Raw genomic sequence first — 122,500 nt, 5'->3', positions numbered from 1 at the left:
CAGAGAGTGATATAGATTCGTCCTGGAAGCAAATAAGACTAATTGTCAAAGCAATCTACGGTATACCTCCAAAGCAGATCAATCCTGAGCATACCTACCGCTCATCCAACACAGGGTCTGTTCTCCGCCATGTATGTAGTATGCTCATGTATCTGTCAGCTCTTTGATGTACCTGTTCATATTATCTTTACGGCTTACTGCTATGAATGTCTGCCGTTTCCTTAGTAACTCTGGATAATGTTTCTCACTTAGGCCCATGGTGTAACTAAGACGGCAATTACTCAGTCTTATACATCAGACCTTTACTTTTGACATCATCGGGGTGATGTTTATTTTTCACTGTATTTACAAATAAATGATGAGATAAGAGAACGATCAAGGGCTTCTCTGAAGACATGTTCAGTGTGGAAGTGCCGGTAATTGTGTGGGTCCAGCAGAGTGAGGAGGGAACCCAGCAGAGGCTGGGGGAGCCTGCCTCTAATGAGAGCACTGGCCCAAGTGGGTCAATGCATTCTGGGTAAAAAAAATCTAATTAAGTGGCAATTAAACACGGCTGTCTCCAAGCCAGGAACTAAATATGGTTGACTCTTTGTCAGAACATGCCTGGACCACTGCTCGTTAGTGAGCTCTCTTTTTGTTTTCTTTGTGATTTAATCGTTAAAAAGTGTTACAATGTATTTTTTTTATGTTTATGAGAGGGTTTATTGTGTTTTGTTAGCACAGAATTAATCATGTGTTTTCTTAAAAGTTGTTCTAGTTTTCTGACCTGACGTGTCAAACATCTGACACCAAAAACCAGATAGTAAGAGGATGTTTCAGGATGGCCTGGCAGGATGCATGGTGATGAGAGCATAATGCATTTTTGACTTAACAACAAATGACAGAGCCTGTGATGTCTTCCTATCTTTCATTACAATGCTGCTGCCCCTGCAGCCAGACATTACCTGTTGATGGCAGAGCGCAGTGCAACCCTGATGGACAGATGGATGGGATCGTTGATGTATGTCTGGCAGGTGCTTTGTCAGGCGGTAGGCAATCTAAACCTCAGCAGGGAGAAACCATTTAGACTTTCGAGAGGGTTGGGAGGGGGTGTTCTGAAGATCCCCCCCCCCACCATGCCTCATGTTCCCTGCTATCAAATTAGAGATTTGTCCTTTGCTTTAACAAAGCGGTAGGATTGGGGGGGGGGGGTAGGGCTGGTATGCATTTAACATCACTTACGTCACCTAGACGATGGGCATCCCATAATGCTCTGTATCTTGGCTTGTCTAATTCAGAAAAATTTCCACACAGGGGGTCAATCTCCCTCTCATAGGCTCTGACGGATAGAGCCAATACCTCTGGAATCAGATAAAACTGTGACGAATGGCCCAGACTGCAGGAAGAGGTCTGGAGCTGGGCCTGGGGGGAGGCTGGGGCTGTGACTGGAGAGTCTGGGTCTGAGGGTAGAGGCAGATGCTTTGAAGACTGAGACTAAGGCCAGGCTCACTGAGGCTGAGGCCAGGGCTGAGGCTGGGTCTGAGGCTGGAGGAGAGTGAGGCTGAGGCCAGGGCTGAGGCTTGGTCTGAGGCTGAAGGAGAGTGAGGCTGAGGCTAGGGCTGAGGCTGGGTCTGAGGCTGGAGGAGAGTGAGGCTGAGGCCAGGGCTGAGGCTTGGTCTGAGGCTGAAGGAGAGTGAGGCTGAGGCTAGGGCTGAGGCTGGGTCTGAGGCTGGAGGAGAGTGAGGCTGAGGCCAGGGCTGAGGCTGGAGGAGAGTGAGGCTGAGGCCAGGGCTGAGGCTGGGTCTGAGGCTGGAGGAGAGTGAGGCTGAGGCCAGGGCTGAGGCTGGGTCTGAGGCTGAGTCGTCCTGTCCCACTCCCATCAGGTCAGGCTGGCGTTGATCAATGGCCCCCAGGCCAGACTCACAGCTCTGTCCCCCGTCACATGATTAAAACAGCTGGAGGATATTGCTTTCCCACCATTCCCACTCCCAGAGAAAAAAGTTCATAAAACTAAGACGACAGCAGGCTCTCTCCTCCTTTCTCCGCCTCACCTTCACTTCTCTCCATTTTTTGCCGTATACTGTCTCTCTCTCTCTCTCTGTCTCGCTCTCTCCTTCTCTCTCTCTTTTTCTCCCTCTGATCTGGATTGATCTGAGAGGTTAGAGGAAGATTGAGAGTAAGCAGGAGGCTTGAGATGGGATGAGCATGTCAGAGTGAACGATCTCATTTCCCCCGTCCAGGTACAGAGCAGGCCTCCTCATGGCCACTTGGCATACATGAGAACATGGCAGAGATGCAGACGCAATCTAGCTGCAGCCGTGACATTCTAATCTGACGCTGGCTAGCCATGGATCATGTCCCACCCAGATTAGCTGATACATCCAATCTAGATTACTGTTCATGGGTTTCCTACACAGTCACTTGTCACACATAGGCCTGTCACCACACATTTCCATTTAGAAGATGTTAAAATATGTATCTAACAACACTGCAGCTAGGTTTATCTAATGATATAACTCAAACCCTCAGACAGTGCTTGTCCGTGCTTTGTCATCCCCTGGAGAGCTACCTCTTACATCACCCCCCCCCCCTCCCTTTGGTGAAGATCCTCATGGAACACGCACAAGCACACACACATGCACGCACATACACAGCATTAATCACACCCAGGCTACCTCTACGTCTCACCGACAAATCGACCCCAAGATTACCATGATGTATAGTGCAAAATGTAAATAATAACAAGGGTTGCTAATTGGCTGGCTACCTGGCATCAAATCAGTAGGAGCAGCCCTGGCTCCTGTAGAGGACTGGAGGCCGGCCGCTGTACACACACTGTCATTAGGAAGGCATGGTAGCACATCCCCTTCTGACACTCTCTCTCTCTCTCTCTCTCTCTCTCTCTCTCTCTCTCTCTCTCTCTCTCTCTCTCTCTCTCTCTCTCTCTCTCTCTCTCTCTCTCTCTCTGCACAAACACACACACACACACATCTGCTCTCTTTATATCTCACACACACGCACACACGAACACACTTTAACAAACACACATGCAAGCAAACACATACAGAGATAAGCCTTCTCCCTCCCTCTCTCTCTCTCTGGCGTATTTGTCAGTCAGTCATTGGCACAACATTGTTTTCTTAAGGCCAGGCAGCCCTGGCAGTTCCATCAGTGTACGTGTTTTAGCGTGTGGTGGAAACAACACTCTGCTATGTCTGATGTCTCACAGTGTTTCCTCTGTGCCGTCCCTGTTGAAGACACGAACAGCAAACACATTAGCACACACCCGATGACTGAAAACAACAGGTCGTGAATAAACCATTTAGACCAAACACACACACATGCACATGCACACATGCACATGCACACACACACACACACACACTGTGGCTTCCATACCTGCTTTGGAGGACTCATTTCCGCATTGGCAGGCAGAGGAGCAGAGTGGGAGAGAGATGTGGGTTATCAAGAGTTTGGCCGCAGACTGGAGAGGCCCTGTAATTAGACCAGGATGTATGGAGGTAGTTAAGACCCTAATATATCATTGATCTAGTAGGGATATCGACACACACACACGCACACACACCCATACAACAACAACTTATTCTCCTTCTACAAGGTGTAATCGTTGTTTAGTGCTCTGTGTATTTGACCAAGATTTGAACCCAACATGTCAATATGTGCATGTTTGTGTGCGTCTAGTCAGATTCCAGTGTGTTCTGCATTAGAGTGTTAGCATTAGAGATAGCATCAGTCCAGGTGCAAAGCGGACAGTGAGGGCTGGGTTAAGTCTATGGTTTCATTTCCTTAGCTGGGCTTGTCACTGCCAAAGACAACAGACCTGAGCAGAGTTAGCCAGAGGTCACCCCTGTCTCTGTACCCCACCAAACTGCACCACACAGAAGAACCACAATGAAACACCTCACTGAAGCCACCGCTCCAAAACACTGCCCCAAAACACTATGCTGAAACACTGCATTGAGACACTCCAACAAAACACTGCAACAAAACATTATACTAAATTACTGCCTCCAGAGATTCTCTGAATCAAATCGACATGGATATATACAGTGAGTGTTTAGCTAGTTTAATGCTGGTGATGTGGCGTGAGAAACGTTCTGCTTCACCAATCTAAACTGCTCCTCTCTCCTGATGCCTCAGTGGGACCCATGCACGCCCACCCCTCCTCTTGTAGCCCCCTTACAGTCACCCCTGGTTGCCTCCCCTTGTAGTCTCCCTGGTAGCCCCCCAAGTAGCCCCCCAGTCTAGCTGAGTGAGTTGCCCATTTGGCTGCTATGCTGCTCCACGTAGCTCGTGTCTGTGACCACTGTATGCAAAGCATGGCATTAGTCACTAGCAGGCCAAGCTGACAGACCTGCAGTGTGAGGTAGATTAATGCTAGGTACAGCCACTTTATTATCCTCACTCTCTTCTTTCTCTCCTCTCCTCCCCGGCTCTGCCTCTCTGCCTGGCCACACGATTAATTGTCTGCTCCCTCCCTCCCTTTATCCCTCCCTCTCTTCTCCCAGCGTGACGGATGGGAGGGTGGGAGGCAGTGGGGAGGGATGAGGGAGAGGGGGACACGGGCACCTGCCTCTGGCCTTGACAACCTCCCTCCGACCCACCCCATCTCCTCACCCCTCTTTCCTCGATCCCCACGCCTCACCCTGCAGGCCAGCCAGTTCAGCCCGGCCCGACCATACTTGAGCTATCTTTGTGTTAAGCCATCCCCTGTAGCTTAGCCAAGTCTAGCCTAGCCCTAACCTAACCTAGCCTAGCCTAGCCTAGCCTAGCCTAGCCTAGCCTAGCCTAGCCTAGCCTAGACCAGACTACCTAATCACATACTGGCCCAATCCAGTCCATTCCAGACTACACTAGCCACATATATAAACAGTATCTCTCTGTCTCTCTCCCACTCTGTTTATACAGCATGTGAGATACGTGTAATAAATGTAACATTATTTCAAGTAGAAGGGCATGTTAGTTCTTATTAATAATCCCTGTCCAAACCCATCAAAATTGCTGACTTTAGCTGAGGCTCACGTACATTGGAGTCCATCACACAAAAGCAACAATCAGTCATCTATTCAGTCACATAGTATACACAAACCAGAGGAATATGTAGAGAAGGGAGTTTTATAAAAATGTGTCTACATCAATTTCTGTCGGGCACTTACCAGAAATCTTCTTTGTGGTGATATATCAGTAGCTACAGAACCAGCTCTGCTGTTTCTTCCTTTCATGCCCCTGTAGAGTTGATAGGTCCAGAGCATTAGCTATCAGTCCTAAAGACAGGTCTTAACAGGCTGGATGTACACACAAACAGGCTGAAGCCCTGAGACAAGCCAGATGTTAGGATAAACTGCAGCCTGTCTTTGACCACCATACACACACATAAGCACACACACACACATACACAGAGAGACACAAACATCGAAAAACACATACAGACAGTCTGTCTTTCTCTCTGTCACCCACACACACACACACACACATACATGCAGGAGCAGACATGCATTTGCAGAGAACAAAAGTACACACACGCATGCATACACAGAACACTTTAAAATTGGGCAGTCGCCAAGTATGAGGGAGAAAGGGAGGGAAGGGAAGAGAGGGAGAGACGGGGGGTGAGTGGGGGGGAGACATGGCAGGAAGGGGGGGGGGATGCGGGGGAGAGAAAGGGTAGGCAGTGTAACATCCTTTAAAACTTGACATTAGGTATTCAGATGTTACAGAAAGCAAAGTGTTGGCAATTAAAACGATCAATCTTCCTGCAGCGTCGGACTCAGCATCTGTTCTCCAGTCCAGGAGTCCAACCATGGGGAGAGGGGGGGGGGGGGGGGGTCCACTTTTAGCTGTCCTTCAGTGATGACACGCTCCCGCTTACACACACACACACACACGCAGAAACATCCCCCCCCCCGCCCGCCCCTGGTTGGGTCCTGGGTCCGTGTGGGCCTGGTGTCAGACGGTTCTGCTGTGTTGTTTCCTTTGTTATAAATAACAACAGGCCACCTGGACTACTCCAGCCGCTACAGTGGCAGCGAGCTCTAATGATCCCTCAGGCTAGAGCACAGGAGAGGAGGATAGGAGGAGCAGGGGGGAGGAGAGGAGACGAGGGAGGAGAAGGGAGGAGAGGAGAAGTGAGGGAGAGGAGAGCGGAACGGAGAAGAGAAGTGAGCAGGGGAGAGGCGAGGCGAAAGGGGGTGGAGGAGAAGGGAGAGGGGTGGAGGGATGGAGAGGAACGGGGTGGAGAAGGAGAAGGAGAGGAGATGAGAGGGGGGGAAGAGAAGAGGAGGGGGAGAGGAGAGGGGAAGAGAGGGGGAGAGGAGAGGAGGAGGGGGAGAGGAGAGGGGAAGAGCGGAGGGGAGGGGAGGAAAGGCGCTCCTCAGCCCAAGCTAATGGGAGGGATGGGACTCAGGGAAGGACTGACGGATGGCAGAGATGGATGGCTCGGGACAGAGCATGTGCTGACAACCAGTGAATACGGGGCAACGTTGCAGAAAGGTCAACGCTAGAAAAAAGAGAAAAAAGTACCTTCTCCACCACCTCCTGTGACTTTCAAAGTTTTTTTGTGTCTGTGTTTTTGTGTGTGTGTAAGAGAAAGAGAGGGAGTGAAAGAGAGACACAGAGAGGGAGAGCGAGGGAGAGAAAGAAAGAATGAAGAGAGAAATAAACAAAGAGAATTAAAGAGAGAAAGAGAGATATTTCAGGCTGACGGTATATGCAAACCTCCAACCTTTTTCCGATTTTCCTTTAATCGTATGTCCCAGACCAGTTTAACCCAACCTAAATTCAGGATACTGGGGCTGGATATAACACGTGTACATCTCATACCTTTTCACAGCTGGTTTGTGAGGGAATGACACAAGATCCCATGTTTGGCAATGACTGTATAATGTTGGTTAAGCAGTATCAGGTTAAGCAGTATTCATCAATGGAGGATTCCACATACACACACATGCACGCGGACATGGGTACAATTGTGATGTGTGCGCATCAGCAGACTGTTGCAGCATCTGTAAGGAGTCTGGCTCTCCTCTCCCTGTAGGATAAAGCCTGAAGCAGGAGGGTTGAGTAGGATGAAGGAGGGAGAGAAGGGGAGATGGGAAGTGGGTGTGTGTGCACGCGTGTGTGTGTACGAGTCCTGTATGTGTGCGCGCGTGTGTGTGTTCAGGGTGTATTGTTTTGGTCTAGAGTAATGTTGCGTTCCAGCATTTCACCTGGGACACTTGCACATCCACCTCCTCCCTGTCCGTGTGTGCCCCCCCACTCTCACCCACAACCCCCAATATGTTTTCTAATCCAAAACAAATGATCTAAAAAAAAAAAACAGGAAGAGCAGGGAGGAGGAGAGGGACAAAAAACGAGAGCATTATCACCTTGGCCAAGCATCAAAAGCTGGAGAAAAAAAAATAGAACGAAAAGAAGGTCTATGGGCAAATTCATCTTCCCCCTGCTACAATCAATCTCTGGCCAAAAGAAATACACAATAACTAGGCAGGAAGAGGGCAAGATTTATGGCCCTGAGACATCTCCACTGACCAGCATCCACCTCAGCCCTGCTCCCCCTCTCCTTCCTCTATCTCTCTCCACCTCACCCCGTCCCGCCCCTCTCTGCTCCTCCTCTACCTCGCTCGTCCCATCCCTCTCACCCCCTCACCCTTCTCTCTGCTCCCCCTCTCTTCTTCCCACACCTCTCACCCCGTTCCAGTCCTATCTGCACCCCCCATCTCTCTCTCTCTCTCTCTTTTTACCTCCCTCACTCTTTGCCGCTCTCTCCCTCTGCTTCTCTCTGTTTTTTTGCCTCTCTCTTTTTTTATCTAAACCTCTCACCCCATTCCACTCCATTCCTATCTGCCCCCCCCCCCCCCGGCCTGCTCCACCGTCTCCTAGTCTATCTCACCTCCTCCTCTACTCCCCAACTCTTACAGTGATGTAGAGGCCTTACTGACAGTTTTACAAGTACATTAGCTTCATTTAATGAGAGCACCAATTCACTGACCAGATGCAGGAGCAGCACACAATGCTAGCAACAGCCTCTCACTCAAGGCTCAGCTCCTTAGCAATATTAGGTAACTAGCTTTTATTATGTTGATGCAGGTGTTTCTATTTGACCTCTACGCTGGAAACTAAATTGATGTTTTTTTCTGCAGGATTTTGACAATTTATTTTGTTTTCACTTTATAACAGTCAAGGGAAACAAGTATTCAGTGGCTCAAATATGTGAATTCAGTCAAGATGATGAACATTGACTCTCAGTTTATTGAGTCATCTGCTTTTATTCCTTGTTTAGCAAAGGTGAGTCATCTACAACGCCTCCATTTTGACTCCCTATTTAGTGAGTTATCCAGGACTCTTCCAAAACAAGCCCAATGAACCAGGCCACTGTCTGGAAATGCCAACAAAACGTCTACAAAAGCCTTCATTAGAATATCAATTGATTTCACAAAATTAAATGATAACTTTAATTACAGCCCCTCAATACAGAACCATGCTAATAATGAGCTGTTTAGAGTAATGAAGGAGGAGTGGGAACATCAAAGTCATTTCTTACTCTTCGTTACGGAAAAATTGCAGCCATATCATGTATTGACATCTTCAGCGAAGAGCCTCTTAGAAACAGGCGTGCATTACCATGGAGTGCAGTGGGAGGTATGAATTCTAAATCATTCTCTCAATAATATTTTCTACCAAGATTTATTGCTGCAGTAGCTACACAGTACAGCAATAAGAACTGTAGTTCTTACACAGCATACACCTGCAGAGGGAAATGACTGAATGAATGTGTTTCTGTTCATATCACCCTGATCTTCAGACAGAACACAGGTTTGGGAAGCTGGACTGTAATGTAGAGAGCTGCTGTAGAACAGGCCATTTGGTACCCTCTAATCATATCTGTGTTATTGAGTGTCTCCACTAAGTTCCTACTACCTTATAGAAACAGGTCACTGCACAATCAGCCAGCGACAGTATCAGCTCGCTGGAAATAAAACACAAACAACCAACGAAGCAGGACAAAAATAATGTGTGTGTGTGTGTTGCGAACGTGTGTGTGTGTGTGCATGCCAGTGTTATGTGTTGTGGGGGCCCAAGAGATCAAGAGAGACCACATCCTGCGCAGAGGTAAAAATTCATTTCTTGAGAGCTATATATCAACCGGTATTTGTTTAATGAGCGCTACACTGAAAAGATGTATAGAACATGTCAGGCATCCACTTGCTGTGCGTTGTGGGAAGCAGATAGCATCAGTGAATGTGAGCACTCACTCTGTCTCCCAGGCCATCGCCTTTATCTCCAGCCTCCTCCCACCATTATAAATGAGGAGGGAAAGGGAACACCAGGCACAAAATAATGGAAAGAAAGAAAGAAAGAAAAAAAGTAGGAAAAGTAGAAATACAGGAACAACAACACACACCAGAGCACATACACACACCGCCACCACCATATTCAACGAAAGAAGTGAGTTCAAGTCAATAACAAAAAAGTGAAGTCAGATGTAATCATCACTCCCCCCCCCCACACACACACGCGCGCGGAGAGAGACACACATTACACACACACTGTTTAAGCACGACGCACCTTTTTATTTGCTTCTTGTTGCGCCACTGTCAACTGACCGTCATCCATCCATTCCACCATCCCTCCCTCCCACTCTCCATCCTTTCTTCCTGCTTGGCATGCTTAACTAACCTGTGTCCAGGCTTTGTTCAGATATGTAAATGAGCAGGGAGGGGAGGAGGAGGGATAATGTGTCTGTCAGGGTCGTGTCTGAGTTGGGGAGCAGTTTTAAGAGTAATGTGTCTGAGCTTGGAGGATCTGCTAATGCTCGGTCTTAATTGTGTTGCACACAGAATGCTAAAGAAGTAACACCACTGTGCCACTACATCACCGCTGGCTTTCTATCTGTGCTCTCTCTCTCTTGTCATCTCACACTCTCTCTCTTTCTCTCTTACTCTCTCTCTCTCACACTCTCTCGATCTATCTTTCCCTCCCCCCTTGCCCAAACATCTCAGAAAGGACACATCTCAAGGTGTTTAGAAGGGAAAAAAAGAACATGGGGAATGAAAAACAAAATCAGACAAGAAACACTCCAAAAGAGAGATGGTCGTTGTCTTCAGGTTTAAGTGTGTGTGAGTGTCCCAGCGCTGACAGGGGCACGCAGCCTTCCTCCCCTCGTGTGCCGCGGAGAGGTCCGGTAGTGAGGCTCGGAACGCGAGGCCCTCGTCCACGACACGTCCTGTCAACAGAAACCTTTTCACACTGCCCCCGCCCCGTGCACGGAGGAGGAGGAGGAGGGTGTGTGTGCGTCGACATGACAGGGACGTGACGGCTCTCAGACCCTCGACACCGCAGCTAAAAGCTTATCCTCGTTCCTCCCCCTCCCCGTTCCCCCCGTGAACAGGAACCCTGTCCCGACAGGAAATGTGTCAGCGACACGCACAAGGGAGGGGGGAGGGGCAAGGGGAAGGAGAGGCATGCTACCTGCACACACACACACCCTCAGAAGAAGGAAGAGCCACACTCCTGCATGAGAACACGTAATGACTGTTTTACAGTCATTACATCTTGTGCTGTTGACTTTGCTTCCTGACCTTTTGACCCATGAGTAAAGCTCTCCCGTGGGTCAGACTGAGTTTTGCTGACCAGAGCAGTGTGCTCGGTGTTACCCATGGGTTCACATTAGTGATGAACCAAGACAGTGTATCATACAACAACCCCACAAGAAACCTGCCCATAGTGTGCTGACCAGGTCCAGACACCTCTAGCTTCCCACAGCCCTTCCTGTCTCCGTCTACGGCCGTCTGGAAGTCCACTTCCATCTGTCTCTCCACACCGCACACTTTCCACCGAGCTTGCTTGACTCTGCAGGGGGGCGGGGTTACAAACGAGACTCCCCAGGGGGAGGAGTTTAAGTCGCCTGTCCGTCATCTGCCATGTTTGAGGAAGCCCTCTCTCTTTCTGCGTCTCCTACCTGTCAGCGCTCGCTCCCCTGGGTCAGGAACAGCCCTGTCGCCGCGGTGACTCACAACGGCCAGGAGGACCTTTTTCTCCACGTCAAAGTGCCAGGGTCCATCATGTCACTGTGGCGTCCCCTACACCATGTCTCACTGCTTTCTCTCTCTGTGTCTCTCTATCTATCTCTCACTCTCTCTCTCAACTCTCTGTATTTCTCTCCCTCTTTTTCTTTCCCTCCACCCCCTTTTCCCTCCCTCTTCTCTACTGTTTGACTGGGTTAAAGGACCCCTCAGGCTAAGTCCTTGTGAGGTCTGACTCAGAGTGGCATGAAGACCAATCATAAGGCTGGGCCTGGTCTTGGACTACCCTGCTCTGTCTTACCCTGCCCTGCTCTGTCCCACCCTGCTCTAACCTGCCCTGCTCTGTCCCACCCTGCTCTAACCTGCCCTGCTCTGTCCCACCCTGCTCTAACCCGCCCTGCTCTGTCCCACCCTGCTCTAACCTGCCCTGCTCTGTCCCACCCTGCTCTGTCCAACCCTGCTCTGTCTTACCCTGCTCTGTCCAACCCTGCTCTACCCTGCCCTGCTCTGTCCCACCCTGCTCTACCCTGCCCTGCTCTGTCCCACCCTGCTCTACCCTTCCCTGCTCTGTCCCACCCTGCTCTACCCTGCCCTGCTCTGTCCCACCCTGCTCTGTCTTACCCTGCTCTGTCTTACCCTGCTCTGTCCAACCCTGCTCTACCCTGCCCTGCTCTGTCCCACCCTGCTCTAACCTGCCCTGCTCTGTCCCACCCTGCTCTGTCTTACCCTGCTCTGTCTTACCCTGCTCTGTCCAACCCTGCCCTGCCCTGCTCTGTCCCACCCTGCTCTACCCTGCTCTGTCCCACCCTGCTCTGTCTTACCCTGCTCTGTCTTACCCTGCTCTGTCCAACCCTGCTCTACCCTGCCCTGCTCTACCCTGCCCTGCTCTGTCCCACCCTGCTCTACCCTGCCCTGCCCTGCTCTGTCCCACCCTGCTCTACCCTGCCCTGCCCTGCTCTGTCCCACCCTGCTCTACCCTGTCCTACCCTGCTCTATCCTACCCTGCTCTGTCCTACCCTGCTGTACTCTGCTCCACACAGGCCTGGCCCTAATCTACCCTGCCCTTCCCTGCCCTGCCCAGGCCAGCAGGGTGGCTTCAGCGCAGCAGCAACTGTCACTAGACGACTCGTCTCAGCCTCTCCTCAGGGGACGTCTCAGGGAGTGAGTGAAGGAGGCATGGGGAGGTGGAGTTAGGAACAGAGGAGAGAGGGAGATGGTCATCTAAATGACAGACTGATGCTCCGCAGCTGGACAGAGAGAGAGGACCCTACAGGCACTTCTCTCTCTGGTGTCTGGTGTGTGTGGAGATGGGAATAGTTCTAGTATTATTACCCTTCTCGGTAATAATTCATATGTTGCCAAACACTATTTTTCCCCCAGTACAAAAGCAGACCGTTAACTAGAGCTTACATGCTTGTAAGTGCCCAAATTCCCTGTGAGTACATTTCAGTGACCAGTGAATCATTATGGACATTCTGGTAGTGTGGTTAGGTTAGAGGTAGGTACAGACTTAGGCTTGAGAATTATTTGTATTTGTGTGTTAATGGCGTAGTTCTACTGTAATTCACAGTTGGGGGTTGGAGAGTGGGTGGGGGGACTGGCCAGCAGCCACCACTTAACACCAGGACTGTGAAAGCATTGTGGCGTGTCCTGCTCCCATCCTCCTCATTAAACATACACTCAGACAAGTGCACGCACACACGCACAAACACACACAAACACACACACACACCAACACATACACTTGTGGTGGGCAAGGTCTGCTGGGTGCCCACGGTCATGCCCCAGCACCTTATCTCATCTCATCTGACGCAGAGAGATGATGTTCTTCTCACCAACACCCTTCCCCAACTCATACACACATGACACACGCATCTAAAAACACACACACATACACACATACACACACACACACACACAAACACAGCTGGGGCCAAGTCCCAGCCCCAGCCTCAAACCCTGCCTCATTCCCAGCCTGGACAGACAAATAGATCTCCTCAGTATTTATAGGCCCATGTACATCACTCTTCCTCTGCCTTCACAGGTAGCTGTTTTATATGAAATGAACAATCTTTATAGACGTGCCTCCACCATAACAAGCCTGATTTTCAGCGTGGGCTCAAGCATATAAGTCTTTGGAAATTGTCAGTTTCCGTGCTCTGCAAATCAAGCCTAACTTATGATGTTTTGGGTGTAATTTTTATTCCGGTTTGACTGGCCAGCCACCGGGAGGTAATAGGGTGTTGGAAGAGGCCAGTGGGGATGTTTTCACTGGGTGTGATTGATCGATGCGGCCGGACCTTTTCATTTATAACCCCCCCCCACCACCACCCCCTCCCCTTCCACCCCCCTTTCAGAATCAGTTAAGTTTGGGAAAAATGAATCCAAAAAACCTGGGAGAAGAGGGATGGAGGCGGATTACGGTGAGGCAAGCTCGTAGATCTGAGTCGCAGGCCGTGTCGGGGGCTGAGGATTGTCTGTGAACATTAAGTTATCTAAATGAAAATCAATACTCTGTGTGCCAGCGTTTTACCACGGAGGAGTGCCCTGAGACCGGCCGTGCAGCGAGGGTGGACGAATAGGAGGAGATGGGGGGGGGGGGTAGGGGCCGATCAGCCCGGCTCTCCTCTCCCTCTCCTGGGCTTGTCCCCGTGGCTCATCCCCACGGAGGGCTTTAATTGGCTCTGGGCCTGATCAGAGAGGAGGTGAAATGCATGAGCAGAAAAGACACACTGATTTCAACATGATCTTGACATAGGGTTGGGGGGCTTAGAGTATGTTTGCGTGTGTGTGTGTGTGTACACAGTGTGAGGGTGCCTGTGTGTATACGCAAGTGTTTCTGTCAGTTTGCCTGTCTATCTTTTGTTTAACAATATAATATGTCAATTTGTGTGGGTGTGTCTATGAGTGTCTGCATGTCTGTGTGTGTACGCAGGTACGTGTGTGTCTATGCATGTGAGTGTGTGTCAGTATCTACGTTGGAATGGCCCTCCTTTGGCCACTAGAGAAATCTATCTGTGGTCACGCTAGAACTGCTTCTCACCTGTCAGCCTCAGTAGGATCATTTCATCCCAGTAGCAATTAGGCTAACGGTAGCCTGGGCCCCTATGAGACACAGCCCAGCATAGCAGCACGGCAGCATGATACCAGCCCAGCAGGGCAGCGGGATTACATGGTAGAAAGGCTTGCTAGCAAGATAAGCTGCTAGCAGAATAGCATCACGCAACAGGCTAGCAGGATAACGTGGCATAAGTTTACAGTATAAAAGCAGGACACCATGGTAAAACAATAAACACTCACTAGATGGCTTGCTAACAGGATAAAACAATGACAGTATAACATGGTAGCATAATAGTCAGACAGAAGGATAACATGCTAACATTGTGACATGGAGATCTATTGAAGGTGACTTTTGGTACTAGTTTAAACCACACAGGCTAGCTAGCTGCTGGCATACCTACGGTGACATTGAGTTTAGCAACACTGCTTCACTCTGATAGCCTCAAGTCCAGCAAATTGTGATACAGAATGACGGTATACATAGAGATATGTATAAAGTAAATGCATTCCTATTTCATCTCTTTGCTGTCGATCCGCATCATTCTCTCCTCTCCCTCGCTCTAGCGCCCGGTGCCAATATAGCTTCATTAGCAGGAGCATGTACGGCGGTGGCTGGGCCTCTCTCCGCTGTAATGATGATGGTGCCACCGCTTTATGGCCGTCCTCAATGACAGTTTAATGTCAGTGTTCAGGTGATTGTACAATCACATGACTTGAAATGGGGGGGATGCAGATTTGCTGGGTCTGTGGGCTGATGGCAGGCCAGCAGCTTGGGCATACTTCATCAACCTCCTCGATGTCGGCGGCTAACGACGTCTGCCCAGGACTTGTCCTCACGTTCAGACATGTGGGAAGATGGCTCCCCCTTAACACTCTGACGTGGAAGTCGCTAGCCTACCTTCAATGTATGACGTCTATGTAAGAATGTGTGAAGATGTCATGAGATATTTAGGATGTGATAAATACATTAATGAGGAATAAACAAATAAATAAGCAAGGCAGTCATGAAAAGAGATACATGTTTCTAATAAATCCCAGCTATGGCAAACCCTGTTTTCTAGACTAACAGAAAGAAAGTGATTTCTAGGACCGTGGATCGAGAGAGGAAAGAGAAAAATAGATGGGGGGGGGGGGAGACAGGGAGGAAGAGCAGACCAGACAGTGTATTAGGAAAGTAGATGTTCTAATGTGCCTCCTCATTCTCATTCTCCTGGTTTAGAGAAGAGGAAATTTCTCCATTGTGGAGTCATTGAGGCAGAGGACAGGAGCTGAAGGGCTAGGGGGTTGAGGGACTGGGGGGCTGGGGGGTTGAGGGACTGGGGGGTTGAGGGGCTGTTTGGCTGGGGCTTATAAATCAGCCTTGGGTCTCTGATGGCCACAAGCAGCAGGGGAATACTGCAGAGAGAAAAAAGGGAGGGAGAAAGAGAGAGAGAGAGAGAGAGAGAGAGAGAGAGAGAGAGAGAGAGAGAGAGAGAGAGAGAGAGATTAACCCTTAGAGAAAATTAAGGTTCTCTTACAATAAATGTAATCTCACTCTCACTCTTCCTCTCTGCTAAACCACCCCTCTCACCCTCCGCCACGCAGACCTCCTACACCCCTGATAGCAGTCTCACTGACCCCTCCATCTCACCTTTCTCCACTACCTGCCTCCCCCTCTGACAAATTAGAAATGCCCCCAACAGCACAGCCCCAGCATCATGAGAACAGTGTCCGATTTGGCAAATGCACAAACTGGCCATTATCAAGCTACACAAAGAGGCCATTTAAAAAGGCCTGAGGACAGGAGTAAAGTAGAGAGAGAGACAGGCAGAGAGAGAGAGAGAGAGAGAGAGAGAGAGAGAGAGAGAGAGAGAGAGAGAGAGAGAGAGAGAGAGAGAGAGAGAGAGAGAGAGAGAGAGAGAGAGAGAGAGAGAGAGAGAGAGAGAGAGAGAGAGAGAGAGAGAGGGATAGAGAGAGAGACAAATCACCCCCATCTGATACCAGCCACACTGCTAACTACCCTGGGGAAAACACCTTATTAGTTCATCATAAAAACGTACAGTACACTACTGCACAGGATGGAGGCTAAAGCATCACATCATTTTGCAATGTGTTGGTTTTGGTGTGACCAGACTCTCAACTGAGGAACCACATGCTACATGATAGAAGTACATATACAACATCGTTTACATAGGATTGTACATAATAAGTGACTTTGTGATGTGTTTAAAACACAAGAGACATGCATATATTATAGATACAAAATGTACTTCCTTAAGGGTTCATTAAAAAAGACCCTTATGATTCTTTTTTTAGAATTGTTTTCTTTCTTCTTTCGTCTTTTTTTCCTGACTAAGATAAATCAATCATTGTGCAAATGAACGTGGAAACCTGAGATAGATAAGGACAGAGTAGGTACCCTTTCATGAAACACTGATTGTGTCCATTAGAGAGAGAGAGAGACCGGCTTTTGCAAGACAGTGGCCCTTCTCTCTCTCATATCATTCTGTTCTCTTCCCTTCCTTCATCCTCCCCCCCCCACTTTCCTCTCCCCTTCAGCTGTTTGACCCATCCTCTCTTCTACACCTCCATCCCTCCACTTTCCTCTCCTCCAAGGAGTCTTCTCCCGGTCCTTTCTCCCCGTCCTGTATTACAGTTCTGTCTCATCTTCACTGATGTGTTAAAGTGTAGTACCTGTCCCCCCCTCCGACCCCCTCCCATTCCCACCCTGTGAGAGAAGCAGGGGTGAGAGGAGCAGCCGTCAAGCCAGCCAGCCAGCCAGCAGCACATCCAGGCAGCCATTCAGCCCAGCGGACACATTTAGTAATCCCTCCAATGATGTCTCTGGCTGCCTGATGCCTAGCAGACCCGCAAATACCCACACACCCTCAATCCATTTTTATTGTATTCGGGGCTGCAGTGTTGTATTTTCAGCCCACTCCTAGCACCACACACACACTGCACTCGAAAACAAAAATCCATATTATCGATCCTCCGGTGTCACCACAATTATTCTTTTGAAACAGCCATTGAAAACAAATTACATCTGCACTGCGTTTTCATCCGATTGCTCGAGGTGAGCAATGCTCAGTCCCTCCTTGCCGCTCCACCGACCCACTGACCCCTCCCAGAAGGATTCCTGCCTTTAGCAGAGTGTCGCTAACGATGGCGCCGCCGTGTGTGTGTGTGCGCGTGTGTGTTTGTGTGTGTGCGCTTGTGTGCATGTGTGTGTGTGTGTGCGTGTGCGTGTATGAAGGACCGATTGGCCCTGAGGAGAGAGGAGGGATGTTGGGAAAAGCTTGAAGAGAGGTACTTAAGGGTAACAAAAGCTTAAATTAGTGACTTAAGAAATGGAACACAAGTGGCATAATAGCAAGGTGTGTGCGTATAAGTGTGTGTTTTAGGGTTGTAATTACCTGGCTGGTTTCCTCTTTGGCTTATTAGAAGATATATCAGTGTCGCCTCAAAGACAGGAAGGCCGCTAATAGAATTAGAAACATTGTTCTGTTTTTCACAGTTTGCAAGCTAAATCATACTGTCTGGGTTTTTACTGCATGGTTTGAGGTGTGTATGTGTGTGTTTGTGTGTATGTCTGCTTTATTCAATACAATAATCGTTTAGATATTACAGGTATTGTGAATGTACATACCAATGTCATGAACATTAGCATAATTTATCTGAAGAGCAAGTCTCTTTTAATCCTGAAGGAACTTGATTACAGGTGTGTTCCTAACAGTCAAATAACTATACGTGTATGGTGACTGTAAAATGCAAATGTGATCCAGTCAACGATTTATAACACTGGATGAATTTGAGCAACACACAAATTATAATGATTAAAGTCATGCATATTTTTTATGGACAATTTATATCATTGCTATGTTAATTTAAGGAAATTCTGGAGATATTAAAGAAAAATATGCATCCACTGGCAGAAATAATTTAAATTTCTGAGAATGGAATATTATAATATAATATACTATTTCAAGTGGTAATTGGTAACTCAATAATCTCAAGTGTAATATGACTTTGACTAATTTAACAATACTGTCAGAACTTTGATTTTCATGAACTCTTTCTGCAATTTATTTTCTTCAGTATTTTAATACAAATGGTCTTAGCTTGTTGCATTTTGTGATCATGAAGGTCTGTTTCAAAGCAGCAAGCGTACATAAAAACAATTGATGTCTTGGGTTAATACATTATCTTTGGCTGCAGCTTCCTGCGACGTTACTTTGTGACAGTGGGGAGAGAAAACAGTCCAAGAGTAATGTGTAGCAGGAGGTGTTGATAATTAATCCTGGCTCTGTCCCCACCAACCCGCCCCCACCCCCCCCCAGCCATCAGTTCCCCACCCTGGACCTACAGGGCTGGAGGCTCACTCCCTTTGTTAAGCTTTGACCACACACATCCCACCTCTCAAAAACACACACACACACACACACACACACACACTCCTCATATTGCCACACACACTCACCCCACCTCGTCTCAAACACACACCTCACCCTGCCACACACGCTGCTCATTGCCACACACACTGCTCCTCTCGGCCCAGCGTGGTGAGCGAGCGGCCGGTCCATCCAGCCGAGCCTGGGCCTCCCTCCTGCAGCAGTGGAAACGCCAACTTTGGAGTATTAAGAAAACCAATAGCCTTGTTGACATGAACAGGGGAGCCTAACCCCACAGCCAGCTCATATGAAGCATTGATTTTTCTGTCCGGCCTCAGAGCTAAAGCCATTCATTCTCTATGGGCATCCAGACTCACTGGGCCTGGCCTGGGCCACCCTCCCTCCCCTCCTCCTGCTGCTCCCTCACTTACCTTGGGGGGAAAACTTAGAGGATTAGAGGACCCCCCCCCCACCCTCCCACCCCATGGTTTCTCTAACCACCACTGCCTCCCCCACCCCCCTACCCCCAAGCATCATTTGTGTTAGACTGGTACTACAGCGCAAAAGGGAGGTGTGTGTGTGTGAGGGGGGGAGGAGGGGGGGGCTGACATCTTGAATGCTGTGCAGTAGGTTTGACCTTGTGACCTTTAGGGGTGGAAGGTGAGTTATTCTCTCCATGGGGGGCTCAGAAGGTAGCACAACACAAACACAGCTCCCCACAGTGTTTGTGCTTGCTTGGCAAAATGAATTCAATTATCACCTCAATGGATTTCCTTGGCTCCCTCAGTTTTTTTTCTCTCTCAGATCACACACAGAGACAGAAACTCTAACTCTGTATTGCCATGTGCCCAAACGTCTCCCTGCTGGACAAAAACAATAAAATCTGGGAATAAAAGTTAATGAAAAATAAAATAATTTATTCAAATCAAATAAACTGTATGCTACCTAACCAAGAGTGCTGTTCCAAACTATCTAGCTCACCATGCAATTACGTTTTGATGAAGACACAACAACATCTAAACCAAGCCTTACTTTCTATTTTCAACATATTATGGCAACGTTGTCAATGTGTTTCACAAGCCCCTGTGTGCCAGTTAATGCACACTTATTCATTCTGAAGAAGAGCATCTGATGGTGGTGGACCAAACCTGAGCGGAAGAACAAGGGATCTGTACAAACAAAATAATCAGTTTTACCAGGCTTGATTAACCAAGCTCACAAAGGGAGCTCCAGAAAATATATATAATTATTTGGACTGTCAGGCGAAGGCAATGGTAATTGACACAATCTGTATGAGGTATGATGCAATAACGGAATATATTAAAAAAGAAGAAGGGGGAAAAATAGCTGGCCTTGATTAGCAGTGGAGCATTAGGGGGAAGCCTTGATATTGGAACAACACTATTACAGCCGTTTCCTCAGGACAGGCTAGTAGCGTTTCTGATGCATTAGCAGGCTTTTGCTAACGAAGAGGAGAAAAAATGAGAGTGCAGCAGATTTTCAAAGCACCAGTTGTACCCAATATCATTAAACATTTATACGACTCTCCCTCAACATGACAAGAGTTTGGTCGTCGCTAAGACATGCCGTGAGCTGAGGAAGGGAGGGAGGGTGAAAGGAAGGGAGGAATCTTGCTTTTATTTTGTTTACTCCCCCTATAGCCCCATACCAATTTTCTCTCTCAGCCTATCTTCTCTTGTTATTTCTCACTCTTTCTCCCTTCTCTCGCTGCTCCCTCTCTCGTTGCCCTTTCTCTCTTTTCTCTGCCTCTTTCGCTCTGTGTTGCTCTCTTTGTCTCTCTCTTTCTTTCTGTCTTACTTTCTCTCATATTCACAAGCTTTGGTCTGTCTTCGTCTTTCTTTCACACTACCTACTCCTCTGACTGTCTGTCTCTATCTGTTTGTGTCTCTACATGTCTCACTCTCTCCACCTCCCTCCCTCCCTCTCTCCCTCCCCCTGTCTTTCAGCCTTTACTCCAGCCATCAGCTCTGCAGCTGAAAGATGTTGCCATTACTGTGTGGCAGTTTGACACACAATGACCTGTCAGAACATTCATCTCTCAATGTTTTCCTTTAGCAGTGAGCCAAAACCCTGTAGAAAATAAGCAAGTGTGTTTTCAAGGCCTTGGAATGAGATCAGACGTTTTCTGGCACACACAGACACCGGACCTGAGATTTACAGTGGATCTGTCAAATGGTGATTAGGCCGGACGAGTGTTTAAAAGGCAGCAGAGAGAGGACGGCTGCCATACATAGACTAGTGGACGGTTCATCCCCCTGCCTGACACTGTCTGGACCAGGGGAACTGTGTGGATGTGTGTGTGTGTGTGTGTGCGTGATTATGTGTACTGTGTATGCTTGATTGTGTGCACTGTTTGTGTTTGCGTGTGTGTTTGATTGTGTGTACTGTGTGTGTGTATCCAGTTATCCGTATTCATGACAAAGCAGGAGGTTGGAGTCTACTGCTCATACTCTTTTTTGACTGCTGGACAGGCTGTAGAAGAAACACATACCGTACCGTAACAGAACACACACGCCTCCAGAGCATGAGTGGCTCAGTATCACGTTCTCCTGAGCAACCCCCCACCCCCGCCCCCCCCACCCCACACACACCCCATCTCTAGTCTCTTCATGAAGTCTCACAGAGAGCTGATAGGAGACTGATGGAGGTCATCCATCACCTCCTACACCCTGTCCACAGCCTGTCTCAGGCTCCTCTATGAACCTAACATACGTCAACTCCACCCACACTCCACCCTGCACCTCTGTCTCCCTGGGGCCCCACCTCACTGGCCCTGCCCTCCTCTCCTTACACTGACCCAGCCCTCCCTGACGCCTGCTTAGCTCTCTTGCGTTAACACCCTGCATCACCGCGTTGGATTTACACCAAACATCGATAACCACAATTGACACTCAATGTTTCTGCACACATGTTCTTCCCCAAACATTGTTTAGCCCCTGGCAGCATAGCATGTATGTTTGGGAGGGAAATAAACGGAAGCAAAAAGATGGACAACAAACAACAAGCCGGACACAAACCCCTGCAGCTGAAGACAGTCTTACTGATACACACACCATCAAAGATAAAGATACTGTAACATAAAGAGGTTTATGTGAGTGAGATTGCACAGGGGTCCCATACAGAAGACCTTGTCTTTGTTCTTACTGTCGCATAGCACCAAACCATATTTCACAAACTGCAACGTTGGCATCCAACCCTTTTTTTATATTATGTTTCATTTATTTTATTTATTTTTTCAAGAAATGTTTTGGAAATACATCTTTTATTCAACTGGGTGCGAGTCCCCCAAGCATGATGTGATTAGAATTTACATAGTGCAGCGTGATGATCTGGCTGTATCGGAGAGCTGGAGCCGGCCTATCTCCTCTCTGCTCTGCTGTTTCCTCTCCAGGATACTCGTCCCCAGGCTGAGCCCTATCTGGAAGAATGCAACACCCAGCATGTTTAAAGAAATAAATGAATCGCGTCTCTCTGGTGAGCCTCGCGCATCTCCCAGAGCGTTCCTGCGATCAACATCGGCCTCACGTTCCTCTCCGGAGCCTCCCCGGGAAGTGAAACAGCAAACAGAACAATCTATTGTGCTGCAGGTTGAGTTTGGCGTCTGATAAAAGTGCAAGCGGAGCTCTTCGTCGTCGTCGAAGGAGAGAGGAAGTTCACCCTCCAGGCCTTCAGAACATGGGCAGGATCAGATCCACGCAAATGGAACCTACGGAACTCCGCCGAGCGGAACTCCACTGCATCCTGTCCCCACTCTGCTACACATGCTCAGTGGGTACTGAGGAGGGAAGCAGCCTTTTCTTCCAAACAGGCGTATTCATGGACCTTGGGCCACAGGGATGTCCCCTTTGATCTCAAATTAAATAGTAAATAGATCAGGAGCTTCTGTTGAAACAACGGTAACATTCAACTCAAGACACAACTATTTAGTCGTAGGCCTACACACATTTTGTGTTAATAATAATAATTCAAACTTCAGAGTAAAAAAAAAAAAAGAAGCACTGGAGTCAAATCCCTTCCTGTTTGGTGTCATGGAAAGTCTTCTGTGCTGTGTGAAGTGAGTTACATTCTCAGAATTCTCTTGGTCTTCCCCTGCGCTGGGCTGCTGAACTCTCTCCTCTGCCTGGATGCACGAGCAGGCATGCTGATACTCTGTAAAGGTCATGTTCTTTTCATGCTGACAGGACCCTTCCCCAACTCAGACGAGGGGGTCCCTCGTCTGGATAGAACCAGCACAGCGTTGGGCAGGAAACGAATTAACGCCTTGCATGAGAAGACTGGTCTGAGTTCAGCCATGTGAAGTTGTTACTAATTCCAAGGCTGCTGTGGTATTTTTTTTCTTTTCCTGATGGATGATGAATTGAGCATCTACTCTAACCATCCAAACCACTAACCAGCGGATTAGCTAGCAACACTCACATATGTAGTGCCTTGATAGGTAGATCTGGTTAACCAATCATTTAGGCAATGAATGGAGACATTTGGAGTTTTGGAGGTAGTCAGTTGATAAAGCTTTGCATTTGTAAAAGGTATTAAATGTATTGTTTTACTTGTTGTAAAATTCTATCTTGGCCTTGTGTGTGTGTGTGATGTTTTTCTAAGTTTCACAGGTTTGTGTGTGGTCAAGTGTATTAGTATTTTGTACAAGTACCCTGCACGAGTGTGTTGCGTATGTGTCTTACCCGTGTGTGGGTGTGTGTTTGTGTGCGTGTGTTTATTCTGTGGGTGTCAGTGGTGGATGGCTCTCAGTAGACAGTTCCTCTACTCTCTCTTGTTTTTAAAAGCCAACCATAATGGCCAGTAAGGATGGCGTTAAGGCTGCCTGGCATGTTGATGTCTGACGCAGAAAGGTCATTGATTCCCGAGCCCTGCTCCCTTTTTTTTAACAATTCGTCTGGATTTTGGCATTTTGTGAACACACACAGGACAGCTCCCCGACAAGCCGACCTTGACAGCGAATTGGATAAATAAACCTTCAATTTAGCCCCTCTTCTCTCCGCTCGCGTCGGCCAGGCAAGCCATCCCACAGGGACCCCTCACCTATCCATATCGTTCAACCTCCGCTTCCACTTCCACGAGGAGGCTTGTCTGCCAGAGAGCTGCCCTCAGCGCAGTGACAAACACCGCCTCACAGATAAGCTAACAGCCTTCTCCCTCTCCTCCGCCTCCTCTCTCCCCTCTCCTCCTTGCACTCCAGTCAAAGTCAATCCAGCCCACGTTGAAATGTTAATGCCAATTCCATCCCTCACCCTGTCCATCTCTCTCTCTCTCTCTCTCTCTCTCTCTCTCTCTCTCTCTCTCTCTCTCTCTCCCTCTCTCTCTCTCCCCCCCTCTCTCTCTCTCTCTCTCTTTCTCTCTCCCTCTCTATCCCTCTCTCTCTCTCCAACCCCCCTTACACACACACCCTCCCCCCTCCTTACCTATCACCCCCCCCCCCCCTCCCATCTTCTCTCAGGGGCCAGGAAGGAGTGAGGGCATCACTCCATAACAGGTAATGACGTGGCATTTAATGATACTGTCCAAAGTGATGCGAGGCCTGTAGACATGTATAGCGCCGGGCCCCGTGCTGCAGCGGGAGCTGATAAGCCTGGCTGAGCGCCGCCCCGACCCAGCCCCACCCAGCCCCGGCCCTGATGCCGAGCCTAGCCCGACACGCCACGGCTCCGGCAATACTGTATCTCTCACTCCTCCTGTCAGCTGATAGGATGTGACATATGCGCCCGGGCCTGCGCCGCGACTTTGGGGAAAAGAGCATTTCCTGATATAAGTAACCCAGCCAAGTGTGTGTGTGTGTGTGTGTGTGTGCGTGTGTGTGTGTGTGAGAGAGAGAGAGAGAGAGAGAGAGAGAGAGAGAGAGAGAGAGAGAGAGAGAGAGAGAGAGAGAGAGAGAGAGAGAGAGAAAGAGTGTGACAGATGTTAAGAGAAAGCAAGGGTGAGTGCAAGAAACAAAGAGAGGAGAGAGCGAAAGGCAGAGAAGTAGAGGGACAAAGAGAAGGAGAGAGAGAGAGAGAGAGAGAGAGAGAGAGAGAGAGAGAGAGAGAGAGAGAGAGAGAGAAAGGGACAAAGAGAGAAGGAGAGAGACTCGGAGAAAGAGCGATGGAGACGGAAGGTGGGTTAAAGGTGCATTAAAACCACTACCTCCACTACCTATGATGGTGATTAAGAATTCACAGCCCTCTTTTAATAGTTCATTGCACCCTGCGTCTCCCCCTGAATTAGGCCTCGTCTGCTCTCAGGTCCTTAATCTGCCCTGACACATGGGGCTGCGGGCGCAGGGGAAACGTCGCAGGTGTGATGGATAAGGTTAAAGAGGCACGCGTATGATCATTTGCTCCAGCCATAACGCTGGTGTAGAGCATGCCAGGGGGGGCAGGTTGGGTGGTTGGGGGAGGGGTTGGGGGGGCTAGGAGGAGGGATGGCGGTGTAAGCCGGGGACGGGGACGCGCTGGAAGAGCCACTTGCATGTTTGATTGGTGGGGTGTGGGTGGAGCCGGGGGGGAGGGGGGGGGGGGGGGGCAGGAGAGTGTGTGACAGCCGTCTGTGTGGGAGCAAGCTGCACTGGAGCCAGGATCCTCAGCCAGGCCTCTTCCTGCCTGTTCCAGAAGTACCACCCCACCCAGGAGGGGGCTGGGAGGAGAGGCCTCCACACACACAGACAAAGGAAATTGAGTCTGTGTGTACGTGAGTGTGTGTCTGAGTGTGTGTGTGTGTGTATGTGTGTGAGAGTGTGTTTATGTGTGTGTCTGTGTGTGTGTGTGTGTGTGTGTGTATGTGTGTTTGCGTGTGTGGGGGGGGGGGGGGGATATCTCCTGACTGTGAGAGAGTGAATGAAGGAGTTGACAGCTCCAATGACACCTTCAAATATAAAAGCTCAGAAATGCCAGCGACTGCAGCCATGCTGGGATAATAACTACCTTGACCTGAAACAATGTCAGAAGGGAGGTAAATACATGTAACAACTCCATCATGTAATTAGAGTGGACCTATAATAGCTGATAACAAGTGTTTATATAGTGATGATAGCTACCTTTCTATTCACGTCTTACTTTGATTCATTCACAATGAATATGAGTTTAATCCTTTCTTTGGGGTGCAGTCAGGACAGCTGTGAGAGTGTGTAAATGTGTGTGTGTGTGTGTGTGTGTGTGTGCGCGTGTGTGTTTTGGCCTTACTGGATAATGCAAAAGAATGAGTTAGTGCTATTTCTGTATCTATGCTGTCTGTCTGTGTGTGTGTGTACATGTGTGTGTGTGTGTGTGTGTGTGTGCGCTGTGTGTGTTTGTGTGTTATGTGTGTGTATCAGGTGAGCTTCACCGTGTGTCTGCAGGCCCCCAGGGCAGCCTGAAGGCATGCCTGCAGCGTCTGTTCCTACACAGCCACGGACATCAGACATGAACACCGACACACTGGTGCTGTACCCTCAAGCCATGAACTCTCCCTCTCTCTCACACACACATACACAACACCCGCACACATACGCAGCACACACACCCTCACACATTCACATAACACACAAACACATACACATGTTCACACACTATGAACAAACACTCATTGCACATGCCCCAAAGCAAGTGAACATGCCCTACACTCTCATGATTGTGCCAAAAGGACTTTTATCCAAATGAGTTCCCATATGCATACATTCATATACAGCATACATGTAAGCATACGTACACAAAAACACACACACATACACACACACGCACACACACTCTCATATAACTGTTGAATAAAGCAGACAAGAAAAAACATCAATGTACCTCTGCTATCCACCACCCCCCACACACACACACCATCATACACACACCATCATACACACACACACACACACACACACACACACATCCCGGTGACACTTTGAGATGCGGTGCTCCCCGTCCAGCAGCCTCCTGCTTGATACTTGATATCAGATGAATAAATAAATACATCAGGATTGTTTAGTAATGTGCACAGGAGGCCGGGTGATCACAAATCAGCCTACCGCCCCCTGGTTTCCTCCATCCCTCCCAGCATCCCTCCCTCCCTCCCCCCTCCTCCACAATCACTCACCAGCCCGGTATTTTACAACACAATTACTCGGAGGCTGACACAAATGAGCTGGGCCTGGAAACCTGCAAGAGCTAATTACAGCCCTGGACGCCCGCCCCCTTATTAAAACAATCACAGCGTTTTACACCCACTAACACTGCCACCGTTTGACACCAGGCTGCATTGGGAAACCTCACTCAGCCCTGCACAGTACGCCACTGGTGCTGACCTGGACCGGACTTCACAGGACTAAACTGGACTCAACTGGACTGGTCCCATTTTTGCCTCAGTCTAACTTAACCGTGTGTGCCTCAATGTGTAGCGTGTGTGCAACTACATGTCGTGAAGTAAGTTTGCAGGAAGAACAAAGTTGAGTTCACTTATTTGACTTCTTCTCCACGGATGTGTCTGGTAGTGGATGTTAGCAGGGGAAGAGTAAGCCAGCACGATCCTCATGTAGTTGGTAGTGCATGCTGGGCCAGACGAACATACCACCAGGTGTCTGAGCTGAGCTCTAACAATGCGCAAACAATTAATAATTGAGAATGTGTCCTCACTCAAACTAACACATAACAATCTGTGCTCATGCAGCAAGGACACTTGGATGTTGCTTTGAATCATCCCTGACAGAGAAATTACCTTAGTACGCTTAATTCTATTTGGTGTTCATGGTGATGTTCTCATCATTCCCCTTTAGAGGTATGGAGGGGGGGGGGAGGGGTAATGGGGGGAAGCAGAATAGGCAGGGACAGTATAGAGATCAGGAAGGGGCAAGCATAAAGGCTGAGGGGAGGGGAAGGTGAGGTGAGGGGAGAGAGAGAGAGAGAGAGAGAGAGAGAGAGAGAGAGAGAGAGAGAGAGAGAGAGAGAGAGAGAGAGGAGGGGAAGGCCAAGTTTGGCATGAAGGATTAAGAAGAAGAGAGTAGGAAGGAGGGAGGAGGGAGTACAGAGTAGGAAGGAGGGAGGAGGGAGTACAGAGTAGGAAGGAGGGAGGAGGGAGTACAGAGTAGGAAGGAGGGAGGAGGGAGTACAGAGTAGGAAGGAGGGAGTAGAGAGTAGGAAGAGAGGCGGAATCAGGAGGAGTGGAAGGAGGGAAAGAGGATGTTCAGGAGTTCCTCTCAGTCAGCCCACACACACACATACTGGTGGTGTTAGTGGGTGTCTCTACCCTTTCTTAATTGGCATTAAAGATGCCCAGGGCTTCTGTAAGTCACATGTACGAGTGTGTGTGTGTGTGTGTGTGTGTGTGTGTGTGTGTTTCCACACCAGAGAGGCTGACGTGAGGGAAAATTACAAGCAGAAAAAGCCCTGCCTACTCTTCTCTCAAATCCTTTGCGGAACAAAAAATGCAATGATAGCGGATATTCTGTCCTCTTAATTACTGAGTGTTTACTTTCCCCCTCCCCTCCCACCCCCACATAAGATCCCACCCCCTTCCACCCACCCCCTTCCACTCCCCCCCCCCCCCCTACACCCCCTCCCCGAGGCTACTGCACATCAGCACCTAATACTTGTACAAAGGAGAACTGCCAGGGTTGAACTTCAAAAACACAGAGAGACCATTTCTGAAGTTTTGGTGTATAGGTAGATTGCACAATAATTTGCTTGGGAGGATTGATTCTACTACTAAACATTTAGTTACCAAGCCTGAACCCTTACCTACAGTAACTGGGTAAATACAAGGTCTGGCTTATGGCCAAAAGCATAGACACACAGACACCCACACACACACACACACACAAACACACACACACAGACACGCTGGCAGATCAATCCTCCACCTCATGGGTACTGTCTCCAGAGGGAACCAGCATGGACAGTGAGGAGGGTGAGCAGCAGCAGTATTGACCCAGCCTGGGAGCTTCACAGACGGGGACACTGGTCAGACCTCCGCCTATGACTGGAGGTCTGCTGGAGCTAAATACTACAGTATCAATTCCCTCCACTATTCGTCCCCTGACTATGCTGTTTCTAGCACACACAGAGCAACAAAGACCACACAGTCTGAGTCAGCTGTATGAGATTGACTCACAATATCCAAATGAATACAAATGAACCCTATGCATTTACGTAATAGGACATGAATCCTTCATTCAATAGATGTGAGAAAACATTGCAAAACGATCATTAACCAAACAGGAGATGCTTCATCTTGCACCCTGTCACAACCCTGCGTGAACTGGAATGCTGTGAGGTCACCACTGATGTTCCGAGCATGTGTGCCTTGATTAGCTTAGCCATTAGCTGTACCTGATCACACTTCCTGTTCTGCCCGCACGGTCTCAGAGAGCCTCACACATCCTCCAGCTGATTTATGGAGACAGAGAGCATTGTTCTCCGAGAGCTCCCTGTGGGGACGGATGTGTATCTGGTCTGGAGGTTCGCTCACTCCAGGAGAGACACAGCAACAGAAACAGGATCCACTGGCCCTGCCGTGGGAGAGGACACAGCAGGGGAAAAGCTCGTTGGGCTTCAGCGAGGATGTAAATCTGAAGTTATTTCTGCCTGTCAGAGGTCCCACTCGGCCCGTGTTTGATCACGTCGACGTGCTGTTCTCACGTTATAAGACGCCCCTGGTCTGCTGGTGGCCCTTTTGGATTGTCGAAGCCGTTTTCTGCCCACAACACAGCAATGTTTGGTTTGAGCTGCAGTCATCAGCTGACAGAGAGAGGACAGTGTGCTGTGTTGGTCAGACACGCTGTGGTTGGGTTCGCTTCGTCATCTCCTCTCGGAGAGATAATACACCCGCCAGCCCCCCTGAGTTTTGGGGAAAAGAGCGCTAGAAATATTTCTTTCCTGTCCCCCGTTGTGTGTGATGCTGTATTAAAGCCATATTTCGCGTCAACGCTGACAGATATATGGAGTGCCTTAAACAATATGAACTATGTGTTAAGAAATAAATTGCTTACACCACTGAAATTCTTGCAGGAACACTTCAATCCAGACCCCAAGACCATTTCCATCATTATTTCTTGCACATTTTCCCCGGTGCAGGACGACATGGGTACTGATTGTAATAAAACACTTTTGGTGGTGTAGAGGTGGAGGGTTGGAGGGTGGGGGGTGCAGGGTAAGAAGGTGGAATGATGGAGGGAGGTGCAGTGGAGGGGTGAAAGTTGGTGGAGCAGAGGGTGGGGGATGGAGGGGTGCTTGAGTAGAGGGGGTGGAGGGAGAAGGGGTGGTGGATTAAAGGATGGAGGAATGGAGGGGTGGTGGAGGAGCACAGCCACATACTGAGGAGGTGGAGGAGGGCAGCATGGCATTCCTCAGTTAGTGCAGCTTACACATAAATCTAGCTAACGAGCAGGGACGAGCAGCAAACTCTGGGAACATCTACTCTTATTACACTCTCTCTCTCTCTCTCTCTCTCTCTCTCTCTCTCTCTCTCTCTCTCTCTCTCTCTCTCTCTCTCTCTCTCTCTCTCTCTCTCTCTCTCTCTCTCTCTCTCTCTCTCTCTCTCTCTCTCTCTTCCATATTATGACCAGAGAGACACTGCTGCTCTCTGTTTTCCTTCCTGTGTGTGATTAAGAGTTTCCTCTCAGGCTCAGCTCTCTCTCTCTCTCCCCCACACCGATCATGAAAGTCTCTCTCCCCCAAGTAGATCACATTCATCTGGATGAATGGACAGTCCCAGGCCTTCTCTGCTGCTCAATGTATGAATGCAGCTTGAAGCCCCTCTCCTTGCTTGGCAGCCACAGATATCGACAAGGCATCTGATCACCCACCACAAACCACCAGACACCCCAGCTAGCGGCTCAAAGACTTTCTCGGCTGCGCTGCAGATCTTCTGTCTCCCGGCAACCCTGTTGTGTTGTCTATGAAACAGGAAGTGAGGTCTGGGAGGGGCTGTTGATGGGAACGTAGGGGGGGAGGGATTGGTGTTTAATAATCAGCGTTTCTCCTTGACCTCGAGGCTCGATGATGGAAATGGTATTAAAGCGTGACATAAACACAGGAAGTAGATTACCCCTGACAGGATGCTGGTACCCTCATACCACAATGTCCCTCTTTGTGTTGAGGGCGCTGAAGATAGATGAGCGGGGTCTACGACAGATAAGGAGGAGAAGAGATGGGGGGAGGGAGGAGTACAGAAGGAAAGAAGACAGGAATGATGAAAAGATGAAAGGAGAAGAGTGACATGGGACAGGGTGACATGCTCTCAGCAGTCCCTGGCTCTCTGTCTTTCAAAACCCGGCCAAACTTTTGCAGAGACACTCTCCCAGTTTATAAATCGCCTCCCCCTCCCACACACACACACACACACACGCACTCTTACACATAGAAACACAGACACACTCCCCTGGGCCACGGAGATCTTGCCAGAGCTCCTCTGACAGGCGGATCAGAGTGGAGTGAGTGATGGTGAGACGAGGGAGGGGGGAGCGGAGAAGGGGGAGGAGGGGGGAGGGATGCAGGGGGTAGACTGCGGGGTGAAGGATAACAATCAAAGGATTGAGAGAATACAGGTGTTTGGTTTTATGAGACAACCGCAACTTGCCTGAGCCTTTGACAGCTGTTGATGTTATCAGTGACGCTCGGCTGTTACTGGCCGCGGGTTTGAAAGGGGGCTGGGGACGTGGATGGGGGTGGAAGTGGCGGGGGCTGGGGCTGGGGCGGAGGCTGGCGCTGGGGGCTGGGGGGGAGTCAGCAGAGGGGGAGGAGACCTCTCCCCCCGTAACATCCCCATGGTTGGTAACATTTGGCTGAACTTTCTGATGTTTCTCTCCTGACTTCTTTACAGTCAGGCCGATCCCACACACCCTCCCACACACACACGCGTACTCACACTCTCGCCAACACACACGCACAGACACACACACACACACTGAAAGATGAGAGGCACAAGGGAAGGGGAAGAAGACAAGCCAAGTATTACTGACTGACTGAAGTGTTTTGTGTCTCATGTGTCTGTGAGTGGAGGAGGGGGCTCCTGCCGTGGGGGCCGGGGGTACCGATGGGGGTATCTGGCGGGTTGGGGGGGCAGCAGGGGGACAACAGACAGGGTGGGGACAGGGGGTGTGAGGAACACTGACAGAGATCAGGATCATCAGAGGACACCAAACCGAGGAGCACGAGAGACAACGCCACACAGCGGGAGAGGTCGCTGTGCAAAACAAACACACTCACACACACATTGTTGAAAGAAGAGACTGGCGACCATGATCTGTGTACACAATCTATACCGTATTATTACGTATGTATAAGTCCTTGCAGTTTGCAATAGTTGTTTGAGCTAACAAATGCTTATCTGAAACAGAGGTGTGTTGTGAGATATTTGAGCTCCTCATCCCACACTGCTGGGTGAGACAGTAAGCTGTATAAACTCTAAGGCAGCATCCCAGCACAGCCCTAGGACCAACTCTCCTTATCCACGGGTTTTGATGCTATGAAATGTCCTCGTGTTATCCCCTCACCCATAATAGTAGCACAGATAACCAGGGAACACAGGACTGCTGCAAATGCAAACATATGAAACACACCCTGCCTAAACTGAACACCGAGGGGTTTAACTTGGAATCAATTTTGATAAAAAAATATTGACCCGTTTCAACAGATTAGTAAGAACAGGATGAGAGAACTATAATACTCATAATCCTTTTTTATTCAATTTTTTCTTTGTCAGTCTTTCGTTCTATTGGATGTTAATTCTCCCTGCTGTAATGCTCAACATGGATAATCTCTATGGTAACATCTCCGCCACCAATGAAACTTTATATGTAAATGTGTCAGAACTCTCTCCACACTAAATAAATAAATACCTTTCTGTATTCATTGATCCTCTGTGTGCTCTGCTTCAGAAGCTTGAGTCTGGTTAACAGAGTGACCCAGGGAGCTAATGGAGAAGGACTGTGGATGGAAAAAGACTGTATACTGTTTATCTAATAAGAACTGATTTGGTGTGGACGGTGTTTAGGGCGGAGAGACACACACTGTGATTCATGGCTGATCGGAACAGAAGTTTGACGCAGAACACGGAGGAATGTGAGTGCGGAGGAGGGATTGAATGCATGTGTCTGTCTGCGTGTGTGTGTCTGTACGTCTGAAAGAGGTCAGTGGTTGAGTAAAGTGTGTTGGACTGAGAGAAGAGGGGTGAAGGTGATGAGTGAGGGAAAGGGAGGGGAGGGCTGGGCGGAGTGTCCAAGTGGATCTCACGTCAACTTATGGACTGTCAGGTGAAACAACGCTTTAACAACCTGGTCCTGGGAAATCCACCGAGCAACACGTGTTTCCAGGCCCAGCTGCCCTCTATCACCAGAGCCCAGAGCCCAGGACGACACCACCACCAGCTCATAAATCTACTCAGAGCCGACTGGGATCTGGACTGGGATGGCCTGCTCACAGGCCTGCTCACACAGAACATTCACTGCTGCTAAGATGGCCGTGTTAGGCATGTCAGAACCAGTGTTGAGGTTGTGTTGAGGTTGTGTTGAGGTTGTGGTGTCGGACGTCACAGGTGCCACACCATGAGTAAATGATCAAACTCAGGTGTTGTATCTAAGTGTACAACAGATGCTTTGTGTGCAATAGATGGTGCTTTCTGTGCTGGATGTGTGTGTTGGCGTGTGTGCGTGTGTGGGCGTATGTGTGTGAGGATGGGAATGTGTGTGAATGTGTTTGTGGGGGCCTTTGATGTATTTATCTTACCCGTGTCTCTCTCTTAAAAAAAACGTGTCCTTGTATTGAAAGCGTGTGATCTTCCACCGGCTAACAACACCCAGCTCCATTCCCATAGAACTGGAACAGCAGGGAGAAGGAGAACAAAGTTACACCAAATCTACACAAATTAATTATGCACTTTAGGATTAGGAACAGGTAGTGAAAAGCGAATACTAAAAGAATGAAATGGGCTTTTACCCTGGCCCGTCCAGATTTAGAAGTGCTGTGTGTGTGAATCTCCCTCAGCTTTGAGGTTGGGAGCCTGTGTGATTGGGGAAGAGAGGGGGTGAAAGGAGAAGGGGAGGAGAGAGAAAATAGAAAAGCAGACTTCCCCCCCACACACACCTCCTTCCGATGCTCATTTGGGTAATTAGCTTGCGCCGTGTCAGCGTATTTTAATGAAATATTTCTTCATCGCAAGGAGATCACTGTGTGTGAGTGTGTGTGTGTGTGAGAGAGAGAGAGAGAGAGAGAGAGAGAGAGAGAGAGAGAGAGAGAGAGAGAGAGAGAGAGAGAGAGAAGGAGGACAACAAGATTTACCCTGCATCACATTCCCTATATATGGGACACTATGCATGAGTGTGTGTGTGTGTGCGTGTGTGTGTGTGTGTGTGTGTGTGTGTATTTGTGTGTGTGTGTATTTGTGTGAGTGTATTTGTGTGTGTGTGTATGTACGGGTGGTGTATGTGTCTTCCGTCTTAAGCAGCCTGCTAATCACACAAATTATTGTATCTAATTACCGCCTTGGCTCTAATTAATTCCTTCAGTATCACATCATTTAGAGCGCATTCACACCACAGCACCTGTTTTCGGAAAATCCACGCTGTTAATTTGTTTATAAAACAAACATCATTTGCATAAAACGTTTAATGAATGGCAAAGCCATTATGCGTAATGGTGTCTGAGTATGTTGGGGTGGCATGTAGGGTCAACTGCTGGTACAGAGACCACGAACCCATCCTGCAGACTCCCTTTCTCCCCCCTCTCCTCCTCTCTCCCTCCATCTCCCTCTTTTCTCTCCCCCTCTTCTCCTGCCCTGTGCTATCTGTTTCCTCTCTCTTGTCCTCTAAAATGGATTAATAAAATGATAATGCTCAGGGCTAATTAATATGAGCGTGCTGTACTAATTACGGAGCTGTTGAACAAGTGGACTGTTGAACTTGGACTGGAACAACCAGTCAGTTTGGGCTGAGGTGACACCACACCGCTGTGCACAATACAGCTCTCAGTCTACGGTCTCATGCTGATGGTGGGAGAGAGAGAGAGAGAGAGAGAGAGAGAGAGAGAGAGAGAGAGAGAGAGAGAGAGAGAGAGGAAGTGTGTGTGTGTGTGAGTGAGTGAGTGAGTGAGTGAGTGAGTGAGTGAGTGAGTGTGTGTGTGTGTGTGTGTGTGTGTGTGTGTGTGTGTGTGTGTTTTTTTTTTGTTGTTAATCCTTTTCCTTGTGGTAAACTTTTTAAAACACCTGTGTTGTCTACAGTATCACAGTAATGTAACGAATATTGAACATGGTACTGTGCTCTGATATCACACAGATCACAGGTCTAGGAAAGACATGAAAAAGAAATCTAGGAAAACCCAAAAAGTCATAGGAACTGACTGGAAGGAAGACGGGGATAAATATAATCTTTCTTCCATCTGTTATGAATTATATGGCACACTAACTCTTTATCTATAATTTGAAAATGTCAACATCTTTGTTGAAATGGTTGCCATCAGTCTTTATGGTGACACAGTAAACACACAATGTTTCCTTGCATACTCCTCCCCCTGCTGGTGACAAACTATAATCTTTAATTCACCCTCTGGTAGCTTCATTAGCATGTTCACATCTATGTTCATCTATAAAAAATTCATGTAAACATGTTTGGAAATTAATATTCTGACTAAGATCACATCGTTTATTTTGCTGGATTCTCTGATGTGATTTTTCCTGAACCTCCGCTGCTTCTCTCTGTTGCTGCTGCGTGGGTCTTTGTCCTGATTTTCACGTGGCTAGTGTTGTGACAATTTCAGTGTTTCACAGTCAAAGATGAAAAAAGTCCATTATTTAAATTTAGAATTCAGTATTGCAAGAATAGGAAATCAATTAATGGGTGAGCAGAAGCTTTTGAAGCTTGATGTTTATTTGTTTTTCAAGATCAGAATTCTTTCTGGTGCTGTTGTGATTTCACAAACCAGGCCGGCACACAGCACATCTGAGGCTGATCACTAAGTCCACACCAGCGAGCCAAAGTGGTTTGATGAGAATTAGCGGATGCTACAGGAGAGGGTGATTTTTTGACATCACTCATTAAGAATTAATCCTTAAGCCTTAATAATTCATCTGGCTTCCCAAAGTCCCCCCTCCCATAAATGTTTGATCCTCACCATCCTAGTCCATTATTTGGCTGAAATAAAATAAAATAATGCTCTGGTGAGTGACATCAGAAACACTGCAGAACTGATTACAATCACAGAGTCGGAAACACAGGAAAAAAACTGCCCAACACTCTTATGGGTTGGTCACAAAGTCACAGTATGTTTTAGTGACAACATTTGCCCTAAAACACCAGTATGTCATCATATAATATATTAAACTGCAAGTCCTTTTTCAATGTATTTACTGTACTGAACAAGGGGCATAGTATGACCAGATAGATGGACTGAGGCCTTTATGGGGCTGTATTCTAGCAAATGTCTCTCCCATTCATCACAGTTACACTGTTACGCCTGTGTGTGTATATGTGTGCATCCAAGAGTCCGTGTGTGTATGTGTGTGTGTGTGTGTGTGTGTTGGCTCTATTGTCCTGTAGGAGGTCCTCAGCTGTGACCCACATAGAAAGAGGAGGACAGGAGAACAGGGCACACACACACTACGTATTTACTCTGTTGCATGCACATACACACACACACTACGTATTTACTCTGTTGCATGCACATACACACACACACTATGTATTTACTCTGTTGCATGCACATACACACACACACTATGTATTTACTCCATTACACGCACATACACACACACTGACTATACAATCACGAATCACAAATCACCTTCACACACTTATAATCACATTCTTTCTGACCCTGCCCCCCACAAAGTCTATGCACATTTAAACACACATGCGCACACACACACACACACAGACAAATACATGCGTAAACACTTAAATCCTCAGATTCCCCGTCGGTCCCGCCCCCCTCCTCGTGGCAGGGGGCAGGGGAACACAGAGGAAGCAGCTATCTCCTTTCTTAAATAATTACCCCACTTGCCTGCATGATCCCTCACCCATGGCAGCCTGCTATAGGCCTCTCTCTCCCTCATTACAACAGTCTCCTGCACACAGCCCGGACCATTTGAGAAATTATCAATTAAAATGGAGCATCATTTGCATATGAGGAAGTGGAGATTTACGAGCGCGTGCGGCGCGTGCTGTTAGTCGGCCGCTCGCAGTGACAACGCGGCGGCTCGTCTCAGATTGTTTGTGACCAATCTTAAATCCTGGAGCCAACGAAGACGAAGAGCCGGCTTGCTGTTAACGTCAGGGAGCTGGGGCCTGGCCGAGAGATTTATTAGGAATATTATCACAAACATGTCTCAAGTTTGGGCTTTTAATATGAGCGCAGCTCCTGGAGGAATGCTCGCTCTCCTCACAGCAATTATACTCCTCAACGCCAGCATTCCTGGGCCTGGTGTGTCATATATTAACAAATACATACAGCATGTTTTATATATATATATATATATATATATATATATATACGTCTGGGTGTGTGTGTGTTTGTGTGAGGGTGTGTGGTAGGAGAAGTAGACTGGGAGAATGGTAGAGTTTGGACTCGCTCTGGCCAGTATAAATCGCCCAGCTCTTTTTTCTCCAAACACGGAGCCAGCAGTCAGAGGAGATGTAGGCCAGCAGATCACAGATGTCTTCAGTCAGAAGCTAATGCTAATACCCTTGATTCAGGAGTGCAGGGCCTCCATCATTAGGTACTGTAGCCTACAGCCATGGAGTTAGCATTCATGCTAATGGGCTGCTGCCCCGGAAAATGAAAATAAGCCTCTGAGGGACATGCCCCATATCACCTGGGTCTGTCTGGCACACACACAGTTTACACACTTTGCAACACACACACACACACACACACATCATAAGTCTGGATGCCTTATACAGTTATAAAATAACCATTTGTTTGAGAGAAACTATTATAGATTTGTGTTTACATGTGTGTGTATGTATTTGTGTGTTCATGTTTGTCAGGGTGTTTGTATCACCTCAGTGGCAATGTTCTTTCTTTCAGAAGTACATTTCAAGTGTGTGCATGAGAAATAACCAATAAGAGGCCAAGAGAAAGATACAGAGAAAGACAATGAGACAGAGATATAGCCTGAGAAGGTTAGAGATAGGTGGTATGTGAGGCAGTGTGTGTGCTAGTGTGAATGTAAGGTGTGTATAAGGTCATGTGTGAGGTGGTATGTGTCTGCAGTGGTGTGTGTGAGGCGATGTGTGTGTGTACGCTGTGTGTGTGTGTGTGTGTGTGTGTGTGTGTGTGTGTGTACGGTGGTGTGAAGCCTTGACACAGTGGAGATGAGGAGTGCTGAATATGGATCACCCTCCCAAAGGCTAAGTGGGATGGCTTGTTTAATATCCCCCAATTAGAGCTAGATTGGAGAGATCAGACTCTGACTTACCAGACACACACTCCCCCTCCAAGGGCCTGTCACTGAGCCTCATGGTGAGTGTGAGTGTGTGCGCACGTGTGTGCTTAGGTGTGCGTGCGTCTGCGTGTGTGTAGGTGTGTGTGAGTGTTACAGGCAAATGTGCAAGCTCAATTACCACGGTCAGGCTCCAGCTATGGACGCCTAAATGTAAGATGGCAGCTTGGAAGCCCCCAGGATTCATCCAGTCTGAAAGAAAGTGGAGGAGGAGAACAGCCCTGGTGGCTCCATCAGGCAGAAAGCCCTCTGTCTCTCCTGGCTCCCTGGCTACCAGGCTGAAAGCCCCTCTGGATCTGTGTGACCCTCAGTGTGATCGGAGGGGCTTCTGTCCTTTGGCTGTGGAGGGACTTCCCAGAAGAGGCAGGTGAAGAGGCAGCCCTTGAGGCAGGTGGAAGTGAAGACAGTGGGTAAGACGAGAGGCAGTAGTTGAGTTTAGAGACAGTAGATGAGACAGAAGCAGTAGTTTGACCCTAGAGGCGGTAGCAGAGGTAGCAGCAGAGGCAGAAGCAGTAGTTTGGACTAGAGGCAGTAGCAGAGGCAGAAGCATTATTCCTGCTGAAAGACCAGCCACCACTGGCTCCATATAATTGCTCTCAGAGGAGAAAGGAGGAAAGGAGAGGAGATGTGCACAGATGTGCCTCATCCTCTCTCTCTGTCCTCTCCTCTCCCTCCCTCCCTCCTCCCTCTCTCTCTTCTAGACACCAAGCAAATATCTTCCCAAGAGGGAAGAGACGGAGAAAGAGAGCGACCAAAACAGAGAGAGAACGAGAGAGAGGGAGAGAGAGAGAGAGAGAGAGAGAGAGAGAGAGAGAGAGAGAGAGAGAGAGAGAGAGAGAAAACAAGAGAGAAAACGAGAGAGAGAGAGGCCCTTTATTAAAGCTGCTGCTAATTGAGATAGGAGTAATATAATGGGGAGCGACACTTTAATGAAGACATGCTATGCTCACCCTCCTCCCTTCCTCTCCCCCTCTGCCTCAGAGAGAGGGGGAGGTTGGGAGAAATGGAGAAGGAGAAAGAGAGAGAACGTGGGTGAGAGTGAGAGAGACGAGAGATAGTCTTCCTCGGCTATATTGCAAAAGTAGAAATGAGAGGGCACTATGCTTCTAATGTGTTTTTGGTGGCGTGTCAGACACGGAAGTGGAGACGTTATTGTTCTCTGTTGTTAAAACCCAATTAGACTGGCTCAGTGTGATTGGACGGGAGTACAGAATCCAACCTGCTGTTTTAAAAATTCTCTGGTGCTTTTCTTTCTCTCTTTGACTCCTCTTGCTCTGCTTGCTTCCTTCCACCACAGAAGAAGACATGGTGTAATGGTGTAGTGGTGTGATGGTGTGTATCGGACCCAGACTCTTCTCTTCCTCCTCTATTCATCCGTCCATCCTCTCTACATCCTCCAGGTCTCCCCATGCCTCAACGATGGGCTTTGTGGTGTGATCCTGTGTGTGTGTCAGGGCAGCTGCGGTACAGTCCAGCTGGTTACCGCTGGCCCGCTCTAATGTCCAGGTAGCACAAACACAGACAAGACAGGGTTCCGATTGGACGGGCCTGAGATGTGTGTGTCGTGCTGTGGGGGAGATTGAGGTAGCGAGCGCCTGGAAAAGTCTCATCTACCGCAGACCGCAGCACCTCGCTTCAAGATGAATATGAAATAAAAGAGGATATAAATATTTATGAAATGCATTATTCTTTGGCTTTTTGCTAAAGCTGAGATGAAGATGATTTGCTCCTGCCTCTTCTCATTTTCCCACACTTTTCAAAAAGCTGGCCGATGAAAAGATACCCATGCGCCATTTAGCACATACAGACATGCACAAGCACACAAACAGTAGATAATGTATAGTCAAGAGTCATCTCTCACGTATACTATACGTGTGTCTTTGTGTAAGTACAGCCCTTTAAGTCGTTTGAAGTGTGGCTCTAGTGACTGACCCAACACACACACACACACACACAAACACACACATACAATGGGAGTAGGAGTGGAGAGATGAGATACATTAGTAGGTTTATATATGGACCTCTACCAGGTCTGCTTACCCCCTACCACCCAGCACACACACACACACACACACACACTCATCACAGCTTTTAACACACTCCAACAGCACAACTAACTATCTGGAGTGTGAGACACGTGGACTTGAAGTGGTATCTATCTGGTCCAAAAAATGCATCAGAATATGATTATACAACAGCACTACACACTGAGACCTGACTTGATGGGCAGAGTTCATATGTCCTGACTTTCACTGCAAGTTGCTTTGGGGAGTTTTATCTTTGTTTTGTGGGACTTTACAAGAGAGAGAGAGAGAGAGAGAGAGAGAGAGAGAGAGGGAGAGAGAGAGAGAGAGAGAGAGAGAGAGAGAGAGAGAGAGAGAGAGAGAGAGAGAGAGAGAGAGAGAGAGAGAGAGAGAGAGAGAGAGAGAGAGAGAGAGAGAGAAAAGGGAGAGAGAGAGAAAAGGGAGAGTGTGCCTGTGAGACTGGTAAAGGTCCTGTGTTCATTAGGACTGGAAGGTAGATACAGCACTCTGGGGAACACACACACCACAACACGCACCACGCTCATGTGCACACACTCCACATACACACACACACAAAGCTTGCTACATTGATCAGTCAATTGACCTCAGAGTGACACCTGAATCCCTCCACCTGCATCCTTCATTTCCTCCCCTTCTTCTTTCCCTCTCTTGTTCTCCACCTCCACTTCTCTCTATTAGGGGTCAACACTTAGTGCTGTCTCCATCTGGTCACTTTCCTACCTCCTTTTCATCTTACTCTTCATCTCCCCTCCTCTTCTCATCCTGTCATCTTACAACATCCACCTGAAGCCCACCAACTCCCCCTGGAGAAACAGCTGTGCATGAGCAAGTCTCTCTCTCTCTCTCTCTCTCTCTCTCTCTCTCTCTCTCTCTCTCTCTCTCTCTCTCTCTCTCTCTCTCTCTCTCTCTCTCTCTCTCTCTCTCTCCTCTTGCACTTTCCCTCTCTCCATCTCTCTTGCTGTCTCTCTCCCGTATCTCTCCTTGTTAATTCCTACGGGGTGATGGTAAAGGATGAATTCCCTCTCCTGGAGACCTGCAGCTCTTTTGATTGAAGTGAGTGATTTTCGCAGGCGCACCTGCGTAAAATGGATGATAATGCTGCAGGAGCCATTTATTACAACTTTACTAAGATGAATATGAGCTGTGTTTTCTCATCATGCAAATGCTTGTGTATGAAAAGCATTTCTCCCTCTGTCTCTCTCTCTCTCTCGTTCTTTTTGGAACTATCTCTCTTTCTGTCTTTATTCTGTGTCCCCATTCACTATGTCACCCCCTTTGTTCTTTCCCTCTCTCCCTTGTTCCCTAGAGGAAACAAATTGAGTATCACCCAGAATGGATGAGAACAGGACCAGGACCAGGACCTGGATAAGAACTAGAATCAGGACCAGGACCAGGATCAGTAGCAAGCATCACATGACTCCTGTAGAGCAGGGAGGATGAAGAGCTGGGGTCTGGGGCTGGACGCCATACACACAGGGACATTTAGATGGATCTACACCCATCATCATCAACCTCTGTCTCCCCTATCGATTATACGCTAGGATTATTGTCTCTCCCTCCTTCCCTCCCTCCCTCTCCCTCTCTAATATCCCTTGTTCTCTGGCTGAGAGTATCCTCCAGGCCATGCCTGGCCCTCTGACTGACCCCTGCCCAGCCACACCAACGCCACATCCCTCTCCTGCTCACCACTAAATGTCATCTGCCAACCTGCTCTGGAGCTCTGGAGCACATCTGACACACACACACACACACAAACATATTCACGCACAAACAACAAAGCATACATTTAAGGAACACACAGCAATGGACAATTCTAATTTCCTCTGTGAGAGAGAGAGACTGACAGAGAGACAGAGAGAGAGAGAAAGAGAGAGAGAAACAAATGAAACTGATTATGACTATGTAGCAAAGGAATCGTTAGTGCAGGAGTGTGGAACCATTCAGATTAGGAGGACCCCAGGCCCATTAGAACACCTCTGAACCTGGCTCCACAGACACTGTGCAACAGTCTGGAGAGAACGACACATCAGACTGCTACAGACACTAAGTAATTACCTGAGAGAGAAGAAGAAAAGAGAAAATATGCAGTTTATCAAATTACTGAGTGGGTCATTAGGCACCCAGAGTGAAGTTTCACATTTTAGAGACGAAAAAGAAAAAGGAAACGAGATTTTACTCAGAAGTCAGCAGGGACAACAGGAGTCTATCACTAGGATGATCTGTTGTCTCTCTTTTTCATGAGAACATTTCTCCAGCGTCATTATAGAAAATATGACTTTGGGGCGCTATCTGGAGAACGATAGCGAGGCCTGTCGGCAACTCCTCTGATGCGTCTGAAGAACGGCATCGTGGGATTGCAGATTACTCTGCATATCCACTTCCCTATTCCCAGCAGCCATGCAGAGCAGCCAGCCAATCAGAGGCTGGGAATAAAAAGGCCCTTTGAGGGATGGCCGTGCTTGTGTCATCTGTTACTGTGCGGAGACTCCTGTTTTTAATCTGGGACCTCACCAGGGCCTCATCTTTGCCTGAATATTGAGAAGTATTCTCACAGTCTCATTCACAGTCCTCCCAATCCCAATCTCTGTGCTATAGGGAGGCTATTAGAGAGGCCAAGGAGTGTGTGTGTGTGTGTATGTATGTGTGTGTGTGTGTGTGCGTGCGTGTGTGTAATGATGGAGTCTCTTACGGCTCCCCCCTTCCAGAATCAGAGAGATTATTTGTATTTCTCTAACAGATCTGTCCCAGGGTAAACCCATCATCTCATTGGTAGCTCCTCTCTTCTCTCTCATCCTCCCCCCATTCTCTCTCTCCTCTCCTCTTTGGCTATTGTTTCACTCCTATTCTTTTGGACTCCCTGACACCCTCGCTCCTCTCTTCTACTCCTCCCTACTCCTTTTATGTTCAGTTTATGTATGAGTGTATATGTTGTCGTATGGGGGATAGACTAATCTGGTACTGCAGGGTTACACAGTGTCTTCACCCACACCCACACACATAAATGAGCTTCTCCTATGCTATTACACACCCACCCACCCACCCCACCCCCCCCACACACACAAACACGCACACACAAGTATACACACACCTCATCCTGCTTGCCCCCAAGTTATTTAATTTACCGGCAACAGGCAATGTGGTTTTTCTCTCCTCGACCCTCATTCCTACTCTTTTTTCTGATGTTTTCATGTTCATCTGTTCATCAGGATTATAAAAGGATGTTAAAAGTGGCTGCACCGGCTGCTCTTTCATACACTGCAGCTTATTTCATTGCAGATTCAGGGCCCTGCGGAGCAATGTGAATCGTTCAACAACTGTCTTTGAAAAAGTGTGTCAGAAGGAGAGAAGGAAAGGGGGGAGGCAGAGAGGGGGAAAGGGAGAGGGAGAGGGGGATGAGGGGAGAAGGAGGTGGGAGTGAGAGAGAAGGGGAACAAGGAATAGCAATGGAGCAACAAAAAAAGAAGAAAATGACTCTTTCCTTCCATTTCCTTTTCTCTCCCTCCCTCTCTCCCTCCCTCCTAACCCCCTCTCTCTTTCTCAGATCATTAGAGAGTTTTAATTAAAGGCTAGAGGATTAGTCCTCTTACTAGACTGAAGTCACTCTCCTTTCCCAGCCTCCCTCACATCCTCCCTTTCTTTCTTTCTTTCTTTCTTTCTTTCTTTCTTTCTTTCTCTTTTTTTCTTTCTTTCATTCTTTTCTAGTTATCTCTCTCTGTCTCTCTTTATCCACAGGTTGTGTAGAAAAGGAATGAGAGGATCTCAACTATTTCCTTTGAGTGTCCCTGACTGTATGAAGTGTGTGTGTGTGTGTGTGTGTGTGTGTGAGAGAGTTTGTTTCCGTGTGTGTGACTCAGGTGAGGAGTCCTCGCAGAGTGAGAGCTGCATTAAAGCTCTCATTGAGGAGCGGAGTGGAGAGATCAAAGCCCTCCGCCCACGTTGCTGCTGATCTGACTGAGCGCGCTCGCGTCTCCCCTCTCAGAGTCCTGCCCCTCGCTGGGAGGAGGAGGAGGAGGAGGAGGTGCACGCTGGGCCTAGACCAGCTCTCGCAGGGCCTCCCTCTCTCCCTCTACCTCTCCTTCTCTTCCTCCAGGTCCTTCTCCCTCTCTCCCTCTCTCCCTCTCTCCCTCTCTCCCTCTCTCCCTCTCTCCCTCTCTCCCTCTCTCCCTCTCTCCCTCTCTCCCTCCCTCTCTCCCTTTCTCTCTCTCTCTCTCTCTCTCTTTCTGTCTCCGCTCTTCGTCTCTCTCGTCACTTCCTACAAACGGACGCGCAATCGTTTAACTCGATGAATGTTTTGACATTTGAAGTCGGGGTTTTCACAGGTAGTGCCTCTGATGTGCTGACATACCTCCCCTCTCCACTCCTCTCCGCTCCTTATCCTTCTCTTATCTCCTCTCTCCTCTTCTTATCTCCATTCCTCTACTCTATTATACTCTGTACTCTACTGTGCACCACAGTCTTGCTATGGATACGTGACAAAACATACCACCAAGATACGCTATGTTTCTCTCTCTCTCTTCTGGCCTCTTTTCATTCTCTCATCTTTAATTCAATTTTTTATGTTCTATCTGTTTCTTCTTTATTTTCATTCTCGTTCTTTCGTTCCTTGCGTGTCTATATCAATCTCCCCTCCCTTTCCTACAGTCTCCTGGAGGGAGGGAGGGAGGGAGGGAGGGAGGGAGGGAGGGAGGGAGGGAGGGAGGGAGGGAGGGAGGGAGGGAGGGAGGGAGGGAGGGAGGGAGGGAGGGAGGGAGGGAGGGAGGGAGGGAGGGAGGGAGGGAGGGAGGGAGGGAGGGAGGGAGGGAGGGAGGGAGGGAGGGAGGGAGGGAGGGAGGGAGGGAGGGAGCAGACAAGCAGACAGACATTGACGGAAGCAGGGCAGGTGGAAGGGAGGGAAGAGAGAAGAAAGGGTAGAAGGGATATAGAGAGGGTGAAAGAGAGAACTGTCAGGTTTAAACAGCAGACACACAGGAGGATGTTCTTTCTGTGAGTGTGTGTGTGTGTGTGTTCGTGTGTGTGCGTGTGTGTGCATGTGTGTGTCTAAAGAAGTAAGAAAACTGTTTGTTTTCCACCATCAGTGTCAAACTGTGTTAAACAACATGTGTGTGAAGCCACAATCTCCAGGGTATTTAATATGTTTAATATGCTTGTGTATGTGTGTGCCATGAGTGTGTGTGTGTCTGCGTGTGCGTGTCTGCGTGTCCACTCCCTGTGGAGAGACACTCTACTGGCAGGATCCCAGTCAGAGGTCTGAGAAGCGAAGGACAGGGGCTTTACACACCTCCGTGATGACTCCTAACAGTCCCACCACGGCCCCCCAGCCTCCCCAGGTACCAGGCACGCCTGTCAGCTCAGCTTCCACACACCTGGCCCTGAGAGGTGGCAGCTGCTCCGGCTCCCTCGGAGCACCACGGAGAAGTTCCACGCCGAGCTGAGCGCCGGTACAGGATCACCAGCTTGTGACGCCACGTGCACCTTCATAGGAACGGCTCGTTCTGCCCGGTCCTGTGTTCTGACTGGGAGCTGGGAGCGGCAAGGGTCTAGAACAGTACCTGTTGGAGCGTTCTGGACCAGCGGAACATTCCAGATGGAAGACGTGAGCGAGCAATGTGAATAATTCATTGTGTTCTAGAACACTCTTTGACCCGCTCAGTAAATCACCTGTGTGATACATAACAGATGGTGGGGAGAAAGAGAGAGAGGGAACAACAGGGAGAGACAGAAAAAAAGAGAGGGAGAGTCAGAGAGCGAGAAGAGGGAGAGAGGGACAGGGAGACATATGATAAATAAGAGCTCTACAGCCCTGCTAGGCAAAGGTGTGTATTGTAGAGTGAGTGGAATGTGCTGTTCAGATTCTAACAGGCATCCTCAGAACCAGCAAGCTGGACGTTCTGCTGTGTTTGAAGGGGATGGACCTTATCAGCAACAAGGTTAGCAGTTAACTGAACCAGCTTCAGCCTGACAGTATAACCGATGGATAGCTAGTTGCCCTGTGTGGTAGTTTTGGGGTAAGGCTGTGTGTATGAGTGTCTGTGAGAATGAGTGTGTGTGCATGCGTGTGTGTGTATGTGTGTAATATGTGTGGTGGTGGTGGTGTGTAGATGTGGACAAGCGTGTACATCTGTGTGTTGGTGTGTACTCGTGTGTGTGTTTCACACACTCATGGCCAGAAGCTGTTTGTTTCTCTTTAAAGTGGGCGAGGTGCCATATGTGAGGTCATTAGTCTCCCCACTGTCCTTCACTATTAATAAAGGACAAGCTGTCAATGAGCAAATTAACTAGCTACTTCAGCTCTCTCTCTCTCTCTCTCTCTCTCTCTCTCTCTCTCTCTCTCTCTCTCTCTCTCTCTCTCTCTCTCTCTCTCTCTCTCTCTGCTCTGGAAAATCACCTTGACTTGTTATGAAGCTTCTACCTAGTTTGTGGTGTCCTGTACAAACACATTATAGAGGTGAATGCTGCACTTAAGCGCATGGGACGAGCAAAGCAACATTACCAGGAAGCGTTGTGTCTGAATACCATATACCACTCTCTCCTCATTCTAAAGGCATCTTAGTAGCAGTAAATATATGAAGCAGTAAAGTGTCTGGTGCGCACCAAGACACTATATGAAGCGCAAGCAAATGGTTACTCAATACGTTATTTATGGAAGCATTTGAAGTCCAGAATCTGAAGCTGTAACCTACTGTACATCCCAGAGGCCAGGTCTGTGAGGGTGGGCCAGCCTCTAGCTGCTGTGTTACGTAACCCTGGTCAGGATGAGCCTCACCTGCCACCTCCCAACTCACAGCAGCAACAGTAAATTGGCAATTTGAGCCTCAATTTTGGTCTGTTTGTACCTGTCCTCTAATGGCACAGTCATTGTTGTGGTCTCGGTCACAGACAGGGGTGGTGGATATGTGTGTGTGCGGGTTTGTGCGTGTGTGTCTGTGTCTGTGTGTGTGTGTGTGTGTCAGCCTTTGAGCTTCTGTGTGTGCGATAGTGTGTGCATGTGATCGTGTGTGTGTGTGTTCCATTCTACATTTCTCCGACAGTGTGTGTGTGTTATCAGGGTCTGGGATGCAGCAGACTCCAGTCTAGGCCCTGCCTGGGCCTTCGTCACCCTGGGGAGTGTCAGAAGGTATGGACCATCCCATTTATCATCTAATCTGGGGGGGGAATGGACGGGGTGCTATCAGCAATCTGGTATTGATCCCTGCTAGGGCTGTGCTATTGTTCATCCACAGAACGAGTGGCACCCAGCATTAATGAAAGAAACTAAACAATGCATAGCAATCAGAGACACTGAATCACACACTCTCTGAGAGGAGGAGAAAACAGAGGAAGAGAAGGAGAACGAGGGGGAGAGGGAAAAAAGAGAGAGGTGAGAGACGAGAGAAAGAAAAAGTTTGAAGAGACAGGCTGCGGAGAAACTTTGTTATTATGTTTACTTTGAGAAGGTGTGTGTGAGGGAAAAACACATTTATCACAGCCGTGACGGCTGCTATCATACCTGACCTCCAGCCCCCGCCTCTATTGCTATCAGAGGTGTGTATTGAACTACATTGAGGACCCAATACAGCACAACCCAGGCAAACACAACAACATGGTACATTACGGATGTAATCATAACCAGATCATGTACAGTGTGATCCCCCAACTTTGTCCTTGAGATGCATCACACACACACACACACGCCTGGTGTGACAGGCAGGTGAGGAGATACAGAAGCCTGGACAGGTAAAAAATGGGTCCAATCAACAGACTGTCTGAACTGATGGAGGGAGCACTCTGATTGCAGTCTCGTTTGTCTTGCTGTGCTAAATGAGAGAGGGCTCAACATCATAATCATAATCAGCAAGTGAACGCAATAGTGAAGGATTAAAAAAGAAACAAAAACCCCATTCCAGTCTGCCAGCTGAGCCAATGAGGTTGACTTTGAGCTTTGGGCTATTTTCCAGAGTTCTGTTTCCGGGCAGAACGGAGGCAGGTAACTGCTTTATGTTTGTGTGGATCAGTGCCTGTCGCAGTGTGTCTGTGCCAGGTGCTAAAACACACCCAGAGGAGTTCTCTCTTCATCTGTCTCTCTCTACCTTTCTCTCTCTCCCTCCCTCTCTCCCTCTCTTTCCTTCTCTTTCTCTCTACCTCTCTCTCTCCCTCTCTCTCCTTATCTTTCTCCCTTCCTCTATCTCTCCTCTCTCTCTCCTCTCTCTCTCTCTCTCTCTCTCTCTCTCTCTCTCTCTCTCTCTCTCTCTCTCTCTCTCTCTCTCTCTCTCTCTCTCTCTCTCTCTCTCTCTCTCCCTCTCTCTCCTTCTCTCTCTCTCTCCCTCTCTCTCTCCCTCTCTCTCCTTCTCTTTCTCCCTCCCTCTCTCTCCTTCTCTTTCTCTCTCCCTCTCTCTCTCCCTCTCTCTCCTTCTCTCTCTCCCATTCTTCGTTTATCTCTCTGTCCTTTTTTTCTGTGTCTCACTCACAATGGCACATCGCACAAATGCACACAGCCCATTCTAAACACATATACGAGCGATGGCAGGAGTCAAGCGCCACATACACACACACACACATCACGCACATCACATCACAAGCATTCACACAGCAGCATTCCCACTGAGACAACACACAACCTCACACAACCTCGGACATTAATTTCCAACACTGTTTTATTCACTGTGGTCCTCCAGGACTAACACCCAGCTTATGGGTAGACAGTGTCCAGGGACGGGGAACCCTGACTGGGGCACGGATCGCGGCCCTCCCTGGGTGTATGGTGGTGGGGAGACGGAGGTGGCTGTCTCACTGCCTGACATCTGGTGATGAAAGAGAAGGACTCTCTCTCTCCGCTCATAAAACTGTGTTATCGCCCATAGCATCACCATCTGCTAGGTACTGGGAGGGGAGACAGTAAGCACTCTACTGATAGAGAGCTGGGGGGGATGTGCGTGTGTGTGTGTGTTCGCATGAGTATCCATGTTTCTGTGTGTGAGTTTGCATGCATGCACATATGTGTGTGTGCGTGTGTGTGCACATGTGCAAATACATATGTGTGTATGTCTTTCAGTGGGTATGTGCGTGTGTGTGCTCCCCCCGTCTCTCCCTGATCTGCTACCTGCTGTAAGCGGCTCAGTCTTATCAGCTCCCTGAGACAGGCTGCAGCCCCCCTGACTGACACCCAGCACGCATCCTGACCCCTGGGGCGCCCTGAAGGGAGCTGCAATCCTGGAGGAGTGTGCGAGTGTGTGCGAGAGGGAGATAGAGAGAGGGAGAGAGAGAGGGGGGAGAGAGGGAGAGAGGGAGAGAGAGGCTGGCTGACTGTCTGTCTGCATGTGAGGCTGGCTGGTTGAGAGGCAGCAGCCAGCTGATAAAGCTCTAAGGTGGGGGTGAGGTGTCATGTAATTCCCCTCTAATACAGTCAGGCCCGATTCCTGCCTGCCTGGATCCAACCAAGTCTCCTGAGACTCACTGTCACAACCCTGCACCGGCTCAGCACTCACTCACACACACACACACACACACCACACACTACAGAGACACTGAGACAACCCTGTGTGTGTGTGCATGTGTGTGTTTAAGCAGATCAGTCAGTGGAAACTAATTCTAGGCTGAGTTAAGTTAAACTGAACAAAATGAAGAGAAAGAAGCATGGAAATTGAAATGGTTGTGGCCTCCTGTGTGTTTGAAAGTGAACAAAAGACATTCCTGCTTTTTCTTTTATGTGGTTATCTTGTTATTTTCTTGGTGTGTTCAGATTTGTCCGGCTATACTGCTCGCATACACCCAGTGCATACATCATCCATTAATAATTATCTGTGACAATCTGGACCATCACATTCCAATCCCTCTAGTCCAGGTTATTATATCTGCCCCTCTCATTCATCCCCACACACACGACTACACACTCCACATAGACAGGCACACACACACACACACACACACACACAGTTGATCTGTCAGAGCCAACCCTGTTTAATTATGAAGACATCATAAATGACCATGACACCACACACAACTCATGGGGGGTCTGGCGCATGGACCACTGAGGAACTCCCACTCCCTCACACACACGTGCGCTCGCACACACACACATACACACACACACAACATCCCTAGCCCCTGCACTATCATTTTAACCACAGGGCCTGCACACACTGTCTGCTTGTTTTACTGCCAAGAAAAGGATGGAGGGAGGAGCAGGACAAAGAAGTACTTGGAATAAAAAGAACGAAGGGAAGTAAAAAGAAAGGGAAAAAAGACAGACAGAGAGATTGTTGTTGAGCATGGTAGCTCAGCGTGTGAGGAGGAGTCTGGTTCATTCCTTTATGCATGGCTTCGTTTAAAGCCCACATCACTTCTTATCGTCTGCCCCATCCGTAACACTTAACTCTGCATCCCTTTCTCCATGTTCACCCCCCCTCCACCTGCCTGTCCCCCTGTCCCCCCCACCAGCTCCTCCAGCCCTGTCCCCCCCCCTCCCCATGGCCCCCAGACCACACTGAGATGCACGTTATCTAACACTGATGAGTCTCCTTCGAGTATATAAACACACACACATACACACGCACACCAGAGAACAGTGATCAGATCCCAGAGAAAGTTTGCTCCCGGACCTCATCCTAAACACGCGTGCAGGCAGTGCACACTCATTATTTCACATCCAGCCTCTTATCATTTGCATATAGACAGTCTCCGCAAATACCTCCAGTCACAGTGGCTTGCTGTTCTCAATTTGCAACTGTATTGTTCACACACATACTCACACGCACAGAGACCCGCACGCAAAAGCACACAAACACACACCCACATGCAGACACACACATACACACACAGAAATGGGGAGAGAGAGTGGGCAGCAGTGTTTGACCTCCAAACTTCCTTACTTCTCTCTGTACAGACTCCTATCAAGCCCAGCCAAGGAGAATGGGAATTACCCACAAGACCTTGCAGGAAACCTTGGACTGACACCAATGCCCTATGCTGCCTCTGTGAGTGTGTATTTGCGTGTGTGTGTCCTTTGAAATGTAATAATGCGTTTCAAAATCTGCTACACAAAGCACATTGTAAAACTCTGGCTTGTCCATTTAAGCAAACACTTGACAGGTCCTTTACAGGTCAAAGGGGCTTTTTAAAATACATCACAGGTCTGTTCTTCAGTCTCTCTCTCTGCTCTCATCCTCCATGATCCTCCTCCTCTCTGTCTCTCTCTCCCTCTCTCCCTCTCTCCCTCTCTCCCTCTCTCCCTCTCCCTCTCTCTCTCTCTCTCTCTCTCTCTCTCTCTCTCTCTCTCTCTCTCTCTCTCTCTCTCTCTCTCTCTCTCTCTCTCTCTCTCTCTCTCTCTCTCTCTCTCTCTCGTTGTTTGACATTGAAAGGGGCATCTGAAGGTTGAACTGATTTCTCTCTCTCTCCCTCTCTCTTCGTTGCTATTTCATCCACAGATATTATGAGTCGGACGATGATAAATGTGACATTGGCAGAATATGATTACCTTTATAATCACGCCGAGGTGCAACTGTGAGGTTGAGGGCCTTCTGGAAATAAAACCAATTCCAGTCCAGTTGGAGGTCCTCTCTGCTGACACCCCACTGAAAGAGAGTGTGTTTCAAGGACACTGTGTTCTGGACCTGTCCACTGCAGGCCTCAGAGCTGGCCCACCAGGTAGCCTTCAGGCACTGGACCAGCTTAGGTTTCTTGTCCAACGGAACTGTTGTTGTTGAATGGACAATGCTTTGTCCCCCATACACAGTCCTTAAACAGTTTCAGTTCCCAAGTTAGGCATTTAAATCACACAGACTTTGTTCTTGTGCGTTGTGAGAGAGACAGTGGAGGATAAATAGAGCAAGAGAGAAAGACAGGAGGCTGGAAGGAGAGAACAAGAGAGAGAGCAAAAGAGAGAAAGCGAGAGGGAAAGAGAAGTACATAAGGTACAGGAAAAGAGGTGTCTGTACTCCAAACACTAAAGACCTGCTGAACGGTGTTTGTTGTTGTGTTCACGTGTTGTCTCCCAGTATTGTCAACAACATTGTTATTTGTAGTTTTTGTTCCCTGTTTTCTTTTCATCTTTAAAGCCCTGCGTCAGATAACAACCTCTACAATAATAATAACAATGCTTTGCTATCAAACAGACTGTGACTCACTTGCAAACACACACTAGTACCGTGAGAATGTTGTGTGTGTGTGTGGGTAGGTGGTTGTGTGTGTTTGTGTGTGTGTTTGTTTGTGTGTGTATGAGAGAGAGAGAGAAAGAGAAAGAAAAAAAGACACCACCATGGCTGGTGACATTCTCAGTCTGAACAACAAAGTCTCTGTCACAAGATTAAACAAAATAACACCACAACCTAGACACAAGATGACCCCTTTAAACCATGTACTACAAATGACACATCAAAAATATATTGGTAGCGCTTAACACACACAAAACAATAGCGAATATTTTTTGTATCGTGTATTTCAATAGTCCTTTGTGTTTGCTGTCTGTTTATCGCCTGTTTACCTGTGTTATTAGCAGTTGTCCAGGGACTCGTGTTTTGCTGAACCGGCAATAACAGTGTCACATTAAGGATGGGGCGTCCTTTTGAAAGACGAGCAGCATATTTCTGCTCCACCCCCCCTACCACTCCGCCCCCCCCCCCCCCAACCCCCCAAAAGAGCAGAGAGGAGCAAAGACAAAGCATGTAATAATTAAGGTTCGGGACACAATGCTGGGATGCAGGCGTGGAGCGCTGAGCAGTAGCTATCACATTGGCAGATAAATTCTACACACAATTATTCATCCTGGGCCCATGGCATGTAGATTAATGAGTTTGATAACCCAGGGCTTTCCAGTGAGCTGCTGCCTGGTCTGCCTCTCTCTCTCTCTCTCTCTCTCTCTCTCTCTCTCTCTCTCTCTCTCTCTCTCTCTCTCGCCCTCTTCCTCTCTCTCCTTCTCTCACCCTCTCTCTCTCTATTTCTCTATCTCTCAGCAAACCTGCCCATCCGTCTGTCCCCCCACTATCAACCCCCCACCCCACCCTCCACACCACTAACAATGCACTCGTTGCCATTCCTACAGAAGGAAACAAATCGATTGGAATTTAGCAGCGGTCATCAGTGGGGATGGGGGGGGGGGGGGGGCAGTGGCTCCTCTTTCACCTGTAGTGGTCTGAGTATATGAGTATGTGAGGATGTGAGGATGTGAGGATGTGAGTATATGAGGATGTGAGTATATGAGTATATGAGGATGTGAGGATGTGAGGATGTGAGGATGTGAGTATATGAGGATGTGAGTATATGAGTATATGAGGATGTGAGGATGTGAGTATATGAGTATATGAGGATGTGAGGATGTGAGGATGTGAGGATGTGAGTATATGAGGATGTGAGTATATGAGTATGTGAGGATGTGAGTATATGAGGATGTGAGTATATGAGTATATGAGGATGTGAGGATGTGAGTATATGAGTATATGAGTATATGAGTATGTGAGGATATGAGGATGTGAGGATGTGAGTATATGAGTATGTGAGGGTGTGAGTATATGAGTATATGAGGATGTGAGGATGTGAGTATATGAGTATATGAGGATGTGAGTATATGAGGATGTGAGTATGTGAGGATGTGAGGATGTGAGTATGTGAGGATGTAAGGATGTGAGTATATGAGTATGTGAGGATGTGAGGATGTGAGGATGTGAGTATATGAGGATGTGAGGATGTGAGGATGTGAGTACATGAGTATATGAGGATTTGAGGATGTGAGTATATGAGTATATGAGTATATGAGGATGTGAGGATGTGAGTATATGAGGATGTGAGGATATGAGTATATGAGGATGTGAGGATGTTTGAGTGTGTGTGTTTCCATGGAAGTATACCATGAAGAAGTCAGTGTTTCATTGTGTCTATTTGTTGGAATGGGGCACATTATTGGGAGCAGTGGGTGTCCATGCGTGGCCAAACAGTATGCTCATCTGCTCTGTGGGTGTGTATGTGCGTGTGTGTGCGTCTGTGTGTGTGTGTGTGTGTGTGTGTAAAAGTGCGTTAGTGTTTTTCCCCGTCTGTAGGTCTTTCTGTGTGTCCTTGGTTATGAATGTGTCTGTGTGTGTCCATGTGTATACATGTGTGTGTGTGTGTGTGTGTGGATGCTGCCAACCACTGTCTCTCCCGCATCTGTGTATGTGTTTGTGTTTATGTGTGTGTGAATATAAGTGTGAGTGTGTTTGTGAGTGTGTGTGTGAGTGTGTGTGTGAGCGTGTGTGAGCGTCTCCCTCTGTGTATTGGGCCAGGGAGGCAGGGGTCTGTGCTTGTGAGGCAAGTCTGTCCCTGGACAGCTATAATGAATGGCGGGAATGTTTCCCAGATGCTGCTTAGAGGAGAGGCTGACCTACAGAGCAGTCTGCTGGTCCTGAGGGGGGCTGGCCTGGGGGGGGCTGGCCTGGGGGGGGCTGGCCTGGGGGGGCCACACAGCAACTGAACAACACACTCCACAGTCTTACACAGAGGTGAACCCTGCTGCTTGTGAACACAGGCCACATGAGGGTATTAGGTCGTCCTGTCGTAGAGGTGGTTTATCAGCTGCATTTGCCTGGTGATTGGTTGGCAGCCGAGGTCACATCACTCTCGTTGGACAGTGAATCTGAGAGTTCATTCTTACTTCACAGGATTCAGATTTGATTGGCCAAAAGTGTGTGGCCATTGGCTGGAGTCTGTCTCTGAGTCAAGTTAGTGTTCAGGCTATTACAGACAGACACATACACACACATGCCCAGACACACTGTTCCCACACAATAAAAGGCTTTCGAATGACAGACTTGTGAAGCGCATTTAGTAAATGGATGGTGCTGCATGATGCGTTGCTGTAGATCCATTAAAAAGGCCTCTGTCATGGTTCCTGGGCTACAGTACCTGTAAGTTGAGGTCAGAAGACAAGCTTAGACTGAAAGCAGCTGGGACTTGTCTACTTGTGGATTTTATTTTTATCTTTTCATAGGCCACACACACATACACACACACATACACACACACACTAAGATATGAAGGTAGGGATGTGTAGGTATGCCTGGACCCAGACGCTGAGGGCCGTAGTAATCGCAGAGCACGGGCCAGGTGGGAGGCCAGGGAGGATAAATTAAACAGGCTGATGTTTCTGAAACGTTCCTGCAGAGACGCAGAGGGCTTCAAAGCCTCCACGCCCATAAAACTGTGAAGGAAGGAGGGAGAGGTTACAGCCGTGAAACACAATGATTTGATCACCTCCAGCTGGAGGTAGAAGTGGAGAGATGCGGAGAGGAGAGGAGAAGAGAAGAGAAGAGAAGAGAAGAGAAGAGAAGAGAAGAGAGGAGAGGAGAGGAGAGGAGAGGAGAGGAGATGGGAGGGAAGGAGAGGAGCAGAAAAGGGAGGGAAAGAGAGGTTGGGGGAGGAGAAGAGAGGAAAAGGAAAGGAATAAGGAGAGGAGGAGATGAGAGGAGAAGGGAGGGAAAAAGAGGAAAGGAGAGTAGAAGACAGGGGGGAACAGAGAGGTTACAATAGGGGAGGAGAAAGACCAGATATACACCAATGGTCTTAGCACAGACTTTAGCTTTGTGGATTACCACAACTCTGTAGTGGGGGACACTTGGCAGAGACACCTGCACAGGTCATGCAGCCTGGCATTTAGAGGGTTTAAAAGTTACTGCACCCGCTATGGTCTACCAGAAGCTAGTCAGTCAATAAACAGATACTCACATGGCACCTCCATGGCGCACAACCTTTTTAATAGGGAGAGGGAGTGTGGGAGAGAGAGTGTGGGAGAGAGAGGGAGGCAAAGAGAGAAAGAGAGAGAGTGAGAGAGACTAGAGAGTGCATTTGCCGCATGTGAATGGTTGTCATTACGTGGTTGTCTGTGGACTGTTCAGTCTAGGCTAATGATTGTGAAAAAGAGAGACTGGTACCTGGGTAAAATAGGATGGGCACACATTTGGGCGCATGGGCACATTTGACTCAGCTGATGCAAATACAGCTTGTCAATATTTTACTTCCAGATGTCACAACATGACCATGACATATTATTCTTGCTTCATGGTATCTTGACTTGACCCTCCTGCACACTAATTAACATACAGAGTCTATTATTAAAACAATGACGTCTATGCCTAATAATAGAACAGAGAAAGGGAGATTGAGTGTAGAAAAAGCAATCTGGTTGGTTGGCTTTTATTGCTTGTTATTAAATCTTGCCAAAACAATTATTTTTTCCTCTTTTTCTAACACAAAGAATGAAAGTCTGTTTCTAGGCTGGGTGGTGCAGTGATGATTAGAAAAGGGAAATTGTGATACACAAGCTATTAGACAAAGCTGTAATCAAATTCATTAATTGTATTCACTCAAGAGTGTGCAGGCTTTCTTAAAGTGACAGAAGCCTTTGAAAGGGACAAGCCCTCATTCACGAAAACACAAAAAGCTAAGTGCTGACATGTTGACATGTTGACAAAATATGCAGGAGTGTCCTGTCTGAACACACAGAAACTAATATACTCACACACACACGCATCTTTCTTACTCTCTCTTCTTTTTGTCTTTCTCTAACTCTTTTTCACACACACACACACACACACACATACACGCACATTCACTACAGAAACGGATAAGAAGGAGGATGAGGAGGGTTGAAAAGAATGAAGAATAGTAAACAGCAATGGCCACAATCAATTATAGGACGCTGCACAAAATTAATTAGGGTTCTGCATCGTAGAACTGTGCGTGTGTGTGATGGAAGGTCTTAATGGTTTGTACTGCAGGTGTATGCCTGCATGAGGACTTTTTACAGTCACCCTGGCCTCACCACCCAAAACTCTTCCCCTCCCTACCAAACCCTCCCCCTCCACTACCTAATCCAGACCCTCACCCCCACCTTCCACCCCCCAAAACTCTGGACCTTCCAACAGAGACCCTCAGGTTATTGAAGGATACTGTGTGTGTGTGTGTCTTTGTGTGTGTGCGGCAGAGAGAGAGAGAGAGAGAGAGAGAGAGAGAGAGAGAGAGAGAGAGAGAGAGAGAGAGAGAGAGAGAGAGAGAGAGAGAGAGAGAGAGAGAGAGAGAGACCATAACAGTTGCAGATGTTGTCAATAGATGTGCATACTTGAACATACATATTTCACTGGTCTGGTTCATACTGAGTCTGTTGTCTAGCTCCATCAGTACTGTGGAGGTTTAATCTGAGGACCCTCCGAGAGATACTTTTTTTTGTTCCCACACTTTGGTCTGTCTGCAGAGATATGGCACTTAAAACACAGAACCGTCTGAAGTTCTTGTCAAAAACCCACATTCTACTCAGAAACATGTAGGCCTAACGCTAAGACGCAATTAAATCAAAGTCTTTTTTCTCTCTTTTCCTTCAGCTTTAGAACTTCAAGACGTTGTAAGTTCTGGACAAAAGGGATCACAGTGATGTGAACGGGGGTGTGGGGGGGTGCTGGTGTGTGTGGGGGGGGGCAGAGATGTTGGAGCTGTCAGAAAACAAGGGTTAATGTATCGTGATTAGCACTCATGGGCCCTGATCTGATATATTTTTAATTAACGGTATCCCATTCAAGCGCTTGAAGGAACAAAAAAAAGAGGAAGTTTTGACAGCTCTAATTAATGAGCGTGCGGAACATGGAGGCAGATCTCATGGCCGACGTTGGCTTCATTAGATGAGCCCGTCTGAAGCGAATCAAGCAGGCCGGGACAGACCCTCTCATCCTCCCTCATCCCTTTCTCTTCCTCTTCAGACTGGTGGGAGAGGGGGCGTGGGGAGGGGGAGCGTGGGGGGGGGGGGGTGGGGGGCACCGTAGAGGTGGATGGAGAGCCAAAGAGAGATAGGGGGGTAGGAGAAGGAGTGAGCAGAGATGGAGTGAAATAAGGGTATGATGAAGAAAAAGAATAGAGAAAAATGGAGAATGTGTGAGAGAGAGAGAGAGAGAGAGAGAGAGAGAGAGAGAGAGAGAGAGAGAGAGAGAGAGAGAGAGAGAGAGAGAGAGAGAGAGAGAGAGAGACAGAGAGAGAGAGACAGAGAGAGAGAGAGAGAGAGAGAGAGAGAGAGAGAGAGAGAGGGGACAATGCACAGGGCTGCCACATCCAAACTGGGGAGATGAATGACTTTTTACCTCTGGACACAAGGCCTTAATGAAACCTCCAGAGGCAAAACAATGGCATCTCACACACACAAACACACACGCTCACACCACATGTTTACACACACACAACATCTGCACATGACATACTCACGTACACACATCTCATGCACACAATACAAACACACATACAGACATAGACACTCACACATACAATATTTACGCAGAGTGCAAGCATTCACACCTACACATACTAAATCCACACACATGCATGGATCCACACACGGTCACAAACGTCTTTGTACACAAATAGACACAAGCTAGTCTATTGTGCTCTCCCTATCTCACTTTCTACCTCCCTCTCTCTCTCTCTCTCTCTCTCTCTCTCTCTCTCTCTCTCTCTCCCTCTTTCTCGGTCTCTCATCCTCACTATTTCTTTCTCTCTCCAAATGAGGGCAGTGCAGGGAGTGTATTTTAGGCTAGGCAGCAGACAGACAGGCAGGTAAACAGATAGATAGTAGATATTTAGACAGCCAGACAGGCAGACAAGTAGGCAGATAGACGAACAGGTGGACAGTCAGGCAGAAAGATCGGCAAGCAGGCCGGCAGGCAGAGCAGAGCAAAGCTTTGTACCACCCAAAGCCTACAAGTGTTCCCGTATGTTTGCCTGCCTCAGTGGAACAAATGTCACACCATTTAATGATGAGAAGGTTTCGTGGAGTGACCCCAAACTTCCTGTGGCCAGCAGACCAGTCCATCACAGAGGACGGCTGAGATATTGGCAACAGTGACATTTGTGTGGGACGCTGTCACCAGCATCTACTCTAGTCATCCGTTCCTCTAATACTCCCAATTAATGCACCAAGGCAAGCTTGGGTTATCGTTTCCCCTCTTTCTCCTTCCATCCCCCCATCCCTCATTCCCTCTCCATCACTCTCAATTACTGAGAGGGGACTCTTATCTGTCTCTATGAATATTCAGAGTTTTCTTATCCTGGCCGGTCCTGAGGTAGCAGCTGTACTGATAAACTGGTGGAATGAGAGTGTCCTGCTTGTTGTTCCCCCGCCAGGCTGTAGAAGAGGGCTCTGCTTGTTGTTCCCCCGCCAGGCTGTAGAAGAGGGCTCTGCTTGTTGTGGTCCAGCCAGCGGAGGACTGTGTGGACTAGGAGGAACATGGAGGAACACAGAGAGACTAGGAGGAACATGGAGGAACACAGAGAGACTAGGAGGAACATGGAGGAACATGGAAGAACTTGGAGAGACATGGAGGAACACAGAGGAACATAGAGGAACCTGGAACATGGAGGAACATGGAGTACTACAACACTGTCTGTATAGGCCTTGAAGAATGTATGTGTGTGTATGAAGTCAGTAATATATGTGACCCATCACTTTGTCTCATACTAATATGTATATTGTGCTTTATGCTGTTTCATCTGCTTAGATTTAGCCTGCTTCTATAAAAATCATCTGACTTGTCATGTGTATGTAGATAGTGTTTATTTCTCTCAGCAAGGTTGACAGGAGAGGAAAAGGTGGAGTGGAAGGCTGAGGTAGAGAGAGGTGGAAGAGGAAGAGCAGCAGGAGACAGGGGGGATGAGGAGAGAGGAAGAGGAGGGAAGAGCTGTGAGAGGAAGGAGGCGAAAGAGGACAGATGAGAGAGGAGGAGGAGAAGGAAGAGGAGGAGTTGCAGGAGACAGCCAGGTAGAGGGAGAGAGATGGAAGAGGAGGAGGAGGGGGAAGGAGAAGCGGGAGACAGAGAGAGATGGAGGAAGAGAGGTTGAGGGAGAGTCAGAGGAGACTGACGAGCAGGGTCCCTGCGCTGTGATTGGAGGAAGAGACAAGACTTTAACCCTTTGTGTTCCACACCTCCACATCAAGGGGAAGCAGCTCGGTTATTGACAAGCCAGATGCAGGGTGTCAAATGTTTACCGTCGCTTTCAAGTGCTACATCTGAGGAATCTTCTTTTATTTCACAGGGTTTTTTTTTTTCTTCTTCTCAATTTCCCCGAAGACTTTTCTTTTTTTTTTCTTGTCTTGTGCACTGCACATTGAGTCCTTTCTCCTACCATGTGATCAGTGATTAAAGTCCTCTAGGTGTCACCTGTCTGGAGACTCACTGTTCAGACAGGGGCAAGGACACCAAATTAGACTGCAGCAACACTTATGTTACACTGGGAACAGAGTGAGGTGGGAATACACACACCTGCACAGGAGCCCATCCACACACAGGAAAGCACATGGGAGTACACACACACACACAACACGCATACTGTACACCACACACATGCACACACACATACACGCACACACACAGCTCGATAAATGCAGAAGACAACACACAGTAGATGTTCTCCATCTGTGTTCAGCTTCCAGAGTGATCTTTATCCAATCTGAAGCCCCATCGCATGCAAACGTCGAGGACGTCAACAGATATCTCGTCAAACGGTAAAAAAACAAATGGAATAAATAGTTTTTGCTGTGCTTTCATTGGAGAAATGATCATGTTACTTGTTGTTTTGTTGTTCTCACTAGTTTGATCAGTGGAATGACAGGGAGGTAAAGCCATCCCTGCACAGTCTGGTCTTAGCTAGAACCACTGACACACGCACACACTCCCACGTGCACACTCGCAGCTTCTTAACACACAAACACACACAGAGACAAAAATACAAACAGTACACACACACGTATAAACACACAAGGCTTTGTTTACACAGTTCATCCTGAGAGAAGCTGTCAATCTGCATTGTGGTCTGCAGGGTGAAGGAGAGCAAAGCCAGCGGGGAGATCCCAGGCTCATCATGCTGCAGGACTGTGTTCATGCTTTCACACAACAGTAAAGAAAACATCCTCAGTGAAAGACTAATGCACTGCCTTAATGAGACAAAAATGAGGGGTCTGATAATGAAAGTGGATTTCACCATCAGAAAGCGAGGCGAGTAAGCGAGTGACAACAGGGGCTTCAGCCGTGGAGAACAGCACCACCTGTGGGAACAAAGTGGCAGCCTCACAAGTTTGTTGTGAGATTCAACACAATCATACCTTTGCTTGTCTCTGTTGAAAAATTCAAATATGTTTTCACCTTGGTAGAGGGTTGGGTTGCAAGGGTTGGGTTGACCGTGTGTGTTGGGTTGCAAATTATAATGATTCCTTGTGATAATGAGTATATATCAATATGTATTATTTATGGGGTATTTAGAATAGGGAGACCCTAAAAAACACCCTGCAAATACACAAATGCACATACGCAAATAGTCCGGTTTAGTTGGATATAGCTGCAAGATAGCTTCACAGAACACAGAACACAGAATATAGAATACAGAACACTGAACACAGAACAGAGAATATAGAACACAGAACACATGACACAAAGACAGAATAAAACAACAGAGACTAAACAACCCTGCTGGGGAAGACATACAAACACACAGAACAGAGATCCATCAGAATATCAGATAACAAAGCACACGCATGCCATGCAAGTTCCAAACAGACACATGTTGCTAGATGATGGTTGGAAGAGGGTGGGGGGTGAGGAGAGGGGTTGACATTAAGACCATCAGTGTCTTAGACACTTGACTGAGATCCAACCCACTCCCCCTCCGGCCGCTTGTCCGTCTTGTTGCTCTGGCTCTGATGCGAGGGCTCACCATGTTGGCTTCAGAAGGAAAGAGGTGGGGTGGGGGGAGGGGAGGGGTTAATGTCACTGACATCATCAGACGTGTCAGTGAAGCTGACACACTTGCCACTTTGCTGCTACCCAGTGGAGAACATACACACACACACACACACACAGACACAAACACACCAACACACACACACACACCAACACACACACACACACACACACTGTCGAAGGGCCCTATGTGTCACACAGATCTGTAACCTCAGGCAAGCTAAACCTCTGTCCGATCATGTTCAATTACTTCTCACCTTATTACACACACATAAACACATACACACATAAACACATACGCATGTATAAGTACACACTGGAGCACACACTGATGTTGATGTGTGTATGAAGCTCTATCTACCCTGTACACAAACACAAACACATATTGACTGTTTCCCACCCAGCTGTATGTTCACCCCCTACCTTACATTCATGTAAGAATTGTGTACACACAGATGTTTAGAGATTTAAAAAAATATATTTTTGTTTCATTATTTACTAAAGCATTTTTGCTCAATTTTGAATATTTTCATTTGTGCCTAAGATTTTTGTACAGTACTGTACATATTTTGACGTGTGTGTGTTTGTTTCTGTGACATATGTGACATGCAGATAAAATACATATGCAAAAATCGAATCCACCACAATTGACTATTTATGTTTATACGTGTTTGAAAAACTCTCCATATTTCTTCTCTAACTCTCTGTCTCTCTCTTTCTCTGCCCTTTTCTCTATTATCATCACAAACTTCTCTTTTCATAACACCTCATAATACTCAACAATCTCTCTGTTCACCCCAATTAAATATGGGCTTCACCTGCCCTTTATAAAAGACTATATTTCTCAACAAACTAAACATTTTTGTTAAAGCTAAAGATTGGTATAAAGAACTTCTTTCTTTGGACTGAAGTCAGCAACTATTCCAGGTCTAATTACATACAGTGTAGCTTTCCCGTACTAATTCTCAACAGCCAATTAATTTATATTATTTCCAGAATTACTTTTAGCAGCTCTGCAGTCTTTTGTCTCTCTGCATGTCGTTCGCACACACACACACACAGAAACACACACAACCACACATAGTCACACACACACTCAACCAAACACACACACACACTGTACTGTATATTTATACCTTATTCAGCTCCATTTGTGGGACCCTCAAATCCAGTCCCAGCCTTATTGAGCCATTCCTTAAACATTAACGGCAGAAACATTTCAACCCTGACCTCCAACCCCCGACCCCCCAGCGACCGAGCAGAAGGTTTGGGTCGTGCTGGCCTTTTCAGATATCAAATGTATATTTCACATTTACACTCACACCAAAGAAGCCCCAGAACACACACACCTTTATTGTCCCTGTTAAATCACTGAGGGTCTTGCAGGCCAGTCGTGACACAGAGGAACAGACAGCCAGACGGAGGTCAGTGTTTATATTAACAATAAACTATCTCAGAAAGGAAGAACGTCAACTTTCACATCTTAAGTGGAGGGCTGTGATACATATATCCCATTCCTAAAGGTCACAAGGTCAAACAAAGGTCAGATACCCACCCCATACAACCCCTTCAGGTTTGACTAAAAGTAGGGATGTGTGAGGGTTGCCCCCCCCCCTCCCTTACACATATCCCCACCCCCCTACCCCCACAACCCCACCCTGCCCCAGGATCCTAATGGACTGTTTAGAGCTGTGTTTACCTCATAAACCCAGGTAATGGGGTCAGGTCTGCATGTGTCAGGTTACACTGAGACACTGAGAGCAGTGTCTCTCCTCCCCCAGGTCAAAAAACCCTCCCTATATCTGTCCTTGTCCATTTACCATGGATGGGGAGTTACAAACACACCCTGCTACACATGTCCAGGTAATGGACAAACTTGTATGTGTGTGTGTGGATCTAGGTGTGCATGTGTGTGTATGCGTGTGGGAGTGTATGTGTGTAGGTGAGTGCTTGTGTGTGAGGGTGTGTGTGTGTGTGTGTATGTGTTGGTGTGTGTGTTCGGAGATGTGCGTCTCTCATTAAACAGTGCTGGTGTATTTCACGGTGCTTGTGGTTTCCATTAGCAATTTGATGTTTTTGTCTCCTGCAGTTGCTGCATTGAAACATGGATGAAACGTGAGCATCCGTCTGTACACCTCATTAAGACATTTTAACAGTGATTTGAGTGGAGCAGACATGGTCCCAACTACACACACACACACACACACACGCACACACACACACACACACACACACATGCACCGACACACACAGCCATCTGGGTCTGAACTCAAATGAGAAAGGATGTGATGACAGCGGCATCCCAGAGACCTGGGGATGTGTGTGTGCGTGTGTCTGTGTGTGTGTGTGTGTGCGTGTGTGTGTGTGTGTGTGTGTGAGAGAGAGAGAGAGAGAGAGAGAGAGAGAGAGAGAGAGAGAGAGAGAGAGAGAGAGAGAGAGAGAGAGAGAGAGAGAGAGAGAGAGAGAGAGAGAGAGAGAGAGAGAGAGAGAGAGAGAGCAGAGGAGGACATGTGCACAGGAAGAAGAAATGGAGAGAGAAAAGGCACTAATAGCAGCAACAAGATTGTGTTTCTCTCCATCAGCAGATAACTGCATTGCAGTGTGACAAACTTGAAACTCTGGCTTTTCGCCCAAGGCCAAGTTAATTGCATTAATTTTCCCTGACATTCTTTTAAAAAAAGTCGAAAAGACAGACAGAGAAAAGGCTACTACACTGTGTGTGTGTTCAAGTGTGAGTTCATGTGTGTGTGTGTGTGTTCATTACAGAACTGTTCTTGTCATTTTTCAGCAATGATGAAATTAGTACCAGGAGTTCTCTATGGCTATAATCAATCATTACTTTCACTCTGTGCCACGCAATATCCCTGAAACCATATTTCCTCCACTTGAGGACAAAATGCTTCTTGATTGTGTGGCACACTTGTCTATAAATATATCTCACAGGCAATCCTGTATTAAGTTTGAGATTGTAGCTACACAGTAAACATGTGTTTCAGCTTTCCCTGGAAATGACAGACAGCACAAAAGAAGGAAGGAAGGAAGGAAGGAAGGAGGGAGGGAGGGAGGGAGGGAGGGAGGGAGGGAGGGAGGGAGGGAGGGAGGGAGGGAGGGAGGGAGGGAGGGAGGGAGGGAGGGAGGGAGGGAGGGAGGGAGGGAGGGAGGGAGGGAGGGAGGGAGGGAGGGAGGGAGGGAGGGAGGGAGGGAGGGAGGGAGGGACAGAACAGCAGGCAGGCAGACAAGGAGCCTGATAGACAGATGTAAAAATAAACAGCTTGCATAATGGACTAAATCATCGTACTGCACAAAGCTGTGTGTGCGTATGATGCAGTCATTTTATTTGCAAAAATATATTTCTTCAATCTGCAGTACCTAGGGCAGCAGATCACATGAGTTTCCATTACCAAACTAAACCTAGCAGGGATATGGGGACTGTGATGGCTCCAGTGCTAAAGCATAGAGAACTGCTGCCTGTCTGGGCCTGGTGGAGCAGCCAGGGGACACGCTGCCCAGATGAGATTTGTTGGAGTATTTCTCCACTCATTGCCTGTGTCCAGGCCACACTGTGTCAGTGTGCTGGCTGGCCGTCTACCCTTGGTACCTCTGGACTCCCTGAGGACTATCTGCTCTTAACAGCATTACAGCCACTTCCTGTTTGGTATGGGGAACAAGGCCCCTACAGAAATCAAATATTTATCATGGTGTATTAACCCCCATGCAAGACTCCATATCCACTCCTACAGCCCCATCTCTCTGCAGGCTGGGCCTCGCTAGCCACTGAATTCATTACGCTATTAGGCTGCAGCTCAGGTGCTTTGTTATTGTGTGTGTGTGTGTGTGTGTTTATGTATGTGTGTGTGTGTGTGTGTGTGTGTGTGTCTGAGCACAAAAGCACTGTTGTGCACAATGGACAAAAATACGTTTGTTTATATTGCCACCGTTACCACGGTCAATCAATGTAAGTAGTTTCTGTTTACCATATGAAATGTCTGTGAGATCTATTAAACTCATATTATTTGTATTTTCATAATCCTGTATTAACTGTTTTTGCTCTAGTCCTTGACCATCATGAATATTATTGTTTTTGAAATATAAACACAAACTCAACCACAGTCCTCTAACTTACAGGGCCAAGTTTGGCTCCCCTTCCAAGTCTTCCAAGTTGAATGCATCTGAATTTCTATTGGATTTCAGTGAGACTGAAGCCCTTCATCACTCCTCAGAAGGCAATAGGTCAGATGGATGACCTTGTCCAACAAAAACACAATGATAGAGCACCAACTCACCTTACTCAAATGAATATAGAATTACTCCTCAAGTGGAATCAATCAGATATCAGATATAACCGTTAACTGTTGACCTAGTTACTGCTGCAACTACTTGAGACTGCTTGAGAAAGCCTGCCATATTATTATGAGAGTTTGGCAGTGGTTGTGCATTCATGTGTCACCTGCAAGCTTGTCCACCCGGTCTCTTGCATTTCCGTGCTCCTCCTCTTGTACAGAGGGCTTCCTGTGCGGAGAGCATCACCTAGCATTGCTGCTTGTGTTCATGCAGGCCTCTGACGACGTTCTCTGCGTCCTAAACTCTCCGTGCTGAAGGATAAAGGAAGTGAGGGTCGGAGACAAGCAGTGGGCGCATCCAGGACATCTATTTCCCGCTGCTGAGCACAACAGGCGTGCCTTTAGTATGTCAGGACACCATAATCAGACAGATATCCCTGGCAGATTTATAGATTTCAATATTTGGACTCTCTGACTTAGGAGATAATTTAAGTGTTTACTATCGAGCATATCCACTCATTCTCTCCTAACATTAGGTGAAAATTCCACTTAAAATCCGACCGTTTAATTATTTGCACCAGTCTTATAAACAATCTTTATAGGCTCCATAAATCACATGTACAAAAACACAGAGAGTGCTGTTAATCTTACATATTTTATCATAAACCACAATCTATAAAAAAAGATGTGTTTTATACGAAAATGTGCTTGGCTGAATACCTTAAGTAAACATAATAAATGTTACTAACATCCTGTGTAAATCTCCGATGTTGCACGTTGTTAATTTGATACATTAGGCAATAATCTGCAATAAATAAATGTTTATTAGCTGGCCAATTTTGTCCAGAGTGCTAATGATATTTAGTTAGCAAGATCCTGTAGAAGATTTCAATTAGAACACAACTTTCCACAGCTCATTTGTATTACAAAATATCATTAAAAGCAAAACAGGCCTACTGGTGAAAAAACTATTCAGCTGGACTTCACGATCAGGCATTGTCGTAAACACTTGGAAGGTAATATAACATCCTATTGTTGTAACAGCTTGAAAATGTTAGCTGCTTGTCCATTCCAGACTCTTGTTGGTCTCACTGTAAAGTTCTTCTTTTCACCCAAGGCTATACGTCGGTTATCTATTCTCTTATTTATTAATTTGCTTCATTTTAACTAGTCATTGATCAATAAGTAATTAATTTCACTGGGGTAAGGGAAAATAGTTCCTGGAAATAGATCGAAAAGACAAATGCAGCTCCAATCTGAGACTTCAGGTCTGAAATGCTCAACTCTGTGCCAGTTTGAAGGGGGAATACTTGGTTGTGTGGTACTGAACCCTGCACATCACCACTTCACTAAGAACCAACAGAGAAGGGTTACGTCTAATCATCTTAATGTTTAGCTTACTGTGAATAACAGCAAACTGGATTTATATATTATATTTTATATATTTTAGAGAGATAAAGAGTAAAAAGGGAAAGAGAGAGCAGGGACATATTTAACAAGAACAGTATGCTGTAAACTGAGTCATATTCATGAACACCCACACACAAAACATTTCCCCCTATTGAAACACGCTGGGAGATTTGTTCAAACAACTACATCAGGATAAATCACACAGGAGATGAAAGGATTGAACCAGAGTTCGCAAATGTGCCAACAACTCTCAGGCAAATGACCTCCAGACCCTGTGAAGTCCACACGTATTCCTGGGGATCGGTGGGGATGGATGCTAGGAGGAGGGAGTGTGAAGTATATGAACACCGGCTGCCGTGTTGTTTGTTCTCTCACGTGGACAAAATGGAGGACATACATCGTCCCTTATTGCCTAAAGACCCACAATGCAATTTCAGCCCTCCGGTGGTCACTCAGGGACTGTTTTCCAGGAGTCACATGGTCAGATGGATCACATCAATTCGCCCCAAAAACAATATTGCTGGTAACCCCCACCCACACACACACTCACAAACACACACACACAAACAGACTCTCTCTCTCTCTCTCTCTGTCCTTTCATGGCTCACTGATATGAGCTGAGCAGAAATAGAGAAAACAACCAAACACACTGCGGTGTGGCTGCCTGTGCTTTGGCCTGGTGCCGCGTGGACAGAGGTGATAAATGGAGGCTTGTCCGAGGTCAACCATGCAGGCTCAGCTGCTCTGACTGCTGGCTTGTACCGCCCTCTGGTGGCCACAGTAGGAGCTGCTACAGTCTGGGGACTACCTATGAGGGAGAGTGTAAACAAAATGTGGCATGTAGACACATTTGGGACTTCATCCTGAAAAATGACTAAGTAGTTATCATACTATTATGTACTGTTTTGTTTTTTGGGAATGGGGGGGATTGGGGATTGCACATCAATTTAAACAGTCACAAATAAGCTCACATTCTGCACACAACATAGAACAGCAATTTAATTAATAAACGTGTTACAAAATGCTTTCTTCTTGTAAATTAACTTCTAACCTATCAGCTCAAATGATCAGGAAATCATCCCCAACACCTCCCTCCCACTCCCTCCCTCCCTCCCTCCCACTCTCTCTCTCTCTCTCTCTCTCTCTCTCTCTCTCTCTCTCTCTCTCTCTTTCTCCGACCCATCATTCACACAGGCCTCCAGGTAAAAGGCAAAAAGGGGAACCCTGGAATAATAGCTTAAACTGAAGTATTACTTTAATACTTCAGCAGAAATAACCTGATTCCAACATTTTCAAAGCAGCAGGCTGCCCTGCCTGAGGCAAGAGAACGTAATGTGAGTGAGAGTATATGGTGTGTCACTTCAGATTAGAGCTGGGACACCGAGAGCCTTTGAATGAGAGGCGGCACAGGACGTACTCGCAGCTCGGAATATTACACTTCATAAACTCATCCAGAGGAAGACGTATGGAATTATAATAGAAAGGAGAGCCAATGTATTCACTTAGCTTCACCTTAACTTCATCACTACTCTTCATATGGATATCTAAGGTTATATCTCCGACCGTAGGTTTCAGCTCAGTACGCTAGGGCGGGTTTGCACTGGGCAGGTATAAGACAGGCATGTGTTCCCTGATACAGGCTCTCTGGTTGTCAGCAAGTTGAGTAACAACAGTGACAGGCTATACAGACTGTATAAATCCAGATACGCTATGTATGCAGCTCTGCCCGGCCCATGCCAGAAGTAGGCTACTGTAAACTATATCAACAACTCTGACCACATTTGGGTTTAAACAGTACTAAATTGTAGTAACACCATGCAGGCCAGGCAGTCTTCTACTGACGGCTCTACAGAAGGGAGACTACACTGCAGAGAGAGACTGCCACCATGCACAGTTTATCATTAGGGGTCTGGAGAGTACAATAAAAACAATATCCAGCAAGAGCATTCACAATCTAACTCTTCCTGTCAACTCTGAGTTATCTTTTTGTTCTTCCTTTCTGTATCTCTTTCTCTCTCCGACTCTCATACCTCTCCCTCTCACTCAGATAGAATGCAAATTTGCAGAATGCAAATACTTTGGTCGGCAATCCTTTTTATTTCTTCTCTTTTTGTATTTAAACCTGCAATTCAAATAATGTTCATGCTTGGTAGGCTACTATATCATAGTATGTATTTATTATTCGTTATACTTGACCAAAGTGCCCTTGTGGTGGCCTCAGTGGCCGTGACCTTGACGATGGTTCGTGGTTGGTTATCCTTTCAGAAATATCAGTAGATTTACATTTCAAACCCGTCAGTATGATCTTGCAGTCACTTTTTAGCACTAGATGGCGGTGTTTGTTCAGTAGCTAACTGTTGCGGCGACCAAAAGTGAATAGCCAACTGGGATTGTTTATGTACTATCTATAAATCTAAACGTTTTCAAAGGGAAAGCAATATTAAAATAAGTTTCGTTGTCACTTGATCACTTAACTGTTGAACGACGTTTGATGGAAAGTAAGATAATGAGGTTATGCCGATCATCGCCAAAACAATCGTATGGAATCTTTGCACTTAAACAAACAGCTGTAACTGCAGGCTTGTAAAAATATAAAAAAGCTTGTTCTTGCGGTTAGGTCGCTAGATCACAACAATAAAACAAAGGTAATCAGCGGCTAGCATCACTTTTCATGCATTCCTCCGGAATCACCTGACCAAATATTCGTGATCACGTGATCCCTTTTCCATTCTCGCCATTTTGCAGTGTGAAAGACAGAGGCCACACTGGATCATAAGCACAGTTTTTTATGTGTTGAGGCCAAAGATCATTGAGATTTTCCCGATCAGTAAGTACTAAGTTAACCAAGGCACTAAAGTCGCATGACCCGTTGTCATTTATTAAACAAGGAACCAATTAAAACGAATTTTCCAGTGAGTGTTGAGGATAGTCTCGTGTGTGCTGCGAGCTAGCATTTAGCCTAGCCTGGAGGTGGATGATTGGTGTCAAAGCATAGCAGTGCAAACTAGAGGGCGAGACCGTGCCACTTTACAGGGCGGTTTGTGGTTATTCTTCCCACTTTTTATACAGAATTGGGGGCAACATAATTTACTCTGTTACCTTCGCAATCAAGTGTATTACTCTCGTAATATTAACAACAAGCTACAAACCTTGGTCAGTTGGTGTGCACGGGTGTGTGAACCCCAACTAGGACCATCCCACGCCCGGCTAGCTGGATGGGGTATTATTTTTAGACCACTCGGTCAGACCTGCCCCTAGCCATGCATATCAGTGTCGTCTTAGTCGACAGTTATAACTGTAGTTAATTTAGCAAATGTAAGGTGATGAGTGAATTTCAAGTATCAGCAAGTCTTTCTTGTCCCCGCCCAAAGTTTATTCTCGGGCGCCAGTTTACTTCGCTGATTTATAATGTCGTTTCTTACAGCTGGAAAACTTTCCTAGGAGTTGAGATGTATATAAATGAGCCCCATAAAGCAGAAACGGTCAATCCAAATTCAGACTTGTGGTCAGAAAGCGGGAAGTGTGTGGTTAAACAAAGTAGAAATCTGCGAACTTGTTTTCAACTACAGGATGAGTACGGCTGCAACTTCCCATGTGGTAGATCGCTTTATGTTTATAAACAAACGTAGGCTGCAGTCTTAGATTCCTGGTTAATTTAAACTATCAAGGCTCCATCTGATCTAGCTAACGGTGACGTTTCTACAGTAGTTGTTAAGAATATTGATCATACTCCAATAGGAATATTATCATCTGCAGTTCGACATTTTTAATAAGCCCAATTTCGAGTGAGTGGAGTGGGTTAAACAGTTCACCTCATCATTTCCTTAAAGGTTAATGTTGGAGTTGCAAAACACAAGGTTCAAGTGCTCTAAAGGTGTTCCCAACTTTATCATGGAGGGTGTGGGCCTGATGATTGGAGTATGCAGAGCTCCACTTTATTAGACATTTGTCTCTGCGCAATGCCCAGTGTCAATACCAGCGTGTCTAACCCGGTCCTGTCTGCTCTTCCCCAGGTATGGAGGAGAGCAGTGGTGTGGCTGTCCTAGTCCCCCACTCTGCTCCCCAGGACTCTGTCTTCATACCAGGTGCTGAGGCAGCATCAACCCCACCTTCCTCCACCCTCCCAGGGGAGCCTAGGCCCCATGGAGAGGCCGGGGAGAAGGAGGACAGCCAGAGCCTGCAGCACAGACAGGCAGCAGACTCCCTTATCCAGGTCATCGAAAAACTGAGCAAGATCGTGGAGAAGAGGCCCCAAAGGCGATGTTCGCTGGCTGGCCAGAAGAGGGCGCTGCTGGGCTGTGCCTCCTCCAGGGGAGGGCCCGACAGCAGGGAGGGTAGCGGGGGAGCCTCCCCGTGTAAGAAGCCCAGGGAGGGTGACGAGGTCTGGGTGGCAGGGGAGTCGACCCAGGTGGACCCCAGCAGCAGTGGCGGCGGCAGCCGGACGGTGACGTGTTACCAGTGCAGCCTGTGTCGCTTCCTGTCCCCCACCCTGGCCCAGCTGAGGGAGCACCTCTGCCAGCACAACGAGCAGCACAGCGAGCTCATCCTCATGTGCTCCGAGTGCCGCTTCACCTCGCGTCACCAGGACGAGCTGGAGCGCCACGTGCGGCTGCACTTCGACGGCGACGCCGGCGGCGGGCGGGAGCAGGTGGGGGCCGCCTCGAAGTCGTCGGCGGAGTGCGCCGAGGAGAGCCCGGCCGGGAAGAAGTGGTACAGCCACGAGGAGTACGGCACGTACCGCTGCCTCATCTGCAGCTACGTGTGCGGCCAGCAGAGGATGCTCAAGACCCACGCCTGGAAGCACGCCGGCCTGGTCGACTGCTCCTACCCCATCTTCGAGGACGAGGCGGCCGCTCCCTGCAGACGCGAGGCCCCCCACTCCCCGGTCCCGGTGCCCCCCGTGGCGGAGGGAGAATCCCTGGTGGTCCTCGCCCCCTTCCCCGAGACCCCCCCGGCCCTGCGGAACGTCCACAGCATGGAGCTCTGTAGCCCCGTGGTGAAGGAAGACACGGAGCAGGGGCCGCAGCCAATGGGAGAGGAGAGCTCGCCGGAAGAGGCGTACCCCTCCAAAGATCCGGCCAGCGAGGTGCCGATGGTGGAGGTGCGGGTGACCGCGGAAACAAAGGGCGACAGTTGTCACAGTAACACGGCGGCGGACAGCCTCCTGTCGTCGGCCCAGAAGATCATCAGCTGCAGCCAGAACACGGCGGGGCACGTCAACGTGATCGTGGAGCGCCTGCCCTGCGCAGAGGAACCTGTCGCCGCCAAGCCCCTCCTCCTCAACCCGGAAGTGGACTTGGACGAGAGCCTATTGGCTGGAATCAAAGTCGAGGAGGAGGAGGAAAACCTGCCGCCCCAGCCTCAGCCATTACCGGTTCACAAACAGGATCTGTCAGAGGTGGTGATTGGCTGGGGCTGCAGTGACAGACAGTTGGTGGGGGTCCCTCCTCCCGCCCCCAGCGAGCCCCCCCCAGATGAGAACATCCCCCCAGCCAGGACGAGGACCCACTCTGAGTCCCTCAGGCTGCACTCTCTGGCTGCAGAGGCCCTGGTGGCCATGCCCATGAGGACCCCAGAGCTCCACAAACCCAGCCTCAAGACCCCCGATGGAGGCCAGAGGCTCTTGGATGAGGCCCCGGCTGCAGACCTCAGGTCCTCCGAGGGGGTGGAGGTGCTGCAGGGCCAGGCCAGGGAGCGGGGGCTGGGGCCGGGGGAGGTGCTGGGACTGGGCGAGGACGCGGGGCTAGGGGAGGAGGAGGGTCCAGCCAAGGCGGGCATTAGCGTGTCCCTGCTGACCGTTATCGAGAGGCTCCGGGAGCGCTCGGACCAGAACGCGTCCGACGAGGACATCCTGAGAGAGCTCCAGGACAACGCCCAGGGCCGCGCCGCGCCGGGGGGGGGAGACGGCGGGGCGGGGGGCTGCGGTGGAGCCGTGGAGAGCGCCATGCCTGAGGGGGGCCTGGTGGACTACCTGCCCGGCAGCGAGCGGCCGTACCGCTGCCGCCTGTGTCTGTACAGCAGCGGCAACAAGGGCTACGTGAAGCAGCACCTGCGCGTGCACCGCCAGAGGCAGCCCTACCAGTGTCCCATCTGTGAGCACGTCTCCCTGGACAGCAAGGACCTGGAGAGCCACATGATCCACCACTGCAAGAGCAGGCTGTACGAGTGCAGACACTGCCCGCACACCTTCCACTACAAAGTGAGTGACGCCCGTCCCGGCGGAAAGTTAGCACCATCTTCGCGCGGCTAAAAGTTGGGCGCGGAAAGAGATCTCTGAAATGGGGACAGAGTGTTGTTTCTCGGCGTCCCCAGACACCGATATAATATTGAAATGCTCTCCCTCCTCTCCCTCTGTGCTGGAGCATCACCACAGTTTGTGTGTCTCGGTGACCCAGATCTCCTCCATAAAGACAACATGAGATAAGAGAAGCTGAACTGATTGTAGATGCGGGAGAGATGAAAGCTGGCCAGGTCTCTTATGTGATGCTGCAGGCCTTATTGGTGCAGTGCAGTGCTTAGTTAGCCTAGGTATTTTATGGAGAAAGTGAGACAACTATTGATTTAATTACCGCCTCGAGAATTCTCTGAAGTTGTGTAGAGATTGTGTTGATTTATGATAGAAGACAGAGGGCTGGGCAGCTTTGAATCTGTAGCCTAGTTCAGGAGAGTTGGCTTTCTTCCCCTCTTTCTCTCTCTCTTTCTCTTTCTGTTATATCTGTCAGTTTTTAGGGAGTTTTAATGCCTAGAGTTGGAAGAAAGAGACAGTTTACTCCAGATTCAAGTGTATGTGTTGGAGTGATCTGATTGTATTGAAAAAGAAATTGTGCATTGAACAGTGATGGTGTGTAAGTGACTGTATTGATAAGTGATGGTGTGTATCGATCACCATCAGAGCCAGCTGAGAAGTCACGAACGAGAGCAACACAGCGTCGGGGGCACTGCGGCAACACTCACCCTAGTAACGGAAACCACGGCAACGATTGAGGAGTCGGAGAGGACGACAGACGATGGTGAGAGAGTGGCGACCCCTCAACGCTCAGAATCACAACACTAGACGGCAGTCAACCAAGGCTAAGTACCATAGAACTAGACACAGACCATCACATAGGGTTTGGTTATGGTTATTATAACTCAGTGGTAAAGCCTTTGACAGCAGATTAAGAAATCACAGTTTCACCCCACCCCCCCGGGAATCCTCGCATTGGATTGAAATAGTGTTCTGAGCATTCTGACCCGGTCTCTCTCCTCTCCGGTAGATTCCGTCCGGGTGCAAAAGGTGTACAAGTGTGACGTTTGTGACTACACCAGCTCCACCTACGTGGGAGTCAGGAACCACCGCAGGATCCACAACTCAGACAAGCCTTACAGGTGGGGCCCCTCTCCACGTCCAGCAGGGGGCAGCGTGGCCTCAAAATCCATCGGTGCTCTCCCTCCCTCCGCAGTATGGACGCCGTGTTAGCCTGGAGGATTTGTGGTGTGTTTACACACTCCCAGGGGGGTGTCATATCACACACACAGATGTAATGGATGTATTGTGTGGCTGATGCCTTCCACCCCCCCCTCCACAGAGAGCGTGTGTGTGTCGGGGGCGGGCGGGCGTATCTGTTCCTCTGGCCATGCTTCTCAGGGGCCAGGGTCCCCAGAGAGGAGCACAGGAGAGCCGGCCTGGCTGTAAGCTGAGCTGGCCTGAGAGGGGAGGCTGGCCCGTTGGTGTCCAGCCTCTGTGAACAGTCAGCTCACAGTCAGCCTGCAGCACCCCAGGTCTCCCACCAAATGCGGCCTGTAATTAAAGTCTTAACTGTCCACCCCCCCCCCCCCCCCCTGCACACTTCCATTCTCTCTTCCCTCATCCCCCTTTCTTATTTCTCTCTCTACCTCACCCCCCCCCCCACCCCCCAGGTGCTGCAGCTGTGACTTTGCCACGACCAACATGAACAGTCTGAAGAGCCACATGAGGCGCCATCCGCAGGAACACCAGGCAGTGCAGCTGCTGGAGCAGTACAGGTCAGGACCCGGGGGAGGTGTGGGGTGTGAGAACGTGGCGATGGCGCGTGAGGGCGTGTGAGAGACGTGTGAGAGACGTGTGAGAGAGAGAGAGAGAGGGCTTGCGAGGGAACTTGTGAAAGATGGATGGGGGCGAGAGAGAGTATGGAAGGAAAGCGTATCAGTGGGCGAGAGAAAGAGAGAGGAGGTGTGTGGGTGCTGTGTGTTCGCGGTGTGTCTGTGTGTGAGAGTGAGAGGAGCCCTCTAGATAAGCTGTATCAGTTGGCCTCCTGGCTGGATGTCTCTGGGGAGTGTTTAGCTGGGCCTGATTCCTCGGATAGAGTTTACAGAGAACAGAATCCCATCCAGCCGAGACTTAAACCCGTTCTTTTTTTGTCCCTCCCGCCTGCCCGCCCGCTCTCCAGGTGTTCGTTGTGTGGGTATGTGTGCAGCCACCCTCCCTCTCTCAAGTCCCACATGTGGAAGCATGCTGGAGACCAGAACTATAACTACGAGCAGGTGAACAAGGCTATCAACGAGGCCATCACCCAGAGCAGCCGGTGAGTTCAGCTGCAGTGTTTACGTAGCTGGCACACTCATACATACAGACGGCTTCTCAATATAAGTCTTCTCTCTGTCTCTCTCGCTCTTTGCTCTGTCTGTGTCTCTTCTCTCTCTTCCCCCCCAGCTCGCCAGCGGTCCCCCAGAAACCTCCTCCCATACCCGACCCCATGGCGGAGCGGGCCATCCTGCTGCATTCTGGGAAGGACAGGGAGAAAGACAAGGAGAGGGTGTCAGCGGAGCCAGCCCCCCCTGCCACGGTAGTCCAGGTGGACGGGCTGGAGGCCGAGACCCCGGGGGCCACAACCACCCTGGACCCCCTCCAGGTGACCCCCAGAGAACAGTCCGGCGACTACGCCAGCCATCCAGGGAGAGAGGGGGCCCCCCAGGTCCGGCCCAGTGCTGGTCCTGGGATGGAGTACTGCGTGCTCCTTTTCTGCTGTTGCATCTGCGGCTATGAGTCCACCAGCAAGGAGAGGCTGATGGAGCACATGAAGGTCCACGAGGGAGACATCATCAGCATCATCCTCAACAAGGAGCAGCAGCAGAGCACAGCCCAGCCTGTAGAGGGCAGCACTGCCCAGTGAGGCCCCAGCCTGTAGAGGGCAGCACTGCCCAGTGAGGCCCCAGCCAGTAGAGGGCAGCACTGCCCAGTGAGGCCCCAGCCAGTAGAGGGCAGCACTGCACAGTGAGGCCCTAGCTTGTAGAGGGCAGCACTGCACAGTGAGGCCCTAGCCTGTAGAGGGCAGCACTGCCCAGTGAGGCCCCAGCTTGTAGAGGGCAGCACTGCACAGTGAGGCCCTAGCCTGTAGAGGCTGCTGATGGGACCCAGAGACACACTGGCCTCAGTTCAGTAATGCGGCTCTGCCGGTAGCGGCACAGGTGATGTTGTTTGGAGTACGACAGACCCTGGATCTGTCCAACAGACCGTCTTATCAAGTGGCAGGCAGGGGAACACTTGTGCATCTTTGGTCTCTTGCTTTGAGTTGCAGGTGGAAGCGAGGTTCTAAGGACTGTCGCTGAATCCAAACTCCCAAACCAACAACCTCCCAAGGGAAAATCTGATGTCCAAGACATTGCATTAACACTCACCTTGTACCTGATTCAAACACCCAGAATACCTCAACCACCACAACCATACATTTCAAACCCATAGGAACAGAATCGTTTTTATTATAATAATTTAATCAGATTACATTAAGGCAGCTTTTTATTTGTATTCAGATACTGTAACTTTATTTAATCTATTTAATCCTTTACAAAAATATAAGCTTTGGATCCACTCATGGTGGCAGTTCTGCTAGTTGCCAACTATATGCTAGTTGTGTGCGTCACAGTTTGAATATAACTTCCTGTTTATTTCTAAATGCATGGAGAACTTTCCGTTATGTGCCGGCAAAGGAGAAAATCCTGTTTTAGATTTATATATATATATATATACATTATTTGTATTTTATTTATCATTAATTTGACCGCTGAGATAGACATTGATGCTGCGTAAGAGGTTGAGTTTTGAGTGAGCCAGCTGTGGCGACAAAACTACTCTAAAGGGATTAGATCTAATCAACAACGGGGCATTGATGTTGCTGTTCAAGACCAGCTGTCCATAGACGGTCTGTTATTTCTTGATGAATGCATTTGAGCGAGGCATGCCATTAGTTATGATAGTGCTATCATATTTCATGTGTTTAGTTTTGATACTCCACAGTAAGCACCTGGTCTGTCACATGCAGTTTCCATTGTAATCTCCTCGTGACACGTGGTGTGTGTAGCGTCCCCTGCTCGTGCCAAGCCTGGGGATGTCGATGCTACTCTTAAAGTCTCGAAGCTTCGACTGAGATACTCTGCTGTATCTTTAATCAGTGCTTTATTGACCAATGGCTGAAATGATCAAACTTGAAAAACTTCTGCAAAGGCTGGATGAACTAGTGGTGCAACGAGCACGTGTGTGTGTGTGTGTGTGTGTGGTTACTCACCGACCTCCACCCCCTGCTGTAACACGTTTCCCTTCTTCCTCTCATGGCCCCTCCATGCTACCTTTCATTGGTATTCTGAAAGCTTACCTGGCCCCAGTCCTATGCATGCCAACACAGGGTTTTGATGTTGATGGAGTACGAGTAGAACATTATGGTAAAAAGGAAGATATCCATAATTCATCGCCTAATTCTGGATTGCGTTTGTGTAGCTCAATGTATCACAGAAATTAAATCTTTACCTCTGGCTGAAGCTCATTATCATGGCAGATTATTATTGTATCTTGTTCATTTACAATTCAAAGTGTGTGTGTGTCATGGAGACAGTGACGAGGTGGGCATTTAAACCTCTCCTTGCCGCCATTAACATAACATGCATTTTAATGCCACATACTCAGAATTAAAACGATTTGCATCCAAGACGCAAGTTCTCAGCTCCCTAGCTCTCAGACGTTTGTTAATCGGAGGTTAGAACATGGCAGCGGTGTTTGGCCAACCTGGCACACACTGTTCTGGAAACATCCAGCCTGGTCCAGAAGATGAACCACTGCACTTAGGAGAACTCACAAGATTAGCCTGAGAGGACAGAGCGTTCGACCTGGTCCACTTCCCAACCTCGTTTGTAGCTCCGGGCAACGTACTAACACCACATGACAGATTTGATTTAGGTCACTGATCTCTACCAATACAGCAGGGTTATCATTGTGTAGGTGGATGAAGGGATTAGAACCATTGATCACGGAGCCCCTGAAGGTGCCGTTCCGTGTGACGGAGAAGCATCCATCTGCGTGTCGCCTGGGAACCAGAGCTGTCGAAAGAGAACGTTTTGTTTTAGTTAGCTGCTTCTTTTTGTTGTCGGCATCGGATCTGTTGTGCCTTTTGTTTCTCCACTTCTCACAGAGTGAGAGCTTCCTGCAGGCATCAGCCGTGTTCTCGCTTTGCCTTCACAGCATGTATGTAGTGTGTATGTGCTGTATGTCCTGGTATGTATACCATGTGTGTATGTCCGTCTGCCTGCGTTCAGTACTGTGTGACCACAGCTGGTTCAGAATGGCTGCTCAGACTAGACCTTAGCGAGGCGATGCGTGCTTGTGCCAGCGAGGCTAACATCTGAGTGACTATGTGCACCCAATTCCATCACCTATTAGAGTCCACCTCTGTGGGTGTGCTGTAGGCCCTCATGACAGCATTGGTGACTTGCTTTCCAGACGTGGCTGGCAGAAGCATGTGGTGCAGGTGTGGGCACACATCAGTTCATTCCATTGAGATCTTAGGGGCCTTATTCAATCCAACCCTGAATACAGCCTCTTCATTCTTTAACACCCTCCCGCCCCCCCACCCCCATCACCCCTTAGTTATGAATTATACCCAAACACATGGTACTGTAACATGGGTATATGTGTATATATTTACTGTAGTTGAAATACTGTATTATTGAACAACTGACATTTTTAAAGAATAATCTATTTTTAAATATCTTACAATAAGAAATACATGTACTTTGTAGTTAAAATGAATACAATTGGAAAACTGGTAGTAATGTATTTGAGGGAACTGTAAGGGTCTTATGAGCTGCATTCAGCTACATGCATTTAACGCCAAAGGAGTCTGGGAACTGGAGTGTTCTCTGAGTTGGTGCTGATCCGATCTGTTATCCGTTATCGTTGCCACAGTTCTATTTAGGATGATCAGTACCTTGGAGGGATTCTTTTCTTGTCCTATTTATTTTGAGCTTAATAGACAGTTATGTCACAACTTTGCTGATGTATTTTTGGGTAATAAAGACTGAGAATATAAACAGGTGGCATTGTGGTTATTGGAGATAATGTCAACTGAAATCATTGTGTTATATTTGTTGAATGATGCAAGGACTTTTTCACTCCCATAAATACATTGCCGATCATGACTGAATTTGTAACACCTAGTGGTGTAGATTATGATGTGATACACCAGGGTGCATGCACAACCCTTTGGGGATATACATAAAATAAAGAAATGACAATTTGCAGCGATATGGCAAATGCCCACAAGGATTCCAGTTGTCCACTATAAAATACGCAGTAATCTGCAGAGTAAAGGACAGCACAGGGAGGAGGGGTGTTTGTAAATGAACAGGGCAGCATGCCCACTACATCATACTACAACACTGGCAGCAAAGATGTTGGGTGGAAGTTTAACCTATCAAATCAAGTTATATCAGAGCTAACTTCATTAATTTGGACTATTCAAACCAGGTTTGCGACTGGGCCAAAGGTTCTGAGACAGACAGTCTGGTTACTGTCTTGGGGACACAATCGATTTTAAGTGAAGGCACTTGTGTCCAAGCATTTAGCTATAGCCCACAATTTAGAGCTGGCAATTCAGTGTACTCCTACCTGAAAAGTCACCAGCGAAGCATTTAATTTGAGAGGAACCTTAAAAATGGATCAGGAATGACTATAAATCAATAAGAGCACCTATATCATGTAAGGGGAAGCCCTTCTTTCATGTGGGTTTTAATAAGTGACTCCGCTGCTTCAACCCAGGGGCTGCTAGAGGAGTGATAAGCAGAGCACGGATTCCCCTGCTCGTAGGGGAGGAAGAATGTCTGTCGTTCTAATCCCCTCATTTTACATGAAACCCTGACCGCCTCTCTTGAGCTGCTCAGGAAAATCATCTCTCTAACTCACAGTCGTTTACAAGATCACGTTGTCTACCTAAATCTTTTTAAAGGGCTCCCGTGAAAATGGAGATCAAGGAAAACTTGAAAAGAAATAAGAGAGGGGAAAGGAAGAAGAAAAAATCTGAGACTTTGGAAAAATCGATTCAGTGAACTCTATAGCCCTTGTGTTACGCTTGTGGAACATTTAATTCCCAAATTTCGTTACTCTAAAGACCTTGTTTTGTGTTCAAGTAAAGGGATGAGAATAACAAAGACTTTTCTATATCGCAGGCTTAGGAATAGCAATTGGGTCTAGTGGGAGAGGGGTAAAGGACTTATCTTTAATAGGCCACAGGCTCTCTCATTCTGCATCCCCTGGAGCTGGGACTCGGGGCCGTACGCACTGGCTCCAAGAGCTAGGGAGAGGTAAGGAGCAAAGAATGGATGGAGAGAACGAGAGAGGGAGGCTGCAACCTAGTTTTGCTCTTGTGTTCATCAAGAAACAAACCAAGATAAACAAGCACCTTCCAAGGAAAAGACAGAAAAATTGAGGAGAGGAACCATTAAACATTTACGCCTTTCTTACCCCATAATCCTGGGCTCTTTCAAGAAGCCTGCCAATTTATTTTCTTAAATCTCTTTGATAATCTTCAGGCCTTTCATGTCAGGAGCTGTACTGTGCACTTTTTCCATCTGAATGCCCAGAGACCCTCTACCCCATGTGCACATCTACGTCGGACTGAAATCCAATAGTCTATGTGGAATGTAAGGAATTAGTTTTGGAGTGACTGAACTCCAGATGTTTAAATATTGATATGTGACATAATGAATTATAGAGTGGTCATTGATAGCGCAGTTCTTGTGCAGTGGTCGTTTATTTGGGGTGATACCACGTCGGAAATGCAATAAGAGTGCCACAGTCTGATAAAACAAAAAACAAACAACCAAATACCTGCTCACCAGGTCTATTATGAATGACTTAACCTCATGGTGCCAACAATGTCCAAAAAACAGAGAAGTGGACTCTTCGCTACAACAAATGCTTCCCTGAAAATGCAAATATCTATTATTTGGTGAATAGGCTTGGCTACAATGCGTCCATCAATGAGGTCAACCATAACTCTGCAAAACATGACGTTTCAATCTCTTGATCAATTAATTGATGCCGGTGGTGGTAACAATTTAAAGTAGCCTATAGGCTAGCCTTTATTGACATTCTGGTTAAACAGTAAGCTATGCGAGAGCCTACGTGGCACTTTGGTATTGTGAGGTTTATTCATCCTAGATGTAATCTTGTGAGTTGGTCATACGTTGCATTTATGGAATATCGACCATGTCGGCTTAATTGGTCGACTTGCTTTCATCCTTATTGCAACAAACGGTAGTAGGCTGAGGAGCGACAAGAAGACATTGTCTGTAGCCTTTTCTAGACTGATCGAGAAGCTGCGCATGTATCGAGTGGGAGGAAAGAGGAGAGAAGAGAGATTGAGAAGGGACCATTGGATATCCGATTACGGGTTGCAATCGTAGAGGAGGGTGAGGCTAAAACGTATGAACACGTGTAATCATATCCTTATTTGTTTATATCACTGATGACATTTCTATCGAACGAGTCTGAAACCGATGCGCAGAGGCTGTCAATTCGAAGCGACCGAGATTAGCGAGTGATGGGATCTGAGATTTCATGACATCCGAGCAGCGGCGTGAGTAGGAAAAGCCGCTGCAAAATAGGCCCGCGATAAACGAAATATACGACACAATGAATGAAAGGAGACAACCAAGCAGTTTGTGTGCGTTTTTCAGTGTGCGCAAAATGTGTGTGTGTGCTTGTTTGCTTTCGGCGAAACTCCAAAGGGTAGCGTACTAAAAGACGAACTCGAGAAACGACGGACCTTAGTAGACTTGAAGTGCAATGCATTTGTAGAGTAGGAGGCTTCTTACCGAAGGTTGTTACGTTTCCCCGCTGGGACAATGTTTCGTCGATCACCAATCATATATATTGATGTCAACGCCGTTTTAATGTTGCATAATATGTCAGTGTATACGAATAATGTATCCGACCATTCATAATAACAATATGACAATGATTTCCTTATTGCAGACGTCTGCCATTTATCTTACAATAGAGATACATGTATGTATTTAGTATTTTTTCTCTCTTTTCTCTCCCTCTCTCTCTAGCATAGAAGCCCCACTGGTAGGCTCTGTACGAGTAGAACAAACTGTAGGTAGGCTACCCTGCCTAATAGTCCCATCATGACTGCTCTGAGGCAGAGGAAGAGCAGCAAGGCCAAGGACCCAGGTTCAGAGGTCCAGAACCGCCGCTCCAGCTGTGCGGCTGATGCCTCAGACAGAGCCCTGCATGGTGAGTGTCAGGTTCTCTTGTGTGTGTCGTCTGTTTCTCCCCTATAGGAGCATTCCAGTGATACCTGGACTTCAGGTAGTCAGGTATTCAGTTCTCCCACTCACCATACTGAGTAAGCAAACTGGTCAGGTGTGAGGTCTATTTGGATTTCAGACATGCACTTCTATTCATATCAGTAGATACCACTAGAATCCCATAGGGATCAATATTGCTTCAGCTTTGTGACCTTATGATATACTTAATAATATGCCATAAGGTCAGTACTGTAATCACGAGTCCAGTGTTTGTTTACAGTTGATTACAGTCACAAACATGGTCCTTTAAGCCCACAATATGATGTGGTAGTATAATGATTGTTCACATCTCTGCAGGTGATTGGACGTGGTGGACAGTTATCTGGACTGCCATTGGCTGGACAGTGGGAGTATGTTTGGGCCTGCTGTGCTGCATGTACGTGGCGACGCTCCATGAGAACGACCTGTGGTTCTCCAACATCAAGGTGAGGTTCTCAGTCTGACGCTACCTCACTACGCTCTACAGGAGGGGGGATATTAGACAAGACTTTATATTAACTACCATGTAACTACATAGCACCATAGTGACAGCATTATAGTTACATAGGAACTGATGTATTGTTAAACTTGCAATGTCAAATGCTGGGCTTTTCATTGTTAAATATATGTCAATATGGATGTTGTGTTGGTACATAACCTTCAACTGGCCCTTCACAACATCCCATCACCCCTTCCCTCATTCTGTGGCATCTGATATAACCTATACCCTTACACCTAAGATCATTTATTTACATACATTACATAAAGTGTCTTAACCATAGGTATTGCCGTGTAGGTACCTGGTAGTTAATGTAATCTTAACATAAAGTGCTGCCCTTTATTGCTATAGAGGAGGGTATAATTATAATGGGGGGTAGGGGAAAATGTTTTTTTCTACTGCCTTTCTGTCGGAGGACCTGATTACAGCAGCTGGACAAGCAGAGGTGAACATGCTGCTCCCAGCTGGAATGCTCTCCCACGCTGGCGTGGGAACACCATTAATATCTGGTGTTTTATTTGAAATAAGAACAGTTATTATGATGGGTGAAGTTGCCATGTTCTATCACCCGCCTTGTGTCCAGGAAGTATATCCATCTGAAACAGTCTGATTGTTTTTCCACATGTCACATAATGAATTTTAAACCTCAAACCCCCAAAAAGCATGCCAAGTTCTTAGGCTAAAAAATATCTAGCGCTACAGCACACGGTGTAGAACACTCACCCATTCTCCCCAGAAAGAGCAACAGAAAACTTTACTCTGCCGCAGAATATCATGTCATGTTCAATCTCAGTCTGCGCTGACCGAACCAGGTCAGGCCTGGTCTGGTTTGGTATTAAACACAGATGATGGTGAGCTCTGCTCTGTTTTAAATCCACCTCCCAGGTGTTGCGTCTTCAGAGATCAGGAGTCCTTCAACAGGTTTCTTCCTCTCCCTCCCTCTCAGTGACCCAGCTTTTGTTCCTGCCAGCCCTCATTCTCTACACCAGGTGGATGTTCACCCACACAAGCACACAAACACGATGCAACCCCCCACGTAGGGAATCGGTGCGGAATAATTTGAGAGTATGTGTGTCACGAAGATTCAAGTGCACGGCTAATTGAGCTAACCTGCACAGGGGATTCTATTCTTAGCTCCACTCTGTTTACGTTGCTCAGCCTTTGTGTTCACCATCTCCCCCTCTCCCCCTCTCTCTCTCTCTCTCTCTCTCTCTCTCTCTCTCTCTCTCTCTGAACTCTCTCTCTCTCTCTTTCTCTCTCTCTCTCTCTCTCTCTCTCTCTCTTTCTCTCTCTCTGTGTCTTTCTCTCTCTGAGTGTGCAGTGAAGGTACACAGATGTTCTCATCCTCATTCATAATAAATACGGTTCACGTTACAGGCCTGGCACTCGTTGCCTACGTATTCTAACTGAGTATGCCTCTAACTCCAACACACTGTGTTGACATCATTGCACATCGTGTGCCGAGACGTTTCCCAGCTGTGTGTGTGTGTGTGTGTGTGAAGCCTGTTATTTCTATTTCAGCCTCTGTCTTCAAAGATCTCAGAGGCAGGAGTTATGTGGAAAACCAACTGCAGCCTATAGATATGTAGACTCGGGGATACCTGCTGCTTCAGACTGTGACTCATGCCCTGCCTTCACCACTATCTGGCCCTGGGTGCAATAGAAGGGGGGGGGGGGGTAGGAGGGGGCGACCAGTGGCCAAACTAAATGCACATCCTTGTGCAGTATGACCCAGAACCCCCCTCCCCCCCATTACTCAACAACAATGTGGTCTTTGCATAGCTCAAGGGGAGGGGCATTAGGAGAGGATTGTGTTGGGAAATGGAGCAAAACGTGGAGAAAATGCATGTTCTTTCACTCACATTTCCCTTTTATCACACACCCACACAATCACATATACACACTCCCACACTCTGTAACAGCGGCTGTTCTGCGTCAGGGCTGTGGTGTGTGTGTGGGGCTGTTGCGGCTAATCTGATGTGACTTCACAATGCAGCACGGTACACTGCAGACTTGTGTCCGCTGTGTTCAAGAGAGCCTGGGCTTGTTCAAAATACATTCGGACACTTTAACAATCCCATATGGCTCACCACGCTGCCCACATGTTCAGGTAGACATGATCCCCAGCGTCAGAGGAAGCCCCTCTCTGTGTGTCTCTCAGCTAGTCTCTCCAGGGGCCTTTCTCTCTCTCTCTCTCTCTCTCTCTCTCTCTCTCTCTCTCTCTCTCTCTCTCTCTCTCTCTCTCTCTCTCTCTCTCTCTCTCTCTCTCTCTCTCTCTCTCTCTCTCTCTCTCTCCCTCTCTCTCCCTCTCTCTCCCTCTCTCCAGGGGTATCTGTGTGTTCAGAGGGAGACAGCTGCATCCGGCCCTCCTAAACGCATCACGTGTGAAGTCATGTCCAGGACAGTTATAGTACCTAGAGGGGTTTATTTCTGCACTGTTCCGCTCCGCGCTCTGCTCCCCTTTTAGATATTTAAACCGTCTGACAAATGTTCTAAACCTTTTCCGAATTATGTTCCAAGTGTTGTGTTTTTTTTCCAGTCTTCCCCCCTTCCCCTCCCTTCTCCTTTTTTTCTCTAGGCTTTCTCCCTTTTCTCTCGCTCTCTCTGTTTTAATAGTCAAGCCTAGAGGTCATCGGTGGCTGAGTGACTCTCTCTCTCTCTCTTTCCTCCTCTCCAGTAGCCTCAGTGCAAGTTTGAAACACAAACCTGCCTGGTCTTTCTGACTAGCAACTCTTTCATTTTGATGGTGATGTTAACCAACAGGGATTGCTCTGCTTGTTTAGTTCAGTTAAGTTAAGTAGTCAAGGGTCGGATTGGCCGAGCTACACTGGAACAAAGGAATCTGAGAACAGAGTGAGAGGGGCTCATTTACTTGTGACACGGATTGTTGTCCACTGGATGAGGAGAATACTGGTCACATGGACAGTGACCTAACCTGAGTCCTCTCACCCAGACTGGAGTCTGTCAGCCCAGGGACCGCTACGGAGGCTTTTGACTGACCCTCTCAGTCCCTGTCATGGAGATCCGGAAGAGGGGGAACTGGAACAAGCTGGAGAGCTACTGGGGGATCTCCCAGGACAACGTGTCCCCTGAAGGCTTCTCTGCGGGGGCAGGGGTGGCTGGGGAGGCAGGGGGAGACCCCCGGGACTACCTCCGGCCCACAGGCCTGAGCATTCCTCCTGTGTGGCCATGGCGACGGGTGACTGTCATGGCAGTGGGTCTGGTATTGGCTGTTGTTATTGGTCTGTCTCACGCCTGGTGTGTTAACTCCATTCACGAGAACCTGCTGTGGTTTTCCCACCTGACGGTAAGCCCTGACCCCTATACCCTGACCTGGGCCGAGTCATTCAGAATGGTAACTTTGCAACAGTGACAGTTTACATATTGTTGGTGCGAGTTGGTAGATGCTACAGCTAATGTTGGAATTTGAACTGATGTGGCATTGTGTCAGGAGGATATCTACTTTGGTACACACTGTGTGTAGTGTCTAATACTGGCTTCACAGTGTGTGTGTGTGGTGCCTCTATGATGTGTGTGTGTGTGTGTGTGTGTGGTTTTAATGTTTGTGTGGTTTCTCTAGTTCTTGGTACACAGTGAGTGTGTGGGTTTTTACGTCTAAGTTTATGACAACAAGACCGGTTTGTGCTGTAAGCTCTCTTAATTTACCCCTCTCCACCTCACAGTACAGCTCAGTAATGTGGCAAGGCTCAGAGTAAGTCCCCAGAGAAGTGATCTTGTCTGTTTCCCATGATCCTCCACCAAGCATGCTGTCTGTGCCTGGGTTTTTATGGTGGTTCATGACTCACACAGAATGAACTGCTGTCTCTCTGGGAGATAAAAACTGCTGTCAAACTCTGGTATTCACCACATTCTCATATGGAGAAAGTGTTGCTTTTTACGTGATTATTTTCAAATATTTTTGTGATTTTTATATTTCCCTCCATTTCTATTTCAGGAAGTGGAGCGTGAAATCTCCTTTAGGACAGAATGTGGTCTGTACTACTCCTACTACAAACAGATGTTGCAGGCGCCGACCTTTCAGCAAGGTAAGGCCTATTAGTCCCCACACACTCGTGTGCACACACACTTGCATGTCAGATCTACCTCTCAGTAACTGCTTGAACCCCCAGAACTCCACAGAGAATCATAACCTTATAAGGTACCAGTGCTTCATTAGAGCATCCGAGCCTGAACATTTTCCTAGCAGAGAAAAACCAACAATCCTCATGCATTTGGGATAATATTATTGTAGATCATGCAACTTTTAATGAAAACATTCAAAGTTCCAGATTATCCGTAGATCTGTGTCTGCCTCTGTCTCATTTTCCTCCTCCTCTGTCTCCTCTTCTTCCTCCTCCTCTGTCTCCTCTACTTCTTCCTCCTCTGTCTCCTCTACTTCCTCCTCCTCTGTCTCCTCTTCTTCCTCCTCCTCTGTCTCCTCTTCTTCCTCCTCCGCTCTCCTCTGGCCCGAGGTAATCTCAGTGGAAACGGGCGAGAGACGGGATGACTGGCCCGCTCCGTAACCATGGGAACAATGCTAGTTAAAAAGAGAAAGGGATGAGAGAAGGGAAAACAAGTCAGCCGGCGCAACAGTGCCTTGTGTCACAGCCCACTGAATCCTTTAGCAGGCCCTGTTCCTTTGTAGTTGAGTATGGAAAAGAGCTCCGGGTCAGCAAGCCAGGCGAAGGTCTCTGATGGGCTAACTACTGGCCTGACGTGCTTCTATCTGTGGTCCTGCTTCACATCCTGGTTGCTTTAGCAGAGCTACTGTGAAGACAAACAGCTCATTAGAATCAGAGCCATTACTCTCTTGCCAGGCAGCCATTAGAAGTGAGAATATGTGTTACCTTGATTTACCTTAATTTACCTTCTGTTAATGTAATTGTATTCTATGACTGGATGAGTCTATTAAGATTTTTTGAACCCATGCCCATTGCTCACTAGAGGCCAATTAGAAGTGAGGAATGTGCTATACTGTATACCAGCTCAGCTAAAGATGGATATATCTTTCAGAAGGTTGCTGATGCCAACATTATGACTTTATAATAAGGTAAAAGTATTTTTAAAGCTGGAGTGTGTGAAGCCACCTCTACGATCAATTAGCTACTGTGCTTTTCTGGTGTTAAAGTGTCACCATGCAACCTCCAGCAGTTCACCGGGCTGCTTCCTGCTGTGTTCCCTCTAGGTGTGTGGGAGCTGGTGAATGACAACTTGACTGAGTCAAGGAGGACCATTAACCTGCTGCAGCGCATGAACATCTACCAAGAGGTGGTGCTTAGTGCTCTCTACAGACTGCTGCCCATTCAGGTAACACACCACACATATGCACACACACACACACACACACACATATTCACTCATACACACATTCACTGACTCATGACTGCATGTCTTACAAGGGTACAATGGTATACTTTAGGTCAGATTATTTGACTGTGTGTGTGTGTGTTTATTACAGGGGTTCCTGGAGCCAGTGTATTTCTACATATACACCGTGTTCTCCCTGCAGGCTGTGTATGTGATAGCCCTTTACCTCACCAGCTGGCTGCTTAGTGGATGCTGGCTGTCTGGAGCTCTCACTGCGGTCTGGTACATCCTCAATAGGTACAAGCACACACACACACACACACACAAGCTGCAAATCCATTGCAGGAACTTTCTAATAACTACAAACTTTCAAAAAGCAGGAACCAACCAGTTCCTGCTCTGGGGGTAGTACTTCCCTAAATAAAGGAACTTTGGGGGTGAGGCTTGCAGCGCTGAATATTTTTGATTACTCACTTCAGCATACAGGTGTTTCAACAGGTATCTCAACAGATATATTTCAGTTCCATAAAAATTGACAACAGAAAACATATGATAAATGGATTGTCGAGGAAGTCCAGGTCCTTATTAAACATTTATCTGGAGGACAAAAACCAGCGACAATTGGAATCAGTGAACCACAATAATGTAGTGCATTCTAAAGTCTGTGACATGTTAAGCTAGCTGAAAAATGTTTCATACCCCAAAATAGTGCTGGTAGAAGCTAAAAAAAATAAAAGCAAGATCATAAGAAAATGAAGGACCACAATATCAGAAAACTATCTGGTCAGCGGACAAGCTAGTGGTTTGATGTACAGTTCAAACATCAGTGAACTCATTTGCCAAAGTTTCTGGGTGAAGTTTCTACAGTGGAAATAGGCTGGCAATGAGCTAAAAGAACCTTCTAGTTCCTTGAAAAGTGGTTCTGGAGAGTACAAGTTCTGGGGTCTTGCGGTGAAAACGTGGCTGCACATAGACACACAGAAAACCTAAACACACTCTGAAAATAATGAGGAGTTAAACACTGTAGCTTGAGTTATTGGTAAAGCAGTTGTTTCCCAACATAAGTTATGTTCCCTGACACAGTGCGGTAATAATCTCCTACTGAGCGTATCATACACACACACACACACACACACATACACACACACTCACACACACCTAAACATGATTTTAAACATATAATTAAATATGGTTTGGATGTCATGTTGTTGGGTCCAGTACAGTAGGTTATGTGTGTGTGTTCCCATGTGCCCAGGATCGACACCACGCGTGTAGAGTTCACCATCTCCCTGAGGGAGAACTGGTCCATGCCCTTCTTCGCTCTGCAGGTGGCAGCTATCACATGCTTCCTCAGACCTCAGCTCAGGCCCATACAGCAGGTAAACACACACACATACACACACAAACACACACACACACACACACACACACACAAACACTTTCTCACTCATACATAAACATACAGACACACACTTTCCCACACACAATCATACACACACACACGTTCTCACACACACTCCCACACACACACACTCTTACGGTGGCATATCGTTCTGAAGCCACGTGTGTGTGTGTTCTATCAGAAGGTCGTGGTGTGGCTGATGTTTGTGGCCACGCTGTGTTTCTGCCTGACGTGGCAGTTTAACCAGTTCATCCTGCTGGTCCAGGCCTTGGTCCTGTATACTCTGGACTGTCTGGACCTCCTCTCACCACCACAGGTACCTTTACATGGACACATGTTATGTATTTAGCTCAAGCTTTCATCTAAAATGACTGCTAGTGCATTTAGAGAGTGTAGGAGGAGATAAGATAAACACCTGCTTCTTACTCGTTAGAAAGTTAACTAAACTGCTTTGTGAAATGAAGGTTTCTAAGGAAACACATTAGTGTCCTTTGTGTATTTTGATGATGTTGCTTAATCTTGTGAAATACAAATACAAACTGTTCCTTGGCACTGAAGTCTGTGAAGCTTTTAGAACTATGGACTTCTGGTCCTGGTTTGGCCAATGCACTTACCAAGTGCATTTGTATATCACTTTTGTATATCATTTTGCACTACAATTTTTTTCTCTTTTCCTACCCTTTTTCTCAATTCTCCAGTATTTAATGTATTTATTCTTTAAATTGAACGGACATTGAGCACAAAGAATTTCATTACTGAAAAATGCTTTTTATTAGTAAATGATAATAAACTTGAACTTGAACTTGAACTTTGGCTAACGTGTTCATCTTAATAATGCAAATAGCTGTGTGGTACTGAGCTGTCCACCCCCCTGTCCAGGTGACGTGTGTGTACCTGGTCCAGCTGACCAGTCTGCTGTGTGTATGGCTTCTTCAGTTCTTTAACTCCATGATCCTGGGCTCTCTGGCCCTCAGCTTCATCACCTCCGCCCTCTTCGTCAGACACTTCCAGGTTAGAAGACCCAACTGACAAACACAATACTTTACCTGAAGGGAAAGATACCCACACCTTTCACCTGGAATGCAAGCTGTGATGCTTCTATGACGATGTGTGTGTTGATGGTGTGTTCTTTTGATGTGTGTGTGTGTGTGTGTGTGTGTTGATGGCTGGCACGTGTGTGTTGTTCTCCAGAGAGGTCTAAAGTCTGGAGGGCTGCTGGCCAGGCTTGGGAAGCTGCTTCTGCATTCATGTCTGGTCCTCTCTCTCACCCTTTCCATCAACTACCTAGCCAAGGTAAGACCTGAGAAACACCCGATAGCTTCAACCCCCACCCCTCTCCCCCAAGTCACGTTCTCCCTTCCTCCTCATCGACCCCCTGAACCCCTGAGTGAACAAGTAATTCATGACAGAGGGGCATATGGAGAGCAGCAGCCATGACGTGTGACAAACATGGCTTCCTGCCGCCTCATTGGTATTCCGTGGTGATTCAGTACGCTCGGGTCTATCTCTGCGCTGACCTCCCGTCTGCTGTGTTGTGTCTTCTCGCTTCCACAGCAAGCTCTGCAGCTGAGATCAGACGAACACATCTTTAAATTCATCAAGTCGAAGGTTGGCCTGGGACCCACCAGGTACTCACTATCCTGCGCAGTCCTGCCCAGCTCTTCCACCTGCCGTCTATTATTCACTACCTGACAATGTTCTCCCACTTACTGCTTAGACAGGCTAAATAATGAATGCCTCGGTAATAGAACCCCTTGCATTGATCACTGTGTGTGTGTGTGTGTGTGTGAGTGGGGGCGTGTGTGGGAGGGTATGTGTGTGGTCCGCTCAGGGGGGAGATACTTACCGCAGTGTGTCAGGGTACATAACTCATGTAGGGAAACAACTGCTGTATCAATAATTAAAGCTACAGTGTCTAACTCATTACTCCCTCTTTATCTCTCTCTGTCTATATATCTCTCCCTTTTCTCTTTCCCTCTCTCCATCTCTATTCCTCCCTCTCTTTGGTCCTCCCTCTCTCCCCCCTCTGTCAGAGATTTCGATGCCAGCCTCTACCTGTGTGAGGAGGCCTTTGGCCTGCTGCCGTTTGACACGTTTGAGCGTCTGGCGGGCACCCTGCTGGTGTACCCCTACCTGTGTACCCTGGTGGTCCTGCTGCCCATGCTGGCCCTGGTGGCACTGAGACACCTCAGGTAGGACTCTCTCTCTCTCTCTCTCTCTCTCTCTCTCTCTCTCTCTCTCGCTCTCACTCTCTCTCTCTCTCGCTCTCTCGCTCTCACTCTCTGCCTTTCTCTCCCTATCTTGCCTTCTGTCTTTTTTCTCACTCTCTCTGTATATATTTACCGTATATATATATTTGTGTGTGTGTCTGTGTGTGACATTGCTGTGTGACATTATATATATATATATATATATATATATATACTATATATATATATATATATATATATATATATATATATATATATATATATATATATATATATATATATATATATAACCTTGTCTCTGTACGTGTGTGTGTGTGGTGTGTGATTGTCACTGTATGCTTGTGTCAGCAGCTCTCCTTCTGTCCCATTATCCTGTCCTTCCCACTCTAGACAGTACTGTCACGCACACACACACACACACACACACACACACACACACACACACACGGCTGTACCAGCTAACCTTTTAGACCAAACAGAGAAGGAACAGAGGGACGTCACCCTCAGTATAATCAGACCAGACTAATGTCTCCCACCAGCCTGGTCCTCCATGTTTAATGCATCAGTGTTCTCCTTCTCCTTTGTCTGTTAGTGGGCAGGAGACTGGGGGGGGCGAGGACCTCAAGGGGGGAGCAGAGGACACCGTCGTCTCTATGAGACCAGACGTCGCCTACAATATCGTACACAGCCTCTTCTACGGACTGCTGGCCTTCAGCACCATGAGGTGAGCTATGCTAAGTTACGCTAGCCAGAGCTATGCTACAGTGAACAATGCAAGGCCATGCAACCCAATGCTGTGCCAGTTTTAGCACTTATGACATTATCAGTACTAAACTATGCTACCTTTGGCTATGCTACAGTACATTAAGCTATTTAACTATGTCTTTCTCCAGTAAGGTACTCCATGGTGTGCTGCATCAGGGGAGGCTGTAGTTCTCGTGCTACGCAACACTGCATGCTAACCCATGCTATCTTCCCACAGCCTTAGAAATGTGCTGAATAATCAGCCCACACTTATTTCTTTATCTCTATCATTCGTTTATCTTTTTTTTCTTCTCTCTAATCTAACCATCTCTTCTTGTCTTTCCTCTGTGTGCCTTCCTCCTTTCTATTACCCATTCACTTAACGGCTCCGTTCTTATCGCCTTCATTTTTCTTGTTTCGACACATTGTGCGCTTCTCTGTGTTTGTTCTATCAACCAGTGGTATAATGAGGACCCTGCTGTTGTTGTTCCAGTCTCCAAATTCAAAGTTCATTTGAGTTTTTTGAAGAGGTCTGTGGCATTCTGGGAAGGCTGATGATACCAGGATATGGATGTGGTGTTTGCTCTCCAGGATGAAGTACCTGTGGACGGGCCACGCGTGTGTCCTGGCTGCCTATGGTGTGTGTGGGAAGGAGCTCTGGCTTGTGGTCTTGAATGTGCTCCACTGGAACTCCAAAACAAAGGTACACACCCCCCCATCGGCCCTCAGGGATGACACTCACTGACCCATGAAGCAGTGTTGTAGTCTAGTCAGAGGTCGTGGGGTGGGTATACTGTCAATTCACGAACCCCTTTCTTCCCGTGACAACAAATTACGAGTCGTTTTAAAGTGGCAAATGCTTGTGTGTCACGTATACTACATCACTGCCTTGAAGTAGAACGGTCCTTCTCACAGTGGTATAAATCCCTGGGATTTAGAACGGACCTCAGACCTCGTCAAATGAATTTAAAGCCGTTATCCCGCCACCACTAGGTGGCACTATGGTATCAATAAAACTACAGGACAGTATTACCTCTGCAGACTGTGGCTTCATGATGATCCACCTGCTCATTTTCTCTTCTCATTTCTGCCTCCTTGTTTGTGTTTTCTATCTCTTGCTCTCGCTCTCTCTTTCCCTTTCTCTGTCTTTTTCTCTACCCCGTTCTCCCTTTCCCACTTTGCAGTTAAGGCTGATCAGATACACAGTTCCCATAGTAATTCTGGGCTTCCTATATTACAAGGTGAGACAATCACATTGTTATTTCATCACAATTTGCATCATATTCCATCGAAGGCAATTTTCAGGAACTATAATTGCAATCCCCATATAGGGAAAACAATCATGTGTAAAATCAGGTTGAAAGTGTTTGTCTTTATGTTGACCAGAGAAAGGCTTTTCCAGTTCTCCTTTCAGCCTTGGCCTGCAGAACAAATGACAAGTCATTTGAATGGGCTTTTTTTTGTTGCATTTTATGAAATAGTGAATATTTGGAATTTGGGATTGTTCTGCATGAATCTAGTATAACTTTTCTTTGTGCAAAAACATTTCGCTCACAAAACTGATTATAGTTGAGTTTTTCTATCATATTCTAATAGAAATTTGGTTTTGTAAGGTTAGAGAAAATTAGATCATAAATATTTTCATTCATCTCAGAAGAGAAATGTATTTGTTAACAAATATCATAACAAAGAGAAAAACAAACAGTATGGGACGAATAAAACATATTCCAGTTGGTTGTTTAGTTGGTATTGTTTTTGATCGTTGTCGTTATGATCCTCCAGTTCTGGAGTAAGCTGATGAAGGAAGTGTCGGAGCTAAGGGAGTTCTATGACCCAGACACTGTGGAACTCATGACCTGGATCAGGTAACACACACACACCCGCACACACCAACCCAGTATCATGCCTTTTTGTGGTGTGGTGGGCTAGGTGGTGGGGTGGGGGTGTAGGGGTGGTGGTAGGGGTGGTGGTAGTGGTGGGGGTAGGGGTGGTGGTGGTGGGGTGGTGGTAGGGGTGATGGTGGTAGGTGTGGTGGGGTGGTGGTGGTGGGGGGGTGGTGGTAGGGGTGGTGGTGGTAGGGTGGTGGTAGGGTGGTGGTAGGGGTGGTGGTGGTGGTATGGGTGGTGGTAGGGGTGGTAGGGGTGGTGGTGGTGGTGGGGTGGTGGTGGTAGGGGTGGTGGTGGTAGGGGTGGTGGTGGGGTGGTGGTGGGGTGGTGGTGGTGGGGTGGTGGTGGTGGTGTAGGGGTGGTGGTAGGGGTGGTGGGGTGGGGGTGTAGGGGTGGTGGTAGGGGTGGTGGTAGTGGTGGGGGTAGGGGTGGTGGTGGTGGGGTGGTGGTAGGGGTGATGGTGGTAGGTGTGGTGGGGTGGTGGTGGTGGGGTGGTGGTGGTGGGGGGGTGGTGGTAGGGGTGGTGGTGGTAGGGGTGGTGGTGGTGGTGGTGGTATGGGTGGTGGTAGGGGTGGTAGAGGTGGTGGTGGTGGTGGGGTGGTGGTGGTGGTGGTGGGGTGGTGGTGGTAGGGGTGGTGGTGGTAGGGGTGGTGGTAGGGGTGGTAGGGGTGGTAGGGGTGGTGGTGGTGGTGGGGGTGGTGGTGGTGGTGGTAGAGGTGGTGGGTGGGGTGGTGGTAGGGGTGGTGGGGTGGTTGTAGGGGTGGTGGTAGGGGTGGTGGTGGGGTGGTGGTAGGGGTGGTGGTGGGGTGGTGGTAGGGGTGGTGGGGTGGTTGTAGGGGTGGTGGTAGGGGTGGTGGTTGGGGTGGTGGTGGGGTGGTGGTAGGGGTGGTGGTGGGGGTGGTGGTGGTGGGGTGGTGGTAGGGGTGGTGGTGGGGTGGTGGTGGGGTGGTGGTAGGGGTGGTGGTGGGGTGGTGGTAGGGGTGGTGGTGGGGTGGTGGTGGGGTGGTGGTGGGGTGGTGGTAGGGGTGGTGGTGGGGTGGTGGTGGGGTGGTGGTGGGGTGGCATGGCCCCCTCAAACAGACACAGACTTGGGAGTGACAGGCCAGGCTCACTGAAGCTCTCCCTGTGAAATGACACAGGTTCCCTTCCCTCCAGAAGCAAATCCAATTTGCAAGGCGGATTATCCGAGTGTGGAGTTACCTTCGCTAGTAGGGGCTGCCTGACGCATTAAGCCGCTTGGCGTGTGCTAATTACATTTTAAGATGAAAGAGTTAAGCAGGGATCAGGTTACATGAGAATCCTGCTCAGCACAGACACCACTGTTTCATATGTAGATCATCCCAGATAAAAACAACTACAGAAGAATGGAGAAAAAAGAGAGGGAAACATATTTTTTTTGAAAGTCTCATTTGAGGTATTTGCATAAGGTAGTCATGGCTTTTTATATTATGGTTTATTATGGTAATCTGTGTGGAATGTTGGGAACGTAACGGTGTGGGCGTAGCTGAATACAGAGACATGAATCAGAAGAGATTGGATCTGTCCAGAAGAACACAGAAGCCTGAACAAAATGTACAGCTCTGGAGTAGAGTTGTGAAGTAGTGTCTGGCTCAGAGCTAGGATGAGAAGAGTGCACTTCCAAAAAAACAAAACAAGTACTTGTCGTGTGTGCGACGCTGGTTGTTGTTGCTACGCACGGGAGGGGATCTTTTTTTGTCCGTTTTTTTGGAGAGTTCAATTTAGTCTCCATACTGAAAAGGACCTGAATAAGTTCCCTCTTTTCCATCCCACGTCCATGCTGCTAAGAAGCTCAGTGCGCTCCACACACACACACACACACACACAGTGGTGGACAGGAAAGGCCGGGAGAAGTTGCGTCTCACCTCCTCTCTGCTCCTCTCCTCTATTCTCCTCTCCTTTCTCCTCCACCATGTGTGCTGTGCTGGTGTTGTGACGGTGGCTGTGTGGACTGTCACTCCCAGCAGTGTCTAGCAGAGCCTTCACTGAGGACAGGCCTTATCATTTTCAACACCGCCTGCCATGCAATTAATTTCCCCTCCTTTGTTCAGCTCTTAACACCACGCCGGCATCCTTTGATTTCCGGCGAGGCTGTGCCACTTTTCTAACACTGCCTTGTTTTATGAATAATGAGAACAAATGAAGCTTTTGTTTTCGCTCGCAGCCTTCCAGAGCCTTCCGACGAGCTGGAGTTTATGCTCAGCAGGCAGACAACAAAAAAAGTAACTCTTTTCTCCCTGCCTCTCCTGCGTTTCTTTCTTTTCTTTCCTTGTGAACGTTGTCAACACTCCAGTCCTCCACTAACACGTCCCTGATAATTGACTCCCTGTCTGCGTTCTTGTTTTGTCCTCTAAGTGTTGTCCAAATGAGATGGGTTTCTGCGCTTTCTGCATGTTCAGGAGGAGTCTGGAGCAGTGAGGTCTCTCGTCACCCTCTCCAGCCCCAGATGAACCTCGTCCATTTCCATGCTTGTTAGCTGCAGAAAAGCCCCGGAGCAAACGGCGCTCACTTTTAGATCTCATTATGATGACATTTAAACAACGTTTCCTCTCCCGACTAATCAATCAACCAATCAATCATCGCTCCCATCCCACTCGGTCTCCGAAATGATTGCATGTTTATTTTGTCTGTTTGTGCACGTCTGTGGGCATGTGCCACCGTTTGTGTGTGTCTGTGCGTGTGTGTGTGTTTGTGTTGTTAACTGGTTGGAGCCAGGCAGACAAGGAAGAGAAAAAGTCAACTGTGTGTAGAGTCTGTGAGGAAGGAGTTGACAAGTCTGTATCCATCAAACACTACTACAGCTACTTCCTCTCTACTACACGCACACACACACACACACACACAGTCTCACACCTTTATCACTGGTGTGGATCTCCACACGTCTCACTGTTTGACAGTCTCCTTCGCACCAGTAGCATAGCTAAGCAGCACACCACAGGCACAAGGACCACACACCAATTTCACGCCCAGTCACCGTGCCGTGTCCTCCCCCTCCCAACTATTAATGGCATTAATCAATTTTTATAATGTCACTGGAGGTACAGGCTAGCACTCACTCTTGCATTTGCATAGCAGCATATAAATCAGATATTAAATGTAAATGAGCCCAGGTCACAGGGATCCCTCTGGAGGCTGCAGTAATTAAACAGGAAACACCCACAGAGAGGAGAGGAAATGACCCGGAAGAACGGGTCAGAGGTCAAAACCATCAGCCGCTGCTCACCCGCCACAGGGGTCCTGGCGATTAGCCACCAGCAGCTAATGTCCTGAGCATAGGCGTCCTGCAGAGTGCCTGTCCCCAAGGAAGCCCCAGGCTCCGGGAAACATCCCGGCTTTTAGCGGCGTGCCGAGACGAGGGTTTGGATGTGGAATCAACAGGAGGTCGGCTTCTGAGTGGGGTAATGAGGCTGATGAGCCGGGCGGCGGTGGCTTCGCTCTCTGCTGCAGGATGATTAGCTCCCTGTTCCCCTGGCTAGCAGATATACTGTACCACGGCTCCTCAGGGAAGGAACATGCAAATACACTGGGGAGAGAAATCATTTCATTTCCCTGATTGTGTGTGCGTGTGTGTGTGCGTGCATGTACATGTCTGAACATGATGTCTGCGCTGGTGATTGTGTGCGCTCACAAGCGGTTCAGAGTGTTCAAATGGGTGTTGTGTGGATAAGTGTGCCGTTCGGGGACGGTGCTCTTAGAGCGGGGAGGTGTGTGTTGATTGAGAGCTCAAGGATGGTCATCTGACCTGTTGTGGGGACCGGCCTGACAGGAAACAACTCTGGGTTACTTTTCCTGACATGAATCCCCTCTCACCATGGGTTAAGGGTGTGTGTATTTGTCTGTGTGCATGTTAGCACGTGTGTCTTTGACTGTAGAGTCAGCACACTTGTGGCTTTTCCGAATTAGGTGTAAAAGCAAGCAATGCAGGCCAAGCAATCCTCTATATTTTGCTGCAGATCCTTCCACCGCTCATACAAACCTACTTTTCAAGGGTTCACCCGTTCATGGTTCCTGCTCTCCGCACCTCCACACCAGTACCTCAAGAACTTGAGAGAAGCATTGTATATTCTCTTTTGGGCTCCAAAGGCTTGCGGACCTTGGGCTCTGCACACACTGTCCGTCCTTGAAGCAAAGAAACCTTTCAAACGCTGTGCAAAGTTTGAGAGAGCATGCGTAGGCGTTGGTGAAACAGGCCGTGTTCTGCCGCTTTACAAAGTAATAGAATACTGGAGTGAAGAGCTGATCTAAGGTACAGCTTGTGGTGCCTGGATAATGAGGGCAGGAGGAGAGGGGGCCGACACACTGGGTTGATCGTCTTCATTTAGTTGAGAACACAGCCAAGGCTGCACGGAGAGAGCCTCAACACAAAGCCCCATACATCCAATAGAGTTACTGGCTCTCTTTGTAGAAACCCACTTCCTGTCAATAGCACAGTGCAAAGCTCAGAGCACGCACAATGCAGACAGGGCTCGCTGAAGTGTGTGTGCGTTGGTGATATGTACATATATGGAGACCTGAGCGGGTCGTGTGTTCCCTCCGCAGTTCCAGGACCTCTCCCAAGGCAGTGTTCGCTGGGAGCATGCAGCTGTTGGCTGGGATTAAACTCTGCACAGGCCGAGGCCTCACCAACCACCCCCACTACGAGGACCAGGCCCTGAGGGAGAGGACCAGACAGGTAACACCAAGCCAGGACTGTGCCAGTCTGCTGAACTGAAGGCCAGGGTAACAGTAGTCACCACGGGGCGCAGCGGAGCAGAGCTGAGTGTGAGAAGTGAACAGGCTGTCGACAGGGGACATTACTGGACGAGCCACAGAGATATTAGGATGGATACTGGGTCAGAATATGCATACATGAATATGCAGACTGACTCGAGTAGACCTGTGTGTGCGTGTGCGTGTCATTGTCAGAGCGCGAGTGTGTGTGCCTGTGTGTGTGTGTGTCGAGGAAGAGAAGATGACAGAGGCAGCTGAAGGCTAGCGGGGCGTTTGTTTTTGTCTCTCCGCGGGTGGCCCCCCCCAGCATGCAGCAGCTCCTGGGTGGGGCTGACTAATGATGCCTGGCTGTTGAGGGGCACCGCAGCCCTGCTCACAGCCTGGGGAGAAGGGGTGTGGGGGGCTTGCTTCGGAGGAAAACAGTGCTCCACTTCAATACCCTGCTATGAGGCTGGGAGAGGCCCTGCTATGAGGCTGAATGAGTTAAGGGTGGCTTCTGTATCTGCTCTGTCAGTCAGTTCAGGGAATACCAGTTTAATAGGATCAAATGCCAGAGCATATCCAGGTGTAACCCATGTGTGTGTGTGTGTGTGTGTGTTTCAGGTGTACCAGGTATATGCTCGCCAGCCTCCAGATGAGGTGTACCGCTTGCTGCGCGAAGCGGGGACAGACTTCCTGGTTCTAGAAGACAGCATCTGCTATGAGAGGAGGCACCGGCGTGGCTGCAGACTCCGTGACCTCCTGGACTTGGCCAATGGGCATGTAGGTGATCACTCCTAACTGCCAATAGGCTTGGATGTAATGTAGAGAGAGGGGGGAAGGAGAGAGTGAGTGAGTGAGTGAGTGAGTGAGTGAGTGAGTGAGAGAGAGAGAGAGAGAGAGAGAGAGAGAGACAGAGAGAGAGAGAGAGGGCTTTAGAGACCTTACAAGGACCTTATATGTACTGTCTTCCATAGCCTATGGACATGTCTGTGATCTCAGGTTGTCCAATCTAACCTTCTGTGTGGTTTTCTGTGGTAGTCCTGAGCATGAGGAACCTGTAGCTGTTGGCTTTATTCAACACTGGCTGGATGGCTGTGGACCAACGTGTTTATGTTGTTGTGCCTAGGCCTCTGTTTGTGTGCACATGCATGTATTTGTGGTTGTAAAAGGTTAGGTTGCTGAAATGATGCTAGGAGAATAAATTGGACAGCCACAATGTCAGCAAAAGGAATGCACAATATTTGTGTGTGAGATAATATATATATATATATATATATATATATATATATATATATATATATATATTTGTGTGTGTAAGTGTACGTGTGCTGGGCGGTAGATCTGTTTATGTATGGGTGGGGACGTGGGTTTCATTTAGATGAGGTCTTCTTGTGCCTGTAAAGACATGCTGGCTGTCATCCTCTGTCACTCACGCATACCTCAGCCTGATTGGTCTGAGTGTTCTGTCGGTGAAAGAACGAATCCTTTTCATCTCCCTGTCACCTTGTCCCTCTTTCTCGCTCCCTCGTTCCCTCCCTCTCTTACTCTCTCTGTCCCTCTCCTTCCTCTTCTTCTTTCCTAACAGTACAAAATAGTGAGTCACTGGGTATTTAGCCTGGCAGTCTCTGTCTCTCACCCACTCAAACACACATCCAGACAAGCACAACAAGTCTTCCTGGTTGGCCGTGGTGGAGGTCCCATGCGGGGTGTGACACCTGGCTCCCCCCCAGGCCCCTGGGAGCCTGCGTGACGTGTCTTCCTCTGGTGTCTGCTCCTTCCAGGTCATGGATGGTCCGGGGGACAACGCCCCTGACCTGGTGCCTTCCCCCCACCCCCGCTTCTGCGAGGCCATCAAGACGGAGACGGCGGCGTACGTCTCCCTCTTCACGCGCGCCTTCCACAACAAGACCTTCCACGTGTACCGCCTGAAGAAGAAGAAGAAGAGGAAGGGGGCGGCGGCAGCGAACAGCAGCCCCGCGGAGGCGCCCCGGCCCGCCATGGAGGGCTGAGGCTCCTCCAGTGGCTGGGTTGCCGGTTCGATTTCCACAGGGCTTACAAGGACAACATAGAGAGCCACTGACGAAACCAAGGGTCACCCCTGCCCCCCCACAGACTCCCACAAGCGCAAGCTCCCCACACTGAAGCATGGCCCCTTAACACGGCTGTGGTCTCAGTTCCACGTGGACAACAGGGTGATCGTCTCTCATGGATTTTGAGCTGTCATCCGACCTCTTTTATTGTTGATGATGTTAAATTATTGATTTGGTGCCATCTGCAAGGCTGCTACCCCGACTGCTATGCCCCCTGTGAATCGCCAATACAGCCCTGCACACACACACACACGCACACACACACACAGCCTGGAGCCCGTGCCCTGGTCTGTGGCGGTATTGTTGTCAGAGCAGTCGGGGCAGGCTGACAAGGCTCTGATTGGAGCAGAGCAGAGCAGGGTTGAAGAACAGCTCATGCATATGAATCCTCAGCTTACTGTCAGCCTGGGGGGTGGAGGGGGGCAACCCCTCCAGTCTTTACTAAACAGACCTATCGTGAGGACTCAAGGACTCACAACCGCAACACACGCACAACCACACACATACACACACACACGCATATATTAATATATATATATATATATATATATATATATATATATATATACACGTATACACTGTTTATATGCGTAGCTTTCAACCAGACAGAAACAGGGAGTAGAGGAGAAAACAGATGAGAAGAAAGTAGGCATCTGAGAGAGGGTGATTGAAAGACAAGAGCATTGCGGGTAATTACGGGGCAAGCCACTGTTTGTGTGTGTGTATGTTTCTATGCATGTGTGTGTGTCTGTGTGTGTGTGACTGTGGATGTGAAGATATTGTGTGTGTGTGGTGTGTGTGTGTGTGTCATCACCTGTCTGTCTGAGTGTGTCTCAGTCTCAGACCTCCGCTGAAGAAACACTACCGCACTTGTTAATGAGGACCCTGTCTTTTAACACAGACACACACACATACATTTTACAATAGCACAGACTGTCATTTTCACAAGTCACAGACAGAAGCCGTACTGCTTTTAGATGTTGTCACGTGTTTGAAGGTTGAGTGTCACTGGCTCATTGTTATGCATGCCAGTAATGTCACTGAATATCATTGCTTGTTCATTCATTTGGTTTTAAATTGGATGTTTAATTTAGTAGGTGCCCTGTTACCTTCTTAGACACAGAGCTAATGCTGCTGGGTTTGCTTAATAAGACTTTATTAATGGAATGTTTTTGGAACAGACATTGTTCAGTTTCATTCCATTAATTCAATTTTGACAGGTCAGATATTTGAACCACTCTCAGTATTTTAACGAAGGTGAGATAATAGACACTGTGTAGGAGATGATTTGACTGTGTCCTATAGCTGCTCCACACCAGAAGATGACATTGACCCCTGCCGAGTGTGTGAATTGGATTATCCGGGTGAACCCTCTGATAGGCTGCAGGAGAGTGTCAGCAAAGCCTTGTGGAACAGAAAGTAGACTCATTCCTAATTCTGTCACAGGATACTCACCTGTCCTGGTGTTCTTCTGGTCCATGCAGGTCTGCAGTAGTTCATAATCCAGACTGTTAAATGTATGGACTGGACTAGGCAGGGTCATGTTTATGTATTCATTACTACACTATAAAAAAGGGATGTTATTTTTCTTGTATTGCTTATGTAGATGTAATGTAAATTCAAGATTTGATTTGAAGTACTAGAGTGCCTTGAAGTCCTTGTTTGGATCTTGTAGTTTATGTTCTTCTGCCTGCTTTTCCATGTCGTTCTGCGTCTTGTTTCGGGTGAGATGTGAGGGGTTTAAACCAAACCGTTCCTCGTTATTAATGTATTGTGCTATTTCATTAAACCTTGATAGGAACTCTCACAGTGTGTGGTGTTTCTTAACGTCTTAATGTTGGACTGTACTTGCGTTACAAACTCAGTATACAAACATGTCACATATTGTACGTGAAAAGAAAAAATCTGTGTTTGTTCCAAGTCAAAACAATGCTTCCAGGAGAGCTATCGCCAAGTCAGTTCTATTTTCAGGTGTGGAAGTGTCACAGCCAAACCCTTTCCGCACTGAGAACTTAACTGTGATACTTCCGAGAAATCTCATATATTGGGATGGTAAGTGGTAAACCAGTTCTTTGAAATGTCTGTAATTCTATGTCTATGCATGCAGACGAACAGGACAGACTGTTCTACCTGTCATATTTCATACATTACTTTATGAAACCTGATTCTTTTTTCTTTAGGTGAATAAGCCCACTCGCTTGTGCTCTAATGTAGGATGTATGAACATATTCTGGACAGCCAGAGCCCAGGAGATTCCTATTGAAAACATCTCACACCAGTTTTCAGTGTGGGCTCTAATGAGTGGATCGTTCAGTCGCTGAGGGAGATGTTCTGCTCGTACGTTAAGTGCTTTGTTTTGTGTTTGATGTCTGTGTGGATGGACTGCGTTAGTTGTTGGTGCTGATCAGCCCCTACTGTTTCATCTCCCTCTATGAGAATGTTATTGGTATGGTTCAACACATTACAGACTTGGAGGAAGTCTGTAGACTTGTTGTTAATGTTTTTATGGGACATTCCAGTGGGAATCTTCAGTTACCTGGTATTCTTAGTTTCTGTTGTAAACCAGTGACTATTAATGTGGGGATAATCCACCGGAGGAAGAACCAGAATGAGGTGTGTTTTGCTCTTCTCTGTGTCGGGTTGGGAATAAACCTGCAGAAACCTACATAGAAACAACCAGCACAAATACTCATCCAAACAAATTACTTTATTGAGAAAAAACGAAAAAAATGATGCAAATACAAAACACCAATATAACTATTCATAGCTCATCATGAGAATGATAAAAAACTATTTTTTTTTCCAGAGAAGCCATACGTGACCCAACGTTCTTTCACTGACACAATAAAAAAGCAATGATTTAATAATCTTTGTATGTACAAATGAGGTAAAAACAATAACACAATAGTGTGTCTGTATTCATTACACAACGTCAAATCAATTTATGGTACAAATGCAGTATAGCATCTTTCTTTCTCGCTTTCTCTTACAAAGCCCATATGAACCTTGAAAACTCGTTATTTTGAGGTGACAAAACGAATCATTTACAAATACCCCAAAATGCTAGCAGCTGTAATGCTAACACAGTGAGTGCAGGATGTTCAATATGCACCTCAGAATAATTTGTCCCAAAAAGGTCCATATTCCATACATAGTTCTCCTTTGGAACCTGCCATATTTTTGGTAGAAATCCTTTTGCTTTCTTCCTTCAGAAGAACTTCAGGACATGTTCCCCCTACAGCTTGGGTTTGATGTGTATTAAAAGCACCACACATGGTCTCGGCACCCAACTCACGCCCCGCACACCATCTCACCATCTTACCCCCCTCCCCTCCAATCCTTATTTTAAACCCAGTGTTTGTCACCGCAACGGAACTGGCACATTTCTCAAATTCATAATCAGAGACATGACTTCAGAATCGACGTTTGAAAACTCCCAGGATCCTTTGGTTTGCAGCATGACAGCGGGGGCCATCATCTTGCATTAGGATTAGATACGTGATGCGTTCAACACCCTCCCACCCTCTCGCCTTGCTCCCGTCACACTTGGCGTCGTCGCTTCGCTCACAACACCAACCAGGGGGAAGGCAATAGAGATAATGAACAGGGTGCAGCCCGGCAACCTTGAGAGACCATGAAATACAGGCTTGGCATTTTGGAGAGGCACAGAGGGAGGCTGCATGACTTTCTCTTCATACCATTTGCTGTGCAACAACCCGTTTCCAAAATAGCTTTTTTTTCCTCTGCCCCTCTCTCTCCCTCTCCCTCTCGCTCTCTCTCCTTCTTGCTCTCTCTCTCCCTCTCCCTTTCCCTCTCTCTCTCTCTCTCTCTCTCTCTCTCTCTCTCTCTCTCTCTCTCTCTCTTAGCTCCCTGCAGACTTTCAATGCTCCGCACTCGCAAGCTAAACGTGTCACACCCAGCAATGGAGGTGCTTCAACGAGTCACATCCCCCGACTCTACCTCCTTTTTCTCTCCCTTTCTCGTGCTCTCTCTCCCTCTCTTTCCCCTGCCGCCAGGCTCACTCTCGTGGTCCCTCTCTCCTTCCCACCACCACTGTCTCCTCGATCCACCCGTTCCTCCACCCTGCAATCATCTCCCTCAGAGGAAGTGAGGAACACAGAGCCAATGAATGCCACTGCTCTCCAGATGGGTTTCAGGTCTGCCAAATCGATACTGCTTTAATAGAGGAGGCTGTTTTTCTGGTGAAAAGTGCATCAGCACCCTGCTTTGAGACAGGAGGTAAACACCCTCTTATCTTCATCCTCCCCACACACACACACACACACCTCATGTCGACCCAACAACTTCAGTTCCATCACTTCCTTTCAATCCAGACATGCTGCTGCTCATACAGTTGGTTCATCACTCCCCCTGCCAACACACACACACCTGCCCCTTCTCCACGGGTAATAGTGCAGGAGAAACACTGTTTCTACGGTGTGTTGCTAACATATTTATAGAAAGAGACCATGGTTAGAAACAGATTAATGTGTGACTACCTTCACATCTCGACTGTACTCACTGTGAAAGGCTTGGGCCAGCTGGAACAGGTTCCCTTTTGTTAACCCATTATGACCTCACCCACATAATGGCTCTCCCTCTTTCCCTCCATTCATACCCACTCCTCGTAATTATCTTTCATCTCTTCCATCCTCCATCTCCGATCCATCCTTTATAACCCTCTCCTTTCTTCACGGCACCCCTTCAACCCTCTACCCCCTCCATTCCTTCATCCCCACAGTACATCTTTCATCCCATCCATCCATCCATCCATCCCCTATGCCCCTCTCCACTCCATTCTTACAGTCCACCACCCGTCTACTGAACCCATCCATCCCTCCCTCTCTGTGTCCTTCTCTGCAGGTGATTAACCTTGCTTGTCCTGCCAGCGGTTGATATTGGGAGTGAGACGTCCTCCTCTCTGGGTTCTGTATTCCTGAGGAGGCCTTATGCGACAGAGCGACAGAGCGACAGAGCGACAGATCCCCTCGTTTTGTCCATCTCGTTTTTCATTTTGTCTTTCTTTCATTTGTCACCCAGCTTTGTGATTAACGCGGTAAATGGAAAATCAAGTGGAGTTAAGAAGAAATGTATGTAGCACAACTAGTACACGTTTCATTTGTTAAGTCCTGACAGCTTCCCGGTGAAAACGTCAAACACAGGGCTGGGATTGACGGCTGAAAAACACAATTCCATCACTTCCTGCATGGATCAAAAGCCAAAGTACTTTTTTTTGTTCATTCTTATTTTTTTTACAACAAAAGTACGTCATACAGCAGAAGTAACGGTACAGACAGCACATCGAGTGCCAGAAAGTTCCACAATCAACCTCAGTCTTACTGACGGAAAAAATCTATGTCCACCTTAACGTAGCGTTTCCAACCCACAAGAACCCTCACCATGAAGGCAATAAGGGTCTCCTTTGATCTCTGATGTTGAGCCCAGATCGACACATGGGCTGATACGATGACGGAAAGGATGTCCATGGTTGTCCTGGCCTCTTCTTACACGACATCAATCATTGTCCTCTGCCAGACAGCCATTCAGTTAGTCAGTCAGGCTCCATGTTAGACTTGTTTCTGTGCTGGATTAGGGTACATGACACTTTTATCTGTCTGTGTCATTAATTGACAAATCCCATTATCCAATCAGCGCAACTCCTGCCAAGCTGTAGAGGTGTTCAGCCAATTCCAGGCTTATCTGGGCAAAGTCAACACCAGCAGGAGGACAAGAGGTCCCAGGGAGAAGTGATATCAAGCACTTATCAGTTTCTCTCTTTTTGTCTCTTCCTATTTCACCCCTTTCTCTCTGTAATCTCATCTCTCTTCTTGCTAAAACAAAAATGTCCTCCCTTTAGCGGTGTTTGAGTTCAGTTGGTCGTGTCTCTCTCCAGATGTCGTCTTGTCATTGGTCTCCGTGATTCACAGGTTTGGTTTGTGTCGTTTGTGTTGTAAGGGTCGGTGGGGGGGGGTCTAAATCAGAGGTCGCTGGCCTCAGCCCTCTCGTAGAGGGCACAAAGCTTCTCGAAGCGGGGCCCCCACTCCCTGAGGGTGTCCCCCCCCTGCCCTCCCCGGTCTTCCTCCAGCCCTGCTGAGCTGAAGGAGCTGAGGGAGCCGGCCAGGGACCCCCCTCCCTCAGTGGAGAACACTTGCAGGGAGTCAAACGGCCCCGTCTCCGGGTGTTGGTCTGCGTCACGGATGATCTCGCACAGGTAGCGGGCCAGGTCCTGGCTGGAGAAGGACAGGCTTCTGTTGGCCAGCTGCAAGGGACGGCTCTGGCCCTGGGCGGGGGGCCTCGCCGGGGGCACGTCCCTGCGGAGGCTGGCCGAGGAGGTGGTGGCGGAGGAGGAGGGGGGCGCCGGGCCGGAGCCCCCTGCCCGGTTGAGGCTGTCCTGGGGCTGGGGCGGGGGGAGCTGGGGGTGGTGGGGGTGGGGGTGGTACAGGGCTCGGGAGCGGCTGTACTGGACGGACTGGGCCGGGCTGGGCTGGAGGGACTTCTGCAGCTCTGCCATGTCATAAGCATTCTGGAGGAAACACACAACACAAGCACACGCATGTACAAGAAGAGGACAACACAGTTGATAAGGGAGACAGTGACTCTGTGAAAGAGAGGGAGGGAGGAGGGAGGGAGTGAAATAAAGACTGACAGACAGAATGAAAGAGAGAAAGAGATTGAAAGAGAGAGAGGGAACAAGAGCACAAGACAGAGGAAACGAGAGAGAGAGAGAGAGAGAGAGAGAGAGAGAGAGAGAGAGAGAGAGAGAGAGAGAGAGAGAGAGAGAGAGAGAGAGAGAGAGAGAGAGAGAGAGAGAGAGAGAGAGAGAGAGAGAGAAGAAAGAAAGAAAAAAAGAAAGAAAGAAAGAAAGAAAGAAAGAAAGAAAGGGATGGCATCACTCCACAATATACATTATCCAAAGACTCCAGTTGTTTCAGTTTGTACCCTGTCTCTGTACTGTCAACATCATGTCTGTGGAGCTAACCTGGATGGATACTGCATCTGTGCAGAGTTGACGGCATGGATGTATCTGGGAGGTCAGGGTGGGAGTGAAAGGGTAGGTGGAACAATTGAACAGATAAAGGAGGTGAAGAGAGCAGGATGGGTCTGAAGGATGGAAGAGAGGAAGGGTTAGGCGGGGGGGGGGATGGGGGTGAGGCAAGGCGGGGGGGGGGGGGGGTTAAGAGGTGGTGAAATAATTCTGGCTGTATTTTTCCATCTCTGGGGGGGAGGGTCTGGGGGGGGCGTGGGTTATTACATAACTCCTAATCACCTCCACTTTGAAATGGTTCCACCGTTACCACGGCAGCCACAGCATCTCTCCACAGAGACACGGGCGCCCTCCTTTTTCCCTGGAGGAGCGGAGGATGGAGGGATGGAGGGAGGGAAGGAGAGAAGGAGAGAAGGAGAGAAAAAGAGAAAGAGAGACTGAGGTAGTGAGTGAGGGAGGAAGAGACCCAGGCGTGGGTGTTCTGTTCTGTAATTGATGACATGAGAAAGAGAGCAGAGCCCCTCCTACGGAGCCATCTAGAGACTGGCTGCCAAGCCTGGATAATCACACCAGGAGCAGGAGAAGGACTACCATTAGGACTGAAGGAAAAACACTCCATTAGAGCCAGCTACCTGCATTATTCTCTATTCTCTATTCTCTATTCTCTATTCTCTATTCTCTCTCTCTCTCTCTCTCTCTCTCTCTCTCTCTCTCTCTCGCTCTCTCTCAGAAGTAAGAGAACACCTTCTCTGCTACAACAGGAGTCAGTGGTGGAAGGCAGACACAACATGAGTGTCATTTACATTTGTTATGAACAGACTCACATACATGAACACACATGCAAACATGCGCACAAACACACACACACACTCACACACACACACACACACACACACAAACGCACAACCAAACTGGTCTCGAGACTCCACAGGTAGTTTTACCTGGTCTTCCTCCCCTCCCCCTTCCTCGTCGTAGTTGAGGACATTTTCTCGGATATCTTCCCAGCCGTCGTGGTGGGCAGACACATGGTAGACTCCTTCCTTCAGCCCCTTGTAGCTTCGCCAGCGTGTGTACAGGAAGATACCCAGCAGCAACACTAGGGGGCAAAGGAGAGCACACGTGAAGTCACGACACAAAGACAAGTGAAGGGCCCCCTTCAGAAGCTCAGTATTGATATTCGGCCAATAAGCGGCCCATCAGAGTCAAGCCAACCAAACTACAGCTACATGTACACACACATACATAAATAAATAACCACAACGCAGACAGAGATCAATAACAATTTAGGGAACACAATGAGCTATCTTCAAGCAGAACGTAGATTCGACCCTGGTCTTGTGCTGGCTTTGTGACTATGAACATACCTGGAGCGTTTACAGTAACTGTTACTGTTTTAATACCTGGAATGTGAGGTCAACAGCTGTTTCAGAGGTCAGCAGGGGACATGTCTGGATGTTACAGTTTGACGTCGAACCTCTGAAGGGTTTCCACAGTTTCAAAGAGATGAGATGTATAGAAAGCCTGCACTGTTTTCAGGTTACCATAGAGACCTTTTTATTTTGCCTCAAGATTGGTGTGTGTTGGTGTATGTGTGTCTGCGTGCGTGGGAGGCTGGAGGTGCTCATTTCGTGTTTGTTGATTAATATATGGGCTTTGCTGCGCTGTGGTCATGCGTTGGTGTCTAGAAAGGAACTTGTGGTGTGTGTGCGTGTGTGTGTGTGTGTGTGCGGTGTGGTGCAGCAGGATGTGTGCGGTGGGACATGTGTGGTATGGTGTTGTGTGTGTGTGTGTGATGCGGGGTGATGTTTGTGTACACGTCTTGAGACTGGAGGCCAGTGTTCTCTCCAAACAGAGCTCAGACTGAATGTCATAGGTCAGCCATGCTGTGGTGTTCGAAAGATTGAGTAAAACCCATTTGTGTGGAATTGTGTGTGTGTGTGTGTTTTCTGCTTCAGTCCTCCACTCCTCTTTTTTCCTCATCTTATTTCCCTTAACATCTTTTTATTTCCTCTCTCCTCTCCTTTGCTTTCTTCTCGAAACATCTCTTCCCTCCCCCTCCCCTCTCCAACTCTCCTCTCCTCCCTCCCTGCTCTCCTCCCCTCCTCTCATTAGGACTCCACTGAGGGGTTCTCTATGGTGCACATCACCTAGCTAATGACCTCCACAGGATCCTGAGTTCTCCCAGCAAGCCCTTCTCCATCACAAACACCAGTCAATCCATACCACCGCCCAAAAGCGCTGAAGCACAAACGCAGACAAAGACAATACACACTGTAACAAGCTTATATCTATATTCTACACCATATGGTGCACCCCATATGGTACTCAACAGGGAATGTTTGACGAATACGAAATAAGAGTCTGTTTACCCGCTGTATGTGGAAAACAACAGCATCAGCACAGCACTCACAGTAGATCAGGAGTAGTATATCACATTCTCCTGCCATGATGGTGGGTCTCCTATGATTTCACTCACATTTTCCATCCTTCTCACTCTCTCTTCCACCTGCAACTGGCTTCCACTTCCTCTCTCCTCTCTCTGTTCGTGCTTCAGCGGGGCCAATTCCTGATCCTGCTCTCATCTCTACTTGACCCAGAAGGTAAATGTTGCTGGCCTACCCGTCAAAGAGCCTTCTAAGGCTGCTGGTGAGACCTTGCTAGACCGAGCCACAGCTGTCACCATAGTAACCCATGAGGAGAAAGGAGGGACAATAAAACTGCAACACAAGTAAACATTATTTCCTGAAGTGCCCTCCCTCCCTCCCTCCCTCCCTCCCTCCCTCCCTCCCTCCCTCCCTCCCTCCCTCCCTCCCTCCCTCCCTCCCTCCCTCCCTCCCTCCCTCCCTCCCTCCCTCCCTCCCTCCCTCCCTCCCTCCCTCCCTCCCTCCCTCCCTCCCTCCCTCCCTCCCTCCCTCCCTCCCTCCCTCCCTCCCTCTCTCTTTCTCACTCAGTCGTAACATAGCCATGACCAAGGCCATTCCAGTATGAGGGTGTGAATGCGTATATCTAAACTGAGGACCTTTACATAAACATGTGACAATTGTTGCAATTTTTGGTACCAAGATCAATTTGAGGTTGTGTTTATCTTAAAAATTTACTTTTTAACATCATCAGTACATGTACATGTACACACACACACGCACACACACACACACACACACACACACACACACACACACACACACACACACACACAGGGGATAAAACAGCTGCAATAAATGAAGATCAGGAGCTGACAGTAGAGTGATGAGAACAAGGCACATGGATGAGCTGATGAGTGAAACAAACAGATGAGGGACACCATGTGGTTTGAGACGAGTGTTTATTCACAACGTGATCAAAAGATATTCAAGCACTGTTGGATGATATGGCACAAGGTACATTGACAGACAGATGGGAAGGAAGAAAAATGAGTTAATAACCGTCTTTCTGTCTGGAGTGTGTGTGCGTGTGTGTGTGTGTGTGTGTGCGCGCGTGTGTTTGTTTGTGATACACAAGCTTGTTCTGCAGCTCTCAGAAAAACGTACATCCACCAATTGAAGGTCTTGGCTCAACCATTCACTAAGGGGCCTTGTACAACACAATAACATGTATTGCCCATCTACCTCCACAATGTTCTTACTACTGTATACAAGAACACGGTATTTGTCATGACAAAGGGAAAAACCCTTGTTATCTATCATCATCTATCATGTGCTGTGTATGTATTGATTGTACACATTTCTTTACATTGCATGCATATGTGTGTGTGTGTGTTTGTGTCAAATAGAGTATGTACAAACCTAGCTATTTTCTCTTAGGAAGAGTGAGATGCCGTAGAGCCTGTTTAAGTACCGTCAGTGAGGAGGCAGAGAAAGTAGAAGAGGTGAAGGAGGAGAAGAAGACGGAGAAAGAGGAGGAGGTGAATGAGGAGGAGAAAGTGGAGGTCAAACAGAGAAGGAGGGGGAGAAAAAGATAGAAAAGGAGATGGCGTTGAAGGAGTTGGAGGGAGGAGATGGAGTTGAAGGAGGTGGAGGAGGAGATGGAGTTGAAGGAGGTGGAGGAGGAGATGGAGTTGAAGGAAGTGGAGGAGGAGATGGAGTTGAAGGAGGCGGAAGAGGAGATGGAGTTGAAGGAAGTGGAGGAGGAGATGGCGTTGAAGGAAGTGGAGGAGGAGATGGCGTTGAAGGAGGTGGAGGAGGAGATGGAGTTGAAGGAGGTGGAGGCGCAGGAGGGGTTGGAGGCGCAGGAGGGGGTGGACGAGCAGGCCGTGGGTAGAAGCCACAGTGCTCACATGAAGACATAAACCTATTAAGTGGAGAATAAGAGGGCAGCTCCAGAAGTGGTGCTGCGTTTGTTAAGCAGCGTGTCTGGAGAGCTTGAGCTCTCCTCTCTCTCCTCGTTCTTTCTCTCTCTCTCCACTTCATCCTCTCCCCTCTCATCCGTGCTCACTAAATCCAAACAAACCAGATTGAATTCATGCAACAGGAATGAAATAGATAAAGGGAAACATCCCCATCCCCTTCAATCTCTCTTTCTCGCACTCTTTCTTTCATTCTCTGTTTATTTGGCTTACCCTCCTTCACGCTGTCTCTCTATTTTTCTCTTTTTTTCCCTCTCTCTCTTTTATCTCTCCATCCCTCTCTTTCTGTCTGTCTACTTGGGTTTCAAAGCGAGAAATATGGGTCCGATTGACATTCCAGGCTCAGCTCCCAGAGCTTTGCTCTCAGTTCCAGCCCAGTTAGGTAAACAGCACATTGTAAGCCTACAAATCAAGTAATTAACACATAAAAAAACAATGTCTGTGTGTGTGTGTGTGACTGGAGCCTCAAGGTTGCAATCCTTTAAAATGATCCGACATACAGAGGGTTGATGGGTCTGGGCGGGGAGGAGGGGTGGAGGAAGGTTGTTATCTGAATAGCCAATACAGATGAAGGTGCAAACAAAAAAACACAAAGGAGCTTTCATCTACAACGTTCCCTGGTCTCTGCTTCTGTCCGTCTCATAACCCGTACAGAATGGACCCTGGCCAGCTGGGTGTCTATCATGTCAGGTGTGCTTTTAAGTCCAACTTTAGCACTAAGTGGCCACCTGTCTTTGAGGTGCATTTAATGCTACAGCACGACCTCCAGCGGATATGAGATTTGTCCTTTTCACCCTGTGAGAAACGAGTCCCTATGGAAAATGGCGGTAATATAGACAAGACAGACAGACGGAGGGACAGACGGACGGACAGAAAGGCACACGCACGCACACATGCCCGGCGACAGCGTCACCACAGCTAAACGAGCAGGTAGTTGACATAGCTACCCAGCAGCGCCATGAAGCAGATAACGATGGCCAAGAGGGAGCTGAAGCTCAGCCCCACGTCGTCTCTGTAGATGGCCAGCGTGGTCTCGCAGTGGCGGCCCCGGTAGCCGTCGGGACAGTGGCACGTGAACTTGGAGGGCGACTGTGCCACGCACGTGCCCCGGTGGCACGGCCGGCTGGCGCACAGCGTGTACACGCACGACTTCTTGGTCCCGTTCACTTTGATCATGTGACCCGCGGGACACCTGGGGGGAGAGGGGGGGGGGGGTCACGTGGCGGCAAAAGCAGCTTCTGGCATGCTCAGCGGACAGAAGGGAAGCCATGGTTGAAGGGTTGTGCAGGTGTCTTGTGTGTGTGTGTGTCTTCGGCGGGTAATGGGTGCTCCAGCTGCCTGTCAGTGTGTGAGTCAGGCCCATGCTCAGACAGCCATGCAGAGCAGGGGGGCCATAGAGGGCTGCAGAAAGACCCCTGCAGTGGCACTGACATGAGAGGATGGAAGGATGACAGGATGGGAGGGGATGATGGAGGGATGACAGGCTAGGAGGGGATGATGGAGGGATGACTTAAGCAGATCAAATCACTGAATGTTGTATACTGAATGCTGGGATGTTGTTGTTGGCAGACAGTATGCATGTGGCTGTATGTGTCTGTGCTGTGTCTGTGCTGTGTGTGTGTGTGTGTGTGTGTGTCTACAGTACCTGCACTCATGGACCCTCCAGAGGTCTACGCAGGTGAGGGGAGGACTGCAGGGGTTCTTCTTACAGGAGTCTGAGGTGCACCCCACAGAGAGCCCCTGGGGGCTGACCAGGGAGACCCCGTCTCTAGGCTGGCCGTCCAACGCCACGTAACGCCCACTCAGTCTCAGGTCTTGCATGCAGCCTGCAGACAAACAGGGCAGCATGAGAAACAGACTCGCTCACACATACACACATCCACAGTAAGGCAGTCACAAAACATTTTCTATGCTGTCACAAATTGGCAAAGCTTCAATATCCAATTCCTACACCCCCCCCCCCCCCACCACACATATACATGAAACAGAGCATCCAGTACACACATAAATACACACACACACACACAAACTCGCTCTCTCAACCATGCTCTGGCACATCCGAATATTTTCAGGGAAATGCTTTTAAAGTCCATTTAATAAACATACACAGTGCCTGTTACTGCCCCAGGCTATGCTATCTACCTACCCTGTATTCAACTCTGGGGATCTATCTGATACTTGTCTCTCCATCTCTCTGTCTCTGTCTATCTCCCTTTCCCTCTCTCTCTCTCTCTCTCTCTCTCCCTTTCTTTTTCTCTCTCTGTCATACTTGACACCAATCTCTCCACCGCTGAAGTCGGCAGCTGCTGGTTCCCTTCTATATGCCCCCCCGCCACCCCTCCCCACCACCGAGGCTGCCATCCTGAACACTAAAGATGCATTTGAGGGAATTAGCTATTCAACTGGCCCATTAATCTTTCATTATCGGTAATACAATAGGCTGTAATCTTTCTAGAAAGGGGGGATTATGAATTGATAAAGGGCCTAATTCTGGCACCGCTGTATCAGAGCTGTGTTCGCTGTCAAGGGCCAACATACAGAGTCTCACGCCCAATCTGCCCTTCACACCACCCTCCCACCTCATAACTCCCTCCCCCTTCCTGCTGCCGTCCTCCTCTCCCTCCTCCTCTGCCTCCTCCTCTCCTTCCTTCTCTCCCTCCTCCTCTCCCTCCACCTCTCCCTCCACCTCTCCCTCCTCGTCTCCTTCCTCCTCTCCCTCCACCTCTCCCTCCTCCTCTCCCTCCACCTCTCCCTCCACCTCTCCCTCCACCTCTCCCTCCTCCTCTCCCTCCACCTTTCCCTCCACCTCTCCCTCCACCTCTCCCTCCACCTTTCCCTCCTCCTCTCCCTCCTCCTCTCCCTCCACCTCTCCCTCCACCTCTCCCTCCACCTCTCCCTCCTCCTCTCCCTCCACCTCTCCCTCCACCTCTCCCTCCACCTTTCCCTCCACCTCTCCCTCCACCTCTCCCTCCACCTTTCCCTCCTCCTCTCCCTCCTCCTCTCCCTCCACCTCTCCCTCCACCTCTCCCTCCACCTCTCCCTCCTCCTCTCCCTCCACCTCTCCCTCCTCCTCTCCCTCCACCTCTCCCTCCTCCTCTCCCTTCACCTCTCCCTCCACATCTTATACTTCCTCTGTTGGCCTCCCTCCCCCTTCCTGGTGCCCTCCCCCATCCCTCCTTCCCTGCATTATCTCTCCCCTCCTCCACCCCTTCCTCCTCCCCCCTGCCCCTTCCTCACCCTGGAAGCTCCTGTTGAAGCCAGAGGGGAAGGTGTTCCCCAGCATCACCACCAAGGGGTCGATGACAATCTCCCGACTCCGTCCCGGCGCCCCCGTGACCTCCCGCCTCCCGCCACCACCGTCCAACCGGAGGGTGAGCTCGTTGTCGTGGCGATCCAGGTGGACCTCGTGCCACTCCCCGTTGTCAAGGCGATAGGTAGGCAGCGTCAGGTTGTAGTCTCCGTCTCCTAGGTTATAGAAGACGGCGAGCAGACCCTGGGAGATCTGCGAAAAGTCAAATCAAACGTTCTTTGTACAAGCAAGGTCATGCAGGGCTTCACAGACGTGTTAATATCACACATATATCCAACCTAAACTCTCCAAAAAGATTAAAACTCAATAAAAATATCTAACTAATAGCAAACTGAAAGAAATTGGGGAAAAAAAGGAAGAAAATAAAGAGAAGAGAGAGGGCGAGAGAGAGACTATGAGATAAGTAAGGACACAACTTTCTATACACACCAGTAGTTGGTCACAAAGAGAATGGACAGAGTCATGGAGAAAAGACAGAGAGAGGAGGAATGACAGGGCTGCTCTTTGTGTGTCCTTCTGATGTCGTGAAGAAGAACTGAGGCACACGAACACTCGCACACACAGAATTAAACATACCTTCTATTTAATTAGTAACATCAGGGCCAAGGGAATTCAATATGGCTTAATTTATTCATCACATATCTCACATGTGAAATGAGCATTAGAGACAAGGTCATACAATTGTATGGGACCCACATAAACCGACTCACACACACCGACACGCACACTCACGCATACACACGCACCACACATACACACACACGTACACACGCTTTTTTAATACAGCTCTTTTCAAAGGACTTCCTCACTCCTCCTCTAGTCTCTCTCTACCTCCATCTCTTGACAATTCTGTCCACGCATTAAATTCTCCCTTTTCTCTTTGTTCTGCTCTCCGTTCTCCGTTCTCCTTTCTCTCTCTCTCTCTCTCTCTCTCTCTCTCTCTCTCTCTCTCTCTCTCTCTCTCTCTATCTCTCTCTCTCTCTCTCTCTCTCTGTCTCTCTCTGTCTCTCTCTGTATCTCTCTCTCTCTCTCTCTCTCTCTCTCTCTCTCTCTCTCTCTCTCTCTCTCTCTCTCTCTCTCTCTCTCTCTCTCTATCTCTCTCTCTCTCTCTCTCTCTCTCTCTGTCTCTCTCTGTATCTCTCTCTCTCTCTCTCTCTCTCTCTCTCTCTCTCTCTCTCTCTCTCTGCCTCTCTGTCTCTCTCTGTCTCTCTCTGTATCTCTGTCCCTCTCTCTCTCTCTCTCTCTGTCTCTCTCTCTCTCTCTCTCTCTCTCTCTCTCTCTCTCTCTCTCTCTCTCTCTCTCTCTCTCTATGTGTGTGTCTTTCAAAGTCCACTCCTTTGTTCACTCATTCTGGTCCATTTAGCCAATAAACTCGGGGAGAACCTCTCCTCACATCAAGCGTGTTGGGAATGAGGAGGAACCCAACAGGCCCGCCTATTGATCCCACCCTGCCTTTCCTGTTCTGAGCGACCAAAACACAACAACAAACAAGCTAACCTGATTTTAACCAGAGATAGAACCCCGCGTTGTTATTCTGCATCTCAATCTCTCCATTCGTCTATATTTCTATGGACTGACACTTTTCATCAGGAGACAGCAGGGAGAATGAAAAAGAGGAGGGGGAGTAGGAGGGGGGAAGGGGGAGGAAGGAAGGGTGAGGGAGGAATAGATAGAAGGAAAAACATGCATGATCTGCATGTATTTCATGTTCATGTGACGAGGTTTTTTTTCCCCAGTAACTGTGTGGTCGGACATTAAGGAGTCAATATGTAAATAAGATGAGCTCATATCCTCCACCACAGTTGACTAATGAATTTAAAAGAAGAGCTTCACTGAACCCTGACATTATCTTTGCATAGGGACGACTGTCATAGAAACAAATATACTACCACACGCGTATGTAAAATAACCCTCGCTCCCCAAATGTTTTCTAATGTCCTTTTTACACCTGTATCTATACCAATTTTAGGCAGTAAAATGATGTGTATTACTCTGTGCTGCTCTGTGACAGGGCTCTGGTGCTACTGTAGATCTGCACCGAGCACTCACACAACCCTCCCAACTGTCTGTACATTCTTCTGTTCAACAAACTGTTAGTGATTCACATAACACTGGCATGAGGTTACACCAATACCCATCCACCCACATCCCCCCACCCCCCATCCACATCCCATATCCCCCCTCCACCCCCCACACACACACCCACACACCCACACACACAGACCCACATTTCTTTTCAATGTTCAACCCTGGAAGGGTCCCACTGAGCATAATTTGCAGAAATCTATTTTGGCCCAGCCCTGGAAAGACATAAACATCTGACAGAGCGTAGAAAATCCCACATTGTTTACAGTGCTTCACCAAGCAACCTGCTCCTCTCAAACCCCGAAACAAGACAGCAGATAAACAATGTCTCAGAAACTATGAACTACTCACCTCCAACTACTCTGTTCTAACCTCCCTCTATTGCTCTCTCACTTGACTGTTCCTCCTCACACCACGTCTCCATCTCTCCATGTGTCTCTCCCTCTGTCTCCTCCCCCCGCTCCACGCTTGTCTCCCCCGCCTCCCCCCCCCCCGTCTTTGGGAAGCTGCAGGATGGCTGCTTGGTTGTAAGAGCGTGCTCATTAAGGCTTCTCTAATGAACTATTAATTAGACAGAGACCTCTGTGGGACGGGCCTTTAACCAGGTTGACACACACACAGACACACACACACACACAGACACACACACGCACACACACACACACACACAGACACACACAGACACACACACACACACACACACACAGACACACACAGACACACACACACACACACACAGACACACAGCACATCAGAGCCACCTGATTTTACCCCCAATTAGACCTGAGTCGTGAGTGTGTCCCAGCTTTTGCATTCACTCCCAACAGGAGGGAAAGGCATTTGTTTATGTGTGTGTGCATGTGTGTGTGTGTGTGTGATAGGTGTGAGCATCTGTGTGTGTGTTTGTGCGTGTGTGTGTGTATGCATATATTTGCATACATGTGTGTATAGTTGTTTGTGTGCATGTGCCTGTGTTTATGTGTGTGTGTGTGTGTGTTTGTGTGTGTGTGTGTGTGTGTGTATGTGTGGGTATGGGGATATATGCCCATTACAGGTGCCTGCCGATTCATACTTCAGAGTGCTAACCCCTGTCTTCAGTTTAACAGCCCGAATAAATGAGTCTGGTTGATGTTTAAAACCCTGGAGAAATTGGAGCCAAATCCTGATGTAGAAACCAACCTAAGCTAAGCATGCAGCATTAAGTAGAGATGAGACTGGGTCTGGGGTGAAGGCAGTGGTGGTGTCTCTGAAGGCCTCGGTTTTAGTCATGGCTGAAGATAAGAAAGTAAAGATGGAAAAATAAAAAGTGTAGAGGAGGCAAGCAGGATGGGATGGAGCAGGGGCGGGAAAAGAGGCAGAGGGAGAGGAATAGAAAATGACAGGGAGAGATGGAGGGAGATGGAGAAGGAGAGGGAGGGGGAGATGGAGGAGAGGGAAGGATGAGTCATGCGGGATAACGTGGCAGCCATAATGAAATCTCTAACCTGCCACTTCAGAGGTAGATGTAGATGTCTCTCTCACACACACACACACATGCACATGCACAGGCCCCCACTCCGAACCAAACCCTACAAACACATATACTTGCCCAAATAAACAAAGGGTCTAATCAGCAATCCCAATCTGTCCAAGTGAAGCAGGTGTAAAAGAGACAGAAAACACGTTGTCTACTCCCCCTCCTCTTGCCCCCCCCTTCCCCCCTCCTCCCCCTCTCCTCCCCCTCGTCCTCCAACTTGACTTCTTCTCTCAACTCCTCTTCTCCATACAAAACCTCATATCCTCCTCCTTTCCCCTCATCTCTACCTGCTCTTCCTCCCCCCTCCCTTTACTCTCCACCCCGTCTTCCTCCTCCCTCTACACCGTCTCCTTCAACTCTTCGCTCCAGGTCCCACCAGACTGTACAGTGAGGCGGGTGTGAGCAGCACTCTGATGAAAAGCAAACAGAGTCATGGTGGTTCTTGGCGCGGGGACGAAGCCTTCAGAGACAGGCGAAGGCATGTTCACACACAGTCTCATCGTGTCATACGCACATGCACGAGGAACATGTGTGACATCAGCGCCCTCCATGGCGATGAAGGAAGGCTGCTTAGCTCTCAAGGGTGGATGGGAGGGTGTGGAGGGGGAGGGTGTGGAGGGGGAGGGTGTGGAGGGGGTGGGGGTGGAGGGGGTGGAGGGGGTGGAGGGGGAAGAAGGGGGAGTGGAAGTTGGCAGGAGGAAACACGGATGTGAGGGCATGGGTGGAGGGTAGATTGACTAGGTAGAGAAACAGCCAGCCAGCCAGCGAGCCAGCCAGCCAGTCAGAGAAAGGCTGTGCAGGTTTCACCTCACCTCAATGCGAAGGTATTCACTCTGCTCCTTGGAGAGCATACTGAGGATGGTGCTGGAGTGTTTGCGAGTCCGGACAAGAACCTGGACCTGGGTACGGCGTGCCGGCAGAGGAGACCCCAGCTGAAAGTGGACATGGCTCCGCCCATCAAACGAATACTCCGGAACTTCTGTCGTCAAAACAGTCAACAAAAAGCTGTTAGATCTGTCTCTTATCCATCCATTTGACCATCCATCTATCCATCCATACGTACCCTGTTCACATTGCTGGCCAGTGTATCCTGGCAGACACTGGCAGCTGAAGGAGCCCCACTCCCCATGACAGCGCCCCCTGGTGCCACAGGAGGGGAAGCCCATGTTGACACAGCTGCCGTCTGTGCTCACACAGCCCGGAGAGCTGCCCTGGGCGTCTGCAGGTGAGCCCAGGTCATACACCTAGGGGGGCCATGGAAGAGACAGGAAAGAGGAAGGAGGGTGGAAAGGATAGACAGAATACAAACAAGGTAGGAAACCGGTGAGGGGAGAGATGGAAAGAAGGAGGAATGGGGCGGAGACAGATGCATAAACACAGAAGACAGAATGTGACAGCAGAGGATAGATGGAGAGAGACAGAAAGAGAAAGACAGAGAGAGAGAGAGAGAGAGAGAGAGAGAGAGAGAGAGAGAGAGAGAGAGAGAGAGAGAGAGACAGAAAGAGAAAGACAGAGAGAGAGAGAGAGAGAGAGAGAGAGAGAGAGAGAGAGAGAGAGAGAGAGAGAGAGAGAGAGAGAGAGACAGAAAGAGAAAGACAGAGAGAGAGAGAGAGAGAGAGAGAGAGAGAGAGAGAGAGAGAGAGAGGGGGGGGGGGGGAAGGGGGAGGAGAAGAGGGGAGGAATGAACAGTAAACAGCCAGAGGGAGATTCAAGGTGGGAGGGAAAGGGGAGAGAATAGATGGACCAAAACATGTCCAGAAAGAGAAGAATGTGCGAGTGAAATAGACGGTGAGAGAGGATGAAGAAATATGGAAAAGAGAGAGAGAGACAGAGAGAGAGAGAGGGGGAAAGAGAGAGAGAGAAAAACAAGGAGAGAGCAGAACTTGTTAGTGTTGAAGGTCTTGAGGGCAGAGTAGCCAGCCTTGAGCTCCAAGCTCCCCACCAACCTCTCCCACTCCCTTCCCATCCCTCTCCAGCCCCTCCTCTTCTCCCCAGGCCAGCCTCTACCTGTCTGCCATACTCACGGCACAAAAGCACCAACAGGATTCAAACCAATCTGCCATGCGTGTGTGTTAGTGTGTGTGTGTGTGTCCTCTGCCCATGATAGTCTGAGCCATGAGGACAGGAAGACCTTGAAGTATGAGGTCCTGAAGTTACAATAACAATATTACCAGCAGTGTTCCATTGAGGACATTAACATGTCCAATCTCACGTCTTTATGAGATCCTTCCGTTGTAGCACCGGCTGCTCGTAAACGACAGTCCGCTGACCAATCCGAGAGAGGGATTCAGATTGGGGTGTGACCCTGCAATGGGTATGTCCTCTCCTCTCTGGAGTCCAATAACCAGAGAGGTCACATCCACAACACACACACACCCTTTGTCATTGATTGTACTGTGTATGTGTGTGTGTGTGTTTGTGTGTGTGTATGATGGAGGGTATTTTGTCTGACTGGATATAACTTGTACCGGGATGGAACAAGGAGGAGAGAGATAGAGAGGCAGAGAGGCAGAGAGAGAGAGAGAGAGAGAGAGAGAGAGAGAG

At 48.2% G+C, this 122,500-nt stretch overlaps 3 protein-coding genes and 2 long non-coding RNA genes across 6 annotated transcripts in view; 4 read left to right on the top strand and 1 right to left on the bottom strand.

The window, feature by feature from the left end:
- Positions 1-44,847: 44,847 nt before the first annotated feature.
- LOC146247158 (uncharacterized) lies at positions 44,848-46,961 on the top strand. The gene is made up of 3 exons (XR_014732290.1): positions 44,848-45,503; positions 45,757-45,824; positions 46,943-46,961. It is a non-coding gene; the product is annotated as an uncharacterized LOC146247158 (long non-coding RNA).
- Positions 46,962-49,662: 2,701 nt separating this feature from the next.
- On the top strand, positions 49,663-59,404 carry LOC146247157 (uncharacterized). Its single transcript, XR_014732289.1, has 2 exons — positions 49,663-50,846; positions 58,996-59,404. It is a non-coding gene; the product is annotated as an uncharacterized LOC146247157 (long non-coding RNA).
- Positions 59,405-69,999: 10,595 nt separating this feature from the next.
- Positions 70,000-76,647, top strand: znf507 (zinc finger protein 507). The gene is made up of 7 exons (XM_084682772.1): positions 70,000-70,121; positions 71,308-73,493; positions 74,187-74,304; positions 74,551-74,662; positions 75,194-75,298; positions 75,703-75,837; positions 75,966-76,647. The coding sequence occupies exons 2-7, from the start codon at positions 71,310-71,312 to the stop codon at positions 76,423-76,425; spliced, it is 3,114 nt and encodes a 1,037-aa protein (XP_084538898.1). The 5' UTR covers positions 70,000-70,121; positions 71,308-71,309; the 3' UTR covers positions 76,426-76,647.
- Positions 76,648-81,809: 5,162 nt separating this feature from the next.
- Positions 81,810-103,525, top strand: dpy19l3 (dpy-19 like C-mannosyltransferase 3). Of its 2 annotated transcripts, none has more exons than XM_084683105.1 (19): positions 81,810-81,988; positions 82,634-82,817; positions 83,189-83,316; positions 87,325-87,415; positions 88,555-88,676; positions 88,828-88,973; positions 89,932-90,055; positions 90,260-90,394; positions 90,958-91,089; positions 91,270-91,371; positions 91,633-91,706; positions 92,112-92,270; positions 92,881-93,012; positions 93,624-93,735; positions 94,217-94,273; positions 94,815-94,897; positions 99,476-99,608; positions 100,250-100,408; positions 101,410-103,525. In XM_084683105.1, exons 2-19 carry the CDS (start codon positions 82,709-82,711, stop codon positions 101,635-101,637), a joined length of 2,226 nt encoding a protein of 741 aa, XP_084539231.1. In that variant the 5' UTR covers positions 81,810-81,988; positions 82,634-82,708; the 3' UTR covers positions 101,638-103,525. The 2 variants fall into 2 exon arrangements, with proteins under 2 accessions (XP_084539231.1, XP_084539230.1); XM_084683104.1 differs by having other exon boundaries at positions 81,810-82,001.
- Positions 103,526-107,695: 4,170 nt separating this feature from the next.
- The window catches only part of LOC146247154 (neural-cadherin), an 80,992-nt gene continuing 66,187 nt past the window's right edge, over positions 107,696-122,500 (bottom strand). The window contains exons 26-32 of the mRNA XM_084682310.1: positions 121,020-121,200; positions 120,769-120,935; positions 116,283-116,547; positions 114,691-114,871; positions 113,993-114,237; positions 109,645-109,799; positions 107,696-108,241 (exon numbers count right to left, since the gene is read on the bottom strand). Coding sequence (XP_084538436.1) covers positions 107,696-108,241; positions 109,645-109,799; positions 113,993-114,237; positions 114,691-114,871; positions 116,283-116,547; positions 120,769-120,935; positions 121,020-121,200 — 1,740 coding nt within the window. The remainder of the gene's footprint in view (positions 108,242-109,644; positions 109,800-113,992; positions 114,238-114,690; positions 114,872-116,282; positions 116,548-120,768; positions 120,936-121,019; positions 121,201-122,500) is intronic.

The sequence above is a fragment of the Hypomesus nipponensis genome, chromosome 19 (assembly GCF_054491055.1).
Source record: "Hypomesus nipponensis isolate SF chromosome 19, ASM5449105v1, whole genome shotgun sequence".
Classification (NCBI taxonomy): Eukaryota; Metazoa; Chordata; class Actinopteri; order Osmeriformes; family Osmeridae; genus Hypomesus; species Hypomesus nipponensis.
The sequence above is the reverse complement of the archived record's forward strand: the minus strand, read 5'-3'. Positions and strand labels throughout refer to the sequence as shown.

What these genes read in the sequence shown, in the direction of transcription:
- znf507 (XM_084682772.1), top strand. Translation starts at nt 71,310, where the DNA reads ATGGAGGAGAGCAGTGGTGTGGCTGTCCTAGTCCCCCACTCTGCTCCC. An exon ending in GGAGAGGACGACAGACGATG is followed by an intron (nt 74,305 to 74,550) that starts GTGAGAGAGTGG and finishes CCTCTCCGGTAG; the next exon opens with ATTCCGTCCGGGTGCAAAAG. An exon ending in AACTCAGACAAGCCTTACAG is followed by an intron (nt 74,663 to 75,193) that starts GTGGGGCCCCTC and finishes CCCACCCCCCAG; the next exon opens with GTGCTGCAGCTGTGACTTTG.
- dpy19l3 (XM_084683105.1), top strand. Translation starts at nt 82,709, where the DNA reads ATGACTGCTCTGAGGCAGAGGAAGAGCAGCAAGGCCAAGGACCCAGGT. An exon ending in TGTGGTTCTCCAACATCAAG is followed by an intron (nt 83,317 to 87,324) that starts GTGAGGTTCTCA and finishes TTTCTATTTCAG; the next exon opens with GAAGTGGAGCGTGAAATCTC. An exon ending in GTTGGCCTGGGACCCACCAG is followed by an intron (nt 91,707 to 92,111) that starts GTACTCACTATC and finishes CCCCTCTGTCAG; the next exon opens with AGATTTCGATGCCAGCCTCT.